The 144,179-nt window shown below is 41.7% G+C and overlaps 1 protein-coding gene, 3 long non-coding RNA genes and 1 pseudogene across 4 annotated transcripts; 1 reads left to right on the top strand and 4 right to left on the bottom strand.

Annotated features, from left to right (window-relative positions):
* Positions 1-3,212: 3,212 nt before the first annotated feature.
* On the bottom strand, positions 3,213-15,178 carry LOC117064662 (annotated as a pseudogene).
* A 1,513-nt stretch (positions 15,179-16,691) lies between these two features.
* LOC117064385 lies at positions 16,692-23,170 on the bottom strand. Its single transcript, XR_004429427.1, has 2 exons — positions 22,899-23,170; positions 16,692-17,226 (listed from the first exon to the last, which is right to left on the bottom strand). It is a non-coding gene; the product is annotated as an uncharacterized LOC117064385 (long non-coding RNA).
* On the bottom strand, positions 17,751-22,204 carry LOC117064386. The gene is made up of 3 exons (XR_004429428.1): positions 21,504-22,204; positions 21,031-21,209; positions 17,751-19,107 (listed from the first exon to the last, which is right to left on the bottom strand). It is a non-coding gene; the product is annotated as an uncharacterized LOC117064386 (long non-coding RNA).
* A 7,853-nt stretch (positions 23,171-31,023) lies between the features above and the next one.
* On the bottom strand, positions 31,024-47,960 carry LOC117064726. The gene is made up of 4 exons (XR_004429637.1): positions 47,864-47,960; positions 47,014-47,178; positions 42,662-42,766; positions 31,024-31,213 (listed from the first exon to the last, which is right to left on the bottom strand). It is a non-coding gene; the product is annotated as an uncharacterized LOC117064726 (long non-coding RNA).
* Positions 47,961-48,247: 287 nt separating this feature from the next.
* On the top strand, positions 48,248-115,515 carry ICE1 (interactor of little elongation complex ELL subunit 1). The gene is made up of 19 exons (XM_033178755.1): positions 48,248-48,571; positions 60,924-60,982; positions 61,590-61,624; positions 64,402-64,420; positions 65,668-65,779; positions 67,719-67,795; positions 68,836-68,873; positions 72,301-72,383; positions 72,596-72,635; positions 72,716-72,772; positions 79,923-80,009; positions 82,571-82,980; positions 85,681-90,471; positions 91,907-92,075; positions 94,700-94,860; positions 99,389-99,579; positions 101,794-101,900; positions 112,016-112,114; positions 114,447-115,515. Exons 1-19 carry the CDS (start codon positions 48,488-48,490, stop codon positions 114,626-114,628), a joined length of 6,801 nt encoding a protein of 2,266 aa, XP_033034646.1. The 5' UTR covers positions 48,248-48,487; the 3' UTR covers positions 114,629-115,515.
* The last annotated feature ends 28,664 nt before the right edge of the window (positions 115,516-144,179 follow it).

Raw genomic sequence — 144,179 nt, forward strand, 5'->3', positions numbered from 1 at the left:
ATTCTCAGGTGTCAAAAGGGAGTTGCTTTTTTTCTTCTAAGTGACGTTTCCAACAACTATGGATGGTAACGTTTCCAACAACTACAAAACCATATGATGTTCCTGACAAAGTTACAAGGGTAAGAGCAGTGAAGTATTGAGAATGTCAACCAGCATCACCTCCTTGCCTCACCTTTACTTGTCTGCACTGTGGCATTATGTATATTGTGTAAATACTGAAAAACCCATTGGGAGAGACAGGCACTTAGAGATCAGTCCTCACTTTCTGACCTTGCACAACTGGCTCAGCCTCTTGGACGTGTGTCAGCAGTGGTAAATCCTCGTGCGTCTGCAGCAACCTCAGTTCTTGTCTCCTCAGAAAAAAGAATTGGACGAAGGAGGCAGAAGGCAGAAGGAGAGACAGAGACTGAGGCAAGTTTTAGAGCAGGAGTGAAAATGGATTAAAAAGCTTTAGAGCAGGAATAAAGGAAGTAAAGTACCATGGAAGAGAGCCAAGCAGGCAACATGAGAGATCGAGGAGACTGTTTGGCATTTGACTTGGGGTTTTATATGTTGGCATGCTTCTGGGGTCTTGTGTCCCTTTTCCATGATTCATTCCTTGGGGGAGGCTGTCCACATGCACAGTGGCCTGCCAGCGCATGGGAGGGCCACATGTGCAGTGTGCTTACTGGAGTTGTGCACATGCTCACTTTGAGGCGTTCTTCCCTTCCAGTTGAATGTTCCTAGAAGGTCACAGACCAGTTAAATGCCACCATTTTGCCTCTTAATGAGCATGCTTGAGCCCACTGGCTCAACTCCTGAGATCTTATCGGGAAGCTGCCAATCACCGGCTTCAGGTGTTTTCTATCTAGGGAGACTGCCTTTCCCTGGTGCCGGCTGTGACCAATTATTATTTTAGGGAGACAGTGTAACAACTGCCTGACCATCACCTGATGGTGGCCTGACATTTCTGGGGGAAGGGAGGGGCCTCTCCTGCCCTGCTCACATCCACCCGACTACCTACTGTAACACTTGGGCTAGCTTGAAAGTCCTTTGCTGCTCTAACATCCCACGATTGCATGGTCTGTGTTCAAGGAGGCTCATTATTTTGACAGCTTTGGCCTTGCTTTGTGTAAAACTCAGCCAACCCATGACTGTTGGTGACCACAGATGGACAGAGAACCCAGTCATGGACCAGCCTCCTTCCCTCCCTATTACCTAATTCCCAACTCCCTTCTGGCAGCCTTTGACATTCTTCTGGTTTGGAATCCATCTGTGGGTCCTGTTTCATCCATCAAATTCCAAATTAGGTTCATCTATTGCCATAACAACAAGTGGACAGCATGAGGTGGCTGGCCTTTTCTACCCCAAAGTGACAACAACTGCGCTCATCATCCAGGAACAGCCTCACCACACAAAGCCACCCATGTTTGCAGACCTCATCATCACTGCCATGGTGGTCAGAACAGCAGCCACTCCCACCACTCACTGGTAGGAGCTCCATGAGGCCAGGGTCTCCACCAGGATTACACGACCTGCAGAAAGACATTTGGAAGTGGGTGCTGAGTTACAGTCAGGGTTAGGTGACTTGTGTTTTGACTTTATTATGAGTGTGTCATGTTTCTAGGAGTATGAACATGCCTGGAAAGTGGAGTTGAGACTAAACTATTGGTTCCACCATAAGGGACGGGATTAGTGGTTCCTGGGCCCTGCCAGCAATGCAGCTGTATAGACAAGCCACAGTGACCTAATCTCCCCAAGTATGAGCTGGCCACTCCAGCTGTGATGGGGGAGTTCTAGCTGGAGGGTGTGAGACAGATTTGAGTGAATGGGAAAGTCTATGAGTGTCTGTGGACACGACAGCAGAAAGGGGATGGCTGTATTAAAGAGAAAGAAATATACCCGTGATTACAGAGGGGGGCCATGCGTGCAGGTGACAAGTATCCCTGTGCTCAGGAAAACAGGAAAAGGCAATGGAGAAGATATGGGCACCAAACAATTTAAGAAGAAGGCAATGCCCTTGGGAGAAGCAAAGACCAGCAGAAAACGGGACGGACCACTGTTGTCCAAAGGAAGTGAGTCATGTTCCATTTGCAGAAAAGTGGCTAATAAAAAAAGTTGATAAAATCCGTAAGTTTTAAAATATTTGGTTATTTTCAAAAAAAGGATTAGGGAGATGTTGAGTCTTCATTTTGAGCAGATTTTCCCTGGTGCTGAGTGGGGTCAAGCTCACATCTTCCCCCACATGGTTCCTTGAGACTTAATGAGGAGGCACATTCTTGTACATATTTCTTCCATTCACCTCATTAATTTCTAGCACATTATTCCAATTGTAGTTAAATCATTAATTGTGTAATTAGTTGATGGTCTAATTTTACTCTCTTCTCTTCCTTTTATCCTTCCCTCCTCCCATTCTATCTCTTTTGGATAGATTTACAAGTGAACAACAACTGAAGCAAAGACATTTCAACAACTCTTTGGTTTATTTTAACCAAACTTTTTCTACGTATTTTTAGATAGTTAAAAAATCAATAAGGCATTATTGAAAGCATGTTTTTCCAGGCCTTTTGGAGCTTAAAAATTGAAGACAATATCCCAAGGAAAGGATGCAGCTAATTTTTTTAGACAATAAACTTCAAACACTCATATTTCATGTAGTTCTTTATATCAAAACTAAACTGAATATTTAAACTAAAATGATAGAGCATGTAAATTCAATTACTTAGCTATCACTCATTCTAAGAATACAAGCATATAAGTGACTCAATCAAAAGAGGATATTTTAAAAATATATAGAAAAATTTATAATTTCTGAAAGGCTCAAATTAACCAGTTTAGAATGTTCAAAATTCAGTCCAAAAGCTGGAAACCAGCTCCTGTAAAATTAGCATATTTTATACAAATGGATGAATCCAGCAAATAATACAAGATCCCTGTGTACTCCTGTGAACTCAACTTCCTTCTGTGTCTTTGTGTCAATATTGTAGCCATAGCATTGCTGATCGAGATACATAAAAGTCCCAGCGATTCTGACTGGATGTGTGGCTGTCTGTCGCCTTTCCCTGCACATCCTGTGTGAGTCCCTCTATATAGAGAGAGGAAGTCCGTGTGTGTGTGTGTGTGTGTGTGTGTGTGTGTGTGTATGTATATATTGGACTTGGCAAGGTTTATTTGGTAGGGCACAGAGTCTATCCCCAGGTCCTGAGAGTGCACTGGAGGGAAAGGGGTGGATTTCAGGGAACTTTCTTGCTGTTTTGGATGCTCTTGGGGAACAGCTGCCGGCCCAGCCAGAGCTGCAGCAAGAGGACAGCATGGCACACATGCTGGGCAGCAGAGCTGCAAGATGTGGAGGGGTGTGTGTTCCAGGAGAGCTCCATGAGCCCCAGCACCAGCACCCTGAGCAGGTGTGTGAGCCAGTGTGCAGTTCTGGCCCACAGGAGGTAGGGCAGTGTGTGGAAATACCAGACGTAGAACTGGTAGTGGAGGGGGGTGGCTGAAGCAGATGCCAATGAAGTTAGAGGTGAAGAGAGTAGAAATGACCTGGCTGGGTGTGAGGGGCTGGAGTGTAGAAATGACCTGGCTGGGTGTGAGGGGCTGGAGTGTAGAAATGACCTGGCTGGTGTGAGGGGCTGGAGTGTAGAAATGACCTGGCTGGGTGTGAGGGGCTGGAGTGTAGAAATGACCTGGCTGGGTGTGAGGGGCTGGAGTGTAGAAATGACCTGGCTGGGTGTGAGGGGCTGGAGTGTAGAAATGACCTGGCTGGGTGTGAGGGGCTGGAGTGGAACCTTCCTTTTGGAGGGATCCTTCAGCAGGGACAAGATACATTCCCCCATCCTGTGCCACCAGTAGAGGGTAAACAGCAAGAACAAGGTGAGGTGGGTGGCTAGCAGGGCCAGGTGGAAGGCACGGTGCAGGCAGAGAGCCCCTGGGAGGAAGCGCCTGTTCACGATCCAGCAGAATAGAAACTGGCGGCCAAGGTCGAAGGAGCGAGACAGGTAGCCAGTGGGCTTCTCCAGCAGGAAGGGTAGCCCCAGCACCACCTGAAGGCCAACACAGATGCCCAGCTTGGGGAGGGCCCCACGGCAGCCAAACCATGTGAGGAGAAGAAACAGTAACCCAGGGGCAGAGAGCCTCACATTCCTCTTTACGGAGGCTGCCAGGCTGGAACACCAGCAGCCCCAGCCCCAGCCCTGGGCCAGCAGGAGGCTGATACTGAGGGCACTGAGTCATAGAGGAGTCACAGCACAAAGGTCCATTTGGGGTCCCTGACTTCCCGTAAAGGTGGAGTGAACACAGTAAGAGGCGTGGCACATGAAAAATAAGACAAAGGGAGGTACCTTGTAGGTCTGGTGGTAGATAAAGAAGACAAGCAGCAAGGTGGCCAGGTAGAGCACAGCAAAGATGTTTTGGGCATGTGAATGTCAGTGCCTCGGCCCAGGGGCATAGAACAGCCCCACAAAGTTGGACACAAAACCAGCTGAGTACACAAGTGGTCCACTGTCATCCCGCAGCTGGGTCTAGTCATAGGTACCGCTGATGACGTCTTCCACCTGGGCCACGTAGGCCTTCTGGTCGATCTCTGTATCTTTCACTAATTTTCAGAGTTCGTAATAAGAGTTATTCAGGTACCTATAGAGGAACTGGCACAGGATGTGCAGGGAAAGGAGAAAGACAGCCATACATCCAGGTGAGCCAGGTTTGAGAAAACATGGGCAGGGCCAGGTGCAGTAATCTAAGCACTTTGGGAGGCCAAGGCAGGGGGATCACCTGAGGTCGGGAGTTCAAGACCAGCCTGAGCAACATGGCGAAACTCCACTTCTACTAAAATACAAAATTTAGCCAGGTGTGGTGGCGGGTGCCTGTAATCCCAGCTACTTGGGAGGCCAAGGAAGGAGAATTGCTTGAACTTGAGAGGTGGAAGTTGTAGTGAGCCAAGATTGTACCACTGCACTCAGTGAGCTGAGATTGTATCACTGCACTCCATCCTGGGTGAGAGAGCAAGACTCCATCTCAAAGAAGAAGGAAGGAAGGAAGGAAGGAAGGAAGGAAGGAAGGAAGGAAGGAGAGAGGGAGAGACAGAGAGGGAGGGAGGGAGGGAGGGAGGAGGAAGGAAGGAAGGAAGGAAGGAAGGAAGGAAGGAGAGAGAGACAGAGAGGGAGGGAGGGAGGGCTGGAGGAAGGAAGGAAGGAAGGAAGGAAGGAGGAAGGAAGGAAGGAGAGAGAGACAGAGAGGGAGGGAGGGAGGGAGGAAGGAAGGAGGAAGGAAGGAAGGAAGGAGAGAGAGAGAGACAGAGAGGGAGGGAGGGAGGGAGGGAGGAAGGAAGGAAGGAGAGAGGGAGAGACAGAGAGGGAGGGAGGGAGGGAGGGAGGGAGGGGGAGGAAGGAAGGAAGGAAGGAGAGAGGAGAGAGAGAGAGGGAGGGAGGGAGGGAGGGAGGGAGGGAGGGAGGAAGGAGGACGGAAGGGAGGAAGGGAGGGAGGGAGGGAGGGAGGGAGGAAGGAAGGACGGAAGGGAGGAAGGGAGGGAGGGAGGGAGGGAGGGAGGAAGGAAGGACGGAAGGGAGGGAGGGAGGGAGGGAGGGAGGGAGGGAGGGAAAGAGAACATGGGCAGATGCAGTACAGATTTGACTCAAAAGCAACTTGTTTCAGTGGGTCAAAGTGATCTATGTACCCTTCTAAAGCACTCAAATGGTTAAGAATGTCACCAGAGGAATCTCCGAGTAAAAACCAAAGCCCAAAAAGACTGCCCCCAAAAGAGACTTATCATCAAGAACTTCTAGGTCAATTACACATTTTAAGGTCACCAAAGCAGGAGTATCACTAGCGTGCATTTTTTTCTTCAGGGCCTGCTAAACAATGACAGTACTCAATCAGGAAAGTAAATGAACTTATTGGGACTGATTTTAAATTATTTCAATTGCTGAATGAGCACTATATTCATTTTCATCATTGTCCCACCCCAGACTTCTGCTAAAGCCCTAGTGTTGCAATTAATTTACAAAAAGTCTTAAAAAGCCAGTTAATTCTCATTTCACACTCAAGTGAATCAGCTTTTACTTTGAGTTTCCAGAATAACAAAGTAAGTCTTTGATATGCTTTGGCTGTGTCCCCACCCAAATCTCATCATGAATTGTAGCTCCTATAATCCCCACATATTGTGGGAGGGACTTGGTGGGAAGTAACTGAATCTTGGGGGTGGATTTTTCCCACACTGTTCTCATGATAATGAATAAGCCTCACGAGATCTGATGGTTTTATGAAGGGAAGTTCCCTGAAAGCACTGTCTTGCCTGTTGCCATGTAAGATGTGTCATTTCTTCTCCTTTGCCTTCCACCATGATTGTGATGCCTCCCCAGGCATGTGGAAATGCGAGTCCATTAAACCTCTTTTTCTTTATAAATGACACAGTCTTGGGTATTTCTTCATAACAGTATGAAAATGGACTAGTACAGCCTTAATGAAAATTGCCCTTAGAGTGTAAAAATTACAGGGCTAGAGGAAATCTTTCAAAAGCAAGTAATCTTGGATTCTGTCTACAAGTTGTGATTAATCCACCTGGGACAAGAAAGAATATGTGTTTTCAAATGGCCACCTGTCTGTTGCAATAAATAGTATTTTCAAAAGTAAGGGATGTGGGAGTAGAGCAGTAGCATTTAGTCAGCTTAATTTATTAACACACTTAGTGTGTACTCTAAATGAACTCTGAATGCAAGTGCCTGAGGTGCCAGCCTTCTGAGATGCACTGGACCTGAGAAAGGGGCAAGGGGTAGTGGGTGCTTAGGGCCACCAGGTGCTTGAGCCATAGCAGAGCTCAACAGTCAAACTCGTCTTCCTAACACACAGTCTGTGGAGGCTGCTGCCTCTGTGAAACTGTCCCAACCATCCTCCAGTAAAGTCACAAGCACAGGAGGGAAGAAGTCCAACAGATTTGGGAGATGTAGGAGAAATACATGGAGAAAAAACATGGACTACCTCCATTTCAATAACACTTCTTTGAGCATCTGAGCATCTTTTGTCACTACATTTTTGTCCCCTTGCAAATTTGGTGCCGGTACATAAATCTGCTTCCATGAAGACTTACTGAGTTGACCTTCTGCTAGAACTTGAATTTCAAGCTAGAAATGCAGGGCTAAGGAACACCTGTGATGCTATCGATGGCCCAGGCAGAAGGTCAGGTCCCACCCAACTGCAGAGCTCCATATCTCCTGGCCGCCAGATGTGCCAACTTTGAAATGAAATAAAAACCAATAGTCTCTTCTGTTAATTTTAGGTGTGAAAGGAAAATAAAATCTTTGCACCCCAAACTCATTATACCAAGAAGAAAGTTAAGCTTGGTAACTAAAGCATGCAAAAAAGAAAAAGAAAAGAAAAGAAGAAAACTTGCCTTCCTTTTTGTTCCCACACAGATGGCTGCAATGACAGAAGGCCACATATCTCCCCAGGTGGCCTCCCTCACAAATTGCTCACATGGAAATTTTATATGGGCCCCCAAATATTTCAGAATACATATCCCCCTCATAACCCATAACCCTAAAGCAGAGTTCTATGGACTCTCATCTGACAGTGTAAAGTAGTAGCTTATCTTCACAGGCATGGGACAAAAACAAGACTAGAATGCCCCCTCCCTCTACCCACTCTGAAACAAATGCACATTTGACTTCTTCCTCTACTTTGTGTTTACCTTATCCTGTATAAAATGCGGACTTACTGAATGCAGATTTACAAGTGCAGATTTACAAATGCATAATTAACTGTTTCTCTGCCCCTCTTTTCACATGTAAAACATGGATTCAGCCAGTGCTAATCAAAGCCTCACTAGAATGTAACACTCAACTCATCCTCTACCTTCCTCCCCTTCTTTTCCTCCTTCCCTTGCTGCTCACTCTTTGCCCTTTAAATATGGAAGTCCTCAAAACCTTCTTAGGAAAAAGCCCTGACCACAAATCCTATTGTAACTTGTGTCTCTTTGTCCTGGACACATCCTCAACCTTGGCAAAATAAACCTCTAAATTGATTCGGATGTGACTCATATAATTTTTGGTTTACATAGTCCTCTCAGTAAAGGTAATACATTGTTTTCCTAGTTAAATTTACGAAAACCAGGACAATCGAAGGCTTTTCACTGGACACACGTGGGGTAAATCCAGAGTGCCAGGCTGAGGTTGGTGTGATGTGGAGGTAGTGGGAGTTACCACAAACCTCTGCTTTCTCCTGAGCAACCCAGAAGTTCAAAAGGAGTTTTTGCACAGATTCTTACCTACATGTACTTGAGTTGTTTTCTCTAGTTTAACTGCCCGATAACTTGCCTCATAGGTGAAGTTTTACAAAGTAAAAAGGCAGGCTTAAGGAAACAAAAAGATAAAACTGCTTATCCAGAATGAGACCAAATCTGAAACTGGATTCTATTCGACTGCCATTACTAATTCAAAGAACCACTGGAATCTAAGACTGAAATATCTCCACTCCTCTGTTTCTGTCCCTTGCTCTCCCATACCAAAGTTTGGGGTCTAAAAAAGGAAGCCAAATTCAACAGGGACAGATATTTTAGAAGAAAAACTCATTTTATTTCAAACTTCATTTTATTAAACTCAAGGTATTTGTCTCTAGTTGATCTGATGACTCAAAGGTTTCATGCTGGCCTCCTCTGAGGGCTTTGGAAAGCCTCACATGCCCACAGAGGATGCAGCTGATAAAACAGAGCCGGCCAGAGACGGTCACTTATCCCAACATCAATGGGTGCTTTCAGTTGATTCAGATATAATTGAAATGCCCCATCTGCATTGAGTTTGCCAGTGCAGGAAAACACAGAAAAGAAGTGTCGGCCTTGCCCCAGGTTATAAACAGTGTCCGGGTTTTTCATGAATTACCTCTTATGACTGTTCCTACATTTGAGAAAATGAATTGTCTAGCCACCAATGTGCGCAGATCTCATTTCATTTTCATTCAATATCCACTCATCAGACAGAAGATAAAAACCAAATGAACAGATCGCCAGACTCCATACAGAAGAGAAGACATTCCTGCCAGGGCATAGGCCACACAGTCCCCACCCCATGCTCTCACAGCAGCAAAAGTGTGCTTTAAAACAGCAGATTTTTCTGGCAGCTGTGTGTTTGTAATCACCAAAAGAAATACGTCCCCCATCATGTATGTATGGAGCGATTAGGTGCAGATGTTGACTCTTGTACAAATATTTTACTATGGATTCAATTATTAAACTTTTGCCATACTTAATCACATAAACTATGCTTGAAGAATATATATGCCTCTTTTCAACACAGCAAATGATGGGTGATGCCTGGATTAAAGGAGGGATAGGACCATGTGCCACTGTATATTGGGGAAAAATTCATTTTCTTCCTAAAATGACCCCATAGGGTGATACAAGAGTGACTGGAGTCATTTTATTAAAATGCACACACACACACACACACACACACACACTACGCTAACATCCATGCCTTTCATTATTACAGTTAATTAGTAGAGTAGATTTTACTTAGAAGGGCTTAGTTGACAGATTTGTTTGTGGTAGAGCATTTCCCCCTCTATGGAGCTAGAAATATCATTGTAAATGTGGCGGTTAACAACATCTCTATCTGCTGCTAAGAAAGTGTTGACACAGATGTTTGGCTAATCATTTATAGCAAATAGTTATTCCCATAAAGGCTAAGATTAGTCGGAATTGGCATGCACTTCTTTCTTCTGTGAGTCTCATTTGATTATGGATGATGTTTTGTTAGAGTGTATCCATGCAACCTCATAAATGATGTAAAACCCAAGAAAAACACAGACTCTGTGCCAAAACCGAATTAAATACACATCAGAAAAATGTGAGTCTGATTCAGGTTCAGGTACCATGAAACTTGCCTTGGTCTATTGTTGTTAAAACCTTTAGGAAAACTATAAAAAGCAAGCTTGACATTAATATCAATTTAAAGTTGGCATAGCTGCCAACAGTTATCCCACATGAACCTCAGCTGGCTGCATCGTCTCCAGCACAACATATGGTGGCAGCAATTGCAGCCTCCAAAAGCTGTGAAAAATGGCCCACGCAGACTGGGCAAGGAAAAGCCGTCTTATCTGTATAGATGTGCTGCCACTGTCAGCATTTTTCTAATGATGAGCACAGACACGTCTGGGAGTTGGATGTGGAGGCAGTTGTTTCTCCCACTTGCGCTCTGGGTGAGCAGTTTCAGAGTCTCTTATCAGTGCCATACTCCCTTTCTCCTTCCATCAACCGACCCCAAGAGGTCTATTCAGCATGCCACCACCTCTCTTCTCTCCTTTGCCACCCCCTCCTCACACAGATTCTAGGAAATGCAAGTAGAACTATCCATAGGATTATTTCTGGAGCCTCTCCAGGAATCTGGAAGTCCTGTATCTTATTTCTCCACTATCCACAGTCCCAGGAATGGGGCTTAGGATACCAAGGGCAATACCAAAGCCCAGTCAAGCACTGGGGCCTCCAACCAGGAAAACATCTATTCATTTGTGACTTGAAGCATCATGTACTCATACGGTATGTGCCTGCTACTGGGAAGCATTCTACCAGGTGCTGGGGGAGAAGGGAGAGGGACAAAGACCTGGATGTGAAATGGTTGCATAAACTTCACCTGCCTGCCTGTCCACTAGGGAACTGAATCATGGACACCAGAAAGCAAAGTCACAAAGGGAAAGTGTGGAGAGTTGAAACTCTTGAGTATCAGGTGGGCTGATAACCATTTACCCTGGCAAGGAAATAACTGACATCATGTGAGTCGGAGAGAATGCCAAGTTAGCTTCCCCCAGGGGAGAAGGCTAAGCCGTTAACATTGTGAGTGCACAGAGCACCCAAGTTTGTTAAGAAACCCCATCCTAACGCTGAAACCACTACTTATCACAGGAGCGTCTCATGTACAGAAATCTAAGACTCTGACTCCCCTCTTGAGAATTTTTATTTGTATGAAAATATGGCGTCCCATCCAAAATTAATACTGACACTTAATCTCCATTGTGGTGGAAGTAGAAGGCGGAGCCTTTTAGGAGGTAATTAAGAGGGTTCCACCCTCATGATGGATTAGCGCCTTATGAAAGGGCTGAAGAGAATGAGCTTAAGGCCCTTTTTGCCTTTCTGTCCCTTCTACCAAGTGAGGACCGAGCACTTTTCGCCTCCTAAGGATGCAGCAACAAAGCCCGTCTTGGAATCAGAGGCTGTGCCCTCATCAGACACCAAACCTTGATCTTAGACTTCCCAGACCCTGGTGCAATGACAAAATAAATTTCTGTTCTTTATATATTAGCCACGTGGACTAAGACAGCACCTCACACAATCTTCCTCCATCTCTATCTCCCAAATGCAAGTTAAGCTGCTGTTATGCCGTGTAACTTAGCCCAGTGCTCCCCAGCACTTTTCCGTTACAAACTTTTATATATGTCAATCTCAACAAGGAACAAAAGAGGCATGCTCTTTTATTTTAAACAAAATCGGTAGGGAAGAGAGGAGAGAAGAATGGGCAAGCAAACACACAAACACACTCAGACCTTTACATCTTGTTCTGAATGCTTTTTACATTTGTATTTACTTTCAAGATACTTAATAGGGTCAGCTTCTAATCTCCTACACTCTTCATTACCTGATAACTCCTGGTCCTCCTTGAAGACTTGGCTCAGAAGTCAGCAACTGCAGGCCTCTTTGGCCTCTGGGCGTCCTTGGCACCCATTCATACCTCTACGAGGGACTTATTACATGGTGTCGACTCACTTCTCCTTTTCCAGCAGACTGAAGTTCTTAAGAGAGGATAACAATGCCTTTAGCAACATTGTATGACAGCTCTGTGCAATCAAACTGGTGACAATAACAAAAACGTTGTACACCTGCACTTCCCAATTGGCAGCCACCAGCCACATGTGACGACGGAGCATTTGAAATGAAATGTCGAGGATGTGACTGAGGAACTGAGTCTTTTTTCATTGTATTTCATGCTAATTAATTTAAATGTATATCTCATTCACTGCACATGGCTAATGACCCTCATATGGGACCGTACACCTCCCGAAGCTCCTATACTGCTTGGAAGAGGGAACCTGGCCCACTGTTAACAAAATAAACTGACCTCAGGAGCTAAAACCTATCTTAGTTCTTTGCTTAAATGGCGAAACCTTCTGAAAGATCAAGGAAGTTACTCATCTCCATCTTTATTCATTTTCCACACATTTGACCAATTGCCCTGTGCCAACCTGGTGAGACTGCTGTCTTACTAGACTTCCATTCCATGTAGGGCCTCTCCACAGAAGTGCATGTGAACAGAGACCTGTGCCTCATGGGGGAAGATCTGGAGGGGAGGCTGTGTGCTCCAGACAGAAGCCCAGTACCTGAAAAGGCCCCTAAAGTCCTGGTAAGTGAAAAGAGGAGTCTGGTTTTGAAGGCAGCAGTGGAAGAGGCTGTCTTCAAACAATGCAGGGCCCTACAGGCATCAGAACATTTGCATTCTACTTTAAGCATAGTGGGAAGCCATTGGAGGACCCTGACAGGGGCACAACGTAATGTTCCTGAGGGTTTAAACCTCCTCTTCTCGCAGTTGGGAGAACACTAGACACCGGTGGTAGGGCAGGAAGGAGAGCAGGAAGGCAGGTGAGGTCCCCTCTCCAGTGGTCTGGGGGCAGAACTGGCCTGGCCAGAAGGAGGAAGGCAGAGGGACAGAGCCAATAGGATGTCTCCAGGTTGAGCTGGAGCACTGGGAACTCCAGACACAGAGATGCCTCCTGCAGTGAGGTTGGAGTGGGTGGCAGAGCTGATTACTGAGAAGTGCAAGATTTCAGCATTGCCAAGGTGGATGGAGGGAAGAAATGTTGGTGATCCCCAAGGGACATCTATGTGGGCATCTATGTGTCAGGTGAAAGCAACCAGGGAGACGTCCAGAAGAGCTGACCTCAGCAGCCACCACCACCCTTTGCTCTGAGATGTAAAGCCTGTTAACACAAGAAGACACTGTGATGGCAGCAGTCCAGTCCCATGCCTCTTTCTCTCTCTCAAAGATTACTGGAGAAGGTCTGTCCAGTGACTGAGCTTGGATCCCAAAAGCTTGGCACAGGGCTGGTGACCTACTGGGGTGCGCAGGATGGCTGCAGCACTTTAAATCCCCCTGGAGCTCTATTTCCCATGGACTGAACCCTTAGATATAGTTGTTGAGAAGAACTGGGATGCCCCCCAGATTTTCTTAAATTTTATTTCTCACAGCGGACTCTCAGCAATGAGATAAATTTAGATTCCCTGTTAAGCAACCCACCATGGTAATTGTGCAAGTATGATGTTTTAAATTACACTTTTATTATCTTGCCTTTCTCTTCCAACTTCTAATTCTCCTTTCTCATCACTCTCTGGTTGTTCCTGATCTGTAACCCTTCCTCCTCACAGGACAGTCATTAAATGGCTCCAATCTCCAGTAAATGGTGGAAAGAATGAATGGGTTTGGCTTTAAATACTCCTAAGTAGACAGTTGGGAAGTGGTCGAAAATTAAAACCAGGCAGCTTAATGATATTAATATGATCTGTTCGAAAAAACGAGCCTCAGCCCCTTGTCTCTGGGCTTGGCTTTGTCTATGACCTCAGAGCTCAGAGGGAACAACTGGGAAGGGGAGGCTGTTGGTGACCAGGCCCCCCAGCAGAGGAAACCATGCAGTGGGGCTCCTCTCTAGTCCACAGATAGCTTCGCTCACCTCACATGGAAACAGGAAATCCAGCTTCTTCAGGTCAGAATGGACAGCCAACTGTTCCTGCAGAGATGAGGCTGGTGGAGGCTGAGCGGATAATCCCTCAGCATCTCTCCAGCACCTCTTTCCCAACTCTGCCTGAATACGGAGAGCTGCAATCAACCCACATACACCCCAGGCAGCCCATTGGGGCTACTATTTTTACTTGCTGGGCTCTCACTGAAAACTTTACAAATGGAGGAACTTTTATACATTTGCCATCAAGAATTCAGAAAGTGCCTTCAACTACAGCCTGGTGAATACAATGACCTGGTGCAAGGATGTGATATTCATACCCAAATGTCTCAGTGTGAGGATTTGGGGTTGATCATTTCTTTTGATTTATCATTGAGGGCAAACAAAAGGTGAATTATATTAACATCCTGTCAAGAATAGCAGTGCCACGATTGTTTGTCATTTCAATGCCCCAAATATATCAAGCACTATATCAACCACAGACAACAGGGAAGCCTAAAATGGACCCTTTTAAAATCATGCATAAAATGGTAACTTTCTACCAACAATGCCAATTATTTTGATCTCTAGAACAGGAGGCAGGCAGGAGGGAACACATTTTGTCAGACATAAAGACTTTTCCAGGCTGTCCTCATTGGCATCTTCGGATGCATTCTACTCACACTAAAACAAATCTGTTCAGACTCATTGATTCCCCAGTCACACATGGATCATCCTAGTAGCACAGGAAAGATCTAAAGAAAGTACAGTCCTGATGCCCCTAATGAGAATGAAGTGAACAAGGGAGGCAAAGTTCTAAGATGGCTCCTGAAAGTCTCCATTTTACCCTGGCCCCAGTATACACAAATTGTCACCCAGTTATTAAATCAATTACTAATCTAGGTTCTGCTGTGAAGAGATCTTGCAGATAAAATCAAAGTCTTGAAGATGAATCCAATAAATTGACTTCAGGATACAGAGATTTTCCTGGGTGGCCCTGATCTAATCAGGTGATGAGGCTCTTCCTGAAGAAAGATATTTGAGGGTGATGGGAATTCAACATGAGGGAGATTCTCTACTGCTGGTTTGAAGGTAGAAGGGCCCATGTGGCAAGGAATGTGGGTGGCCTCTAAGAGCTGGAGTTCTCATTCCTACAGCTAGGAGGAACTGAATTCCGCCAACAACCTGCATGAGGCAGAGACAGATTCTTCCCAGAGGCTCCAGAAATGAAAAATGTCCAACCAGCACCCAAATTCACTGCACAAAACCTTTAGCAGAAAATCCAGCCTCATTGCACTCTGACTTCTGACCTGTAAGATCTATGAACTAATGAACAGTTATTGGTTTCAGTAATTAAGTTTGTGGTAACATTTACATAGCAAAAGAAAACTACAAATTCTGTTTTGGAGCTAACAGATAAAGACTTCTAAGCAGATGCCATGGCCACACAACGTCTATGCTCAACCTCGGTTTCCTTACCATACCGGCGTAGCAATGCCTGTTCATCATGCCTCATTGGGAAGGGGCGAGGACTGTCAAGAAAATGCTTAGAAGACTCTCATAAAAATAGAAGTTGCCACCAAAGGTAGAATAAATCCTACTCTTGTTGTCAATGAGTATAAGTAATTACGGTCATTCTCATTTTCACTGTTGGAGACATTTCTTTTTTTACCACAATGTTGTTTGAAAAAATATAGTACCAGGAAAATAGCCTTTCCCAGGCAGCAATGCTTGGAAGGTGGGCATTCATTGAGATGTTGGTGGTTGTTTCTTGAAGCAGGATGCTAAGGTCTAATAGTCATCACATTCTCAGAGAGTCACAGAATATCGGAGATGAAAGGTCCTGAGAGGTCCTGCAGTGGAGGAACTTGCTCAGTATTAACCTACCTGGCACTTTTTTCCTCCCTGAACCAAAAAGCACTCTCCTCCAGCCACTCGGCTGAATCTCATGGAAATGGAGTGGTCTATGGAACCCACTTTGAGGAGCTGGTTGAGAAGCTAATGAAAACAAACAAACAAATGAAGATCTGCGGACTCTCTGTAGCAGGCGATCTGGTCCTTCCATCACGTGGGGCTGTGAGACTCCCTGCAGCCCATCTAGGGCCCAGAGCTCTCTGCCAGCTTTCAGACATCTGCCGCCCCCCTTTGTCCTTGGACCTCAATGTTCCAGGCACTCTGGGCAAACAAAATGAGCTCTGGTAACAATATTTAAGGTGAGTGGCACTGCCCTTCAATACATGGGGAAATGTACATCCTCAACATGTTCACTAAGAAGTTAAAGGCATTTTTAGCGGGAAAATATTTGGCTAGATAAGAGAATGAAAATTCACTGTCCTTAAAAAAAAAACCTACCTTTTAACTTATCCAAATTCCACAAAAATAAACACTTTGTCTACTTGCAAATAAAAGATGTGGCATTTAAAACAAGACCTGCTCTGCCAGATAAAGAAGTATATTATAAATCAACAGGAATTTATATTGTATGGCCTTGGGCCAAGACAATAGGAGATCAAGGGAACAGAGCAGACAGTCCAGAAACGGCCTCTCACACGCAGGGACTAACATATGAGCAATATTACTTAAAAAGATGAATTACTCAAGAACAAAGTCTATAAAACTTGCTAAGTCTTTGGTAAAAAGAAAAAACAAAGTTAATCACCAACTCATCTTATTTTAAAATAAATTTCAAATGGAAAACAAATTTAAGAATAACCTCTAAATACACTAAAATAATAATAATAATAATAAAATAAATAAATATTTAATCCCGGGGTTAATAAAGAACTTTTCTACCTAATCCCAGAAGTGAAAGCACAAAAATAATTGCTGGATTTGACTACATATAAATTTCTATATTAAAGAAAAACATAAATGAAAAGGCAAAGAAAAATGGAAAAAAAATTATTTGCAACATTTTTGAAAGACAAATGTTTACTGTTATACAGATGTAAATGAATAAGAAAAAGTTGAATTCCCCAAAAGGAAAATGGACAAAAGACAGGAATAGGCAAAGTAAACTGAAACACAAATGGCCAATAAATATGTGAAAATATATTTGACCTCACTGGTAATTAAATAAATGGAAACAAAATAATGAGTTATCTGTCCAATAGAGCATAATAAAAATGAGTGATAATCCTTCCTGCTGGTTTGGTTATGGGGACTGAGTCAGTTGAAGGGAGGGTAAATTTTAAAATTTCAGGAAGACAATGTAAGAAAAATAAATCAAAACTTGGAAATAGGCAAAAGGATGGCTCTGTCTTTCCACATTCTCATTAAGGGTAACTACCTTTGCTTTGACTTACTATTTTCTATTGATCAGAATCTACCACAGCCATGTGAGGGTCCCTGGTATTTTAACACACAGAACACGGACAGCAATGCCCATGAATCTTGTCTGGTGTTGACACAAAGGAACAACGCCCCGTAGACTTGGAAGGGACTGCAGCCCGAGCATCATGGTGTCCTTGTATGACTGAATGACCTTCTTCTGAGGCTTCTGCGACCTCCTTCTGCACTCTGTCCCCACGCTGCTGCAGCCTCACTGTCCTGCTGGCTGTCGCACTGCAGTAGAGAAATACATCTTTGACATTTGCTCTGTATGTGTTTGTATGAAAGTCGTGTTTTTAACTTTTTAAAAATGATACTTTGACAGAAATTTGGCAAATATATATCAAAGTTCTCAAGCGAGTACCTCTTTTCCACAACAGCAGTGTTGTTTCTAGGAATTTTCCCTCTGAATAGAATTAGATAGAAGTGGAGAGACATCAGCAAGGAAGTTCAGGTGGCTTTGCCTTATGATGATAGTTAAAAAAAAAAAAAAGTCACTGGTTCTCAACCTAGGTTGATTTTGTCCTCCAGGGGACATTTGGCAATGTCTAGTGACAGTGCTGATTGTCACAGCTGAGGGGAAGGGATGTTTCTGACACCCAGTGGGCAGAGACCAGAATGTGAAGCCACATCCTGCAGTGGCCAGGACAGTGTCCCCGAAAAGGATGGATTGACCCAAACTGCCCATGGTCCCGAGGCCGAGAAACCCTCACTTAATCCCTCACCATAGGGATTAGGAGGGATACATTAAAGTGGAATGTTTCACAACCACTTTAATTATGATATGATTTTTTAAAAAAACCTACAATATTGTCCGTATATATTTATGTTTAAGACTTATTAAGTAAAAACATTATAAAATTATATTTGTGGTGTTCATATGATCAGAAAAAATACATTAATTAAAATTTCAGATGTAAAGAATATTACATCTTTCATGTTTTCCATAGAACGAATACATTTTTGTACGTATGTATATATACAGAGAGAGGGAGAAAGATAAAGTAGCATATAAATAAAAACACATACATTTTATTATCTATTACAGTATTTATTCTTCTACACACTTCTCCGTTCACGTATATACGGGAGCTTTCTTACATCCTGCACGGATGCCTGAGGTTCCACCACTAAGGAGTCTGGTCTCTAAGTGAAGAGGTCGTTAAAGCTGTTTGTGTAAAGCCTGTGTCTTGGAGACAGGGCGTTAAATCTTTATCAGTCACATGCATTAGGTATGAAATGGCCGATTGGATTGGCTGGCGTGCCTGTCACTCAGCACCGCCCTGGGACCAGACAGCTTTGGTGACCCAGCTGGAGAGGCGCTCCAGAGCTGGGCTGACCCTGAGAAGGCTCCACCTCAGAGCAGCACAGGGAGGAGATGAGGCCCCGCTGCTTTCCCGAGGGCCAGGCCTCATGTCAAACTGCAGAAAGAGACTGAGCACAGAGCCATGGAGAGCCAAGGAGTGGGCAGGCTTGTCCATTCCAGCTTCCACCTCTGCCTCTGATCCTCATCTGTGGAATCACGGCGGTGAACCAGAAGCCTCTGGAGTTTCTCAGTTCTCTGATCTCGTGAATTCCTCCTCTGTCCCCGCGATTTCGCAATGGAGGGATGCTTCCCATTCTCACCACGTGCCTGTTGAAACTGTTTGCTCAGCCTGACAACCTTCTACTGTTACTTTCAAATGACCACAGGCTCCCAGGAGGAAAGTTTAGGTAAACCTCTCTTCAAGTGCTGCATCCTAAAATTCCCAAAGAACTGTCCACCTTTGAAGTGCTCTCAGGACCTGGGACGTGTGACCATGGACATCGAGGGCTCGGTCAGCGCTGCGTCCTGGGGAGAAGGAGGCGCCGGGTTGCTGGCTCCAGGCTGAATCTCCTCCTCTGGGTCTGTGCTGGTCCTGCACTTCATAGCATGATTTTCCCCTTATTCCTTAAGGCTCAACAAGCCTTCTAATGCTCTCCATCACTTTGTCCTGGGAGTCGAATGTTTGCCTGGTTTATTAGTGCATGTGAATGCCTACCCCAAATTGCTATGTGATTTTCAAAATGCTGAATTCTGTAGATTCTTTGAGACCAGTGACTTTCACTCTCTCAATCCATTTCCATTGGGCTGAACTGGGAAGTATGATGGTGAGAGAAAAGAACACTTCTGTAAACAGCAACAAAACAAGACAAGAAAAACCTCCACAGTGTCTTGAACTTCACACACTTGTGCAAGGTTGGAGCCAGTGTTCTCAATCCTGGCACTATTGACATGTTAGGCGGGACAATTCTTTGTGTTCAGAGGCCACAAAGTATTCTTTTCAAAGTGTATTTTCACCAATTGTAGCACCAGCCTCACTCCATTTCTCCCACTTTCCAGGACAATTAATTAAGACACTCAATCACAGAATTACACGCATTTCTGGACAGCACTCCATCTGACCATGGCCTGTGTATTAGTCGGGGCTCTCTAAAGGGACAGAACCAATAGGATAGATGTATACATGAAGGGGAATTTATTAGGTGAATTGGCTCACATGATCAGTATTGTAGGGTATTTAGCAATGTCCCCAGGCTATACCTTCTAGATACCAGTAGCACTGCCCTTAACCCCCATTACAGGGTGAAAAGTCAAAAATTTAAAAATGTCATATCTAGGGCAGCACAGGAATCCATGCGCCCTGTTGAGCAATGGCCTTCACTGTGGAGGTGCAGAAGGAGCCCAGAGCTCGTCTCTCGTCTGCAGAGATGGATGCCTCCTCTTGGTGGCCTGCAAGGATGTGGTTGGTCCCAGACCATACGTCTGAAGAGTCATCAGTCCTGTTGAGCAGTAGACCATAGCTGGGAAGGTTTATAAAAACTGGTCCAGTACATACATGCAAGTGTTACAAGTGATCATCTTTGCGGTAGAAATTGTGATTATTAGGAATGATAATATGTTCTTTTTTGTATTCATTCATGCAACCTAAATTGTCTGTTTATTCGTTTAGTAATTTTTTAAAAGCTCAAGAAATGGAAGAAATGAGAGAGATGTTTCGTATACTCTTAGGTGACGTGGCAAACACACCTAAGGTCACCCCTCCCCAGTGATCTATGTTTTGGATAATCCACTCCTCTGAGAATAAAAGAGCTTGTGATGTAATTCCAGATAATAGAATACAGCAAATGTGATGGTTACATCTGATGTGAGATTCTGCCTTAGCAAATAGGGGCAAGAGAGACTCCCTCTTGCTGACTTGTGTAAGAAGGCTGCTGTCCTGTAGGAAGGACTGTGAGAGGCCACATGGCAGGATCCTTGGGAGCCCCTGGATGCTGAGAGTGGTCCCCAGCTGATATGGTTTGGCCATGTCTCCATCCAAATCTCATCTTGAATTGTAGCTCCCATATTTCCCACGTGTTGTGGGAGGGACTCAGTGGGAGATCATTGAATCATGGGGGTGGTTCCCCCATACTGTTCTCGTGGTAGTAAGTGTCACAAGATCTGATGGTTTTATAAGGGGAAAGCCCTTTTGCTTGGCTCTCATTCTCTCTTGCCTGCTGCCATGTAAGACATGCCTTTTACCTTCCACCATGATGATGAGGCCTCCCCAGCCATGTGGAACTGGGTTCCTTAACTCCATTAAACCTCTTTTTTTTCTTATAAATTACCCCATCTCAGGTATGTCTTTATCAGTAGTGTGAAAATGAACTAATACACCAGCTGACCGCCCCCCAAAAAAGGATCTTCCGTCCTACAACCACCAACAACCTAAGAGAGCCTTTGACAGGACCACAGCCCTGACTGACCCGATTGTAGCCTGCTGAGACCCAGAGCGGAGGCCACAGTTGGGCTCTGCTTGAACTTCTGACCTACTGAGAGTGGAGGTAACTGGTGTGTGATATTCCAAGTCACTAGGCTGTGGTCATTTGTTATGCAGCCACAGGTAACAAACACAGACAGCTTTCCTCTCCTTTGAGAACACATCAGCCAAATGCCTTTCATAAGTATTGCAGCTACCTCTAGGCTAAGAGAATGTGAACCCTTGAGTATTCAGTTCCTGCCAGATCAGAACTTACAGGACATTGAGGGGGACATGCAGCCTGGAAGACCTGGAAGCTGATCTGGTACTTGCAGCTCTGCCTTGATGGACTCCTAGGGACACAAGCAATGCTACAGAGCACCAACCCCAGACAGGGACACCCTGTGATGGTGGGGGTGGGGGGCAAGGCAAATCAATATCCCTCTGTAATCTGGTCTGGTCACAAACGAAAACAAGAACATGGTCAATACCACAAATACGCCTAGGCATCCCCCACCCCTGGCGAATGTGAGCAGCTGCTGCTTTTTCACCAATTGTAGCACCAGCCTCACTCCATTTCTCCCACCTTCCAGGACAATTAATTAAGACATTCAATCACAGAATTCCTCCCATCTCCAGACAGCACTCCATCTGACCATGGCCTGTGTATCAGTCAGGGTTCTCTAAAGCGACAGAACTAATAGGATAGATGTCTATATGAAGGGGAGTTTATTAGGAGAATTGGCTCACATGATCACAAAGGGAAGTCTCACAATAGGCCGACTGCAAGCTGAGGAGCCAAGAAGCCAGTCTGAGTCCCAAACTTCAGAGGTAGAGAGGCTGACAGCGCAGGCTTCAGTCTGTGGCTAAAGGCCTGGGAGCCCCTGGCAAACCACTAGTGTTAAGTCCAAGAGTTCAAAAGCTGAGGAACCTGGAGTCTGATGTTCAAGGGCAGGAAGCATCCAGCATGGGAGAAAGATGAAGGATGGAAGCCTCAGCAAGTCTGCTCATTCCAACTTCTTCTGCCTGCTTTATTTTAGCTCCTGTGGCAGCTGATTAGATGGTGCCCACCCAGCTTGAGGGTGGGTCTGCCTCTGCCAGTCCACTGACTCAAATGTTAATCTCCTTTGGCAACACTCTTACAGGCACACCGAGGAATAATCCTTTGCATCCTTCAATCCAACCAAGTTGACACTCAATAGTATCCATCACAACCTGTTTCCTTGACTCTCCCCAAGATCACCTCACATAAGCCAAACCCTCCAAGTCTTTCCCAAGGCCCTCTCACTGCTGCTGCTGAGCTGCTGCTGGCTCCCGGTGGTGCACAGCCTTCCTTGTTGTGATGAGCCAGTCGATGGCCTCAACTTTGCTGGGCTACAGGTGTGTTCCTGGTGGCCTCTGGATGACATCACTGACAAGATTATGACCAAGCTAATTTTGATGCACTCCAGTTTCAGCATAAAATTTGGGAAAACATTCATTTAAAAAAAATAACCCATACCAAAGTTTTCACAAAATACAATCAAAATCCAGGGCATATTAGTAGGTAGCTCATACGTGTACCTGTTCCGTGCGTGCTGTTGTCATTGATGTCTGGCATGAAGTAATGAATTAGAAAGTCTTCAAACACCAAAGAATGATTTCATGAACTATATTTACGTAGTGTATATACCACATATAAATAATTACTGTGTACTAAAGGATAAGAAATTATAATTGTGCATTTTAGAAAGATTTGGTCAAAAGAGGAGGAGGGATGAGGATTTTATCATGATTCTCAATTTCCCAAGCATTTCTGTAAATTAGGAGCTTACTGTACTATCTAGAAATGGTGGATGGGTTTTTAGCTTCAATTCCACCCATCATGTCCCATCTAAATGCTCTGAGGTGGTAATAACAAACTGTGTCCTAGATCTTCTTCGAGCTGAAGTGCTTTGGGGTGATCGCATATTCCAACAATGCCCCCTGGAGGCCAGCCTGGCCAGGGCCAGTGGACGCTTGTCCCCACAGAAGCAGGTCTGTGCCACTGCTCAGCTGCCAGGGTTTGCTTTTCCACCCTGATCCAGCTGCTAAACTGTCCCTATCACGTGTCCCTCACCCACTACCAGCCGGTGACTCCTAGCTCATGCAATTTCCGGTGCTCACCTCTTGCTGTCCCCCATCTGGCTTTATCATAAGTTTGTGTCCATGTTGCATTCAGTGCATGAGACACTGAGAGCGGTCTCCAGCCGACAGCCACCCATGACTCACTGACAGAAGAGAAAGGGGACACAGGGAAGAAATCTGTTATACCCGTGAGACAGAAGCTGCCCCTTTACACAGGGGCATGGTGGGGAAGTGGGGAAGGCAGAGACATCCCAGCTGTACTGCAAAAAGACCACATTTTGAAAGATGGTTTCAAGGCCAGGTATGGTGGCTCACGCCTGTAATCCCAGCACTTTGGGAGGCTGAGGTGGGTGGATCACAAGGTCAGGAGTTCGAGGCCAGCCTGGCCAACATGGCAAAACCCCGTCTCTACTAAAAATGCACAAATTAGCCGGGCGTGGTGGTGGGCGCCTATAATCCCAGCGACCCAGGAGGCTGAGGCAGGAGAATCGCGTGAACTTGGGAGGCGGAGGTTGCAGTGAGCCGAGATCATGCCATTGCACTCCAGCCTGGGCGACAAGAGCAAGATTCCATCTAAATAAATAAATAAATAAAAATAAAATGAAAGATGGTTTCAAACCACGTGTTCAGTCAGATGTAGAAAATATGTAATAGCAAAATGAGCTTTGGTATAGGCTTGATTGAGTATATAGCCTGAAAATAGAGGGAATCAGTGAATAAAGTCCCCTATCCTAGCAAATACGGCTATTATAGATTGCTAAGACGTAATGGAAGTGGGCTACAACATAAGATGTATCATGTGATTACAATATCCAATGATGAGCTGGCTAGTACAATGCTGGTCAAGCCTCCTACTGTAAAAAGGAAAATAAATCCCAAGGCTCAGAGCATTGCAGGGCATCATTTGGTATTGCTGCTGTGAAGTGTAGCTAGTCAGCCAAAACTTGGACGCCACTGGGAAAAGTAATAATTATAGTAGCAGAGGTGAAGTAGGCTCGTGTATATACATCTATGCCTACTGTAAATATATGGTGAGCCCATACGATAAAGCCTAGGAGACCAATTGATATTATTGCTCAAACTATGCCTATATACCCAAATGGCTCTTTTTTAGCAGAATAATATGTTACGACATGGGAAATTACCTTGAAGCCTGGTAGGAGGAAGATGTAGACTTCAGGGTGACCAAAGAATCAGAGTAAGTGTTGATATAACATAGGATCACCTTCGTCTGTTGTTGGAAGTATATAAGAGTCAAGGCTTAATTCTTCATAATCCCTATATTCGTAGCTTCAATACCATTGATGTCCGATTGTTTTAATGGTGAGAGAAGGTTCTTGATTTCGTCTGTTATATATAAGATGCGTAGAGATGGGAGGGCGATTAAGACTAAGATGGTGGCAGGGAAGATAGTTCAGATGGTTTCTACTTCTTGGACATCTATGGTGTTAGTAGTCAGTTTTGTTGTGAATATTAGAGAAATACGGTATAGAAGTAAGGAATTGATTAGAAAAATAATTATAAGGGTATGGTCATGGAAGGTAAGTAGTTCTTCTATAATAGGGGATGTGGCATCTTGAAGGTCTATTTCAACTGAGTGGGCCATTAAGATATACAGGGCTTAACCTATAACTTAACTTTGACAAAGTTATGAAATAATTTTACTAATATCAAAAAAGTCATAGAGGTTATGGGATTGGATTGAAACCAGTCTTTGGGGGTTCGATTCCTTCCTTTTTCATTTAGGTTTCCATGTAGGTTGGTGCTTCAAATGTGTGATAGGGTGGGAGACAGCCATACAGTCATTCTAAGTTTGTAGGTGGTTGTTCAATTATTAGAACCTTTCATTTTGAAGTGAAGACTTCTCAGATCATGAAAATTATTAGAATTACTGCCGTCAGGGAAATAAATGAGCCTACGGATGAGATAATATTTCATGTGGTGTATGTGTCGGGATAATCAGAGTAGCGTCGAGGCATGCCAGAAAGGCCAAGGAAATGTTGTGGGAAAAAAGTTAAATTGAGGCCTATAAATACAATAGCAAAATGAGCTTTAGCATAGGTTTGGTTGAGTATTTAGCCTGAAAATAGAGGGAATCAGTGAATAAAGCCCCCTATAATAGCAAATATGGCTCCTATTGCTAAGACGTAATGGAAGTGGGCTACAACATAATATGTATCATGTAATACAATGTCCAGTGATGAGTTGGCTAGTACAATGCTGGTCAAGCCTCCTAGCTGTTCCTATAGGGATTACAGTCAGTCATGGGAAGCTTCTCTTATGGTGCAAAGGAGAAATAGATTTCCTTACAACACCATGTGAAGGCAGAATTCTGGAAACCCGCCTTGGGGACTATCTTTGGAAACCTGCCTTGGGGACTATTTTTCCTTAATCAGACATCCTAAGAAACAAGGGCAAAGCACTGTGGTCTGGCACAATTTGGATCTTCAGGAAATCTATCAGAATTTTCCAAAAATTGAGAAAAGAGATACAGTCTGCAGCAAAAGGGGAGACAGAAATGAACAAGTACTGAGATTTTGACCTCATATTTTAACTTCTGTCACTTACTAGGAACCAATTTGTCAGCCAGATACATTATCTAGCCAATTACCTCAGCACAGGGGAAAGTCTTACTGCCCTCATTTTATGACGTGTGAATAAAGACCCTCTTCAAAGGTTATTTGGCCACGGCCACACAGTAAGAGACTTCAGGGTGACCAAAGAATCAGAGTAAGTGTTGACATAACATAGGATCACCTTCGTCTGTTGTTGGAAGTATATAAGAGTCAAGGCTTAATTCTTCATAATCCCTATATTCGTAGTCATTGACCTGACTGTCAGCAAATACTCATGGAAGCCCTGTGGGGTACTCAGCACTGTGCCAACCACTGCCTCCCAGATTTGGGACAGACAGACACTCTGCCCATATGCAGCCTCATAGACATAATATAATACTCAGTATTATAATATAAGACCTATAATAACTATTATCAGTATTTATTGTCTGCTTATTATATCTTGGATACTGATACAAGTGCTTTGCATAAATTAACTCATTTAGCCTTCATACAAAACCTAGGAGATAGGTCCTGTGTCTATAATGCTCTTTAAAGTTGTAAAAAAAAAAAAAAAAAAAAGATAATTTGTTTCCAATTTCTGCTGTAACAAATTGCCACAAACCTGCTGGCTTGAAACAACACAACTGTATTGGGTGTGACCTGCAGTTCTGGAGGTCAGAAGCCGGAAGTCAGTCTCATTCCTGTGTCTGAAGGTGTGGGCTGGCTCCTTCTAGAGGCTTGAGAGGAGACACATTTCTTTGCCTTTTCAGCCTCTGTTGGCCAACTGCATTCCTTGGCTTGTGGCCCCTTCCTCCGTCTTCAAAGGGCATGAACTCCAGTCTCTGCTTCTATCTGCACATTGCCTTTACTCTCTCTGCCTTCTCTCATAAGGATACTTGTGATTACATTTAGGGTTCTTCTGGATAATCAAGAACAATCTCTCCACCCCAGGATCTCTAAGCCTAATTATATCTGCAAAGTCCCCTTTGCCATACAAGGTAGGAGTTGGCAGTGAGTAACTCTGGAGCCATTATTCATTCAGCTCACCACTCACAGACACAGAGACAAGGCTTACCCCTGATGATGCTACTGCTCATTGTTGGCACCTAGATCCATGGCAGATACTTTTAACTACCTTGCACATGGCCTTGCACGGTCCTCAAAGAGACGTGCACTCAACAGTGAGCACAGGACACCAAAGCAACTACAATGACCTGGCCATGATGGCATTTCTGCTACCAAATGCTGCTCCCCAAAAGTCAAGAGCAGGCTGGTGATAAAGCAAAAATGAGCTTGCTGCTTACCACAGTCAGGGGAACACTACCTGGATTGTCTTAGGTTCATCTTGGAAAGGGTGGGACAAAGGAGGGACATTTATGAGGTTTTCATTGTCTAGCTTAAGGCAGGTTTTCAAAAAGGGAGGGTGATTAGGATTAGTTAGTGTTCATGATACACTCATTGAGGAGGGGTGTGTACCTCTCCTAAGGTATAATAGAGAATGTCCACTGTTCTTTATTGTAAACTGAGTAGCTCAATGTCAATTTAAGTTAATTTTGGAGAAGTCATTGAAATTAGCAAAAATGTTGTTTGATAAGTTTAATCTTCCTGGGCAAGAGTTAGCTGCAGTAGCAATGTCAGGTTGGTTAAGACAGTGGAAGAATAAATGGACGTTAGTGTAGATAGTAAACTAATGTGGGTGTACATGTTTTGATTCTCAACACTCAGCCCACCAAAAATGCCTGGGTAAATCAGAGAAAAGAAGATCGTGTCGCAGTGTGAGGCTGTTGCCTCTGGAAGGCCCCCACTTCATAGAAAACCCAGAAGTCACCCCAAGAAATTGAGAGAGCAGTGGTGAAGTGGGAGGGGAGACCCTGGGTGACCTACAGAGAAGGCAGCTGTTGGACAGGACATTTTCTTCCCAAGACTTCCAACAGCCACACCCAGAATGACTTCCACGGGTGTGTTCAAAAGGAAACAGAGAAGAATTCCTTAAGGGACAACTGTGTGTGCTGCAAGGAATTGGCCCACAGAATTCTGACCTGCACACCCACCAGCCATGCAGGAGTGCATTTCCACACTGGAAGAAACAGCGTGCCAGTTACTGTACGCTGGGGTTAATTTTCAAAGTGGGCATAATGTGAGCCTTTTTAAAAAAAAAATTTTTTTTGAAGAAACAAGGAAGCCATTTTCTTAACCACGTGGATCTACTTCCAATGAAAGTTCAGTCTGCAGCAAAAGGGGAGACAGAAATGAACAAGTACTGAGATTTTGACCTCATATTTTAACTTCTGTCACTTACTAGGAACCAATTTGTCAGCCAGATACATTATCTAGCCAATTACCTCAACACAGGGGAAAGTCTTACCGCCCTCATTTTACGACGTGTGAATAAAGACCCTCTTCAAAGGTTATTTGGCCACGGCCACACAGTAAGAGGTTGTGTTCTAAGAGTCTCCGTCTTTGCTTCACACCACGCAAATTTCTAGAAGGCAAGTATTTCTAGAAGGCAAGCCCCTTAGCTTCTGCTCCACTTACTGTTGCACAGTGCTGCATTTGCACAGTATGTACATAGAAATCCACACACTGGCATAAATCATCCACTGTAGTCTGTGGGTTTTTATTTCTGTCTCATAGAAAAAAAGAAATCCATCCCTAGAAAGGTCTCCTCCTTGGAAGTCCAAATGGTTACACAAATCCCTTCCCTGCCCTTCCCTGACTTCCCACAACACTCAGTATTCTTGCTGCCCAAATTCCTTTCCTGCAACTTAAAGACCCCCGAAACCCACTTTTACGTAATACTTCCTTATTACTCCCTAGACAAACTTCCTTGCAGCCATATGCTAATACACACCTCTCTTCACTGAGCCAATATTTTTATGCCAGGTGCCCTTGCCAAAATTGTTCCCTCTCCCCTGGGAACGCGCTAACTCTAATGGCTCTGTTCTTGGCAAAGTCCTGTCTTAGCCTCCAGCTCGGAATTCAAGGCCCATCTCCTCTGCGAAGTATGCCTGGATGACCCGTGAAAAGTCTTGCCCTGGCCCTGCTACCCCTGGCTGCGCCTCTGTCATTACGCTCAGTGGAGAGCATCGTAATTCGCAAGGGGCTCACCTGGCCAGTATGTGAACACCCTGAGGACAGGGAGTACATCTTCACCATCTCTGCTTCCCCAGAGCAGTGCCTGGCCTGGAGCAGATGTTTAGCTTGTTCAGTAAATTAGGATTGAATAGGAATGTGTTGATTTCTAACATGAACCCTTACTTTTCTGGGAAGATGTTTAGATGAGGAAATCATGTACTTTATTCCTATAACATATGGGAATTTCATCAACTTAGTGGGATATAGGAGTTTCCCCTCAAAAACAATAATAACCAAAAAATAGCAAAACTTTGGATAAGTGAATTGAAAACATAAACTCTGGTAGAAACAAGGATTTTTTTCTTCTGTTCTAAATTAGTACCACTTGGTTCAAGGACAAGAGGTCACCTTTGCCAAGTTTAAAATTTATTGGATTTCTTTTGCTTCTCTCAAATTTTAGATCCGTGACTTAGACATACTTCATGAGGAAAGTGACACTGTTCTCTCCATGCTGCTGTATATCAGAGAATAGAGATGCTTTACAAACAACGCTGTACTTCACAGGACCCCTGATAAATGAGTCAATAGACTTACCCCCATTTGGGGGGCAGGAAATCTCAGATACAAGTGAAAAAACATTTTATGCACAGAAGACATGCATAACTGAGCCGATATTAGAACACACGGTATTTACCATCACCCTCCAGGGTTGATTGTGAGAGCTGTTTCCCCATCCATGATTCCCAAATGTCCATTTCAGTTGAATAATTATGGAGTAAGCCCTGCTTTATGAATCAGTTTGTAATATGCATTGTGGATGACACAGTGATAATCTGTGGTTCTCAGGATTTATGACCTATACATTAAAGAATGTAGAACAGTTTGAGAGATAACAAACCAAAAACAAACAAAAAAACACATAAAAACAAACAAAAACATCCAAGAGATAGCACAAGGCAGTGTGAGATTGGGTGCCTGGCTCAGTTGTTCTCCAAATCCTGTAGGAGTTCATAGGACAGAGTAGTTATTCTGAGCTAGATAAATTAGGGGCAAATCATGGGAAATGTGGGCCTTGAACAGGAAGTCAAAGCTGGCAGGATTTGGGCAGATGAAGGAAGCCAGTCAGCACTCTCCGGGAGGGAGATGTTTGGAATGAGGGCAGAGCTAGGATGATCCACTGCATGACCAGGGGGCTGAGAGTTGGTGTAATGTACCAATCAGTAATAAGGCTTCAAAGATGTGTGGGAAGCAGAGGGGGAGGATGCTAACTCCATATTATGGTGTTGGGGGCTTTGTCTTGTAGGTTGCCTTAGTGACTGGGTTTTTTTAAACGAGAATAACATGCTTATTCTTGTTTTGTTGTTTTGCTTTGTCTCCAGGCAGGATCTCACTCTGTTGCCCAAGCAGGAGTAGAGTGGCATGATCATAGCTCGCTGCAGCCTCAAACTTCTGGGCTCAAGTCATCCTCCTGCTGCAGCTTCCCAAATAGCTGGGACTAGAGGTGTGCGCTACCGGGCCCAGTTGATTTTTTTTTTTTTTTATAGAGATGGGGTCTCACTATGTTCTCCAGGCTGGCATCAAGCAATCTTCCTGCCTCAGCTTCCCAAAGCACTGGGATTACAGACGTGAGCCACTGTGTCCAGTCCTCTTTTTCTAGTTTGTTTTTTTTAAGAAAATGAATGTGACCAGGCGTGGTGGCTCACGCCTGTAATCCCAGCACTTTGGGAGGCCAAGACGGGTCAATCACAAGGTCAGGAGATCGAGACCATCCTGGCTAACACGGTGAAACCCCATCTCTACTAAAAATACAAAAAATTAGCCAGGCGTGGTAGCGGGCGCCTGTGGTCCCAGCTACTCGGGAGGCTGACGCAGGAGAATGGCGTGAACCCAGGAGGCGGAGCTTGCAGTGAGCCGAGATCGCACCACTGTACTCCAGCCTGGGTGACAGAGCGAGACTCTGTGTCAAAAAGAAAAAAATGAAAATGAATGTGTCAAAGCTCTAAAAGATGGTGGAATGAGATGAGTGAAGCCATACCATAGATGAGTAGGTGATGCTGGGTATACCTGTGTGGTAATGGAGCCTGCCTGCACTAGGAGTGAGGCAGTGTGGGTGAGAAGAAAGAGGAATTCAGAGAAGGCATAAAGAAAACAGTCAGCAGACAGCTGACAGGGAGAATGAGCTATCATTGATACAAAGGAGGAAGATAAACTGAGAAACCAGCTTGGGAAAAATCGAGAGTTCATATGTAGTTTTTGTGTCTTTTTCCAAAGCACTGGAAGAAAGTATTCAAGCCACACTCAGGCTAAGAAGCAAGAAGCAAGAATCACTAGCTATCTTAAACAGAAAGGGATTTAATGCAGAGAATCAGATGCTTCCAGCAGGGTCAAAAAGTTGGAGAAGTATTCTGTGCCCTCAGCTCCAGGCATAACTCTGGAAGGCCTTTCTGATAAGCTGTGCTTACGGGAGAGGTTAGAATGGAGTATCGATCCACCAAAAGTGTCACAGAAATCTGTTTAGGTAACTCAGCATCTACACACCATTCTATACTGAATCTGCTGCCATACTGAATGAAAACAAATGATCCTGCTCAACACAATGGACTTATTCTTCATACAAATGAAAAGCAGCCCCACTTTCTCTGCAAAAGAAGAGCTATCCAGGGTCTTGTCCGTCAGCACCTTCATTACTGGAGACGTTCTTGCCGGTCACAATCATAATCTCTGCAAACAAAAGACTATACTAAGGTGTCAATCACTGCCAACACATCTATTAAATTAAAGAGAAAAGGAAAAAAGAAAAAAGGAACTTGGCTGATACATCTTTCACAGAATGAGCAAGAAATTGTAGTTAGTATAGTCCTCATTTCTACCAGTGATCACAAAGCCTCATTTCTATAAGTGATCATAATTATTTGCAATTGACTTATTTTTGTCCACTCAAAAAACACTTTGGCTAGTCGCCTGGTAAATGAAATCTTCATTCTTCATGGGCTTGAGCCCTTTGTGTCCTGTTTATAGTGGATCATTGTAGTCTTCTGTTAACTTTTGCCACTGGTTTGGCACTACTGATGTCACTGATGATGACCTAGGATTCAGCATTTCTGATCTGGGAACTGATGCTTTTAATCAAGGAAAGTACAAAGTTAGAGGAACAGGAAGTCAACATTTGTGAGTGGGCTATTCAGTGTAATAACAAAAGGGATTGTGGATTCTCAATTCCAGGAATCTGGGGCCCATATATTTTGGCCATTGGGAAAATAGCCTCACATCTTGGCCATCCTTTCAAAGTGCATACGACATACTATAGTACATCACCCAATCTCACACGATGCTACTGATAGACGTTATCTGTGTATGCAAGAGGTCACTCTCCCACCTGTTAAGACCAGTTGCACATGCGAGTTGAGATTAAGAGGAAGATTGCAGAATGCCATAGGAATGAGGCCATTTCTTCACTTCTCTTGCTAGAAAATGACTTATTAGGTCAGAAACAAGGTTTATGGGATACTGTAATCGTATTAATGGATTATTTTTGACGGTAGTACCGGCAGAAGCATTTCTTACCCAAAATATCTACTCCATAGAGGACAGATAACTGTTTTTTTCACAATGAAAAGGATCTTATGTAACAAACCTTCCCCTGTGTGTCTGTCTGCCCCCAACAGAATGACTTCATATATGATACTTAAAGTTGTCTACTCTTTTTTCTTTTCTTTACTTTATTTATTCATTTGAGATGGAGTCTTGCTCTGTTGCCCAGGCTGGAGTGCAGTGGTGTGATCTTGGCTCACCACAACCTCTGCCTTCAGGGTTCAAGTGATTCTCCTTTCTCAGCTTTCCAAGTAGTTGGGACTACAGGCACACACCACCATGCCCAGCTAATTTTTTGTATTTTTAGTAGAGACTGTGTTTCACCATGTTAGCCAGGATGGTCTTGATCTCCTGACCTCATGATCCACCTGAGCCTCCCAAAGTGCTGTGATTACAGGCATGAGCCACCGCACCCAGCCCAACGTTGTCTACTCTTAATAGGAGGCACACACAGCAGGGATGGGCCAACTCAACCATACTGAGGGAAAGTCCATGTTGTGGAACTCGTCTTTAATCTTCATCCCTGATACCATGGTTGTCTTATTCCTGAGCTCACTGGGAAAACACAGATGGCATAAGAAAAAGCTGGCTGACCTTCACAGGCTGGTCATCTCCCCACTTAGTTCCTGAAACACTTATCTGAAATTGATGTCCTTTGGTTAAGAATCATAGAGAACACAAGTATCTTATACTCTGTGCTTATGCCTCTTCTACAGAACTCTTTGTCACCGATTCTCCAGGGTTATTTCTTTCAGCTTCTCAAGTATCCAACCTGCCACTGACTTCCTGTGAATCAGTTATGAGCTATATATCTGGACATGTATCCTTCCAAGAAAAAATGAGACATTTCCTATTCTGCTCGATTTCCTCCCTTGGGAGAAATTCCCTTTACTACTCTTCTATCAGAGCAAACCTAAGAAGAGCTGCAGAAACCTCTCATGAGCTGTTGCCGGCACACCATGCAGAACTTCTGTAAACTAGCATCAACATTTGTTTTCCTCAGACAATCAAGGGAGGCCATAGTTGAGGGCTGGTTAAAAGAGAGACACGTGTGCGGCATTGGTGGGCGTGCTGAGAGATAAGTCTCTGGATCACACTTATGCTCAGCCTCACATATGCCACATTCATTCCACCCAGTGCTGTTATAAAAGTCAAACTGTGTGACTCACGATTTAGATCTTATGGTCACTTGATGTCCCATAGTTAGGCATCTGGTCTTTACCAGGACCCAGGAGCAACAAAGAGCCATTTTTCAGGAAAAAAAAATGTTGTAGTTATTTCCCAAAAAGGCATTACTAGGTGATATGGTTTGGATTTGTGTCCCCTGGCCAAATCTCATGTCAAATGGTAATCTCCAACGTTGGAGGAGGGGTCTGGTGGGAGGTGACTGGATCATGGGGCGGATCTCCCCATTGCTGTTTTCCTGATACTGAGTTCTCGCAAGATCCGCTAGTTTAAGAGTGTGCAGTGCCTTCTCCTTCTCTTTTTCCCTTCTGCTGTAGCCCATGTAAGATGAGCCTGCTTGCCCGCTGCCTTCTGTCTTGATTGTAAGTTTCCTGAGGCCTCCCCAGCCATGATTCCTATACAGCCTGTGGAACCATGAGCCAATTACACCTCTTTCCTTTATAAATTACCCAGTCTCAGGTAGTTCTTTATAGCAGTATGAGAATGGACTAAGACACTAGGCTTGCAATAGTTTCCATGAAGCATCTGGTCCTTCCTATTGCATCAGCTGGGATACCAGATAGCAGATCTTATTGCCCTCTCTAGCTTCAAGCTCTCCTTAAAACCGTATTTTCAAGGTACTCAATAAGTGGGTTGGAGCAGCCTACCCAAAGGAGGTATACGCCGCCTCCAAAATAAAAAAAAAAAAGTCTGACCAAATGAAAAAGGAGCATTGAGCTTCAGTTCAGTATCAGATGGAATGAAAGTTTAATGCTTATTTCTTAGTTATAGGGCGTGAAATAACAATAATTGACACTCACTCCCCGTCGCTGGGTTACATCTGGACTAGCAGAAACTCCAAAGTTGTGGTGGCCCTTGCAAATTTTCATTGGGATTATCTTCCCTACTCTATCTTACATGTGATTGACAGGATATTGCTGGCTTACCTAGTTCAATAAGTATGATATCATCAAGAAATTGAACCAATATACTGCCCTGTAGAATGGCAAGGTAGTCGAGTTCCCTAGAGTTAAATTGTGATAGAGAATAAGAATGCTGGTATCTAGCAAAAGTAAGAGTCCAGAATATCTGATACATTTTGCCCAAACTAATGTTCCTTTTACCCTGGTTTAACAACTTTGTAATATATGACAAGACATATTATCCAGCTTCTTCTGTAATTCAGTATGAATAAATGTAAATTAATGTAAATAAGTATAAACAAATTGTAACACATCATAATTACTTTGATGAGTAACTCCTTTCTTCCTGAGTCAGATTCTATACTGTGCCTCTAGGGTATGCAGTGATCTGATTATAACTACAGGTGTAGAGGCAACTGGGGAGGTAGAAGTGGGTATGGGAAGAACTGTCCTTTCTTTCAAGGTAACTATATTAAGTGGTGGTAAGATTGGCCTCATCAAAGGAGGAGCCTCTGTTAGCAGGAGAAGCTCCGAAGTCCTCATTCCTTGTCTCCTATTCTTACTCCTAACCAAAAAAATCCTATATTTGCTAAAGAAGACCTCGTGAATGAAGTTCTGAATCAATTTACACTGTAATTCAGTCATGCGCATGATTGGCCTCCATTTGGGACTTTTGGCGACATCAGGCCAGCAGCTACAAGAGATAAGCAATCATTTAGGACTTAGAGGCTTGTCACTGGACATACCTTGAACTGAGAATGTAAACCCCCGAGCTGGCATTTTCTTTCTTTGAACCTTTCAGTTTGGTCATGAGCAGCCGGGCCTCCACCCTCCTTAGAGTCCTCATTCTCACTATGAAGATGCTGCAGTCATATGCAGGGTCCTGCGATAGCTACTTAATCTGAACAACTAATCTTCAGCTGGGGAGTTAACTAAATGAGTGCTGAGCAAGTATTTTTGCTCACTTCTTTAAAACAACTACTCTCATAGGGTCAAACGTTTTGCTTTTTATATGATATTCACAGAAAGCTTTTTTATCTTTTCGAGATGGAGTTTCACTCTTGTTGCCCAGGCTGGAGTGCAATGGCACAATCTTGCCTCACTGCACCCTTCACCTCCCAGGTGTGCTCAGAATCTCCACTTAGCAAGACGGTTTTCTGACTGAAGAAACAATGTTTAATATCAAATGTGTACATAATATTGCATATAATAGCTTTTTTTGAGACGAAATATTGCTGTCACCCAGACTGGAGTGCAGTGGCACGATCTTGGCTCACTGTAACCTCCACCTCCTGGGTTCAAGACATTCTCCTGTCTCAGCCTCCCGAATAGCTAGGATTACAGGCATGCACCACCACGCTCAGCTAATTTTGTATTTTTAGTAGAGACAGGGTTTCTTCATGTTGGTCAGGCTGGTCTTGAACTCCTGGCCTCAGGTGATCCACCTGCCCTGGCCTCCCAAAGTGCTGGGATTATAGGCGTGAGCCACCGTGCCCAGTCCACAGAAAGCTCTTTAAATAAATATCCAGATACAAAACTATATATATGTAACAGGGTTTTTCTCTGTTACCTAGGCAAGACCCTGTTCAGTGGTGCAATCACGGCTTCCTGCAGCCTCAACTTCCTGGTCCCAAGTGATCCTCTTGCCTTAGCCTCCTGAGTAGCTGGGGCTGCAGACGCACATCACCACAGCCAGCTAATTACAGATGAGGTAATGTTGTGTTGTCCAGACTTAAAGCAATAATTTTTCCAGTTATATTTTATCATTAAGTTTCTTAAGGCTTCTGTTTCTTTCTTTTATGGCTTCAATGGCAGGCACACTTTGCTCCTAACTCTCAGTTATTAGACTCAGAAGAGTCTGAACCTTCGTGGCTTAGCTGTGGCTTAGTTGGGGCTCACTGCTACATCTCCACCAGTAGGCAAGTTCCTGGGGATGAGGCCCATTTAGTTAGTTCATCTCCACGTCCCAGCACATAAAACAGAGCCTGTGTGAAGCTAGGCCAGCAGCTCTATAAAACACGTTCAATGAACAGACAAATTAATGGAGTTTGCCTTCATAGTTACCTTCCCAAATCTGGTTTCCTATGATTTAAGTCTACAGTCAGTCATCTTATGAATAAAGTAGGCAATGACCACCCAAAAGGCTATTTTTCACAAAGTGGGGCTGGAAAGTGGGTGGCATTATCACTGACAGAGTCTTCTGTAGTGGCCACTTGCATGAGGAATGGCCAGTAACCAGCGTCTTTCTATGGTAGTCATGCCTGATACCATGTGTAAGGAACATGGCTGTGCTGCAGCTAATCAGGCATAGGGCAGCAGGCATAGGCTGAGGTAAACAGCCTGGATGACTCAGTGGGTTTGTGGCGCAGGTGCACAGTCCCATGACTTATATAATCATAGCCATGTAGACATAACGTAGAGAAGTTCATCACCTGGCTCTCAGCCACTATTGTGTAATGTGTAAAAGTAACACTGACCCTGTGAGGGAGTTGCTGAATAAAGGCATGCCTCATCTACCTGATGTCTCTTGAGCGTTGAGTGTTCTTCTAGCTCCCTGCCCCACATCCACCTGCTCCCCTCAGCCCTCACCTGGGGCTGGAACCTGACCCTGAGCATGACCCCATGTAGGATCTGCCCTTACCTGTTTGTGCAGCCCATGTGGGGTTGGGGGAGCTGACTTCACTGCAGTAAAGCAGGGCACAGGACCAAGACCCAGGCTTCTCTCAGCTGCAGAACTGGTGTGAGGTCCAGTATGAGGACCTGACCCAACTGAGCCAAACACAGTGAAACATGGGATTTTGTTTGCTAGTGGCTGGCACAGATGTTCTTTCCTAGTGGATGAGAACCCAGAGGGATGCAGACCAAGGAGTGGCTGTAAGGGGGCTTGTCTGATCCTTGAAACAGAATCCAAAGGTCAGATCCACTGAACTCTGGATCTGACAAGTTACATGAGCCAATACATTTCCGTAATATAAAATGAAGTTGAACTTTCTGTTTCTTACAACTGAAGTATTTCTAAGTGACAGAACTACCTGACTTTGGCAGAATCTCAAATAAATTTGCCTGATCAAAAGTCTCCATGATTGTTTATACTTCTGGTGGTAGGAAAAAGGAAACATCATCCGCGCTTTTCCTTTCCTCTTCCTTTCCAACACCTTCGAGTTTCTTGGCCAGTTCTTGAAAGCAAGGATGAATCTGACAACCTGTAGTGTGCTTTTCAGAGTCTGACTAAGACATGACATGTCTTTGCAAAAGTCCTTCTCATATCTTATTTCTGAACTTTCAAAGGTCTCAACCTGTACTTCAACAGACATTTAAGTTTTCTTCTCAACACTCATAAAGTCCCTTACTAGATAGGAAATCTCTTCTTTTAATAGAAATGTATAATATAAATAAAGAGGATATATGCAAGAGATATTTGGGGTTTATATTATCCTTTTTTTTTTCTTTTGCTGTGAAGACTCTTTCTCACTATGGTATAAGTTGAATAATTGTCTAAAAGTCTTGAAACTTTCAGTACATATCTGGAATGTGTTGTTCAAGTGTAGCACTGTTTTTCTTTATGTCAGGCCTGGAAGATGAGGCCACAGGAAAATTTCTGGCCAAACATGTTGCTATCTATTAAATGTTTATTATCTCTGAAACCAATGTTGAAACTTAATTCCCAATATCACAGTACTAAGAGGTGAAGGGTCAGCGCAGTGGCTCACGTCTATAATCCCAGTACTTTGGGAGGCCGAGGTGGGTGGATCACTTGAGGTCAGGAGTTCAAGACCATCCTGGCCAACATGGTGAAGCCCTGTCTCTACTAAAAAAAAAAATACAAAAATTAGCCGGGCACAGTGGTGTATCTGTAATCCCACCTACTCATGAGGCTGAGGCAGGAGAATCACTTGAACCTGGGAGGCAGAGGTTGTAGTGAGCCCAGATTGCACCAATGCAATCCAGCCTGGGTGACAAGAGTGAAACTCCAACTCAAAAAAAAAAAGAGAAAAAGAGGTGGAGTCTTTAAGAGGTGAGTGGATTAATCTAGTCCTGGACTAATGGGCTATAGAGGGCATGGGTTGGTTATCAGAAGAGCAGGTCTATACTAAGAGGCAGTTTGGTCTTCTCTGATGAGTCCCTACCATGTGATGTTCTGCACTGCCTTGGAACTCTACAGTGTCCCTTCCAGCAAGAAGGCCCTCACCAGATGTAGCCCCTAGACCTTGAACTTCCAAGTCTCCACGTCTGTAAGATCTGTGTGATCTTTCTTTGTTAAATCTAGAAAGAAAGTAAATAATCTCCTTACAGTTACAGGTGTCTTTGAAGTAACACATCTCAATTTCCTGCCCAAAGCTGATTCTTCATTCCCAGTTCAGGAATGACAACCTCCCATCCTTTCTGTACTCTTACTTTCTAGTTGTTCAAGCTGGAATCTCAGGAGTTGCTCCTAATTATTTTCCTTAATTCTACATGTAATCCCCATGACCGCCTTGCTGGCAATAACTGCAGGAATCCTCACTCCTTCTTCTTCTTCTTTTTTTCACTTCTTTTATTTGAAATTCCCTGTCATTAGCCTGCATTTACTTTCTATTTAACATCTTTAATTAAAGTAAAATTGACATATAATAAATTGCACATATTTAAAGCACACAGCTCGATCAGTTTTGATGTACGTATATGCCCATGAAATCAGCACCATAATTAAGATAATGAACATATCATCATCCCCAAAAGTTTCCTTGGGACTTTCTGTAACCCCTCTTTCTTGCTTCTCTCTACTATCCCCAGGCTACCACTCATATGCTTCCTGTCACTACATATTAGTTTGCATTTTTAGAATTTTACATAAATGAAATCACATGGTATGTACTCTTTTTAATTGTCTTCTTTCACGCAGCATAAGATTCAATAATTTTGTAGCATATATCAATAATTCATTCATTTTTTTATTGGGGAATTCTTTGCATACTATCAATAGAATGCAATACAATTCCACAATAAAAAATGAATGTCACAGTTTGCTTAGCCATTCACCAGTTAACATTTGGCTTGATTTCAAGTTTTGGCTATTACAAATAAGGTTCCCATGAATATTTATATACCTTTTTTTTGTTTGTTTGTTTTTTTTTGTTTTTGTTTTTTTTGAGATGAAGTCTTGCTCTGTCACCCAGGCTGGAGTGCAGTGGTGCGATCTCAGCTCACTGTAACTTCTGCCTCCTGGGTTCAAGCAGTTCTCCTGCCTCAGTCTCCAGAATAAAAGGGACTACAGGTGCGTACCACCAAACCCCTCTAGTTTTTGTATTTTTAGTAGAGATGAGGTTTTCCCATGTTAGCCAGGCTGGCTTAAACTCCTGATCTCTGATGCTCCACCCACCTTGACCTCCCAAAGTGCTGGGATTACAGGCATGAGCCACCATGCCCAGCCAGTACAAGTCTTATATAGTCAAATGCCTTCATTTCTCCTGGGTCAATATGTAGAAGTGGGATGTTTGCATCATTTAATATGTGTATGTCAAACATTTACAAAACTCCCAAGTATTCTTATACACCAACAACAGACAAGCAGAGAGCAAAATCATGGATGAACTCCCATTCACAATTGCTACAAAGAGAACAAAATACCTAGGAATGCAGCTTACAAAGGACATGAAGGACCCCTTCAAGGAGAACTACAAATCGCTGCTCAAGGAAATAAGAGAAGACACACACAAGTGGAAAAACATTCCATCCTCATGAATAGGAAGAATCAATATAGTGAAAATGGCCATAATGCCCAAATTAATGTATAGATTCAATCCTATTCCATCAAGCTACCATTGACATTCTTCACAGAATTAGAAAAAAAACTGCTTTAAATTTCATAAGGAACCCAAAAAGAGCCCAGATAGTGAAGACAATCCTAAGCAATTAGAACAAAGCTGGGGGCATCACGCTACCTGACTTCAAACTATACTACAAGACTACAGTAACCAAAACAGTAGCTACTGGTACCAAACAGACGTATAGATCAATAGAACAGAACAGAGACCTCAGAATTAACACCACACATCTACAACCATCTGATTGCCAACAAATCTGACAAAAACAAGCAATGGGGAAAGGATTCCCTATTTAATAAATGGTAAACTGGCTAGCTATATGCAGAAAACTGAAATTGGACCCCTTCCTTATACCTTATACAACTCAAGATAGATTAAAGACTTAAATGTAAAACCCAAAACCATAAAAACCCTAGAAGAAAATCTAGGCAATACTATTCCGGACATAGGCATAGGCAAAGACTTTATGATGAAAACACCGAAAGCAATTGCAACAAAAGCCAAAATTGACAAATGGGATCTAATTAAACTAAAGAGCTTCTGCACAGCAAAAGAAATTAGCATCATAGTGAACAGGCAATCTACAGAAAGGAAGAAATTTTTTGCAATCTACCCATCTGACAAAGGTCTAATATCCAGAATCTACAAGGAACTTAAACAAATTTACAAGAAAAAAACAACCCCATCAAAAAGTGGATGAAGGATATGAACAGACACTTCTCAAAAGAAGACATTTATGCGACCAACAAACATATGGGAAAAAGCTCATCATTACTGATCACTAGAGAAATGTAAATCAAAACCACTATGACATACCATCTCATGCCAGTCGGAATGGTGATTATTAAATAGTCAAGAAACAATAGATGCTGGTGAGGCTGTGGAGAAATAGGAATGCTTTTACACTGTTGGTGGGAATGTAAATTAGTTCAACCATTGTGGACGACAGTGTAGTGATTTCTCGAGGATCTAGAACCACAAATACCATTTGACCCAGCAATCCCATTACTAGGTACATACCCAAAGGAATATAAATCATTCTACTATAAAGACACATGCACTCGTATGTTTATTGCAGCACTATTTACAATAGCAAAGGCATAGAACCAACCCAAATGCCCACCTACTAAAGGTTGGCTTCTTTCCCTTAGTAACGTTCATTTAAGGTTTCCCCATGACTTTTCATGGCTTGAGAGTTCATTTATTTTTTTGGAACTGAATAATATTCTGTGGTCTGTGATATGGTTTGGATGTGTCCCCACCCAAACCTCATCTTGAATTGTAGCTCACATAATCCCCATGTGTTGTGGGAAGGACCCAGCGGGAGGTAATTGAATCATGGGGGCGATTACCCCCATGTTGCTGTTCTCATGATAGTGAGTTCACACAAGATCTGATGGTTTTATAAGGAGCTTTTCCCCTATTTGTTCCATACTTCTCTTTCCTACCACCATGTGAAGAAGGGCATGGGCATGTTTGCTTCCCCCTTCCTCCATTGTTGTAAGTTTCCTGAGGCCTCCCCAACCCTGTGGAACTGTGAGTCAATTAAACCTCTTTCCTTTATAAATTACCCAGTCTTGGGCAGTTCTTTACAGCAATGTGAGAATAGACTAATACAGTCTGTATGCATCACAGTTGATGTATCTATTCACCTACTAAAGGAATATCTTGCTTTCTTACGTTTTGACAATTCTGAAAAAAGCTGCTTAAATACTCATGTGCAGGATTGTATGTGATGTTAAGTTTCATCTCATCTGGGTAAAGACCAAGGAGCACGATTGCTGCAGCTCTTGGTTTTAACCTCACTGGGTTATACTTTTATCCAGATATCAGCTGTTTAACACATTAATTTATTAATTCACTCAGCTCACTGATTCAGCAATCACTTCTTGGTAACTGATGTGTAGGTGACATGGTCTGGGTGTTGGGGACATGACAGTAAGTAGAGTGGGTTCTGCCCACTGGGACAGATGTCAGGGCACAAGGACTGGGGAGGATGACGCACACAGTGAGAGGTGCTGGGAGTCGCACATGTGCTGACTATGTCTGGCTGACCCCATGACAGGGTGTGGGAGTGAAGAGGAGTCGGGCAGCCTCCCCAGTTTTCAGCCCTAGCAAGTGGGAGAACAGGGGCACATGCAGGCAGTGTGCTACAGGGAGATGCTCCTCACAGGACCCAGGAGAGAACCAACTGCCAGGGATGGCAGTGACCATGATGGCTGTGGTGGGACAGGCAGACAGCCATCTTACCAATGGAACTCATGCTGCTTACATGTAGGGAGGAGACAAAGGAAAAAAAAAAGGGAAGGACCTAGAATGATACCAAAAAAACAAAAAAGTTTGATATTCAAAACACTCTCAAGGACATTTCCCAGGGAAACTGGACTTGAATTAACCTTGGAGAACTGGTTGGATTTACTGCCTGGGATGGCAAGGGGGTGCCACCTGCATGCCAAGCCCAATCTCGCAGAGGGGCTGCCTGGAGCTGTGCACTGTGAAGGATGAGAGCTGGGCACACACAACTACTGAGGAATTCACTGGGAGGTGGGTCAGAAGAAGGAGGAGGAGGACAAAGAGGAGGAGGAGGAGGAGGAGGGGGAGGAGGTGGTGAAGGAGGAGGAGTGAGGGGGATGCACATGCCTCAGGAAGGGCAGCACCGAGCAGAAGATGATCATAAAGTCACTTACTCCATGTCCCGCTTTTCAAATCATTGTTGTCTGTGGGATTTGTTCTCTGGGCTCCCTCTTACCCCAGGTGCAGTGTTGGGCATGCACCCCAGCCTTTCAGTCACTCTGAAACAACACAAAGTCCAGAGTGATGTGCTGTCACTTATTTACTGTTTTCAACTTAGCTTCTCATACATGGAGTTGGTGGCCGTTCTTAGACACTAGCAAGATGGGTGTGGGTGGGTGGTAATGCAGCATGACAGGCTTTTCTTTGTCCAACATTTTCCTTCTTCACCAGCTTGTTTGTGACCCTCCAAGCCTGGGGTAGGAGAAGGGATCAGGAGAAAAAGATGCAGTCTTTGTAACCTGGCTTCCCAAAGTGCTTGAGTCATAGTCCAAGGTCAAAGAACAGGCTGGTGGGGTGAGCTTCTCTCCTGCAGGGAGCACCTCGGGATGGAACAGCCTCTTCCACACATGGCTGGGGCAGGGTTCAGCCAGGAGACCCACATTACACCCAAATTCTTTTAAGAGAGAAAGGGTAAAAACAAAACACTAAAATATCACAGAAGGAGCCACTGTAAGAAGCAGGCGATACCTTGGGCTGGACAGAACAAAGGAAAGAGAAAGGAGTGAGCAAAACTCAGAAATGTGGAGGAGCTGCCGCCCAGAGATCACACTCAGACATCTGAAGAGGGGACCTTCTGGGCTAGCACTGGGGTCTCTGCTCTTGGAGTCAGGGCTATGTGGAGCTGGGAACCCAACTTTGGTGGTATCTCTGAGGGGATGTTATGAGGCTGGCTCTGTGTGTGTCAGAGAAACTGCAGACCAAATTCATATGCTGTTGTGCTCATGAACTGCCACTGCCAGGGTGCAAAAGCAAAGACAGCAAGACACTGGAAGGACCAGGAGTCAGACAGGACAGAATGGGAGGCACAGGTCTCTCTCCCACCTCTTATCGTCTGGTTGCATTGGGTGCATCTGTTGGCACAGCTGAACAGGACTCTGTCAGGAGAGGTGGCACGTGGCTCCCCAGTCCCCTCATCACAAGGCAGAGTATAAAAGGGAAGGTGTGGGGCTGAGAGACAGTAGCTTAACCACCAGCTCAGGTTCCTGGGATTCATCCCTCTTCCAGTCAGCAGGAAGTGACAAAGAGCACGGGAAGGCCCTAGGGGCTAGGACCCTTTTGCTGATGTTGGCTGGTAGAACTTATTCGCACGTCAGGGGCAGGAGGCTGGGGACCTCTTGGATGCTTAGACTAAAGTTTTGGTGAGTGATTGTCATCTTCTGCCACTGGTGCTGTGTGGATACAGTTCAAAGGGAGGACTTTCCAGCTGTGGATACCTAGCTACAGTTCTTTGAATGGCGGATAGAACAGCAAAGTTTTATTTCTGGCTGCTCCCTTCTGGCTGCTCACTTTGCCTCAGCCTTGCTTTCCTCCCAGCTCCCACTGATATGCCCGCCGTACCCAGTATGAGAACCCCTGCTCATCCCAGTGCTGGTGAGCATGCAGCTCATCACCTCCAACCCATCTCCTGGAGCTGTCCCACGGTTCCCTCGGAACCACTCTAGGGCACGTAGTGTCTGACTCCGAGTGCTCCACTTCGTGGGGGCACTGCTTAAAACAACAGCTCTGGATCACAGCATCATCCAAAGGCAACTGTTGATTTAATTTATTAGCATATATGTCCCCTGAAATGGCTACTAGGTGAGGTCTAGAAACCAAGGAGACTCCTCACCGGCCTCAGGTGAAGGGGAAACAAGCCCCTCCCTTTCCCATTCCTCGCAGAGGTAGGTGGGACATGCCCCTGTCCACTGCTCCATAGAGAATCCCCTCCTCAACACATGTGGTCCCCTCTGAGCACCTGCCTCCTTCTTCCTCCAATCCCGGAAGCTACAGGAAGCTTCTCATGTGACCAACTGTTACAGCTGCCAGGTGTTCACAAATCTGAATTGTTACAACTGCCAGGTGTTCACATACCCGCAAGGCGGAGCAGGCTTGTCCTCCTTTACAGGGGGTGACTGCAGCGTGAAAGTTGTGAAAGTCCTTTCAAATGTTGCTTTACTTTTTTTTTTTTTTCTTTTCTCAATCAACTTTCTCAGGTTGAAGAAAATTTTGCTTTACTAATCGTATCAGTTTTGCCTTCTATTTCAAACTACTTGTTTCAAAACTAATTTGTTTTTGTACGGTTTCTAAGTAAAATCAGTGTTTCAGGAAGAAGCAACATGTTTACCCTCTGGCTTCGAATCACTTTGAGGGTAAGCGCTGAGGCTGTGAGCAAACTGCTGATGTCTGGGGACAAGTGGAAACCCCACCCCTATAACCTGGAGTATTGAGAAACACTGGCGCAAAGACAGCTTAGGACTACGCCTGCTGGAATGTGTGTGGGTGGATACTAAGGTGGTTCCTACAAGATGCCTTCCACCTCAGGATGCCCCAGACCATGGCCTTTCCCCTTAGCAAGAAGGTTTGGTTATGTCCTAATAGTGTTGGAAATTCTATTTATGTGGAAAACACACAGGGAAAGACAGACATCTTGTGGGCATATGGTAGCATTACATCACAGGCCTGGAAACTAATACCTAATCATTAGATCATATCATTGAGTAACACACCGTCAGTCACAAACAATTCCATCAAACATCTCTCCAGCTTTTAAAAGAAAAAATGAACATATAGTTCATTTTTCTTATGGTTAAATGCATCAAATAAAAGCATAGCCTTGAACTTCCAAAGAACAGATAGCTTTCCATTTTGAGTTCTCCCTGGTTTCTAGACCATATCTATTAGCCATTTCAGCAGAGGTATACGTTAATAAACTAAATCAACAGTTACCTCTCAATGATGCTAATTCCAGAGCTTTTGTTTTAAGCAGATACCAAGTATCTGAGAGGTAATGAATGTGCGGGGTAAGAATTGAGACTTTTTGAGTTGGATCCTCTTAACAGCTGGCTGGATTCGACAGGCACAGGGAATCCCAAGACCAGAGTCTGGAATGCAGACATTCCTCTGGGTCTTAGGGTTTCTCTGGCAGAAAAACAACAAGTTTATCTTGGAAGTTGGACAGGAAAAATGCTTTTAAAGAAAAAGCAAATCATCTTTTTCCTATGAGTAAGCTGAAGATATATTTATCTCTTTTTCAAAATGGATATCATCATCAATAAATTATTGATAACTACTCTTTGGTGAATCCTATAGAGTGGGTCCCATCCTTGTCACTTTCACTTAAATTACACTTGGTTTTCTGTAAGGAAACACCAGCACAAATAGGTCATTTGCTTAAGAATTTAAAGACAGATGTGTGGTTCTGAAGCCATAGTTCACCACTTGCTGCAGTATAGACATTTGCTTGTTTCCATCATGATGAAAAAACAGGTGTGGCCCATCATGCAGGAAAGAGAAAAAATGTAATTCTGACCATTCCTCAATTAGCGGCCTACTAAATTTTCATTATGACCAATAATCACCCTGTTTTTGTACAACCTGCATGCTAAGAATGACTTTTACATTTTTAAGTTTCTCAAATAAACAGAAGATGACAAATAGGTGGCACAGACCTGGGTGACTTACAAAGCCTAAAATATTTACCATGTGGCTCTTCAGAGTCTGCCTATTCCTGCATTACACAAACAACACTTGTTTTCATTAGATGTCTTGAGAACTGGCTTTGAGAAAGGCAGGAGAAAATACACTTTTATTAACATTTTTGAAGGGAAATATTTGTTACTTCTTACCTTCAATTATTTGCAGTAAATTTGATTCCTTCTGACATTCATTTGACATCTACTATGCAGCACTTTGCAGCATTTAAAGGGAAGACTCATCTCTAAGACATAAAAATCACTATCATCCAACTCAAAATGTGGTGTTACTAAAAATTACTCCGTGCTAAAGGGCCAAAAAAGGTTGGAGATCCTTGGGGTTGCGGAGGTAAACCACGGAAACTGGAAGAGCAGGTAGGCTTTCCACACCTAGAGCTGGAAGGAAGTGTGTTCCAGGTGAGGGGAAAATACTCGCAAGGGTACACAGACAGGGAGGCAGCAGTGAGAATTCCAAGGGCCCCTCATCATAAAAGTGCGTCATGGCTGTGGGTGGATGGTGTAGAGGGAGAGAGAGCTGGTGTCTTCTCCAGTAAGGTACTTTGGAAAAACACTCATTTAAGTAACTGTACATAAAAGCGAAGTAATGGTGAAGATAAATTTGTCTGGGATCAGACGCTAGCACCAGAACGATCATGATCCCTACAGGTCTCTAATACCTGCAGCCCCTTTCCTTCATGGGTCACATGGTCTGTCTTCCATTGTATAGCTGCGTCCCGCTGTGGATCTGCTCACTTCCCTTTTCTTTTTTAACCTTACCCTTGTTTTCTGCCTACCTGTCTCTGAGAAAAGCTGAGACTTCTATCACGGGCAGGTCCTCAGTTAGGTACACGCCTTTCTTGCTTCGGTGTCAACGACAGGAAACCTAACTATCGCTGGATGTCTGCTTCCGCCACTCCACAGCAGGTGGTATCCAGAGTGTGTAAGCAAGGTCAGGGGTGCTAAATTTGGAGAGGAGAAAAATGCAAACTGCTTTTTTTGGAAGGGGTGTTTTCAGTTGCAATTTCCATACTGAAGAGATAGAAATTGGCTGGTAAGGTCTAGACATTAACTTAACTAAACATGCACTCCTCCTCTTGAATTTGGACTTTATAAGGAATTTGGATTTTATAACCACACGATGGAGGTTGCGAGAGGCTTCTCAACAAGGTACTGATGGCGACAAGCTGTGAATACTAAAAAGACAATTCGGAAAAGCCTCGGTTCAAACGAGATCTGAATTTACCCACTAACTATGGCCACGAGGAGTTTATTCCTTTTTCTTTCCATTTTCCCTCTCTCCCGAGAGGTGTCAAAAACGGGATTTGGAGATGGCAGGATAATGGCCAAATGGGTGGACTGGGTGGAGAAGGATTCAACCTGGCTCTGGGCTTGGCGCATGGTGGGCGGTGGCACCCACAACTGGGCCTGGGAACCCGCCGCTCGGGCATCAGGGGCTGCCGCGGTGACCGGCAAGGACACATAACCGAGGAACGAGAGGTCGGAAGACAAGGGGACTATTACAGGAGGAGAGCCGCCACTGGCTGCCAAGGCCATGCAACTGGCGCCGAAGCGCACTGGGAGCGGCTAAAGGAAGCGCACGATCTTAGCCCGCCCCGCGGCAAGTCGGGAACTGTAGTCCCTCACCCTCCTGCTCCCTGGCCCAGGACGGGCTCCGGGACAGCGCCGGTCCCTCTAGCTGTAAATCACGCACTTTCCTGTCCTGGACGCGGGGCCCTTCCACTTCTCAGGCGACTAGAGCTTACGTCACGGGCGGGTCACCGCCCACATAGCGAAGGCCTTTAGGTGTCTACGGAAAGCCTGTCGTACAGCAAGCTGGCAATAAAGGGTCGACCCTTAACAGTGGAAGGAATGTACCTTCGATCCCTCCACTCCTCTTGGCTGCTCCTCTGCGGGGGTTTCCCCCGCCGCATCGCACAGCTCCTCTCCCGGTGTTGCTCAGGCAGCGCCTTAGGCAGTCCCGCGCCCTATGGAGGGGCGGGGCGAGCCAGGGCGGGGCGGGGCCCTGACTGGAGTGCGTCGCGCTCGGGGGCCGCGCCGGGTAGCGTTTCTTTTTAGTGCCTGAGGCAGCTCTGGCTCGGAGAGCCTTTCGCTAGCCCCACGGGGACCTCTGTGCACGGATGGACCCGCCCGGAGCTGGCGGGAAGCGGCCTGGCAGGCGGCGGCCCCGGCGGCATCAGCAGAGACAGGACGGGGCCGACGCCGCGGGCCCCTGAGGCGTGCGTGCCCACCGGGCCCGGCGGCGGCACCATGATGCCGGGCGAGACCCATTCGACGGCGCCCGGGACGGCGGCAGACCTGTCGCGATGTCAGGGCTGCGCCTCTCTGCAGCAGGTGCGGCACCTCCCGGGGCCGCGGGCGCGTGGGGCGACTGGGCCCGGCCGGCCGGGAGCGCAGGGATGTGGGGTCCGGCCGCGCGGGCTGTGCCTCAGTGCGTTGCTCTCCCTTCCCGACCGAAGCTCATGCTCGCTGGTCTCCCTGCTCCCTTTTTCCTGCATGAGTTTTGGAGACGGCTTCCATTGCTTTATTTAGGATTGAAACCCAGAGTTCATTGACTGGAATGCGCTGGTGTAACGGTGGGGGTGGAGTGAGCGAGTTCTGGAGGGCCCCCACCTTCCCTACCCGGCCTCAGCGCTCCCTAGGGCTGACTCCCTAGGTCGGTGAGGGACAGGTGAAATGCCGAGGGCAATCATCTCCCTGAGGATAACGCTTTGGTCTTCTGGCCCATCTTGAGTGTTTGTTGTTTGGAGGCAGAATCTTAAGTGACATGTGGGTTGTCTGAGTCATTAGACTCGAAGAATCCAGGGAGGCATTTCAGCTTATGTCAGATGTGCCATCCCGAGGCCAGTATTTTAAAAAGCAAGCCAAGTAATTGGCCAAGTAGCTTGTCAGTTGTTTGATAAAAGTAGTTTATTAAAGGCATGCAGTGCCTGGAAGTTTCTAACAGCGGCGTGGGCTCTTCTTTATAGTGACATAAGGGAGAATTGCTGGAGTATGGCTCCAGATCTTACGGGGTGGCACTTGGGAAATAGTCCCCCTCATTTCCCACGACTCTCCTAGCTGCCTGATGTCGGGGGTCTCTTTTAACTTCTTACTATCGCGGTTTCAGTGATAAAACGGAACTCACCAGCACCTCATCACCTACTCTGCCTAGTGTTCTAGGAACTACAGACATTGTGGTGAACAAAATAGGACCTTTCATAAGTAATATGCGTGGGTGTGAATAAGGCCTTAGAAGATTTTAGGTGTTAGAAAATAAAGGAGGATGTTGGAATATTGATCTTGTCTCTTAGCTAGGGTAGTCAGGTAGGGTATTTTTGAGTCGGTAACTTTTAGATATTTGAATAATGAGAAGGATCAGGCTGTCAGAAGAGATGTGGGAAGAGCTTTCTGGATAGAGGGGTTAACAGGTGGAAAGGTTCCTGTGGTGAGAAAGAGCAGGGTGTCTTTGGTGAGCAGAACATGGTATGGTTGGCATGAGCACAGTGCTGACGGAAGATGGTTGATGTGACCAGAAGGGAGTGCAGGCTAGGTAGGCCATGCCGAGAAACTTGGTTTCCATTTTAAGTGCGGTATCTGTGAACTGATTGCAAACATTTTAAGTGTTGAAGGCAGGAAAGGAAGGAAATGTGCTGCTTTTGTGAGTAGTGTGCAGAGAACTAATAGTAAGATCATTGCCTTCACTGAGCTGCGCTGTGTAGGTGTCTTATAACGCACCCTCCCCCCGACCCAGGAACGTGATTGCAGTTCTCCCGAATCTTTAATACATTGTATTTATTATTTGAGCCAATTCACTCAACAAATATTTATTGATCACCTGCTGTATTTTAGACATTGCAATTATGGCATTGGGGGAGAAAAAGACAAAAATTCTTGATCTCTTGGAGCTTCCATTTTAGCAGGGTGGCAGGATAAATGAAACAAGTGAGTTATGTTAGAGGGTAATGAAAACGTTGTTGATGAATTGAACGGAGATGGGAAGGGAATGAATGGGTGGGGACTAGGCTAGTGGATGTTGGAATTTAAGTGGGGAGTCCTGGAACGTTTTTATTGGAGCAAAGCTGAGAGAATAAGCTCTGTTGAAATCTTGCAAGTAAAGTCTCCCATACAGTGGAAACATCAGATGTGAAGAACTGTAGCAGGAGCTGGTGTGGTGTGCTTGGGAAGAGCCAGAAAGCCAGTGAAGCTGGAGCGGAGTGAATGCTGGGAGTCAGGAAGGTAGGAGGAGGGCCTGATTGTGTGGGCTCCTGTAGACCATTGTTGGGGTTTGGGCTTCTCTGATGGAAATGGTGAGTCATTGGAGGCTTTTGTGCAGAAGAACTACTGATGTGAATTGTGCTTTTCGGTCATGGATCTGTTCTGGTTAAATTTAGCAACTGTATCCTTCTGGTTGCTTAGGCCAGAAACTAGATGACATCCTTGGTGCAGCCCTTTTTTCTCACAACCTGTATCCAGTTTATCAGATTCTGTCTGCTCTACCTTCATAATTCACCCGCTTTTTGACATCTCCACTGCTTCCACCGTGGTGTGAACTACTCAAATCTGTGGCCTCGAGATTGAATCTCCTTTCTTCCACCCTTGCCACATTCCCGCTGTGGGTTCTCAAAACATCAATAAGGATAATCCTAGATCCAGGGGTCTGCAGACTTTTCTGTAAGGGGCAAGATCACAAGTGTTTAGGCTTTGGGGGCTTGTTCAGAGCTGCTCAGCTCTGCCATTTTCATGTGAAAGCAGCTGTAGACAATTCATAAAGAAATGAGTATGCCTGTGTTCCATCGAAACATTGTAAACACCGGCGAAACATTGTAAACACCGGCGAAACATTGTAAACACCGGCGTAGGGCCTTAGTTTACAGAGCTCTTCTCTAGGTCAGAACACTGTTGCATTTGGATTTTCTGTGGCCTGGAATTGGATCACCTTTTTAGGGGAAAGTTATGAGTAGAGTCTCTGGAGGAATTCTGTAGTTGTGCAAAGTGAGTCTAGAAAAATAGGTTCCTGGCAGTTTATAGAGAACCTTGAATGGTAACTATCATAAATTATCGTACTCATTTCTGTCAGTGTTATGGGATGGTGAAGGTTTTTGCATAGTTACATTAGGACAGTGCTTGTAGTAGAAGTAACAGTTAGTGATATGCAGGATGGATTGGGGGGTTGCAACTAGGTATGGTTTTGGTGTTGTGACTTTGTTTTGAACTGTAATGTTAGGCTAACTTGCCTCTGTCTTGAATAGTGGTTTGCTTGCACTCAAAATCTTCCTTTCATTTCTTCATCCTCCCTGTCCTTTTTTCTTCAGTTGTTGAAGAAGTAACAGTACCTTTGCAGAGATCGTTATTTGATTCAGAAGTGTACAGATAGACTGCGTTTTCTTTGTCTTTTGTTCGTACTCTCACAAATTACTTCATATCTGTTTTGTTAGTCTCGTTAATTACAGCAGTTCATTGCTGATCCATAGCCCAATGCCCATGTGGGTTGCAGAACTTTGGCAGTCATATATACCAATGTGGGTCCTCACTCTGGTCATATTATGTATTATGTATTATGTATGGTTAAGTAAAGTCTTAGGTTGTGTGTTTTTAAGTCAGGCTAGTGAAACTGACATAGGCACTTTATTCTGGTGAAGGAGAAGCCCGTATTTGCTGACTTCACTGCAGTGCAAAACAGTCGGATTCTCCTGGAGATCCAGATGAGAGTTTGAAACATGATTATGTTGTTCATCTCATGTATATAGATTAGATTCAGTGAGTTTGGTGTATGGTTGTCCTTGGTATGGATTTGAACCTATTCATAAACTTGTGCTGGACTCCCATTGATAACTGCTAGTGATTTAAGTGTCGTTTGGAACTTGAAACATTTTATTCCAGACCTATTGATTTATAAATGGCCCTGTTACAAGGAATGCTCACAAAATTGTAATTCATTCATTTACCAAACACATTTATTGAGCGTCGATTTATATATGATGCTATGCTGTGTTTCAGAATATAATCATGAACAGAAGAGGCATGGAGCTCATTCTAGTTGAGGTTACAGTTAAGTAGAAAAGCAACCACAGTTTATGTATAATATAAATATTATGGTAAGGGACATATGAGGTACTCTGGGAGCATGTAGGAGGGATAGCTGTATAGGAATTGTGCCACCTCTCTGAAGGCTTCATAAAAGTGAATCTAAATTGAGGTCCGAAAGATGGTTTGCAGTTAACGAAGAGGGAAAAGATGGAGGGAGAGTGTTGTAGACAGAACAGGTTGTGCCAAGGCTTGGAGGGGAAAAAGTAGTTGATGATAGATGAAGCACAGAGTAGAGGTGGGGATAACTGAGGTGGGGCTAGAGAGACTGGGGTTTGCCTTCCTAGCACCCAGAAGCCACTCTGCTTGGGTTTGGTGGGTGGGTGTGGTTGGGGCACAGTTAGAGAGAGGTGGACATTCCTGCCTTGTCGCCCTGTTCCAGTCCACACTGTGCCAGAGGTGCTAACAGGTGAGAAGACACACTCATCTCTGCTAGAGATCGGTGTAGGCTTTGATTTTAAATAAGAGCAGTTAATAAACAGCAAGCACACAAGGAATAAGTGGTTTATCAGAGAGGAGTCATACTGAGCAGTTAGCCAGATCTCCCCCAGCAAAGCAGTAAGTGTGAGTAGTGTGATTTTTAAAAATAATTTATTTTGAGATAATTTCAGACTTAGAAGAAAGTTGCTAGAATAATACAAATCACCCTGATGTTCTCAAAATCACAAATTGTTAGCATGTTACTGCATTTGCTTCATCATTATGTGCACACATACACTTTGTCTCCCGTACATGCTCCAAGGTGTACTTCCTCCAAATATGAACGTTTTCCGACATAAATACCCCACACCCCTTCACATCAGGATCGTAACATTGATGCAGCTGTAGGCCTATTCAGATTTTGCTTACTGGCCCAGGAGTGGCTTTTTGCTTTCTTACTCAAAGTCGGGTCAGGAATATGTGTTCTATTTTATTGTCATGTCTCTTCAGCCTTCTTCATTTAGTGTTTGTCTTTCATATTTGTGAAAGTTTAAGCAGCAGAGCCTTGCATTCCTCAGCGAACGTTTTTACAACTTCTGAAGACATTTTTGGTTGTCAGTCTTGGAGTCCTTAAGACCACACTCAGGTTCAGTACTCATAGGACTTAGCATATAGATATACTCATGGCTGTGGTTTCTTATAGGGAAAGGATACAGAGTGAGATCAGTAAAGGGAAAAGGCATAGGAGGCAAAGTCTGGGGAAATCAGGCACAAGCTTCTGAGAGGGTTTCCCAGTGGAGTCACACAGGACATGCCTAAGTGCTCCAGTATCGTGTTATAACCGGACTTGTGAAGTGCTGTCTGCCAGGGAATCTCATTAGGGACCTAGTGCCCGAGTTTTTTATTGGGGTCTGGTCCTGTAGGCACCCTCTGCCTAGCAAGCACCAAGATTCCAGAGTCCCACAAGGAAAGCAGGTGTTGAACATAAACCACATATAGTGAGCCACTTTCATCAGTTGGGGAATGATGGGAAGGAACCCTCCAGAAATCCGAGTCCCCAGGTGACAGCCAATGGCCCGCCTTGCAAGCAGGTCTTGCTAAGGATTATGTTTTCAGGCCTGCTGTGTTAATTGTTTGCCACACACGCACCTTGGGACTTGGGGAGTGCTACAGCCAGCTGGTAGAGGCCAGAGATTCTGCTGGACATGCTGTCTTCCTTTTAGCCCAAGATGTCAGTAGTGCTGAAGTTAAGAAACTGTCCTCTCTTACGTATTTACTGATGTGTTTGAGCAGACTACATATCCCGTTATCATCTGTATTTATTTGTTTGCTGTATTATCTATATATTTACTGCCTAGGCATAACCATTTTCCCGGCTGCATTGGCCATGTCTTCTGTTATGTCCTCGCAGCCAGTAGGCCTGCTAGCTTGCTCCTTGCCCTGAGTGCTCAGCCAGGCGTGACTGTACTTCCCCAAGAAAGGAAGGAAGCATGGGCATCAACATTCACAGTGACAGTTCAGGAGGATATTGTATGGATAAAGTTAAAATTGTCTGCTAGAGGGGAGAAGTAAATGGGGAACAGAAAGTCTTGCGTAAGGGAGTGGGCTGCTATGGGAATTGTGTTAGGGAATAAGTATAGCTTAAGAAAATCACCCAGAAGGCAAAGAATAACAAAAGATGGTAGTTATGAGAGAAAAGAGGAGAGAATTGAAAATAAGCCTGAACTTTCCAATAGACTATGTAATAGAAGCTCTAGAAGGAGAGAGCAGGGCTGCCAGGAGAAAGCGATAATCGAGGAAACAACCCTTAGTGTCTCCTGGAGAGGAAGAACACCTTGAACCTCAGTTCTTCCATAGTGGCTGGGCCTGTGCAGGGATGAAGGTGGATCAGAAGAGTCTGAGCGCCCTTCACCCAGGCATACCCTGCTCACTCTCACAATTGAGAGGTTCATTATTTAGAGGCCTTGGTTTCAGCCAACATAAATGACATTTGAATCTGACAGGAGGAAAAAAAATGTTTTATTAGAGTATTACAATATCTGACCACAGATAATACAGTATCTGACCAAATTTGAGCTGATATGCAGCAGGGCCTTGGGAAATAATGTTAGTCAGAGACTAGAATGTTATTGGATAACTGAGAAATCTCTTGTTTTCCCATTATAATGGTGTTTCGTGATTTTTTTTATCACAGTTAAATATAAAAAGGCAGCTAGATAGATATACAAGAGTTGTTAAGACAGTCAGCAGCCCCCAGTCCCACTCATCCCTGCTTTCCAAGAGAGAACCATTTTTAATTGCTTCCACTGTGTGTTTTACAATGAACTTGCCTGTCGTTAAATAGTGGACTCTCGTTGCTGACTTTGGGAGATGAGGATTCAGCTGTCTTACTGCCCCATACTCCACCATACCTAAGCATCTCGCTTCTCTCTCCATTTGTTATGATTTCAATGAGATCAGTATTTGAAGTTGACATTTTTATGACTGTGTTGTTTGAAGCTAAGCTGTGGTGTTTTCCGCATGGTTTCTTGTTTTCCCTGGTATTGATTGTATCTTTAATTCAGTTTTTCATCCTGAAGATACTAGTGAGTGCTTACTACTATGCCAGGGACTGGGTTGAACACTTTATATGGTGCATCCTATTTAATCCTGATAGTATGCCAGTTGTTTAAACTCTTTGTGCTTCAATTTCTCCACCTGAAACTGATGAAATAGTTTCGAGGCAAGGGAGAGGTTAAATAAATGTGCCCAAGGTCACTCAGCAGAAAGTGGTGGTGGAATAGGAATGTGAATCTGATGCTGTGACTCTGGAGCCTGAGGTTTCTTTGGCGTCTCTCCCTAAGTACTTGACAAGTCAAAGTGACATCTGGAAGCATCATGGGGAAGATGAGCTAGGATACCAAAGAACTCAAAAGAGAATGGGAGGAAAAAGAGGAAGAATCACTTTTATTTTAGAAAAAATAATAGTTTAAATGCATGTCCAAAAATAACTCCTTTCCCTTGCAAGTCTCTTCCAGTTTGGTATAAATACTTGGTTTTCAGTCTTTCATTTTCTTCTCCCTTCGAGCTTTGGGCCCTGCTCTCCTCTGGTACACAGCAGCATTCTGAGGGCGCTCTTCACCCTCATCTCCATTCTGAAGGACCATGTTCACATCTTTCAGTACCCCCTGAGAAAGGAAGTAAGTTTGTAGAGACATTGCAGATTTGAAAATATTTATTGTATAGAATTTTATCTTGGAGTTACTTGCCCTTTGTCATTTCAAAGGCTTGCTTTCTAGGTCTGTAGTTTTTAGTGTTGCTATTGAAGTCTGAAGCCATTCTGGCTCCAGATTCTTTGTGTATCACCTGATTCATTTTATTTTGCTCTTGGGATTCTTGTAGGGTCTTTGCTTTGTCTCCAGTGGTCTGAATTTTTTTGTTCTTGTTTCATGGTTTGAATCCTGTCGGAGTCCATATTCCAGGCCATTTCAATTAGAAATTTCTAGGTTTGCTTCTGGGAACTTTTCGTGAATACTAGCATTTTTTTTTTTTTTGATTAGGTCTCCATCTTCGCCTTACTCTTTATGTGGAACTCTTATTGTTGGGTATGTGGGACCTCTTCTGCTGATACCCTGTTTGTTTTTATTTATTTTCCTTCTTTCCTATGTCTGGGTTTTTATTTTATTTTCTGGGTCCTTTTTTTTTTGACTTTATGGTCAAATATTTTGAGTCTTTGTCATTTTTGCTGTCCTGGTTTTCATTTAGCTATAACAGCATTATTGAAATATAATTTACATATAAAATTCAACCTTTTATTGTATGCAATTCAGTGCGATTCACATCACCACTACGTAGTCCTAAAACATTTTCATTCTCCACCTTCCCCAAATAAACCCTATACTAATTACTAGTAATTTCCTGTCTCTCCACTCTTCTTCCAGTCTCTGGCAACCACTGGATTACTTTTGGTTCTGTTACGGAAAATTCATATGAATAGATTCTAGAATATACATGGACTTTTGTAACTGGCTTTTTTCACTTAACATAATGTTTCAAGGTTGGTCCATGTTGTAGCATGTATCGTTTGTTTGTTGTCATTGTCAAATAATTCCTGTTGTATGGATATATGACATTTTGTGAATCAATTCATCCTTTAATGGACATTTAGTTTATGTTCACTTTTTGGCTAGTGTGAATAGTGCTGCTATAAATATCAGTGTGTAAGTTTGCCATGGACTCTGTTTTCAGTTCTCTTGGGTGTATACCTAGGAATGGGACTGTTGGATCGTTGGGTAGCTATTTAACATTTTGAGGAACCGCAAAACTAGTTTCCACAGCAGCTGCCCCATTTTATGTTCCCACCAGCAATGTATGAGGAATGTATTCAGTTTCTCCACATCATCAGCAACACTTGTTATTGTCTTTTAGTTTTAGTTATTCTAGAGTGTTCATTTTTAATTTTTAAGTTTTTTTTTTCAATTTTAAGAGCTCTGAATATTCCTTTCAAAAATAACTTGTTTCACAAATATATTATTTATCTCATCCTATTAATAAACATTTTTTAAGTTTTCTTTTCAGTTTTTGTTTACTTTCGGGTTGCTTTTGCTTGCTTTAACCTCTTTCACATTGCAGGTCTGTCTCATCATGTTTGGAAATCCTTGCAAAGAGTAGAGGATACACCGAGGATGTGGGGCTTCTGCCTGAGTGTCAAGGCAGGCTAGTCTGGTTGGGCCATTTATTGATTGAAGAATATCCAGTGTCATTACCTTTAGATCTTATCTCTAAGAAGGTATTTCCATTCTTCTTCGTGGAAGACAGAAGAACTACACTGTTTGGAAGCTGAATGGAGAGAGATAGGCAGCCAGTCTTAGACCACTGTGCTTAGGTTTATTTAATCCTTGTTCTTTTGACATAGTACACCTGCCCCAAGGGGCCGTGGTGTTACAGAGACCTTCAAAAAGCAAACCTCCTTCTGCTGGCTGAGGGGGAGCGATTTCTCTGAGGCATGGTGGATGGTTGGGGATTGGGATTAAATGCTTATGAGAAAGTTTGCAACTAGTGCTTGTTTTAGTTCCATCCCCGTTCACCTTCTTCTCAAAAGAACCCATGTTACTGATTCTCAAGCTTGTTGAAGTTTTGCAGTGTAAATGGAGTTGGTTCTCACTTTTCCCCACTGCTGGCTTTCTTGGGTGCTAAATCAGCACTCTTGAGTCTGCTTTCTAGTTTCCGTTTGTCTTTGATCCTCTTGTCATCCTTGTTGGTTTTGCCTTTTGAAAAAAAATTTTTTTTGACTGTAGTTTTAGCTGGTTTTAGGGAGGGAAATAAAAGCAAATGCGTACATCCACTGTCTCTGACCGCAAATCTGGATTAGGGCCCAGTCTAGTCCAGTATGACCTCATCTTAACCTGATCATATCTGTAAAGACCCTATTGCTAAATAAGGTCATTCTGAGATACTGCGAGTTAGGACTTCAGCATGTCTTTTGTGGTGCAGGTCATGATTTAACGCTTAACAGATGGTGACCCAACAATTCTGTACCTAGCAAAGTGTTATTCATGTATGAGAGGTGTTCCTAGTTTACTGCCTCCTTACAGTTTTTAGCAAGGGAAAGGCATCCTACTCATTTTAGTGCAAAAATGGTATAGGCATATCACTTATGAACATAGATGGAAAAAAAAAGAACCTAAGTAGGATATTGGGGAATGGACTCCTCATTGTGTTTAAATAGTGTTAACATAGTATTCGATTACTTTTGTCCCCAGGAATGTAAGGCTGCTTTATCATTAGAAAGTCTATTGTAGTTCACTGAAATTAATAAATAAAGGGAGAAAAATACATATTGAAACTAAATAGATGCAGAAATTTATTTGATGAAGTTTGATACCTATACATGAAAATCTTTTAGCAGACTGTGTGTAGAAGTTTCATAACATGCTTAAAGGATATCAACCAATAACCTGGAACAGAGCAAATTTAATTAACTAATTCCAACTTTTAAGACAAAGACACCTGTTATTACCCCTACTATTCAATATTGTGCTGAAGCCTTAGTCAGTTCAGGAAAGAGGGCAAACGAAGTATAAGCATGAGTAAAGGTAGGATAAAATTATCAGTGAATGTTGAAACTAGTCACATAACACATCCAAGAGAATCTGCAGCACTGCTGGATTTACTTTGCATATATCGTATTTAGATCTTTTGTGTATATGTTTATAAGTGACATTGCTATAAAATGAGCAGGTCTTACTGTAATCAACAAACAAAAATTAGTAATTACCCACAAGAACCAATTAGGAAATGTAATATAGCAAAAACAACAATATAAATGTAGTACTCATGCTAGTGGTAAAAACAAATTAACCTTGAGTGTAAAAGCTAACCAGGATGTAGAAAACATCCTTCAGGAATGCATAGAGGAAAAATAGAAAAAATTATCACTGTACGTGTTTTGATTTTATCATATGCAGCCAAAATGCTCTTCGAATACTACCACCCATAGTGTGAATTTTATTTTCCTTAAATTCTTACCAATATGTTTATTTCAGTCTAGCCTAGAGGACGAAAAGTAAATTTTTGTTATTTTAGTTAGCATTTCCTGATATGAAAAAGGTGGAATACCTTTTTAAAAAAATGTCTATTGTCTATTTTAGATTCTTAATCTGGGAACTGACAGTTTATATCCTTTACCTTTTTCAGTGTAAACCTCTGAAATACATAAGTCTGGTCGAGCAGTACCAACCAGTATTTGGACTTTATTCTCAGGAAAAATAGAACTGTTTGACAAAGGAGTGGGCAAGGAAATTCATGGCATGCTGTCTGTAAAGACTAGAAAATGACCTAAACCTCCCTCAACGGCAATTTGATAGATGGAGTACATCCAAAAATATATTTTATATATGCGGTGGCAGTTCTGACAGTTGAAAGTTAAAAACACACTAAGTGATTTTTGACAGATGGTGAGATTACAAGATAAACTATACATTTGACTTTATTTTAATGTGTAGATGTTTTAACAGATACATAACACAACTGAGAAGAAAAGGCAGACATTATCATCAAGGGAAATATTACTGTAAATATAAAAATCATTTGGATTATCTAGAAAACTATTGGGATAATCAGTGAAAATTGAACATAGTTTGGATAATTTCAAATTATTACTTGGTGTAATTATTACTTGTGAAAGGCTGTTGTGGTTATGTTTAAAAGTAAGTCCTTATTTCTGAAGTATTTAGTGATGGAAAAAGCAAGTCCTTATTTCTGAAGTATTTAGTGATGGAAAAAGGAGACATTAAAGGAAAGAAGCTAATGAAAAGAAAAAATTAGCTCATTTTAAAATCTTAGGTACATTTATTTCAACAGTGTAATGAGGGATGTTTTTCCTGTTGGATTGATAAGCAATAATTTAGAGCCAAATTTGTGGTTGCTCCCTAAAATGTAATATAGATACATATATATACACACACACATATATGTATTTTTTGAGACGGAATCTCACTCTGTCACTGGTGAGATCTGTAGTGCACGATCTCAGCTCATTGCAACCTCCGCCTCTCAGGATCAAGTGATTCTCCTGGCTCAGCCTCCTGAGTAGCTAGGATTACAGGTGGCCGCCACCACACCTGGCTAATTTTTGTATTTTTAGTAGAGACAGGGTTTCACCATGTTGGCCAGGCTAGTCTTGAACTACTGACCTCAGATAATCCACCTGCCTCGGCCTCCCAAAGTGCTGGGATTACAGGCATGAGCCACTGTGCCCGGCCTAGATCCTTATATATTTTTTCACTTAATCTTAGTCCATTTTAATATTTCTATTCATCTCCCCTATGTTTTTTTTTGTTGTTGTATTTTTTATAATTTATGTATCTTTTGGGGTAGCCTTAAGCCCTCTCAGAAACAATGCAGGGTAAAGATTGATAATTAATAGCAAACTAAAAACAGTTAATATTTATTGAGCTCTGTCACGAATTGTACAGAGTAAAAGCGTATTTACAGCTAACTGCCTTGCTGTTAAAGGAGTACTGTCATTCGGATAAAGAAGCGTGTTTAGAGAGAGGCAGCATGGGCTCAGATGGTGCTCTACACAATGTAAGTGATACAGTAACATTTCGGTATTTATGCAATTATTAAAATTATTACATTTGATAAATAATGTTACAGACAATAATTTAATTGCATGTGATAAAAATAAACAACTGACTGTGGCTTTTTTTTCTTTCAGAATTTGAATGAATATGTTGAAGCATTAATTACCTTGAAACAAAAAATTATCAATACAGAGTAAGTATATTTGCATGTTGTTTGGCAGAACTTTGTAAACCTGACAAACTGGCTGAAGCAGGCGGTGCTTTTAGGCCCCCAGGGCTGGAATGAACACTAGAGTTTCTCCTTTGGAGGCCTAGATGGTGCTGATTATAATAAAATTGCCCGTGAGCTTTGGGACTTGAACCTTTTGTTAGAGGTTCACAGGCCTTTAAAACAAAGCTCATGGGTTAGCAGGAAGTTATTTTTACCAAACTGGACTTTTTAAAAGATCTGTTTTCTATCTTCGAAACCTTCTTAGCTTTACTGCTGGGCCTCAGACCTCCTAATGGTATTTTATAGCCATGGTGTGAGATTTCCTATGTTTTTGTTTTCAGCTTTGTAATAGTCTCATGAATGTATGAGCCAAAATACTACGCAGATCAAAAGGATTTTAAATAAAAGGCTTATATATCAATGTGATGCTTTTGAGAAATTTAAGGTGATATAGTCATTAATTTAGGATACATTTGTTTCAGGAAATCTAGGAAGTCTAGAGGGTGCCTTGCATGGTTTGAAACATAATTTTAACATAGTATATTTTCTAAGTTAAAAAGTAACCTAATTTTTCTTTTCTTTGTTGCAGTAATTTGTTAACAGAATATCAGAAGAAATGTGATGATATCCTTTTACTGTCTTCCTTCGTTGAATTTTGGAACTAACTTATGTATAATTCCTGAAAAAGATGTGAGAATTGTTCATCATAGGCCTTTTGGAAGATAGTACTTAACAGGTTTCAGTAGGGAGCATGTCTCACAAGCACAGTAAACAGATAGTCCTTTTATTCTTAATCCACATTTAATGATGAGTTTTAAAAATGAGGAGATTATTTTTCTTCTTGATTCTGATTTTCTTAATGTCTCATAAGCTTTTTTGTGGGTGGGTTTCTCTTAATTTGTACTGAGGATGTAGCATGTTTTTTAGGTATACGAATAATGTGAAACTCAATGTGATACTTTCTGAATGTTACTTTTGAATCTGGAAGAAGTACAGTATGGGAAATTCAAAATGTTGGGCAATTGACTTGTGTTAATTTTGTGATTTACAGGGAAATGTGTGTAAATATATATATCTCTCCAAAATCATTTAGAAATAGTGTTGCTGTATATTCACGAATGCTCTTGCGCAGTCAGAAGACAATTCTTGGCCTTATAGTCACCATTTGTTCAATAGCCATTTAATGAGCTCAGTTGTGGAGTTAGTGTCTGGTCAGCTGTTTGTTTAGCAGTGGGAAAAAGATGTGTGTAATTGATCCTTCCATGTCTTGCAGTGGTGACACCTTGATTTAAATCTTTCCTGTAAAAACATAAAGTTTCTCTCATAAAAGTTAACATACGTATTCCTTTAGGGAGTCCCTGAAATTTAGCTTCATGTTTGATGTCAGGACAGATTCAGCTGTTCAGCTTTGGCAATAACTTGAGGCCTGCTTCAATATTATTTGTCATACCTGAACTTACATGTCATCACCAGTTATTTATTTATTTGTGTTGGTACCATCTATACTAGTTGATTCTCATGCTGCTATAAAGGACTGCCCGAGACTGGGTAATGTGTAAAGGAAAGAGATTTAATTGACTCAGAGTTCTGCATGGCTAGGAGGCCTCAGGAAACTTACAATCATGGCAGAAGGGGAAGCAAACACATCCTTCTTCACATGGTGGCAGGAGAGAGAAGTGCAGAGCGAAGTGGGGAAAAGCCCCTTATAAAACCATCAGCTCTCATGAGAACTCACTCATTATCAGGAGAACAGCACGGTGGGGATTGCCCCCATGATCTAATCACCTCCCACAAAGTTCCACCCCAGCACCTGGGGATCACAACTCGGTTTACAATTCAAGATGAGATTTTGGTTGGGAACACAGCGAAACCATGTCATCATCATTTCTAATTTGTGTGAAAATCGTAAAATTAAGAGATATCCTTTAGATTTATTTTTAGTATCTGAATTTTTACATTAAAAAATAAAGGTCATTGGAAATCTCATGTGCCTTATTTGTTAAAACCATCAGTCCATTTAATTATACATGCATATTATGGCAGGAATAATATCTTCAATTGTTAGTGAAAGGTGTATGGAAACAATTATTACAACTTTTAGATAGCTAAATAGGGAAATTGGTGGGCAGTTCCAGTATTAGGAGAGTATCTGTTCATTATATCATTCTTAGAAAAAATACACACAGTCTTTGAGGTAACTTATACATGAAACCTAGCAGAAAAATAATTGTTTTACTTTTCTAAAGTTTGGCCAGAAATATTTTTAAACAGAAATTATGAGAATTATTTTTTAATGGATAAAACTTTTAATTATTCCTGGATTTCAGAAGTTCATTCTGTGATATGATATTTGGCTTCATTGTCAGCTACAGATAGATACATAATTTCAAAAAAAGTTTCACATTTGCTCCATATGCATTTGTTGTACCTCACATATGCAGTTGTTTGCTCTGCAACTTGAAGTACCGATGTCACAGATTTAACATGGCTTTTAAAAATGTAATGTGGTTCCTTTTGCTACTAAAGTAGCAGTACATTTTCCCATTTTTTTCAAGGTAGGAAAGTTACTTCTTCAATAACTACACTATGATAATTCAGTATTTCAGCTCTTTTTTGTGTAATTCTTACTACTTTATTATCACCTCTTTCTAAATGGCAAGAAATTTATTTCATCAGGTATTTTTAAAATTTTCTTGTTTTGAAAAGATTACTGTAATTTAGGATGAATAAAATACAGTTCTTGGCCTTCAGAAACCTTCAGAAGCTTACATTCTAATAGAGTAGGATGCAGACATGTTTTTATGGATATACATGTGCTATATTGTGATATAAATACAGGAATTCCTAGGAGATGAAACAGAAAGGAATTGTTTTTTGCTATCTTAGAATATTTTGCTGGCTTTATGAGATGGTAAAATAAGGTTATCAAATTATATAAATTGTAAAAAATGAGAGTTTATGTAGATTTTATTAAAAAGTATGGTTATGTATGGTTTTTGTAAGCACATAACTTTTTGCTGAAATTATTCTCTGCACTATTTGAAAAATGAAGGACAGGTTTGGAGATTCTGCTATATAGAGAAATCATGGTATTTTCTGTTAGTTGCATATTGGTTTGTCTTTATTCTTTTAATTCTAATCATATGTTTATTCACAGAACTCTATTTAGAGAAACGTATTTTTACTTTTGATACATGTTATTATGGTAAATGGAAGTAACTCAGTAAAACGACTTACCACTGTGTTATATAGATCGCATTTTGAATATGGTTTTCTAGTATTTATGATCTTGCCTGTATATATGTTGAACACAAATTATTAAAAATAATTGTAAAATGAGTTTTATCTCCAGACAAGAATCAGAAGATAAAATTCTCAGAGTTTTCTTTAATAAGTTTTACAGCTGCAGTTTGCAAGAAGGTGAGCCAACCTGTTTTCATAGTTTATGATACCACCTATTTGAGTAGTTGATCTGAGATAGACATTTATTAGAGCAGATTTTTAAGCAGCTTTGAGCAAAATGTACATCGGATTGACCGATAATATAGAATGCTGCTTTGATGCTCACAATAAAAGAAGACTTGAGTTTTCCTACTATTAAATTTTTCAAATGAATTTGTTACTAAGGTCTTAACTTACAACTTGGTGCTTCACTTTTCAGTAACTTTTACTGACTGCATTGCCATTGAAGTGAAGCTTATTGCTGTCAAATTAACTGTTGTTTACCTGGTTCGCACTATTTAATGTGGTTGTTTATCTTCTGTTACTTTAAACAATTGAAAATAGGCCTACACAAAATTTTGGTAATGTTTCATTCTCTGGTTGGATTCATCACCCAGTAGAAGACGAAACGTGGTTATAAACTAAGCCATAAAATTGCCTGTCACTTAAGTTGAATATATGGGTATTAACTCAAGACTCAAGATTGGAATAGCCAGACTCTCAGCCAGGTTGTTTGGGTGATTTTACTGTAAAGTATTCTTAAGCAAATTAAGAATCTACTTTACTTGTTTCTCACAGGGCTTTTTGGTAGACTTTTATCAAAAATAGATTACTAGGCTGGACGCAGTAGCTCATGCCCATAATCCCACCACTTTGGGAGGCCAGATTGTAATAATAGTAATAGTACTATTTAATAGTAAGTATTAAATAGTAAATAGTACTATTTAATAGTAAAATTTTTATACTATTAATTTTTTTTTTAAAATTAGCCAGATGTAGTGGCCCTCAAATAGTAAATAGTACTAATTTACTTAATGGTAAAATTTTTTTACTATTAAAAAAAATTTTTTTTTAATTAGCCAGGTGTGGTGGCACATACCTGTAGTCCCAGCTACTTGAGAGGCTGAAGCAGGAATATCATTTAAGCCTGGGAGGTCGAGGCTGCAGTGAGCCGTGGTGGTGCCACTATACTCCAGCCATTATTTTCCAGCCCAGGCAACAGAGTGAGACCCTGACTAACAAAAAGAAAAGAAAAGAAAAAAAAATACTATGCCTAAGAAAGAAAAGCAATGTGAAGGTCATGTTGGTGTAGAGAGGAATGCATTTAAAAAGATTTTTTCATCCTTTTTTTTTGTTCCAAGTTAGAAATCTGAAATTATAAGCACATATATTTAATAATTCATTATAGATACTTTTCTGTAATAATGTTAATTCATTGTCTTCAGAGAGAATAGTACTCTGCATCACCAAGTGGAAGAGATGCTTCAAAAAATTTCTCCCCTGCAGAAATGTCAGGAAGAGCTGGGATCTTTAAAAGCAGAGCTAGAAGAGAAAAAGGTACCAACAATAATTTTCTGTAAAGATTTATGGTCAATGAATTAGGATCGGCTTATTCGGTGTCATTGGGACAAGGGGGCCTTGATGTGTTCAAGGAGATAAAGGATAGTTAGGACTCTCAGTGTATTACCAGCTTTAGAGAACACTGAACTAACTGCTTAGTAGCTTAGCCTTACAGTGCTGATTAGCTCTGCAATACTGTGTTAGTTGCTTATGCTTTTTGAGAGGGTCAGCAGAGGACACTTCTAGCTGTGAGTTTGTGTGGTTTTATGTGTTCTGCATTAATTGATTTGTATACCTTTATTGTTTGCTTAAATGTAAAATAACATGCAAAAATTCAAACTTGAAATGTAGAGGAATTGCACATAAGAGAGAGGGGCCCGAGACAATTTTATTTCTTCGGTGGCTCTGGCCTAGCTCGGGAGAGCCCAGTGGTGAATGAAGTGTGTAGGGCTTCTGCTGTGGTATGAGTTAAGGTGTCCTTTAAAGAACCTACTCTCATAATTCATAAACTAGTCAGTATTTTAAGCAATGTCTGTATACTTCTGTAACTTTAACAGCTTTGTTTGGTCCTTTTTAAAAAAATCTCATTTCTTTTTTTGACAATCATGTGTAGTCTCTTGTGGTTTGTCATTGTGAGAGGTACACAAAAATGAGTCTTTCAATAATGCTTTTATAAGTAAGCTTCAGGGTAGGGGTTACTTCTTTGAGGGTGTGTTTGATTTTTTTGGGTGATACTTATTAAGCTGAGATGGAGCGTTGGGAGAAGATGCCCACTTCAGAAACGAAAATCTGATACATACGTCCTTTCATGGACGCTCTTCTTCTTTTCAAAGTCAGGTTGCAGTAAAACAGTTTGTTAAAAATGCTGTGAACTCGCTTTTCTATGTAAATTGTTGTTTACTCCCTACACAAATCTTAGAATTCATGGGTTTTACAGATAAAAACATTAAAGTCCATAGATTTGAGTGGTTTGCATGAGCCAAGTAGCAGCCACCTGGAATGATCATCACTTCTTAACCTCTTCTCTCTAGGTACTTCTTACGGTGGTGTTTGTGCCTCTAGAGAGTGTTCCTCAAATTGTGCTATTTTAGTGGTGACATGTAGCTGTCTGAGGTCTTACGTGCTTTAATAGTACACACTTATTTTTTTCTTTATATAGAAATTCTTACTATATGTGTAACTATGCTGTCAAAGTTAAACAGAAACAGTCACAGTGTTCAATGATCTCTATTCTGGTTTTATAATCTTTTCAGCCTTATTTGAAAAGAAGCATGAACATTGGAGTCAGACCTTAATAATAACCCTCATTAGTCATTCAGTCACTGTCTTTGGAAGAATAAGTCAGCCTGTCAAACCCTCAGATTCCTCATTTGTAAAAAAGGAATAATGAAGCTATTGAGATTAAAGAAATCTCTCAGAGCTGTTGAGATTGAAGAAATGTATATGTATCATACCCCACTAGAACTCTCAATAACAGTGTCTTTACCATTTTATAGTAGCTGTCAGGGTGTATATATCAGTATTCACACATTTTCCCCAATTATCTTTAAGTATAATTATTTGTTTTATATTTTTCTGTAGCAATACCATTAGCTAAATTTATTATGCTCTAATATTTCTTCAGGATAACATTGAATTTTAATTAGTTGAGGCAAAAATATTAGCTGTTTGATATTTAAACCAATTATGAAGATTTAGAATTGCAATAAAATTAGTATATTGTTTTTAAGTGTTATACCTTTTGATTGTATTGTTAGTCATATTTCATCTATTAAGAATCTGGTTACCTCTATTAAAATATTCAGTGAATTGTACTTTGGTTTTCTGCCTGATATCTGTTTATTTGGTTAATAGCTTATCAGAGTCAAAGCAAGTTATGACCAGTGGTCAGTGACTTTCATTTTGACAATATCTGTTTTTTTTTTTTTTTTTTAAGAGTTCTTTAAAGTTGTATCAGGATACTCATCAGGAATATGCTCGTGTAAAGGAAGAATGCTTAAAGAGTGATGCTCAGTAAGTAGTTATTAAATTACTGTAGAAATAGGGTTTCATTTTTGAAAATACATAATTCTTAAGTCAATAGTGTTTTTTTTTTTTTACGGTCTTTGGATTTCTTGGCCATAATTAGCTGCATGGTCTTGAACTAGTTAGTCTCTCAACCTTGGTTTCCACATCTGTAAACAGGAAGTTATATCTACTTTGAAGGGTCATAAGGAGCATTAAATAAATTGTCATATGTTAAAGGGCTGCACAAAGAAAGAACTCCATAAAGGTGTTTGTCTCTGTATGTATATGCATTATAGATGCATGCACATGTGTCTGTGTGTGTCTAAAGGTGTTTATGTATATAATGCATCGTATACCCATTCACAACATGTCTGTGTGTCAGAACATAGTGACCCACCCCTTGCTTTGCACCAGTGCCTTAACCGATAGCATGTGGAATGGGTGTCTTTGTTCATAAAAAGGGCTGTGCAAAAGCATCCCATTGATTGTTGAGGTTCATACTGTAGTCAGGTTTATTCACAACAGATGTGAGCTATACATAAGGCAATTGAATGTAGATGTAATGAAGCGGTGACTCAGAGAGTTACCCACCTTCTCAGACTCTCAGAAATCCATCTTAAAACAAGTGCAGCTCTCCAGCCACTGCTTCCCATACAGTGGTGCTGTGACCACTGTTAACATCATGCATGCTCCTGAAGAGTAACCTTAACTCATTAGACTCTGGACTGACTCTTAGAGAACACTTAGACACTTCAGCTAGGCTCATGAATGTTGTCACTGCGGTTCAGGAAAGGTCCCAGATGTACTCATGGCAGAAACTCGACAGGCCCATGGCATGTGTTTCAGGTGGAAAGGACAGAAGTTTTTAATCCACTGTAAAGATATTTCACACTAAATAGTATATTCTCTCTTAGGATACTAGTTCAGACTGAAAATTTGTTGTACAAATGTTAGTGATTTAAAAAATATGTGCCACAAATTATAAGAACGTATTTTTTCCTATTCCACTGTTTCTTGGCATTTAACTTATACAATTTCATTATTAGGAAGAAGAAACTAGAAGCTAAGGTGAAGAAGCTGCAAGGTAAGTGGCACTGTTGTTACCTGAAGTTTTCGATCAGTATAAAAAATCATTGGTAACTGTATGAGAAGGTACTTCTTGATCAAATAGTTGAATTGTTGTGGTTTTGGATGGTACATCCATGGATGACTGCATCAAGGGGTCTGTTAGAGAGAAGTGTGAATACTGCACCCCTCTCAATTACCATATGGTAACATAGAGATGGAATGTGGCAAACCTCTGAAATGTTACTGCACTCAAAATAATAGCAGGCCATACTTTTGCTATAAAAAGCAGTAATTAATGAAAATTTAATTTGGAAAGTTGAATCTCATAGGGCTTTTTCATTTTTTCTTAATGAAATAAGTGGTTGGTAGAAAGGGTGGCTCCTTTTAGTACCAAGAAACTGATGTGTTTAGATAGTTATAACACACATACAGAGATTTCCGTGACATTTTGTACATTAGAGATTGTCTGGTTTGTACCTGATCCTCTCCCATGCCCTACCCTCTTGTTGGGGGTTCTAGCCTACAGCGAGTAGGTACGAATGCAGAGGGACTGTGAGAATCTATGTGCTGACATTTCAGCTAATAACCTTTCAGGAATTGGTAGGAATTGAACTCAAGATCTTTTTATTTGCTTTTTCCTCCCTTTATTGTGTGGTTGGGACACAGACCTAATACCAAGTAGCAACAAAGGGGCTTTGCCAGATCCGTCCTGCACACGATCTTCCTGTCATTCCAGCCTGGACTGCAGGGGGCATCTTAGCTGCTGTGGGTTTCTGACCCATTGTCTTGCTAGTGTTCTACTTCAGAGATGGTTTATTTTCATTTAGAGTGTGAAGTAAGAATTTGAATTTAGTTGCATCAGGGCACATATAATAATAGTTGCTGAAAGTATTTCTAGTCACTAATTTATCTTGATTGAACCAAATTTTTTGGACTTAAACTCTATGAATATTTTGGTAACAATTTTTCATCTGATTTGATTATTGCACTAACGCTGACAATTTGGCAGTATGAATGATATTTTGTGTTCTAAGTGTTGACATCTCTTGTAAGAATGTAGAGATAAGTGTCTGTTGTATTTAAACAAATTTTTTTTTTTAATTTTTAAACTTTTTAAATTTTTTATTTATTTTATTTTATTTTTTTGAGATAGGGTCTCACTCTTTTGCCCAGGCTGGACAGGTGGTGCGATCGTCCAGGTGGTGCGATCTCGGCTGACTGCAACCCCTGCCTTCCGGGTTTAAGAGTTTCTCCCACCTCAGCCTCCTGAGCATCTGGGATTACAGGCCAAACCTAGCTAATTTTTGTATTTTTTGGTACAGACGGGCTTTCACCATGTTGGCCAGACTGGTCTTGAACTGCTGACTTCAAGGCATCTGCCTGCCTCAGCTTCCCAAAGTGCTGGGATTACATGTGTGAGCCACTGCACCCAGCCACATTTTTTATTTAAAAAGGAATTTTTTTTTTTTTTTTTTTTTGAGACGAAATCTCGCTCTGTCTCCTAGACTGGAGTGCAGTGGGGTGATCTCGGCTCTCTATAACCTCCGCCTCCTGGGTTCAAGTGATTCTCCTGCCTCAGCCTCCTGAGTAGCTGGGCCTATGGGGCATGTGCCACCACATCCGGCTAATTTTTTTATATTTGTAGTAGAGATGGGATTTCACCATGTTGAGCCAACGCCCCTGGCCCCACTTCTTGTATTTTTTAGAGACAGGTCTCACTGTTGCCTAGACTGGAGTGCATTGGCAAAATCATAGCTCACTGTAACTTTGCCTTGAAGCGATCCTCCAGCCTCAGCCTCCAGAGTGATGGGACTGTAAGTGTGTGCTACCACACCTGGCTAATTTTTAAATTTTTTGTAGAGATAGGGTTGCCCAGGCTGGTCTTGAACTCTTTGGCTTGAGTGATTCTCCTGCCTCAGCCTCCCAAAGCGCTGATATTACAGGCGTGAGCCACTGTGCCCGGCCAAGGAAATTATTATTATTTTTCTGATACAGGGTCTTACTCTGTCACCTAAGCCGGAGTACATTGGCACAGTCATGGCTTACTGCAGTCTCAGCCTCCCAGACTCAAGTGATTATTCCACCTCCTGAGTAGCTGGGAACTACAGGTGTGCACCACCACACCCGACTAATTTTTTGGAGAGACAGAGTTTCACTGTGTTGCCGAGGCTGGTCTTGAACCTTGGGCTCCAGAGACCTGCTCAGCCTCCCAAAGAGCTGGTATGGTCGTGAGCCACTGCAAGGAAATGTTTTTAAAGAAATCTGAAGTGCCAGTAAGACTATATATGCAGGTTTTAGAACAGACTTTCTGTGAAGCAAAATGTCGCCTTTATTTTTCATGTATAAAAAATATTTTTTCTAGTAAAAATTATCAATGTGACGTAATAAAGATTACTGAGTAAAAAATACCCGTACTTGTTAGAGGAGTCAGGAGAGGATTGTTAGTGAGGTTTTTCATGGGATTTTAGTTAGTAATTGTATATGAGCGTATTTATGTAAAGTCAATACTGGTCAGATTCTTAATAGTATGTCTGGACCATTTGAGGCTTCAGAACCAGAAATCAGAATGAAGGATTACCTAAAATAGATCTCTAATAAAGAGATCTATTATCGGCCGGGCGCGGTGGCTCAAGCCTGTAATCCCAGCACTTTGGGAGGCCGAGACGGGCGGATCACGAGGTCAGGAGATCGAGACCATTCTGGCTAACACGGTGAAACCCTGTCTCTACTAAAAAAATACAAAAAAACTAGCCGGGCGAGGTGGCGGGCGCCTGTAGTCCCAGCTACTTGGAGGCTGAGGCAGGAGAATGGCGGGAACCCGGGAGGCGGAGCTTGCAGTGAGCTGAGATCCGGCCACTGCACTCCAGCCTGGGCGACAGAGCGAGACTCCGTCTCAAAAAAAAAAAAAAAAAAAAAAAAAGAGATCTATTATCTAAAAATGGATATCTAATAAAGGTCCTAGGGATTATCTTTAGCTAACTTGTTGAAGGGAATTCCAGGGAAGAATAACCATATCTGTAATAAGCATTGAGAAGATCACCTCTCCCCTCCCTAATAAAGGCACTATATTCTGAGATAAAATCGCATTTCTAAAATTTCTAAGACTTCAAGGTTGCCAGTGACTGAAATGGGAGGGCAACTCCCTTTTATGCTTTGAATTCTTCCCTAACTGGGGGTTGGGATTGCTGTGCCTGGTTTGGAAAGGATTCTTAAGGCCCATGCTAGTTCTCTGCTTTAAATGACAGTTAAAGAAAAAAGTGTATTGCATTCAGCCCTGATGATAAAATACGGAAGGAGCAATGGCTTTTTACAAAATTTATTTCAAAGTTTTAAGAAATGAGAAAAACTTGTAATAGATAAAATTTTGAGTATTTCATTAACCACAGTAGTAAAGTTAGTAAATTATTTGTCTCTCCCTGTTGCTTCATTGGACTTAAATAAAGAGGCTGCTGTCAAGCAAACTCAAGACTTCAAGCAACTGAGAAATGAAAAGAAAATACTTGAAAAGGAATTTAAGAAGACACAGGTACTAGATGAAAGCAGCATACACACACCTTAAATATGTGGCTCCAGGGCCTCTGTAGTGTCTCTGTGTTGTAACTCACGTAGGAGTCAGACACGAGGCCCCCTGGCAAAAACAGTCCCAGCTGCCTGTTAAGTTGCACCTGTTTTACATTTGGTCTAGAATGGCTGCACTTCTTGTTCAGCATAAACACTATTAATGTTTTGTTTTCACAGGAAAGGCTTGACGAATTTTCTAAACAGAAAAATGAAAAGGGTGAGTATTCAGTTAATGCTTACATAAATTTCTTTTTGATATGTAGTATTTTATTAACCATTTTTTCTCCATGTTTTTAGAGTTGAGACATATCGGAACACAAATTTCAAGTGATTCATATGGAAGCATAGATAAAAGTGAGTATATTGCAATTTTTGTTTTAGTGTTGTGTATTACTCTTAGTGGGTTGTGAGGCTGTGTTTTGCTCCTACATGTAATTGTGAAAGTGCCAGGGCTTAGTAGATGTTTCAGTTTAGCAGAAGTCATGTGTTATTGTGTCTTCATTAGATCCAAATATAATCAGCTTATTGTCTTCTAAAATAATACAGTGAATAAAAGAGTCAAAAATCAATATTGTTTGGGATAGGAAAACTAATTGGAGATATAATATCTGCTCTTTTCAATTAATGAATACAGATTTTCTCTGCGGATTATAATTTATCAAATTAATTTATTAAATTTCCTAAGTACCAATTATATAAGAAAATGTTAAAGTCAGGCAGGAAAACTGTAGAGTTCAAGCCTTATAGTGTATTATATAGTAAAGCCCTATAGTATAGACAGAAAAGTTTAGGGAAGGCCCACAATTGCAAAGAAAAGTGATGGTCATGAAACAAGGGAATGTAATACACAAATGTGGACACACTGCATTACTTAGCGCCACGTCTCATAGGTGAGAAGCATAACTCTAGAGGTGAGAAATGAGAATTTTCACTTCAGTCCTTCCATTTGTTGTGTGACTCTGCCATTTGCTTTCCGTTTTTGTATTTTCATTTTCCTTTTAAAAATGGAAATATGAATTTGAATTTCTGCTCTACCTCAGAGGTTTTTTGTGGGGATGCATTTAAAATGTTTAATTAGTAAATAATGGTATTTCATCTCACTAATGTGTAATTTTTTTCTCCAAGTGGAAATGATTAAAAACATTTAAATTGTGTGCAGGTATGTGATGTCTCTTAGAAGTCACCTTTACCTTTTTTTCTTTAATATTTTAAAAAATTCAGAGTACAAGTTCATGTTTTCCTTAGTGTAAGGCTTTAACAGTTCCCGCCTTTCAGCTGCCTGGGCATTGATTGCTCACCTACCACTATCCCTAGATATGATTCCATGAGCTTTTGACTAGATTCTTGTTCTCCTGTGTATGGAAAGTGAGACTTTAAGTAATAGTTACTGCTGAAAGAACTAGAAGACTTGACAACATTCACTTTCCCATTCAGTAGTCAGCGGTTGAATGGAATTATCTTCGTTTTTGGACTGACAGATTTGTTTTACAATTCAGCTATTCCCAAGCCTTACTATTCAAAGCAGAACCCTTCTGTCCTCTTTCTGTAGTTGCTCTCTATCCCTACATTCTGTTGTATTTGTTTCAAATACCTTATTACTATCTCAAGTAAAATTGTCTTACATTTTGTTTCTATCTACCCTCTTAGTCAGGGCAGGGATAGTGTCTGTTGTATATTTTACTTTTCCCAAATATATAAAGTTTTTGGGAATCTGCTGGTTATTTAGCTGTGGACCTTGATGGGTTTATCCTTACTTCTTAAGTGTATTGTTAACACTAATACTTGACTTATGGAAAAGATTTGCAAAGTAAGCACCAGAGTATTAGATTGACTTCACTTTATAAAAAAAGGCTGAGTGCCACTTTGCCTTGCTTTTCTTTCAAATTCCAACAAAAATTTTCGACCAGAAAAAAAAAAAAAACAGAAACAGCAGCAGCTCCTGGATAGTTACAAAGATTACCATCAGTAGAAGAAATGAGGAAGAAGCACAGCAGATAGTATCAATTGGTGATGAAACCTGCAATTGCAGAGAAAATAGCAGCTCTCACAAAGTAAGTTTTCATTGCAGAAGCTGCGAGTTTTCCCAAATCAGAGGTGGCAGGGAGTGGGAGAAGGAGCAGGACATTAGCATTTTGCCAGGTAATTGATTAAAGGGTGAAAAGAATGCCACCCTTCTGGTTTTCAAAAATTGTTTCTGGCCTTTGCTCATGAACTGTGGCCCCAGTTTAGTTTTCTAAAGTTTTAGCTATGACATTGGAGCTCCTCAGAGAGGGTGTGGATATCAGAAAATTGGGTAATTATGACTGCTTTGAGGGCTAGCTCCTCCTATTCCCAGAAAATAAGATGTTTATATACTCCATGTAAACCCTCACAACTCCATCCACTTTCCACTGCTTCCTCTGCAAGGCAGGGTCCCACAGATTTATGAAATGAGAATCTACATTTACTGCTAAAGGAATAGCACTAAAAATGTAGGCTGAAGAAATATACTTTGTCTGCCAAAGATGTTCTGCGTAAACTCTTTTTTTTTTTTTTTTTTTTTTTTTTTTTTTGAGACGGAGTCTCGCTCTGTCGCCCGGACTGGAGTGCAGTGGCCGGATCTCAGCTCACTGCAAGCTCCGCCTCCCGGGTTCACGCCATTCTCCCGCCTCAGCCTCCCGAGTAGCTGGGACTACAGGCGCCCGCCATCTCGCCCGGCTAGTTTTTTGTATTTTTTAGTAGAGACGAGGTTTCACCATATTAGCCAGGAGGGTTCTGCCTAAACTCTTATCTAAAACTTAGAGAAAAAGCAGTGAGAAAAAAGAGAAAAGCAACAGATGCGAGAAGACTGAGAGAAACTCTTTAATTATGAATGAGAAGGAAATGCTGAAAACTGATTGCATTTCCTTTAGAGAAAGCGTAAGAACATGTCCATAGGCTGCTGCTATGAAATTGAACCAGCTGTGGATCTTGAAAATTAAAACTCCAATTGCATAAATAAAATAAACCCAGTAGAAAGGTGGAAATACTGGATGGACAAATAAAATATCAATTAAGTTGATCCTAGAGACTGAATCCTAGGCAGTTGAGAACATCGTACAAAGGGACAAACAAATGAAAGATACTAGAGAAAATAACAAGATTTGGAGGACAAAGCCAGATGTCTCAATATGCATCTCCTAGGACTTCGGGAGAACGGTACCATAAGGAGAGAAGGTGATCAAGACATGACAGAAGGAAACTTTCCTGAGCAGAAAACAAATGGAATATTCATATTCATAGGGGCCACCAAGTATTGAGCATGATTTTTGTGTGCAGTCTCCATCTCTGGCACCTTCATAAGAAATACCTAAAATTAGATGAAACTGACTGAATATTAGAGGGATGGATAAAAATATTCCAAGCAATGCTGACATTAAAGCAGTCATATAAGGCAAAAAAATAATAAAAGCTTAGAAATGAATTTACATGATTGAAATGTTGATTAAAAGTATAGTTTGCCAAGAAGATACCGCTAGTGTGTACCTAAGAGTATGAAACGATGTCAAGCAATACTCTTGGAAATCTAGGGGGACTGGTCACATCTATTTTTGTCATGAGAGACTCCAATATGTTTTTTAGAAAGAGAGAGCAAAAGCGGACAAGGGATGGAATTGGAATCACAGTTCCAAATGGATAATTTATTTTTTTTATTTTTTATTTTTTTTGAGGCGGAGTCTCGCTCTGTCACCCGGACTGGAGTGCAGTGGCCAGATCTCAGCTCACTGCAAGCTCCGCCTCCTGGGTTTACGCCATTCTCCTGCCTCAGCCTCCGAGTAGCTGGGACTACAGGCACCCGCCACCTTGCCCAGCTAGTTTTTGTATTTTTAGTAGAGACGGGGTTTCACCGTGTTAGCCAGGATGGTCTCGATCTCCTGACCTCGTGATCCGCCCGTCTCGGCCTCCCAAAGTGCTGGGATTACAGGCTTGAGCCACCGCGCCCGGCCCCAAATGGATAATTTATATACAACGCTTTGTAAACCGCACACCTGGAGTTCGTTAAAATACTTTTCAAACGTATAAAAGTTGACTAGTAAGTAAACAACAAAAAATACCGACAATTTAATATGAGCTTTTAATAAAAATCCCCCTCCCCCTGCAAAAACAAAACCTGCAAAACTTACCTAGTAACTCAACTCACATAAACACACACAAAAAAACCTCTCTTGGATAACAGAGAAGACAAGAACTGAAATACTAAACTGTTTTGAAAGTAAACAGTAGGGCAGTCCTTCACTGTTCAAAGGAATCTGTTATGGCCTTACGTGATACATTGTCACTTTAGAAAATAAATACAGAGAATGAACTGTTTAAATGAAGGAAAAAAATGATGAAAATGCAAACGTAATGAAATAGGAAACAAAGCAATTGATTTAGTACAATTACATCTGATAGCTGGTTCTTTGTAATGCTAATGAAACCAACATCTCTTTCGTAAACTTGGATTAAACAAACAAAAAGATAGCAGCACCAGGATCGAGAAAGCATTAAAACTGCAGTAGAGAAATTTCTTAATTCACAAGTTCATATTCAGATGTGAAAATGTAAGTAGAATGGTCCATTTTCTAGGAAAAATTCTCAAATTGATTTAGAACAATTGCTGCAAACTTAAAATAACCAGGAAGAAATTTTTAAGAATAGTTAAAGATCTAACAGCATAATAAATCCAGATAGTTTATAGGTGAGCTTTGTAAACATTCAGTGAAAAACTAGTGTCTCTATTATTAATTTTTTTGTTTCAGAACTTAGAAAATAAGGAATGTTTCCATTTCATTCTGTTAGGCTAGCATAATGCTGTACCAAAACCAAATAACATGCACACATATTCTCAAGACTCAGGACTCTTCTGTTGTTAATATAGCTGCAAAAATACTAAATAAAATTTTAAGAAATTAAATCTACACATAATTTAGAATACAGACAAATTATGCTTGAAGGTTTATCTCAGGAATACTACATCTGGGTCAGAGAATGTTGGGATCATCTCAATTCAGCACCTAGTCCCAATTTCAAAAAATTGATGAGGTACTAGAAAAAAAAATTTAACTTGAGAAAGGTGGAACATTCAAAGTATAGTTATTACTGTCAGAAACAAGGCAAGCATGCTTTTTGTTAGCCCCCCCCCCTTTTTTTTTTTTTTTTGTGCTGGAGGCCTGAACCAGTGCAACAGAATAAATGCAGAAGAGTGAGAGCTGTGAATACTAATAAAGGAAAGTTGAAATTGTCATTATTTCAGATGATATTACTAATGTAGAGAATTCAAAAGACTCAACTGCACTTGGAATTAGAAGTAATAGAGCTTGGTAAAGTACTGGCATATACAATGAACATATACATTGTTCCATTATTTACCTGTTAGAAAAGGAATGGAATAAGAACAACCCATTCTCAAGTGGTACCTGAACCAGCAAATGTCTAAGAAAAGACCTGAAATCAGTATACAGTGTTTCTAAGGAAAACTGAAACATTCCTTAAAAGCGTTAGGGAAGACCTGAGTACATAAACATTATGTTCCTGGATGAGAAGATACAAAGTATAAAGATGTAAAATTTCCCCAAATATATTTATAAATACACAGAAACATTCAAAGTCCCATAGAGGTTTTCTGTGGAAGAGGACAAGCAGATGGTTTATAGGGAAGAGTGTATGTTCAGAAGAAGACAGTTTTTCAAAAGGAAAAAACAGAATAAGAACTACGCTGTAATGGATATTCAGTAGCCTACCCTGATTAAAGAAGTGTGGTATGGATACAGAAGATGACAAAGCAACGAAGTAGGAAAGAAATTTCATCAATGAATATGTAAATCCTTAAATATTCATACATGCCTTAGAGTTTGATAAAGGAAGAATTTTAAAGGATTAGGGGAAGTCGTGCAATTCACTAAGTATGAAGTTAACGCTGAAGATTTTTTTTCTGCTTTGTTTAGGAGTAGAGTGCTTTTATTTATTTTTTTGGGTCAGATTAGCAGTTGGAATGCTCAGTTAGAAAAGGCATAGCTCTGGATGATAGCCTCCATAAGAATGGAAAAGTAACTTTTTTTCTTTTTTTTTAAGGTTCCTTGTTTGCTGCTTTGGGTATACGTAATAAGCAGGGATCCCGGTCAGGTCATTTAAGCAAAGGGGATTACAGTGTTTGGAAGCAGGCTTTTGGGTAGGTTATATCACAATGTAGATAAGCTATTCGATCACAGAATTTTGGAACTGAAAAATGGATGTAGCTCACACACAGTGGCAATCAGAAGGTTGTTTTGGCTCAGGAGAGTTGGCCGTGTCCAGCCTTTCACACTTACTTGAGCTGTCCTCCACAGTTGTCCTGTCCCCTTTCTGTGGACTTCATTTTTTGGAGCGAGCAGTCTGCCAGCTTAAGTAGAGCTAATCTCTTACAAAATCTGTGATTCCCTGAGACATTTTGGTTTTTAAAGGTTGGTCTTTAAGCTTCTCTTGAACTGGATTAAATATTTCACTAATTTCAGTAAATGCTTAAGGTTACTTAAAAAACTTAAGTTCAAGGAAACTCTAATAGAACTTTTAAGGTGGCCTGAGAGTTACATACACTTAAGCTACTTTTAGTTGAATTTTAATTAGTATGGGTTGTCTTTTTTATGCACATTTCACCACAAGCTATTCATAATTATATTTTCATAAACGCTTTTTGCTTTAGAAGGTTTTGAAATTTCTATTAATGTAGAAAAGCTTTAAAACCAGAGTATAATATTCTTAATGTTACATGTATCGCATTAGGGCTGTCTTAGTTACAGCATCCCTTGGCCTTTCAGTTTGAATTACTGGTTCTTAACTATTTTAGGAATTTACATCTCTTTGAAAATGTATAAAAATTCCAAAGGTTTTACTTTCCTTATAAAAGTATGTGCTTCTCTGTCTGCTTGTGTGTGTGATGATTGGTTTCTATCCATATGTTCATACACACACATTTCCCATACCGTCTCTCCTCAAGTCCATTGATGGATTATCTGTAATCCTTGAACTCCCCAGGTTAATTACAGCATGGTCAAGTCTAATGACTTTTCTGATAACCTCTTATAACTGAGGGATGCTTCTCCACTCCTTATAGAATACATAGAGCCCAGATCCCTTATCAGTTATTAACTGTGTTTCCTTCCCCCATCTCCAAGCAGTCTCTGGTGAAAATATGTGGGCCAAAGATTCATTTGTCCCATGCATACATAAAGGGGTAATAAAACCCTTTAACAACAAGTACACATGGTCTTTTGAATCCCTTGCCTCTGCCACCAAATTTGTTTAAAAATAAGCAAACAAATGTACCTTCAGCCTTCAATTTTTAGCTAAAGTATTGCAGACCTTTTTATCAATAACTGCATTGTGTGCAGTAGTTGAGTTTGGGGAAGATGTTTAAGTTACCTAATTTCCTAAGTCCCTAATAAACCCTGTTTTCACAGAAGTATGATTTGGCCTTGTGTACGGTGAGCCAAATGACGTGACTTTAATGCTTTACTGTGTTTCACAGGAAAAGTAAAACTGCTTCTGAAGGAACTCTGGCTCTGTGTAAACACAACACACAGACTACCTGGTGAAGGCGGCAGATGTATCCCAGGTGAGAGAGAAGCTTACAGAAATGGATTTCATATGTGAAAGTAGAGAGGTTTACCGTAGGCATTGCAGCTGTTAGTTTTTACTAGCTCCTGATTCTAACATTGAAAGAATGAAATAAACATGAATGAGTACTTGTAATTATACAAAACTCGTTTCCCTTCAGCGTGAATTTTAATCCCAGTGAATACATTTAGCTTTCATCAGAGAACCTTCAAAAACACTAGAAGGTCGAGTAGCAGAGGCGTACTGTCAGGTGGAGAGGGGAGACTTGAAGGATGCAGTTTCTTCAGAATCATTTCGTGAATTTGATCAATCCGTGAGCACTTTAGCTTCGTTTATTTTTAATGTAGTTTATCAGTTCCTTTGGTTGAACATCTTGATTTTCAGAGTATCAAGGAGGCATTCTAGCATATTCACAGTTACAGTGGATTTAGCTATCCTGAGTGGAAGGGGAGAAGATAGCTGTCTTGTATAAGACAAAAGTGCTACTTATTTAGCTTTTTGTCGTTTTACTAATTTCTTATGATTAGCTGCTGTAAATTCATGGGTCATTGAGGTTCTTAGTCTGTGGAAACCTGCACCGTATTTTCCTCTCAGGCTTCTAAAGACAGTTTCCTTGGAAAAAAACTTTAAGGGACAAGTTACTGATTCTTACTTATGGTGGACTCAGAACTTGTCGAGTGTACAGAGGCATATTTGATGGGATTTCGTTAAGTAGATGTTTCCCTCAGTTCACCTACTAGGTAGCCACTGGTATTAACCACATGGTGCCCACAACTCCTAAATTAGTCCCCTCAGTTTATAATTTATCAATTCATCTGTTTAGGCAGAAGCAACCGGGGGATGCTTCTTTTCCTTCTGTATCAATCAGCGTTCTATTTTAAGCATTTGATTTTCTGTTGTCAAGCTGTTATTAAAAGAGCTGTTCTTCATTTCATAATCTAATGTTTGTATTTAAAAATATGCTTTTGAGGGGTAAATATATTACGTTAATTTTTCCAAAGTAGAAGGGAAAACATGGCATCTTTGGAATCTTCTTATACCATAAGACATATTCTTTTGTTTTAGCTTTTCATTTTCATATGAGGGTGGTTACAAAAATAGTTTAGAGAATCTCCATGGATCCCTTAGCAGATTGCAGGATTTTTAACATTTTCAGTTACCAGTGATCAAAACCAGGACATTTGGTACAACCCTATTAACTAAACTGTGAATTTCACAGTTTTCCCCAGGGATCCTCCTTTCCTTCCAGGATGCCGTACAGGAAGCCTTTAGTAGTCATCTTGCGTTCACCTCCTCCAGTCCAAAAGTTCCTGTTTTTTTTTTTTTTTTTTTTAATCTCTTTTGTTTTTTACACTTTGGGAGAATATTATTTTGTAGAAAGCCCATTGCTTTGGCTTATCTGATGTTTTCTCATGTTATATTGAGGTTGTGTAAATAATTTAAGGCAAGAGCGTCACAGTGGTGATGTTTCTCTTTGCTCAGGGAGTTGTTCTAGGGATAGGTGATGTGGATATGTATTATCACTGGGCTCTAACCTTGATCACTTGGTTAAGGTGGTATCTGCAGGTTTTTATGTTGTAAAGTTACTCTTTTTTTCCTAATGAATCAACTTGAGAAAGATTCTTTAACATTGTGCAAATATTCTGTTTCTTTCTAATTGTCACCTGCTGATTTTAGCCTCCAGCAGTGGATCTTGCCTGCTATAATTGCTGCTTTATTCAGTGCTATCCTTTTAGCTTTGGTGGGAGCTTCTTTAGATTGGCTCTTGGGCCCTTCATAAATACTCCATTTTTTTTTTTTTTTTTAAGTTGTTTACTTCTGGTACCGCAAGGTATTTCAATCTCTACTTGGATTTTCCCTCCCCAGCCCTATAATCAGCCGTTTATCCAAGGAGCCCTGGATCCTCTAGGAAACTTATTTTTAAAGCTTGCAAATATAATAAATGGTTATGGGATCAAATGTTTTTGTTAATAATTAGTACCACTGAAGTTTACCAAAATCAAGACCCTGAAAGGATTAGGTTTTTATAGGAACTTTGCTGTTGCATTATCATACTGAGTATTCGTAGACCTCATCAGATCTCTTAGTTAGAGAGCATTGTACAGATATGGCCATGGGTAGGCTTGATATTATTTGATTTCAAATCACTTTTTGGACAGAAAATAGTGTTCTTTATCAACCTATGGGCACAAAGTTGTTTCTCTGCCACATTCTGCTGTTTGTATGGGAAGATTCATCCAGAGACCGAGTGAGCCAGCAAGGCCCGTTTTCATGAACCTGGATGTCTTTCCAGCTGTGTCATCCATCCACCTACCAGTCCGTCTCACCTGTCTGTCTCACTTTTCTTACTGCAAGACTAGCATACTTGTATGAAATGTATTGATTTTCTAGGATAATGTTTAGAAAGCAACTGGTTGCCTTTTAAAAAATGTTTCTGCTTACTTGGAATTAATATTTCAAGCATTTTGAACTGTTGTAATAAGGTTTGCTTTTTTGTTTTGTTTTTAAGTTTTCTTGATATTGTAAATACCTGATACCTATTTTTGTTCCCCGACGCAGAAAAACCTGCCAAAGCAATCACCAGCTCCAGAGTGCCTGGGGAAGATGGTACGCTACCTCTAACACAAGGCAGCCCTCTCAGGACCTCAAATGTGCAGACATGCCTCACAAAACTGTCCATGGAGATAAAGGAGGACTTTTTATGTCAAAATGTGGAAAAACAGAGTTCCAGTGGAACAAATTGTAGTTCTGACCATGTTTTTAATGAGAATGGAAATCTTGAGGTTTTAGTACAAAGTCATCATGACAGTGGCAGCACTGAATTTGTTGACCATGACCATTTTTTTGATGACGATCTTCAAGCTGCAATTGACTTCTTCAGACTTCCCCCTCCTCTTCTGTCACCAGTGCCCTCACCCCCTCCGATGGCATCACCACGCCCGGGTTCCTTACCTTCTTCATTTGCACCTGTGAGTTTTGCTCTCTGAGTTTGAATTACCAAGTGGGTACATTGTCTATCCTAATATGTTGTTGATGCTCAAAGGATTTAATGATATTCTTGCAAAGACTATTCATTGTAGCCAATTTTGTTAGGGGGTAACATGAGGATTTTAAAAAGCATGCCACTACCCTTTGGATCAACATACATAATATGAATTTTTTCACTTTGTATTAGGGTTGCATTTTTGTTAGTCTTTCTCCACAACCAAATTACAAGTTTTCTATAGGAAGACTTTGTCTTCATTGTTTTTATCTGTTGATGTGGAATAACTGAATTAAAGACATTTGTATATATGGAGTTATATAGTGATGGGAAAATCCATGTATACAGCATCCATGCCCCTTAACCTAGTGTAGCTGAGTTCTCTACCTTTATTTGATGAATTCATCATGTTTTTGTGTGTTTGCTGAATGGTTTATAGTAGTTTCTTAGGAAGTTAGTCTTTATGAAGCAGATATATATATTTTTGGCTTAAGGAGCAGATACATGTTTTGCTCCTGGAATCAGTTTCTTTCTTTATGAAAACACCATGTGTACCTGTTATGTTCCAGGGACCAGGCTAGACACTGGGTGTGCAGAGGTGACGAAAGATGCCATTGCCTTTTAGTGGGATTCATTGTGTGGAGGTGGGAGCAGTAAAGGAGCAAACAGATGGATTGCTGTGTAGAGCCCTGCAGTGGTGGAAAACACGCTCCTCAGGAGGATAAAGAAAAGCAGCTCAGTCCTGAATGGAAGCCGGGGCAGGTCGGGGGGCAGGCAGGATTCTTCTGAAGATTCGGTCCCCACACTGAGTTTTAAGGAGTGAGTGGGGGTGCTTCAGGTGGAGGAGCTGTTCTCACAAGAGTGCAGAAGCAAGGGTGAGCTCTGTGTGTGGCAGATTCATGCAGGTGAGACTGGGAAAGGCCATGTGCATCCTCCCAAGGAGTTCCCACTTTATCCTGAAGGGGGAAATCTTTGATGAATCCAAAGACGTAAACTGAAAGATAGATTGTTATTTGAAAGTTTCATTTCAGTATGAATGAGTAGGGAGTGGGGTGATAGTCAGAAAATAGACAAGACCACAGGCAAGGTAGCGGCTTAATAAGCAGCTCAAGTAAATTTTTTTTTTTTTTGAGACAAGAGTCTCGCTGTGTTGCCCAGACTGGAGCACAGTGGCACGATCTTGGCTCACTGCAAGCTCCGCCTCCCAGGTTCACACCGTTCTCCTGCCTCAGCCTCCCAAGTAGCTGGGACTACAGGTGCCTGACACCATGCCCAGCTAATTTTTTTGTATTTTTGGTAGAGATGTGGTTTCATGGTGTTAGCCAGGATGGTCTCGATCTCCTGACCTTGTGATCCGCCTACCTCAGCCTCCCATAGTGCTGGGAGTACAGGCGTGAGCCACTGCGCCTAGCCGCAGCTCACTTAATTCTTGATACCTGAACCTAAGTTGTGGCACTGGTGTTAAAGAGGTGGGAACTGGTTTGAAAAATGTTATGAGGTCAGATGAGCAGCATTTGGTGACATTTTAAATGTGGCAGTTAGGGTAGATGGAGGAGTCCAAGATGTTGAAAAACAGCAAATATAAGAAGAGACCCTGTTTGGGAGAATAACGTATAGAATGTTAGATATGAGGCATGCATATACACAGGCAAGGTACTGGAGGGAGGCTGTGGTGGTGCACAGACGTTCAGGACCTGCCAGCGTTTGAGTGCAGTAGAAGTCATGCAGCTCTGATATCATCCAGTAAGAGTGTGGAGGAGGAGAAGATGGAGTCCCAGTTAGGACCCTGGGGAGCCATCCCTATGTAAGTGACAAGTAGAAGAAGTTCGAGGAAAGGAGATTGAAAACAAGGGCAGAATAGACAAAATCCAGGAGATGGTGGTACTCTGGAGTTCAAAAGAGGAAAGAATTCTTTCAGTAGGAGCAAGTTGATGTCAGCAGCTGTTAATCTTCACCAGTCCACTGTTCTCTAACAGAATAGAGACAAGGTGGTTGATGGTGTCAGCGCAAGCCAAGTGGGCCACATGCTCTAGGCAGTTAACTCAGGAGGGGACGAGTTGGGGGTCAGGAAAAGGTTCTGGAGCAGAGGTGGCCGGAGAACGGGCTGGGAGGGAGAGAGCGTTGTAAGGGTAGCACAGGTGTGGTTGATGACATCAGTCAGGCTGCAGCACTCTGTGAGGACATGTTGGGGAGGAGGTATGTGGTGGGAGATACCCACAAGACAACACCCCTCCCCCCCTGCACAAGGCTGTACCGGGCACAAGTCAGATACACCAGAGGGAGAAGAAATAGAGAGCTATGAAGCCAGAGACCAGCAACCTGGGTCAGAGCCTTTGTTACTAGATGATGGGGAAGTAACAGTGTGCAAGTAGGAATGTTTGAAAGTTAAGAGAACAAACATAACCCTGTGTAGAGTGGAGTGTGGCACTTGGAAGCATGTCTGTTATTGGGGGAGGTGTCTCTGTGGGTTGCTGGGCACCCTTAAGGAGAGAGCAGAACAGTGTTGGACCAAAGCTGGAGAACTCCCCACTCACCACAGAGATTCCAGGCTCTAGCCTGCCCCTGCTCAAATGTGATTATAAAGATTCTTCAGGAAACATGTACTTTTAAAAAATAATGCATGTAGTTGATAGTCATGTTAATCTGTTGAATTAGTGTTTGACAAGTATAATTCATATTTTTTAAGGAAACCTTCTTTGGAGAGTATGCAGATTCCAGCGACAATGACTCAATCCAACTTAGAAATTCTGCTGAGTCCGTTTCAGAAGATGATACAGCTGAATCACAGAATTATTTTGGCTCATTGAGAAAAAGTAAAGGAAGTGGTACATGGGAGGAAAAGCTCAAATCACATGAAGCTATCCAAGCTCTGAATACATGGGAAGTAAATAAAGTGACAACTGCTGGACTTGAGACTTTCACAGCAACACTGAGAGAATCTTCTGCCACACACTCCTTAGTTGGTGAAAAACACTGGACCACAGCATCTCGATCCATGAGTGATAGAAAAAGAGACATTTTACATGAGACAAAGACACAAATGGAGGTTAGAGAAATGGATAAGTCAGTGCAAACTGAGAAGACCGTTCGTAAACTCACTCGAGGTCTGTGCATTGAGAGATTGTCTGCCAGCCCTGCACAAGAGAAGGAAGCTGCCCCTAGGAAGTCCGAGTTGTGTTCTTCTCACCTTGGCAAAAGGCCATTAAATGAACTCATGGAATCTGAAGGAAAAATCCCATTGTCCAAAATGATAGGATCACCCAAATCAGAGTTTACTAAGTGGACACGAATTAATGAAATCACTTCTGAACCAGACTGTATCACAGTTTCTGGCCATTTTCACGGACTATCTAGAGAATTGGAAAAGGAAAAAGAAGATACACAAGGGTTCTCTTTAGGAGAATCACCTGAATCAGAAGATGATGACTCAGGTGATGCAATGGATGTAGCAGGGCTTGACGTTGAAACCAGTTTTTCCTCGTCTTCTACCTTGGTAGCATTGTCTGTTGGCAGTAATCCCCAGTCTTCTTCTAGGTTAGACTGTGGTAATGATCCAGATATTACTACTAAAGTTTTCTCTACTGAACTGCCTCATTCAGAACATAAATTACACACTAAAACTTTAAACACATTACATCTGCAGTCTGAGCCACCAGAGTGTTCTATAGGAAGAAACACCTTGGAGAATAGCCTGCGTGCCTTGAGCCCTGAATTGGGAGCATCTAGTTTTAATGATCAGAAGAGCAGTGGTATAGAATATGCAAAAGTAGTAAAAGACTTAACCAAAATACATTCACTTCCTCGGTCAGTATTTATGAAAGCTACAAAAGATGGGCAATGTGAAAGTCAAGATCCAAGAATTGAGCTCACACTAAATAAGCCAGATTTCACATCATTAATAGGTTCTCAGGCTGCCTTCATCAAGAGTGGTTTGGGTTTTGTTAAAAGTACTTCATGGCACCATAGTGATTTATTAAGGAAAGGTGGCGAAGAAAGTCTGAAAGCTAAATCAGAACATGAACAAAAGACTAGCCAGTTACAAAAGGCAATGCCATCCCTACAAAATAGAGGACCAACACCCAAGCCTAATCTTCTTAAAGAAAATAACAGTCCTGTAGAATTCAAGACCACTGCATCGGTGTTGCCTAATCAAGTATCAGTTATCACAAAACAGACAAGAACTGAGAAGGTTCAGAGTGCCAAATTGGAACACTTGAGGCCACATAGGAACGAGCCTACCTTAGTAACAGAAAATAATGGCAACGAAACTGGTATGTCAACTATAGCAAAATGTGCTGGGGAAAGAGATGATACAACACAAAACGTCAGGGAGGTGGCTGCTGTGCAAAGCATTTCACCAGAAGTTTCTGCCTCTAGGAGAAAATTAGATTTCAATTGTGCAGGTGGTTCTTCACCAGTAGAAAATTCTGATTGTTCCACAAATAGCAGAGTATCTTTCTCTTCTGAAAACATCCTTGTCCAAAACCAAGACATTGTGAGAGAAGCTGCAGTGCAGGGAGATGGGCAAAAGCAAAGGCAGCCTCAGGCCACAGATCTGGACTCCAGTGGGACAGATGGCAGTGAGGTGCTTCCAGCCACAGAAGTGACCATGTCAGGAGGCTTTTCTGTTGAAAACACCAGCTGTGGAGACACAGGGAGATCTGGTGGTGAGGCCCTGGCTGTTGCAAATGATTCTACTAGCACATCACAAAATGCTAATGGACTTTGGAAGTTGAAATCTACGACTCCCGGTGGTGCTTTGCTTGAATGTTTTGGCACTGCAGACACTACTTTTTCTTCAGCATTTTGCCAAAAAGGAGAGACACAGGATACCTCCCAAAGTAGCCTGCCTGGTACCTTATATTGTTACACAGGCATTCGAGAAGGGGGAGACGACACTGAGGTAGAGGAGAGTGAGGCATTTAGCTGCAGTGAGGGGAGCGAACAGCAAGATGCTCCTGATGACTCGCAGAAAAATTCAGGAGATACAGATGCTGGTGTAGCTGAGGTGAGACCTTCCTTAGAGGTAGGTTATTTGACATCAGCTCTGCAAGATTTTAACATAAGTACTTTTTCTGAGCTAGATAGACTTTCCACATCAGAGGTTGTGATGTTTCTTGAGAGCTGTCAATTAGGGGATTATAGTTCAGGGGACTCTGTTTCTGAATGTTCTAGTAAAGGAATTCTAAATAAAGAAATGAACAAAGAATTAAAGCCAAGTGAAATAGCAGGAGAAAAATACAGAAAGCAACCCTGTGAGGAGGAAACACTTGGAACCTGTGAAGAATGGATTGAATCAGAGGAAGATGATTATTTGTTAAAAAATACAAGTCAGCTCACTCAGTGTTCTTTGGAAACTCTGTCTGAGGTTCTGACCAAGATTAGGCAAGAACTTCAGACAAATGCTGAAGATTGCAATGGTAAAGACACTGGCAGTTTATTGCTCTTAAATATAAATAACAACTTGACCACTGAGAATTTAAAAGAGAAAAGTCCATTTCGGGAAACAACTGCCTCCTCATCACATGCTTCAGAACCAGCCCCACAGACAGCTGCCTTGGACACTGAGGGCAGCTCTCCCATCGGCGGTAGGCCTCAGAATGAAAACACTGAGAGCAGACCAGAGGCCAGTTCAGATGCAGGCGGGCAAACCAGTGGTGGGAAAGAAGTCCTGCCAGAACCTGTGGAGCCATCAGCCTTGTGCTCTGACTCTGTAACACAGCCATCAACAGAACAAAGTTCTAATTGCGAGGCCGAAACAACATTTCAGTGTCAGATAGCAACAGTGACCTCAGAAGTTATAAATGTACTTATAAATAAGGATCAGAATCTAGTCATTGAAAAGGGGGACAACTGGACAATTATCAGCGGCGTAGCTGTCCTGCCACATGTGGACCAGGTCACACTGTGTGACTTTCCTGGAGACATCCCTATTTCTCAGGCTCAAGGAGAGCTGGAAGCCGGTTGCATCCCAGTGACTTCTGCTGAGAAGTCCCCAGAAGCCAGTCACACTGGCCCCGCATTTCAGGAGGTTCCATGTGGCAATAATCTTTCATGTCCCCAAGAAGATGTTTCAAGCACTGGTCAGAGCACCAACTTTGATAAAAGTCGTTTGCGAAATAGACCCGTTAAGCCTAGTATATGGATTAGTTCTCAAATATATGATCAAAACTTCGAGACTCAGATTGTTGCATCTGATCACACATATTATAACTCAAAACTAGAGCCATCTGGCAAAAATAAGAATCGATCAAAGGTTTCAAACAAAGATCAGTCAAACAAGCCAGTAAAAACTTCAGCATCGAGCAGAGTTGAAACTCATCAGAATGAAGTTGCTCAGTCATTTTCAGGGGAAAAAGCTAATACAAAAACTCAGAGAAGCCAAACTCAGACCATTTTAGCAAATGCTGATACATCCACTCCTACAGATTGCTCTCCTGACACTCTGAGTAAAATACGGCAAGAGGTGGGGCCTCCTTTGCCACCTCTGCTTGCTCCTCTGATAGCTACACCTCCAAGGACTTCACAGCCACTCTCTCCACTGATATCGAGTTCTAGTCCTTCCTCACCAACCTCTCCCGTCGGCCAGATTTCTCCCTTATGTGAAACCCCAGTGCCTCCTGTCATGTCTCCATGGCCAGAGGACCCCAGACGTGCCTCTCCTCTAGATCCTTCTCCATCTCCATCTGCTGTGTCAGCCAGTGAGAGGGTAGTGTCATCTCCTCTGCAGTTCTGTGCGGCCACACCGAAGCACGCACTTCCTGTGCCTGGCCGACTCCCACCCTGTGCATCTGGCCATGCTGCTGTGGGGGGGCCTCAGGAGAATTCTGTGAAAATCCTTGACACCATGTACCCAGAGTTATCTGCCAGGGCCCGGACTCTCAACATCCTCAAAGGGAATATTCAACTCACACGAGGCCCATCTGCTGACTGTAAGAATTTACCAGGACCTGCCAGTGCCATGATAGGATTCAAAACTATCACTTCAGCAGCAACTGCTTTTGTCAAAACTGGGAGCAGCTCTGGTGGTGACTGTAACCAAGACAAGTCAAGAGATTTGGGGACTCAGCAGGATTCAGGTGGGAAAAGAACATTGTCAGCGTCTACACTGAGAAGTGCTAAAAGACTGCGCCTGGACACTGGGTCCCCAGAACCAGAAACCAGGGGAGTCACTGCAGAAGGAATCCACAAGAACCTCTCAGGGAACCTCCCTCCAGCTAAAATTGCAACAACAGATGCGGAAAGAAGTTGTTCTAGTCCAGCCATCAGTGCAGTTTCACAGTTGCCTTTAAACCCGAAAGAAACTGTGGAGTCCCATGATAAAGCCATAGCTAATGCCCTGAAGAAAATTGCAGAGTTTTCTTTTGATCTGTTACCTGTCATTCGTAGTCATGTATATGTGGGAAATATCTCCAAAAAGCCTGTAATGAGAGATCAAGAGAAAGAAGTTGTTTATGAATTCAGCACAACAAAAAAGGTATGTGGCTGCTCTTTTCTGAGTGCATTATGGATTACATGTCCTCAAAGACAGATGCTGTTTACTGTCAGCAAAATGTGTAGATGACCATGGACAAAGGTTTTACTGCAAGGATGAGAGTTATCCATGTAAACATTATGACTACTTTATTTCTTTTTTTTTTTTTTGAGACGGAGTCTCGCTCTGTCTCCCAGGCTGGAGTGCAGTGGCCGGATCTCAGCTCACTGCAAGCTCCGCCTCCCAGGTTCACGCCATTCTCCTGGCTCAGCCCCCCGAGTAGCTGGGACTACAGGTGCCCGCCACCTTGCCTGGCTAGTTTTTTGTATTTTTTTTTTTTTAGTAGAGACGGGGTTTCACCGTTTTTGCCAGGATGGTCTCGATCTCCTGACCTCGTGATCCACCCGTCTCGGCCTCCTAAAGTGCTGGGATTACAGGCTTGAGCCACCGCGCCCGGCCTACTACTTTATTTCTAGCCAGCATTTTACAAATTTAAAATACAATAAGAGACTGGAGATTTGGTCATTTCTATTCATCAAATTACTTACATTTTTTTTTAAAGTATCTGTCAGGACTAAAATTGCATATATCCACTTGATCCTGGCATGTTTAGAGGCTTAAAATTATTTTCTTCAAAGCTTCAACTTATCACATAATTTTTCTTTTCCTTGAGTGTTTGTTACAAATCAAACAGGAACAAATGCTTAGTGTCAAGAGAGGGAAAAAAGGGGTGGTTTAAATTTAAATATGTAGTTTATTAGGACTTTTATAGTTCTATGTTTTCTAAATATCCGCTGGAACCTTGCATGGATGACTTCTAGTGCTAGATGGATCACACTTGGTGCTTATCTGCGTTTACTTGGAGTTATTTTGGCATAAATATTTATTTTTTTAGATTGCTTACTTGCAGAAAGCATAAGGAGCTCTGTAAGTCACTTTGAAAGGAAATGAATGCATATATCAAATTATTTAATGCTCTTCCTAGGACAAAAAATGTTACTTAGTATTTTAAATTTAAACAGTATGTAGAGTAAATTAGAGTTTAGAAAACAAGAATGAGAGTAAAATTATATACTGTATTTCATACAGTCACATACACAGATTACATAAGGCAAAACCCAAGAAATTATGATTTATTTGACTAGAGGTAGTGACAGTGTGCAGCTAGGTCTTTTGAGACTTGCATTCTGGCATCTGCAGCATTACCAACCATAGGAAACAGACAGGTGTGGGGATCTCTTCAATGTCCCCGACCTCGATTCTCGTGACTTACATGCTAGGTAAGTTCTTACCAGTTATTACTGTGCTCTACCTTCTGATGTAGCACAAGTTTTGTTTTTTCAATAGATACTTAAGTTTTGTAACTTTTAGATAATCTTTGCTAGGCTAAAGATAAATATTAGTGTACATTGCCATTTTAATTTTTTTTTCAATCCAGCATTTAGCAGAGTGCTTGCTTCACTCTATTCTCTCAGAACTAAAAATTCAGAAGATATCTATGGACCACAATTACATTCATGCTCTCTGCAGGGTGTATGTGGGTATTTGTCGGCAACTTGGAGACTTGGAAAGAGCTCGCTTGTTTTGCTACAGCCTGCTTAAAGAAGGTATGCTTAGATTGTGACAATTTTGTATTGAAAATATATGATTGCCTTTTTCCCTTATACTGGAGTCTCTATTTTCAGCTCTGTGATTACTGTGTATCTTTTAAAATAATGTTATACTTTGTCCTTTGAATAGCTTTGGCTATACCCAGCTGCACCTGGTCTTTACTAGGGCTTACTTATATCAGCACATATATTTCCACTTGTAAATAAATGAGGATTTCTCGTTACTGTGTCTATTTGTTCTGTGCCCTGGGCAGCTGCTTTAGAATTAGATATAGTTGCTGTAAAATATGAGAGGGATACTTTAAGTGACAAGCCAAACTGCTGTACCACTAGATGGAAAGGGTAGTAACTTTAAGATAGAATTGTAAGCTGATGAAAAGAAGTAGATGACAGAAAGCTGAAAGGAGATGGTGACGTGAGGGTTGTCCTGTGATTCTCTTTTCTCTTTACTATTTCTTCCAGCCCTACTAGTGGATCAGATTGGGAATCATTCTTTGCTATATCACATCCTCAGTGTTTTTAAATCAGATGATGTACATACGAAATCTAATGTCATATCAGTCTTATCTCAGTGTTCAACATTTTACAGTCTCTGACTGCCATGTTTATGGGGCTTATACATCAGGATAATTGAGTATATGCATCACTTTTACTGTTGTGAACGAAGCTGCTAAGTGTTTCATTTACCCACTTCGTTTCTTTGTTTACTCTTTCAGTCATTTATTCAACAAATCATTATGGAGTGACTGTTAGGATTTCTGTGGTGATTAAATTCATATGGAGGTACAATTGTCCAGGGGACTGACAGGCCATTGTCACATCACAAAAACACACATGAAGTTCAGCAGTTGGCGGGTGGTGGGACGGAACAGGATGTGGGCTCGGCCAAGACCACGATGGATTTCTTGTTCTTCCTCAACCACAACAGGCCCATTCGTAGCTCTAGCTTTTGTGCTGACAGCTTTCTTGCTCTGTTTCCCTCAGCTCTTGCGTTTCACTCCATTTTCACATACCTTCCTAATCATCCTGGATCCCTTATTTTTCTTTATTTGCCTTCATGGCACTTACCACTTCTTAAAGATGAAATATTTTGTTTGCTGTCTCTCTGCTCCTCTAGCTTGTATACTCTGTAAGGAGATAATTTATTTGTCTTGTTTCTACTCTGAAGTGTCACCAGATAAACATAGGATTCAGAAATTAACAGATCAAGTTTAGTGCAGTGAGTTTATACTTTGAGCTACCTATTCTTAGGTGTGTCAATGATAGATAAAGCAGAACAAAGAAAACTAAAAAGATGTGATTGTACAGCAAACAGGATAAAAATCTTTACTTTGGAAGGCTCTTGACAACTTCTTATGAAATTAAAACATTCATTTATCCTGTGGCCCAGAAATTCTACTCATAGGCACTTATGCAGCAGAAACACAGAGTTAGATCGTTACATCATTCCATAAACTAGCACACGGATATAACATCTTGACTCATAGGAGCTCATAACTGGAAACAAATATCCATCAGCCAGTGAATGGAAAACATTTTGATATATCAAGCAAGCACTTAAATACTACTTGGGTATACAAAGGAATAGACTACCAGTGTATGCAACAACATGGATGAATGTCGAGACCAACCTGCTGAGTAGGGAAGCCGGACAGAAGAGAGTGCATACTACACAAATCCATTAATAAATATTTGAGAAAAGGCAAACTAATGTAGAGTGACAATAGATCAGGACTTCTCTGTATCTGGGGTGAGGTGATTCACTGCAGAACACAAGAACGAGAGAATTTTTGGGATGATGGTATTGACTGTTGTGGTGGTGGTTTCGTGGATTTAATCATTTGTCAAAAATCATTGAACTTTAAAAGAGGGTATTTTATTGTCTGTAGACTACAATTAATTTTTAAAAAAGAGACAAAGTCAGAATGTAGGAGAAAGTATTTACAACAAAAGAATTGTCACCTAGAATTTATTTAAAAAATTCTTCAAATCAGAAGCTTTATGTGTTCAATGAGTAAATGTAATGCATAAAAGCCTATGTAATGTAATGAAAAATCTATGTAATGCATAAAAATTGCCTATAATGACACATACCAAATGGAATAATTCTGAGAACAAGGAAGTTAGAGAATGGATTTTTCTTTTTTCTTTTTCTTTTTTTTTTTGAGACGGAGTCTCGCTCTGTCGCCCAGGCTGGAGTGCAGTGGCGCAATCTCAGCTCACTGCAAGCTCCGCCTTGCGGGTTCACGCCATTCTCCTGCCTCAGCCTCCTGAGTAGCTGGGACTACAGGCGCCCACCACCACGCCCGGCTAATTTTTTGTATTTTTAGTAGAGACGGGGTTTCACCGTGTTAGCCAGGATGGTCTTGATTTCTTGTCCTCCTGCTCCGCCCGCCTCACCTCCCAAAGTGCTGGGATTATAGCCGTGAGCCACCGCGCCCAGCCGAGAACGGATTTTTGAAATGACTATGACTGGAGCCTCATCTGGGCTCCCCATTTACAGCTTCCTCCATTGCAGGATGCCTTGCAAGGCACCAGTGAAATTAATACAATTTATTCTTAATTTGCAATTTATTCACTTGATCATACATAAAAGGTTTATTGTATTTTATTTCTCATAGATTTTCCAGAGTCTGAAAAATTAACTTTGTTTATTGCAAACATGTGGCATGATGTATTTCTCTCTCAATCGGTGATTAATAAAGCAATGCAGTTAGTTGCCAGGCAACGTGCTAAAGGAGAGGTTCTGAACTGCTTGAGAGCTTTTCTTAATTGGGAAAAGGTGAGCTTTATTTCTATTTCTTACAGTACCTTACTTTTAGATATTATATAGATATTATTATTTTGTTGTGTATTTAGTTTTATATTAGTTCATAGGCATTTTCTTCTTTCTAAATCTTTTAAAATTTAATCAGTTTAACCTAAGCTTATTCATTTTGTTCATTAAGTATGCATGAGACATTCGAGGAAGAATTGTAGACCAAAGGATTGTGTTAATTAACAATTTGTTTTGTACACTAGTTTGTGACTGATGAAACCCACACATAGGTATATATGTTGAAAAGTCTCAGAGAAGCTACAGAATGATTCAGTTCTTCAATAGACACTTAGGTAAAAAAAATAATGTATTTCAGTTTTTTCCTAATAGGACTTTAAAAAATCTAATATGCTTTATTTTTCTTTCTAGTTGGTGGAATTTGTTTTTGTGCTAACTACTTTGTTCCCGTGTTATCTTTTATTATTTTTAGTTATTGATATGTTAAAGTAAGTGTGTCTAGATGGGTGTTCTTTCCTCAGTTTATTTCATTTGTTCATTTTATCTAATGAGAATCTAACTACCAGTAGCAGACTTCAAGAAGAGGTACTAAAGCCAGTGATATTGATTTTTAAATTTTATTTTGTTTTTAATGAGCATGTATTTCCTCTTCTGAAAACTCCCCTTGGTTTATGTGTGGAGCAGAATTTTATATGCTGTTTTGCCTTTTTTTATTATTACTTTTGATGTTAATATTTGTTAGGCTTTTATTTTTTATAAAACATAAAGGAAAGAGCTTTTGGTGGTCAAAAGTTAGGTAAATATTAAAAAGCAAGTTTGTAATGATCTCTTCATCAATCTGTCTAGACACAACAGAGTACATTCATGTGAGCTATTGTGATAAATTCTAGTCTGTCACTTTGTGTCAGGAGAGACATCCCGACTCCTACCGATGGATACCAGCAACCACATATATATCTGCTCCAGAGGGTTACTAGCCTCCAGAGGGTTACCTGCTTCTGGAAGGTTACCTGCCTCCAGAGAGTTACCTGCTTTGAGGGTTACTGCCTTCAGAGGGTTACCTGTTCCCAGAGAGTTACCTGCCTCCAGAGTTACCTGTTCCCAGAGGGTTACCTGCCTCCAGAGCATTACCTGCCTCAAGAGAGTTAACTGTTCCCAGAGGGTTACCTGTTCCCAGAGAGTTACCTGCCTCCAGAGTTACCTGTTCCCAGAGGGTTACCTGCCTCCAGGGGGTTTCCTGTTCCTAGAGAGTTACCTGTGTCTGGAGAGTTACTTGCCTCTAGAGGGTTACCTGCCTTCAGAATGTTATCTGCCCAGGCTGCTCCTGCTCTCACTTGGTCTTTCTGCTTGCACACTAGAGCCCATCTCCTTTCACCTGTTCAGAAATAAGCAGGATATGGTTAAAAAGACATTACTTATGAAGAACATACCATTTTAGTAAATGTATTTGCTAAGTATTGTGTCAAATAAAAATACATAGTCAAAGCTTTAAGAAAGGGAGAAATACTTGGGGAATAAAACCCCATTATATTAGAGGATTTCCAAGAGCTTGCTTACAGAATTAAAAATCTAGTAAACAAAAATGAGGACATAGTACAATTCATTAATTTAAAAAGTAAATGTGTATGAAGAATATTTTTTATTTGTGACACATTTACACAAATGATGAATTGACCACGTGAAAACATTAGTTTTAAAGTAAAGATTTCACGCTCAAAATTCCCTGGTAATAATTCAGTAAAATTTAACAGAAAAAAAATTCAAAATATTTACATTTACTTTGAAATTGAGACATCCATTCGTAGACAATCTGGGAACAAATAAAATATGAAAAGTAAAATCACAGTCTTAAAAGTCAATGAAAAAGTAAACTCAGAATCAAAGATCTGTAGCTTTTTTGGAAAACATGTACTCATTAAAGTATCTTAAATGTCTTAGTTGTTTAGCAGAAAATAAATGAAGTTAACTGCTACTCATCTTCAACATTAGAAATATAACAAGGGAACCAGAGAAAAAGAATAAATTTTAGGAGATAGTAGTAATGAAGTGGAAAAGAAACAGAAACACATAGAAGATAAAAATACTGCTTTTAAAAAATGCTGACAACATAGATAGCTGATGCAGATCAGCAAAAACAAAAGAGCAAAAATAGTGAAGATTTGAAATGGGAAAGTAGACATATAGGACACAGAATGAGAAGACGACTATCTGCAGTAGATTTGGAAATGGTGATTTCCTGGCAAAATACAAATGATCAAAATTGGCTTTGGGGTAGAAAACTTGAAAAGACTGGTTGAAAAGATAATTAAAACTTTTCTGTACAAAGACATGTATAGATTCCACCTGAGTTTTAATCTAATCTTTAAAGAACCAAGTAACTGTAATCTATTTTAAGCATGAGGAAAAACTGAAAGCCTTCTGTTCATTTCTAATAATAAAACCCAATTAAAAATGCTATAAGAAGGCAAAAGCCAGTTTTTAGTGAGTCACTTAGATGTAAGAAGTGTCACTAAACAGGAGATTTCAGTAATGTATTCAAACAATAATACTGTATAACTAAATAGAGTTTATCCTGATAAAACAAGGAGAATTCAGAATCAGAAAATCAATACATTACTGAATTAAAGAAGGAACCCCCAAGGGGTTATTCCTAGACTAGGAAATAGGAGGCAACTTATTAAATATAATACTGCTAGTTAACAAGAAATCAGTAGTAGTATCTTCAGTGTAAATTTTGAGATTATTTCAGTTTTTAAAATCATGAGTTAGCGATTCCTGCTGTAACCATGGTGGGGAGTATTTGCCTGTGTGGGTTCTTCAAGGTGGTTCCTCCTGCAAGTTTTTCTGGTGGAGCTGATAAAATCTTTAAGGATGCTCTATATGTAGAAGTGACTTCTTGGTTTAAATTACTGCTGAATTTTAAAGTTGTAAATTTATAAACCTTTTAAAAAAGCCTTTAAACTCATGAGTCTTGTTTCATTTATAAATCAACTAATTGTTAACAAAGTAAGAATGTGTTCACTTTGGCCATTGATTAATGTTAGTTAACTCATGTATTTAACAGATTAACATTTCCTAAATAATCTTATTTACAAATTTCAGTACGTTAATTATCTTAAAACTTTAAACATATTCATAAACTTAAGATATTCTTCAAAAACAAAGTAGGCCTTCAAGTCTAATAAGCATAATCTTCCTAAGCACTTACACATCTCTTGAGTATAAAAAGTCAAATTGAGAATGTAGAATATGAGTTGTAATAAATATTCAAACAATGTTTACAAACCTAATTACATTCTGTTAAACACATCTAATTAAAATTATGATTCTAATACAAAATACTTCCAATTACAGCCACACCTGAAACACAGGAGATTCTCAGCACTTTTATGGAGCATGTATTGTATACATGCCGATTATCCCATGTTCACAGTTGCTGCAAAATGTAAAATAGATACTCAAAAAAGTGAATATATGGATTTGATTTCTTTCATATCAAAATTTATTTTTGCATCTCCTCAGGTTGCAAAGTCACTGATTTTTCTAAGTGAGAAATATTTACCATTCTGGCTGAGTTTTGGTTATCAGGTATATTACTTTGAACCATGATTTGGCTAAGGATTATCTTATAGAAACCTTAAGACTTAGAACCTTTCAGTATACAGGTTCTGAAAGGTTCACTTACTGAGTCCTTCTAGTAATAAAGCAAATTTCCAAGCCCAAGCCTTTTCTTGTATTACGTATATTGAGTATTATATCTGTATTATTTTTATAATAAAACTCTCAAGCAGTGCTGGTGGAAACATGAAAAGGCATGACTACTTTGCAAAATTGTTGGGCACCTTCTTATAAAGTTAAACCAGTTCTTAGCCAAAGGCCCAGGAAGGAGTTCCACTCTTAGGTATTTTCAAGAGAAGTGAAATTTACATCCTCACAAAGGCTTGTACATGAATACTCACAGCAACATTAACAGTAGTCAAAAGTGAATTGATAAACAGTAATATATCCTTATAATTGGTTACTATTCAGCAGTAAAAAGTGTTCAAACTACTCTTTCATGCAACACTAGATAAATATCACATTATACACAGGTGTGAAAAAAGCCAGAAGTAAGAATTCATTACTTTCTGATTCGGTTTTATGAATTTCTTGAAAAGGCAGACTGATACTCAATGTCAGAAAAATAATATAATTTAAATAATTTTCAGAGGTTTATTTTTGTAATTATAACTAGCTTTCTAACTTTAATTCTCTTGAGTTGATGAAACTGTGCTTTCCTATCTGGATCACAGGTAAGCTGTTTTCTGCCTGATTGAATCCTGCATCCTGCCTATATAACTTTTTAATCTGGCTCATCCAACTACTGTTGTGTCATCATTCTATAACTAAGATAAACATGGTCAAACTGTTTTGAAAAGCTATTTCTGATTAAATGATTAGTCAGCGAATGCTTATTGTAGTCTTTTAGATAACTAAGGTAAGATGCATTATATGTGAAACTCCAGATTTTATTTTATTTCTTTTCATTTGCTAGAATGCCCCGGTAGATGTTGGCTTCATGGTTTCTAAGCTGCTTTTGACCATACAGTTATGTCCAAAAACAGAATTTCAATCTAGTGAAAAATTTGGTGAAGACCTAAGTGATAACACTTGGGAATACATATTTGCCATTGATCTGCTCTGCTGCCATCAGAAGTGGATCTGGACACATGATAACATCATAAGGTTAGTTATTTTACTAACTTAAATAAAGATGTGTTATTGTAAGGTTGAGTTGTTGAATGCTGAATTGTGGTTTGAATAATTTTTGTTGTTTAAGCATGTAAGGCAGATGAAACATTTACAAATGACACTGCTTTTATTTTGTAAGAGTTAATAAAACTACCCTTAAGATACCTTCATCATGGCCGGGCATGGTGGCTCACGCCTGTAATCCCAGCATTTTGGGAGGCCGAGGTGGATTGATCACGAGGTCAGGAGATCGAGACCATCCTGGCTAACACGGTGAAACCCCATCTCTACTAAAAATACCAAAAATTAGCCGGGCGTGGTGGCGGGCGTCTGTAGTCCCAGCTACTCGGGAGGCTGAGGCAGGAGAATGGTGTGAACCCTGGAGGTGGAGCTTGCAGTGAACCGAGATCGCATCACTGCACTCCAACCTGGGCGACAGAGCAAGACTCCGTCTCAAAAAAAAAAAAAAAAAAAGCTACCTTCATCACTATGACATTTTCTTGCTTTATTTTCCTTTAATACCTGTCACTAGTTTTTGTTCAATTCTGCTATTATCAGCTCTCCCCAATAGAAATGACTCTGGAGGGGCAGAGGGTGGCCTTGTTTGGATCGTGGCATAGCCCCAGCATGTGGAACAATGGCCACACAAGGGGAGCACCTGGACAATGTATGTTGAATGAAATTATCATTATCGCAATATACAGATACTCACAAAATCTAAAGGGAAGAGAAATATTCAGAATTATAAATTAGCAGCTCCTCCCACCTGGGAGAAAATTAAGCTCCCAGGCATTCATTATATGTAGTAAATTAACTTTTCTCTCTGCGTTTATAATTCTGGCAATAGCTTTGTACCATCTCTGGGAGAGTGGAGAAAATTGTCACTCAAATAATTTTTCTGTAGGTCTTAATTTTCTTGTGGAACCCTGGCTGAGAAAGGCTGGTTTAAGGGAGTTGGTGACATTAAAAAGGATGCATCAAAGGTTTGATAATCCATATCCTTGAGATACTTGAAGCTGTGGGAATTACCTTGTCCAAGGATCTGTGTGTGTCCAAGGATGTGTGTTACTCTTGTTCATCATCTTGACACTAAGGAAAGATTAGACATCTGAATGTCAGACAGTAAGGAATCAAATCATGGCACTCCTCTATGAGATGATAGCTATATTAAAACACGTAGCTATGAATGGATTACTATGTATTGACATAGAAAAGTATTTCCTAGTCTGTTACTAAATAAGAAAATGACAGAACAGTCTGTCCAGTGCCAGTCTGTATAATGATGTGTCAGGACCCACTGTGGGCCTCAGCTTTCTGAATCCTCATGGGAACCCACGAGGCAGGGGCCCTGTTGGCCCCAGTTATGCTTGAAGAGGCCGGGGCTGGTGCCCGTCAGAGATGCTTGGTCCACAATCCCTGCACTCATGGTGAAGATGTCAGCAAACATGAGGATCTCCACCTGAGCAACTGCAGACCCTGCTCCCTTCCTCAGCGCTGGTGGCTCTCTACAGGTTGTTTACATCCATAGAGAGTGGGGAGTATCTAGAAGAAAAGACAGAATTAGAAGAGTAATAATGATCTGAGACTGAGTTTGGAGTGCTTTTAATTTTCATTTTTCTTTTGTCTACATTAAACTTTTCTAGTGATACTTGATGAATGCCATGAAAGAAGTAGATACATTTTTGAAAAAATAGAAGACAAAGAGGAATTGGCACTGTTTTCAGTCAGTGGAAAGTTTCTTTTATCCATCTAAAGTGTTACTTGATTACTAAAGTTACAGTTTTCCTCTGGCTTAGCTCTTTTTACATGCACAGCTTTATTTGTCTGTGATCCTGATAGGTAACTTGGCTTCTAAAACACAGGGGCTGCTTTTGCACCCGGAGAGTCCAAGTGAAAACTCAGGCTCTACCACTTCCTAGTTCTGGGACATTGGGGTTGCTGTTCAGTTTCTCTGTCCAAAGCCTTGTTCAGAAGAGTTAGAACAAGATGCAAGCACTGAATTTCCAGCCACGTTAAAGCTAGCGTGGGCACAGCCATGCCGTTGGAGAAGATGTGAGCATCCAGTATCTGTTCTCACTTGAACTTACAGTGTTAGATCCTCAGCAATTACCCTCTTTCACTAATTGCTTAAGGATCATTTATAAGATAAGTTATTAATATTATTTGAGTGATGATGAACATACATCTTTTCTTGTTGCTGTTTTATAGTAAGGAGCTGTGGCCTGTAATGGATAAGTGGATAAAATACAGAAAAGGACATGCGAACATTGCGTATACTCCTGATATTATTATAGCCTCAATACTGAGGCTGATTGGTAAGTTATCTGTTTTTTAATTTTTTTTCTTGTTATTGATATCTTGGTGCAAGGGTAGGGGGTAACTGTATAATAATATATGTTGACTTTGAAAATGTTCCGTAACGACTGATTTTACAACCATCAGAGTAGATACTTTTGTGCTTTTAAGTCAGTCTTCTTTCTCTTTTCTTATAAATTAGTGTTTTATTCATCTTTTTCAGAGGTTTTTTCATGTTAGTACATTTTAGTTATAACTGAGCTCTTTTTAGATGCTAATACTAATACACATAAACACTAGGATATATGTTACTATAAATTATATTGTAGTTTCATTTGGTTTCTAAAATAAGGATTGTATTAAGCCATTCTTGCATTGCTATAAAATACTACCTGAGATGGGATAATTTATAAAGAGGTTTCATTGGCTCACAGTTCTGCAGGCTTTATAGGAAGTAGAGTGCTGGCACCTGCTTGGCTTCTGGGGAATTCTTAGGGAGCTTTCAATCATGGTTGAAGGTGATGAGGGAACAGACACATCACATATGTAAAGCAGGAGCAAATGAGGAGTAGTGGGGAGGTGTCACACACTTTTAAATGACCAGATCTCCTGTGAACTCAGAGCAAGAGCTTGCTCACCACAGGCATGGCCCAAGGCATTCATGAGGGATCCACTCCCATGATCCAGACACCTCCCACCAGGCCCCACCTCCAGCACTGGGGATTACAGTTCAATGTGAGATTTGGGTGGGGACAGATAACACAAACTATATCCAGGATATCTTCACACCACCTGCCCCAGTGTTTTCATACTTGTCTGTTAAGGGTCACTTAAATGAATTACAGAAGTTAAATGATTGTTTAAAAATAATTTAAATGAGACATGGATCCTTCTTAATCTCATATTTAAAGAGGACCTCAGTGGCCATTTGGTTCTCCTTCCTTATTTCCTGATAATTGTTAGTTTTTGTTTTTACTTATCTCCTACGAATCTTTATTTTTATTTTTACTTATTTTTTTGTTCTGTCTCGTCTTCAACAAGCTGCTGTTGAGGCCCTGCAGAATTATCAATGATAAGATCTATTATTTAGAAAGATGTCTTAGATACAAAAAACCCTTCAGAAAAATCAGTGAATCCAGGAGCTGGGTTTTTGAAAAGATTAACAAAATACACCACTAGCCAGACTAATAAAGAAGAAAAGGGACAAGAATCAAATAGACACAATAAAAAATGATAAAGGGGATATCACCACTGATTCCACAGAAATATAAACTGCCATCAGAGAATACTGTAAACACCTCTATGCAAATAAACTAGAAAATCTAGAAGAAATGGATAAATTCCTGGACACATGCACCCTACCAAGACTAAACCAGAAAGAAGTAGAATCCCTGAATAGACCGATAAGTTCTGAAATTGAGGCAGTGATTAATAGCCTACAAACCAAAAAAGCCCAGGACCAGACGGATTCACAGCCAAATTTTACCAGAGGTGCAAAGAGGAGCTGGTACCATTCCTTCTGAAACTATTCCAAACAATAGAGAAAGAAAGAATCCTCCTTAACTTATTTTAGGAGGCCAGCATCATCCTGGTACCAAAACCTGGCAGAAACAAAACAGAAAAAGAAAATTTCAGACCAGTGTCTCCATTGAACATCGATGTGAAAATCCTCAATAAAATACTAGCAAACCAAATCCAGCAGCACATCAAAAAGCTTATCCACCATAATCAAGTCAGCTTTATCCCTGGGATGCAAGGCTGGTTCAGCATATGCAAATCAATAAATGTAATCCATCCCATAAACAGAACCAATGACAAAAACCACATGATTATCTCAATAGATGCCAAAAAAGGCCTTCAATAAAATTTCAACATCCCTTCATGCTAAAAACTCTCAAACTAGGTGTTGATGGAACATAACATAATTAGAGCTATTTATGACAAATCCACAGCTAGTATCATATTGAATGGGCAAAAGCTGGAAGCATTCCCTTTGAAAACCGGCACAAGGCAAGGATGCCCTCTCTCACCACTCCTATTCAACATAGTATTGGAAGTTCTGGCCATGCCAGTCGGGCAAGAGAAAGAAATAAAGGGTATTTACATAGGAAGAGAGGAAGTCAAATTGTCTGTTTGCAGATGACATGATTGTATATTTAGAAAACCCCATTGTCTCAGCCCCAAAACTCTTTAAGCAGATAAGCAACTTCAGCAGAGTCTCAGGATACAAAATCTGTGTGCAAAAATCACAGTCATTCCTATATACCAATAATAGACAAGCATAGAGCCAAATCATGAGTGAAATCCCATTCACAGTTGCTACAAAGAGAATGAAGTATCTGGGAATACAGCTTACAAGGGATGTGAAGGAACTCTTCAAGGAGAACTACAAACCACTGCTCGAGTAAAAAGGACACAGATGGAAAAACATTGCATGCCCATGGATAGGAAGAATCAATATCATGAAAATAGCCATACTGCCCAGAGTAATTTATAGATTCAATGCTATTTCCATCAAACTACCACTGACTTTCTATGCAGAATTAGAAAAAAAACTACTTTAAATTTCATATGGAACCGAAAAAAAGCTCATATAGCCAAGACAGTCATAAGCAAAAAGAACAAAGCTGGAAGTGTCACACTAGACTTCAGACTATACTAAAAGGCTACAGTAACCAAAACAGCATGGTACTGGCACCAAAACAGACATATAGACCAATGGAACAGAACAGAGACCTCAGAAATAACACCACACATCTACAACCATCTGATCTTCGACAAACCTGATAAAAACAAGCAATGGGGAAAGGATTCCCTATTTAATAAATGGTGCTGGGAAAACTGGCTAGCCATATGCACAGAACTGAAATTGGAACCTTTCCTTACACCTTATACAAAAATTAAATCAAGATGGATTGAAGACTTAATGCAAAACCCAAAACCATAAAAACCCTAAAAGAAAACCTAGGCAATACCATTCAGGACATAGGCATGGGCAAAGACTTCTTGACTAAAACGCCAAAAACAATTGCAACAAAAGCCAAAATTGACAAGTGGGATCTAATTAAACTAAAGAGCTTCTTCACAGCAAAAGAAACTACCATCAGAATGAACAGGCAACCTACAGAATGGGAGAAATTTTTTGCAATCTATCCATCTGAAAAAGGTCCAATATCCAGAATCTACAAGGAATGTAAACAAATTTACAAGAAAAAAACAACCCTATCAAAAAGTGGGCAAAGGATATGAACAGACACTTCTCTAAAGAAGACGTTTATGCAGCCAACAAACATGAAAAAAAGCTCATCGTTCATTGGTTGTTAGAGAAGCGCAAATCAAAACCACTATGAGGTACCATCTCATGTCAGTTAGGATGGTGATCATTAAAAAGTCAGGAAACAACAGATGCTGGTGAGGCTGTGGAGACACAGGAACACTTTATAACACTGTTGGTGGGAGTGTGAATTAGTTCAAACATTGTGGAAGACAGTGTGGTGATTTCTCAAGGATCTAGAACCAGAAATAACATTTGACCCAGCAGTCTCACTAGTGGGTATATATCCAAAGGATTATAAATCATTCTACTATAAAGACACATGCACATGTATCTTTATTGCAGCACTGTTTACAATAGCAAAGACTTGGAACCAACCCAAATGTCCATCAGTGATAGACTGGATAAAGAAAATGTGGCACATAATACACCATGGAATACTATGCAGCCATAAAAATGAGTGTATGCCCTTTGCAGGGACATGAATGAAGCCGGAAGCCATCATTCTCAGCAAACTAACACAGGAACAGAAAACCAAACACTTCATGTTCTCACTCATAAGTGGGAGTTGAACAGTGAGAACACATGGACATGGGAACATCACACACTGGGGCCTGTCAGGGCGTCGGGGGTAAGGGGAGGGAGAGCATTAGGACAAATACCTGTGGGACTTAAAACCTAGCTGATGGGTTGATGGGTGCAGCAAACCGTCATGGCACATGTGTACCTATGTAACAAACCTGTACGTTCTGCACGTGTATCCTAGAACTTCAAAAAGAAAGCTCTCTTAATTTTGACCTGATTTCTGTATCTGCAGCATGTATTCTTTGCCCCTGGGGAATATGAAACAAGCTTCATCCAATTTCTGCATTATAGCCCTTAGATACTTTGAAGACAGTTATGACTTTTAAATATCTTTGGATTTTTCTTAATTAAAACTCAAAGATAGCATCATTTGCAATAAGGTTAGTGTTTGAGAATACGTTATGTAAGTGAGTCTAAAAATAGATCACAGTAGGCAATACCCTGTGAATTTTGTTACTGTATCGGCAAATTTGCATTCCTCCTCTGTGTGTACTTTGCATGCAAATATAGCTACATTGCCCTAAGTAAATAAAATGATTCTAGACAAAAACTTGGTTACAAAGTAGACACCAAATTTCACTGGAAATAACCAATAATACACTTGGAGATAAGTTGCCAAACAAGAGGATAGGAGAACCAAATGATTGCCAAAGACTAGGAATTCAGAAGAGATATATCAGAAGATAAACAGAGGCACAGAAGTGGAAATGAAGAAACTAGGCCACGTGGTGCACAGGTTCAAAACTGTTTTGCTGAATTCCTCAGTTCAAGATAACCCTCAACAACAATTTCCATTCTAGCTGTGGAGCACTAGGGAACACAGGAAGGTCAGTGATGGCATTCCCAGCAGTTAGGTGACATCCGTGTATCTGGAAATGCTGATTTCAGCAGCAGCTTCTCTTATGAATTCAGGAAAAAATGCTCATGCTTTTGACTCATTCTAAATTGTGAAATCTTTTTGAGAGTTAAAAAAAGTCAGAAGAGATGTTTTAAGGTGTAAATAAATATGTTATCCTAGATAATCTGTGGAATTTTCAAAACAATAGGGTGTTTTTTTAGTCACACTTTAAAATACGGTGATTTTTTTTGGTTCTTGTTTTAGTGGTTGTGTTTCTGTATTGGTTAATCTTGAGAAGAAATGAATGAAGATTGTGTTTTTTGTGCTCAGCAGCCTCATATAACAGCAGAAGCAGCCTCTTTGCATTTTAGAGGGGGTCAGCTGGACATGTGATTTATCTTGGTGTCTTCTCCAGTGTCTCTTCTAATTAGTGTTTATCTTCTGGGGTTACCAAATTTGGCTGGCCATCCAAATTGCCTGAGAAGCTTTTTAAAAAACACAGATTCTCAGGCTCCATCTTCCGAGGTTCTGATAGTGTTAGGGTTATGTCTGCAAAGCTCTGTAGGCATGCTCATGAAATAATGGGTTTGGAAAAGAGAATGATTGCCATAAATAAAACAGTATACACAGTCATTCACCGCATAACAATGTTTTCATCAGCAGTGGAGCACATACCAGAAGGTGATCTCAGAAGATGATAATACCTTGTTTTCCTGTACTCTTTCTATGTTTAGATACACAGATGCTTACCAAAGTGTTACAGTTGCCTCCAGTATTCGGTACAGGAACATGCTGTACAGATTTGTATGGCCTAGGTGTGTAGTGGGCTGCTCCGTCTGCGTTTGTGGAAGTGTACTCTAGGATAATGTTTGTCCAAGGACACAATCTCCTAAAAGATGAATTTCTTAAAATGTGATCTCCTGGCTAAGCAACCTGTGACTGTACTTTACCTTTCATTTAGATGTCACAAAACTCTTTTAAAGAAAACTATTTAAGATTATATACTTTCAAATATGTACCTTAAAATATGTGAATTAAGAATATGTTAATAGTTTATTTAAAAAGAAGGATGTGTGACAAGGATAGTGGTGTGGGCTGAGGGCAAGGGGTGAAAGTGAGTGAGGCCTGCTGTTTAGGCCTGGCAGATTTCTCAGAAGTGACATTAATACCCTCACCCCCCAACACACACACATACACACAAAAACACATTCATCTGGATTGGGAGTTTGAATTGTTCCTAAGGAGAAACTGTTAGTGAACTTTCCTGCCATTTCTGAATCTGACCTTGACTGAAAAATTGAGTAAAAGTGATATAATGATATTAACTTAAGTCACACGCTAATCTTCATAAAATAAAGGAATTGTCTTTATTCTTTTTTGTTGTTGTTTTTTGAGAAGGAGTTTCACTCTTGTTGCCCAGGCTGGAGTGCAATGGCACCGTCTCGGCTCACCACAACCTCCGCCTCCCAGGTTCAAGCAGTTCTCTTGCCTCAGCCTCCCGAGTAGCTGGGATTACAGGCATGCGCCAGCACGCCCGGCTAATTTTTTGTAGTTTTTTTTTTTAGTGGAGACAGAGTTTCTCCATGTTGGTCAGGCTGATCTCGAACTCCCAGCCTCAGGTGATCCACCTGCCTTGGCCTCCCAAGGTGCTGGGATTACAAGTGTGAGCCACCGTACCCAGCCTCTGTCTATTCTTAATTCAAAATCTGCACATCCTATTAATGAGATTTTTACTCCATGGACAATAAAAGAGTTTTATGTCAGTGAGACTTGCGTTTTCTAATGTTGGATTCAGGTGTGAGCATTGCTAACAGCAAATGGCCACAGGATTAGTACATGGGGTTTAACTCCAACCTACCTTAATGATAAACTGTTAAAAAGCATTTTGTGGAATGTTCAAATTGCTCTAGAGTCACAGAAATGTGGTGGAGAATAGAAACTCATCTCACTGCAGTGCTCAGTTCTTGGCAGAGCTGAGGCCTGGAAAGATTAAGCCCTTGTCTGAGGCCATACAGTGGAAAGGTAGCAAAATTGGGACAGAAATTTGCCTACCACTGGATTCAGTGGTTGTAGAATACCATCTTTCTGCCCCAGAGAGCTTTTACAATCCTGAATAATTTGCCCCTCCTGGTATTAACTGGAACCTAGAGCTAGAAAAAGACTGTGTCACATGTCAGGTTTCTGCAGGTCAGACTGAATTAGCCATTATTCGGTGATTTCTATCCATTCTCTTGGCAAATCTGTTAGCTTTCCTTCGAAATTGTGTCAGCTCACCATTTCTTTGCAAACTTGCATCCAAAAATTTAAATGAAAACCCTGCTGTCTTTATCTTCTAATTAGTGTTTATTGGAAGGGTCTGTCCTGTAGACTTACTTTGTGTGCAGGCCTCAGCTCTCCTCCAGCTCCCTTGACAGTGCTGGGGATTGCATTGTCATGGACGTTGAGATTAGCTCCACATTTCTTATTTGTATTCTAATACAGCTGGATGGCCCTGGGCATCCTCACATACCTTCTGTGGGGAGCTCTTCCTCCATAGCCAATCTGTCATCTCTGTCGTGTCATCGTATATTGAGTCTTTTTCCCCAAATCATCTACTAGACTCATGATTTCCTCTTATTTTACTCCTTAGCTCCATTAATTTAAATCACTTATAAAACTGAATTTCATTAAGCGCTTTTAATTGAAAGAAAGAGATCCATTATAACATGATTATGTATTTCCTGGGAACGCATGCACATCCCATGATTGAATAATGCCATAGCTGTGTTGGATGCACATCCCTTTCTCTGCTGTTAGTCATACATTTAATATCCGTGGTAGATTGTTTCAGAGGACAGATCCAGTGGTATGCTGTTAGCAGTTTAATCTAATTGCAAAGAGATATTTGAAAGTGGTCAGTAACCTGAAATTTCCGATTTCTGAAGTAAATTACTTTTCAGTTTCCTAGGCTTCCTAGAAATTATTCAGATATTTACAGTGTCATCTTAAATTGGGAGTTATCCTAATATTCTTTGATCAGTAATTATTTACTGAGCATCTGCTGTGTATCACAATATTCAGGCTGCACATACCTAACACTAAGCTAGTTCCTGTAGAGGTTACAAAGTAATACAAATTACTTAAGTGCCCCATGCCTCAGTTTCTCCACATTTAAAATAGAGATGAAACTCTCATACTGGATTCACATACAGACCTGTGGGACGTTTGTAGTATTGAGAGATAATGTGAACACAGAACACTGAGCATACAATATGATATTGTTGTAAAAGCACATCCAAGATATGTTCCGCAATCCTCCTACTGAAGAGTCAAAAGAAGATGAGGACTTGCCTGGATGGAGGGAACGGGATTCCACTTTGAATCAAGTTCTCATCCATACGAGAGCTCCTGGAGTAAGAGAAGGCTCCAAGTGTAGAGGAATGAGGGGGAATGAGGCCATTCTGCTTGCTTTAGCCTTTAATGAATTTGGTTGCCCTGTGATCTCAATCTTTGGATCTTTGGTTCTCATACCTGTTAGTTATCATTGAGAACCCTGAAAGAACTTTCGTTACTCCAGGTTATATGTATCTGTATTCACTGTGTTAGTAATTAAAAACTGAGAAATTGTTTATTTAGTTATTCATTTACAATGAACAGTAATGAACCCATAAATGACATTTTTAATGAAAGGTAACTATATTTCCAAAACAAAAAATAATGGGAATCGCATTGCCTTGTTGCAGACCTTTGTACTGTCTGGTTTGATAGAAGATGGCTGATTTTTCATTATCTGTTCTGCATTCAGTCCCATGTGTTTTTCATATACGTAAGACTGAATATATGAAGAAAACTCATTCTCATACAAGTATGTAGTTGATGGCAGAATCTTTTATTAGCCTTTTCAAATATGGATATTCTTTTTTGATACTACAATAAAACTCAACAAGTAGTAGTTTCTTAAAGGTTACTTGAAGTGTGAAATCTGAAATGCTGCAGTGAACTTTTTGTACCTTGTTTTTTTTGTTGTTGTTGTTGTTTTGTTTGTTTGTTTGTTTTTATTTTTTTGAGACGGAGTCTCGCTCTGTGGCCCAGGCTGGAGTGCAGTGGCTGGATCACAGCTCACTACAAGCTCCGCCTACTGGGTTTACGCCATTCTCCTGCCTCAGCCTCTCGAGTAGCTGGGACTACAGGCGCCCACCACCTCGCCCGGCTAGTTTTTTGTATTTTTTTAGTAGAGACAGGGTTTCACCATGTTTGCCAGGATGGTCTCTCTCGATCTCCTGACCTCGTGATCCGCCCGTCTCGGCCTCCCAAAGTGCTGGGATTACAGGCTTGAGCCACCGCGCCTGGCCTGTACCTTGTTATACTAGAATCTACTGAGCTAGCTTAAATGTTGAAGGGATCCTTTTGCCCAGTTATGATTTTGTAACCTGCATTATCACTTGGAAAATAGTTGATTGACATAGATATTCCAAATGCCAACAATACCCAAAAAACACGTTTAATGTCACCAGTCTCGTCACAGAAAAGTCTTAAATATTGTAAAGGTGTCAAGCTCAGGGTAACTGATGAAAATTGTTCCAAACTTAATTTTGCTTAAAAGCTCAAATGTTGTTGACCACGAGGATAAAGTTCCTTTAAGTTACAGGTTCACTTTGTTTATTGTTGAAAAAAATCTGCCTTGTTCCAGTTAGCCATAGTTTGTCAGTTCTTTCAATCAAAAGTGGTGTCCTATGAGAAAAAAGGCGCCTGATTTCATTCACAACACAAACAATTGGATAAGTGCATTTCTTCACAACAGCCAGTGCACTCAGTGTACGGGGGAGTGCTTCCTGTGCCGTCTACAGCATGGTACAGAGTTCTGTGTTTAGGGGTCCGGGTTTAGTGAGAGTAGTTGCAACTAAGTGAACTTGGCTTTTTGACTGTGAGCACCTGGCAATGGGGAATAACTCCCATTTAGCGAGGTGCCACTGTCTGGACTTGCACTCAGAGTCCAGTAGTTTCATCTGCTGTGGCTTTTGCACCATCAGACCACATGTCAGCACTGGGAGGAAGGCACAGAACTTCTTAGCATTGTTGTGAAGTAGTTTGACTTAGAGGACTCTAAGGTTTCTGCAGACTACATTTGAGAATGACTGCTCTGTGGTATAATAGCAGTTGCCAAAAGTCAGACCAAAAATACATATTTTGGTGGTACCATAGTCTTATCTTGGATCTGTTAACTTAATAGAAGTCAGGCGTTTCACATTGGTCCTAGTGAAACCATTCTTTCTTCTAACTTCTGTTTATTCCATTGTAACTTGGAAAGCAGCACATTGTATATCATCTGCATAGGTGAATGCAAGAAGATATGATGAGGCATTTGATCACTTCCTGTAAGAGAAATGGGCCTTTAAATTCTGAGGAGAAGTTAATCAACATTTAACTGGACTGTTTCCATTTTGTCTTGTTTCCCCTAGGTCGTTTAGGCCAGTTGGGTTTGAAAGAAGGATTTCCATCTGCTGTGAAAAACATTAGTTCGGTTATCGGTATGTTTATACAGCATGCTCACGATGAAGGTAAAACTTACATCTAGTAAAATTACTTTCAAGTAACTTGAGTTTCTCATAGTTAAACCTTTTTTGGGGTCCTTACTGTGTGCTGTGCTCTGTGCTTCGTTTGCTGCCTCATAGATGAGGGAATATTTGCAAAACATTCCGGCATTAATATTGGAATGTGTGTGTGGATTTTGTGGTGGTGTTTGTTTTTACTTAAATGAAAGTCATTTGCCCTGTTGGGCACTGCTTCCCTAAGGAGGAAGAAACTCTCTTTTCCTGCGGCTAACATTCTGCTTCTAAAACTGTACTGTGTGATCCCTGACAAGTGACTTAACCTGGGCTCTCTGCGAGGCCTCCTGGGTGGAGCTGTGTCTTGATGGAATGAAATCAGTGATGCACAGGTATCACAGAGTACTTAGCATCATCGGGAGAGAGCTTGGAAACCTGGAAACCTTGTGAGCAAGGCTTCCTAGTGGGGATTTCTGTTATCATTTACATATTGCATAGCATGTGATTTTATGTCTTTTGTGGGAGAAGCTTAAAGTCACTCTTATAAGGGATGAATCTAGTTTTTGTTTTGAATATTGTAGAATCAAGGAATAATACAGTTAAGCAGCATCACATCAGAAATGCACAAAGTGACATTTTCAATACTGTATAACACCCAAGATGATCTTAACATGATAGGTTCTTTTGTCTTCAGCTTTCAGTGGAAGACTGGATATTGAACTTCATGAGAACAGCGTTTCTCATTAAGCTGCTTTCTCTGAAATACCTTCTTTCACTTTAGGATAGCTGCTGAAGCGGTGCACATTTCTTCCATATGACAGTGTTCTCTTTTACAATTGAGGTTGTATATTGACATAAGAGAAAGTAGCCAGAATAATGGCTGATGGGTTGTCTAGCCAACAGATGCAGATTAACTTTGCTACTAGGGTGGGTGTAACCTCGAAGCTGTGGTAATCCTCGTCCCCATGAGGGAGAAGGAGGAGCTGATGTTGGGACCTGCTATAGATTAGACCCCGTGCATGGCACTGCCCCACAGCCTAATCCCCAAGACAGCCATCTGTGTGGATGGCCTTGTCCTTCTTATATACGGGAGGAAACCAAAGCTCAGACAGAAGAGTGATTTGCTGAAGGTGAGGCTAGGAAGTGCCATCCCTGCTGTTTGCCCAGGTCTGTCCCTCTCCAGAGCTAGCTCTTTAAATAGTGCCACATGTTCTTATTTATTAAAATTCTTTTTAACCTCTTGTGTTTCTCTTACTGTTAAACTTTTTTATTTGTTTGAGTCATGGCCTTACAATGTACCCCATGCTCTATGCTTTCTCATTGCTTGTCATTTATGGCGGAGGAAGTAATTTTCAGAGCTGCAGTTCTGCCTGCATTTTCAGCATTAATGTTTGAATGTGTGGGCTTTTGTATTGTTTGAAAAGGTCTAGTTTGCCCTGTTGGAGAAGACTGAGATACACATTGAGTATATCTTATTTGAAATGCTTGGGACCAGAAGTGTTTTAGACTTCAGATTTTCTTTATATTTACGAGTTGAGCATCCCTAATTAGAGAATCAGAATGCTTCAGTATTTCCTTTGTGGGTCATGTTGGTGCTCCAAAAGTTTCAGCTTTGGAGCATTTTGGATTTCAGATTTTTGGAGTAGGAACACATGACCTATATATAGTTAATAAACTTTAACTCCTAAATTGTTTAACCTAAATTATTTAAATACATTAAATTTTAACTAAATTAAATTTTAATAACTCTAAAATAAACTTACCTTAAAAGAGAACTGTGATAATATACTGTAATGTATAACCTAGCTATAATTTAGAATCACACTATACTGTAGTTTTTGAAAGTATGGTATGGTTAAAAAAAAAAAAAAAAGCTTTTCATTATAGCTCATTTTATTATGCTTTTTCATTTCCAAAGTTCACTTATAAATACTTCCTGTGGATATCTCATAGAGTCATGTGTTTAATGAATGTTTTAGAATCACATTTTATTAAAACTTAAATATGAGAGTGTGATCCTTCCAGAACTGTTTTGGGAAGCTTAGTGGTGGCCACGGGTGACTGGGATCTTTGAGGCCCTCTCCCTTTTACAAACACACCAGCAGACCTCAGGACACTGCTGGGGCCAGGAAACCACAGACAGCTGCTGTCAGGCTTTTTTAATTTTTTATTTGTGGACAGGTCTTAAATGAATTTTTTTATTGTGGGTTTTTAAAAATATTTAATTTTCATTGCTGGCAGAAAGCATTCTGTTATTTGAATAGTATTCCAGTAGTTTACATCACTAAAATTTTGGATAACAGATACTTTATTGTCTTATGACTGATTTGAAATTTCTTTTCAGATATACCATGGGGTATACAGTTAGCAGCTGTGTATGCTCTTTGTGACTTGAGTCCCAGCAATCCAGCAGAAATTTCGAAGATCCTGGAAGCTTGGCGGAGAGAGGCCTCCAAAAGCGTTCCGTCTGCGATTGTCAGCTGCTTAGAGGAAGTCAGTGCCCTGAGCACGGAGGAGCTTGGCTGACCCGGGATGCCACTGAGGCTTGAGAAGTGCCTTGACACATTTTGAACACAAATAGTTTGATCAGCTTTGAGAACACAAAGGGAGGTTTAAAAACGAAAGACATAAAATAGATAGAACAGATCAGAGGCTCTCCTTCTTGTTTGGCAAGGAGACAGGAGAAACAAGCAGTCGCATAGTCGTTTTTCCCTAAATCTCATACATTTCACTTAAGGCTGTCGTGATCTGTGACATATGGGTTATATTATTGTGTCTTTGTCAAACAACAAAAACTTGAACTTAGCCCTTTTTTTGCTGCAGAAAGTGTCCTTTTAGTGGCTTTTTAAAATTGAGTGGCATTTTATAATAAACTTACCAATATAAAAACATGATTTGGTTCCTTAGCTATTGTTGGACTTGTGCTCCAATGAGTGACTAGGAAAAAATAAATTGGCAAAAAGTTAGAGTTTTCTGCTATCTTAGCTGGAAATGAGCTGCAAAAGTTTTTCTCAAGATGTAGTGTGTAATTGATCAGAGCAAAACGTGGAGAGCCCTTTGCAGAAACCCACTTTAATGCATTTTCTTCATATCCCTAAAGTTCCTTAAAAATACGTGACAATGTATCAGGAAGAGGAGAACTGAAGAGTAGAAGTTCCCTTGCAGATTTTTTTATCAGTGACATGTAAATGAGCAACTCACAGATGAGCGCAGGCAGAGCTCTGTGTGCCGTGTACATATGGACCGTGCTATGATGTGTCTCACATTTGATGATATTCCACTTTCGGAATTTTAGTATTTGTATATAGAAAATGGGTTTAATAACTCACCATGGTTTTGATTTGTCTTATATTCGTTATTTCTTAAAACTCTTGTATGTGTTTTTATAATAAAAAATAAAAGTAAGCCATGGATATTACTGTTCTGATTATTAGAATGAAACTGGGTGTTACTTCTGTTCTACCAAGGGTGAAGAAGACACCTAATCGAAGAAGAAAATGGTCATTCCTAAGGAGACTTGCCTTCTGGGGATATAAACATTGCATTGCCGGTACTTGCCTGGCTTTGAGTATTTACGGAGATGCTCTTTAGTGATACCAGATGCCAGATAATTAAGTGCTTGCAGGCCCTCATGATTGGATTTTTTTTTCATTACAATTGCTGCCCTTTAACAATTGCATTTGGCAACAGTTTTGTTACTCCTTCCTTAAGTAACTATAACGGGCATAACTGAAATTTTTAAATCACTTGGTTGCCCTTTTGGAAGCTTTTGTGTTGATACAAGTCATTCTTCCTACCAGTATGTTGAGCATATTCTCTCTGCCAGGTGCCTTGCTGGGAGGAGCTAGTCACATGGCATTTGGGTAAAGGAAAATCCTAAAGGAGTGATCACCCGGTATATACAGCAATCATAAACGGGGAAATAGCAGTAAAGAAAACCTGGAGCTTTGCATATACAGTAGCAGGGTAAACGCCTCTTTCCATGTGGTGGACAAAGAGGGTCTCTGAGGAGGTAACATTACAAGGACCTGGATGGAGGGACCCAGCCTTGAAAGCAGGCAGGAGAAATGTCCCTGCCGGATTGGAGGATTGGATGACGGGGGTGGGGGGTGGGGATGGCAACCCTGAAAGGCAACAACCCCGTGAGTGCCAGAAGGAGTCTGCTGGAGCCAAAACTCCTGTCGCGTGCCCATGAGATCAGGTTAGATAAGAAACTGCCAGTCACTCAAAAGACAGCTGGGAGCACTTTCATGCGGAGTGGTAGCCGAGGCTCCAGGGAGACTGAGCAGACATGTCACATGCAACAGTTCACTGGGGCTGTTCTGAGGAAAAGGGATGTGAGAGCGACAAGAGGTGAAGTGGAGAGACCTGTTAGGAGGCGACTGCAACAGGTGGAGCTGGGAGCTGACGGTGAGGGTGCAGACGGTAAAGGGCAGATGGGCTTCACATCTGTCAGGGTAGAATTGATGCTGTGTTCATGAAGTCCCGGGCAAGGATCAGGGAAGACTCCCAGGTTACTGAGTTGAGCACGTGGAATCGGGGATAGATGCCCAGGTTTAGGAATTACAGGTGGTAGGAATCATGACTCTCGAGCTTTCCATTTGGGACATGGGAACCATAAGACCTCCAAATGGAGGTGGCAGGGAGCCTTTATGGGAAAAACTCTATAGAAGGGATGTGGCAGTTTTGGAAGCTGATAGCATATGAAGACTACTTGAAGCTCTGTGTATTTCTGCGTTCACCCAGGGAGACAAATAACTTCCCCCCAGTCCCTCCTATAATTTGAAGTGCCACGGGAGAGGGAGAAGACAAAAGACAGGGCAGGAGGTGGTGTAGGAGGAACCTGGTCAATCCTTCACTGTACAGACACTTGGCTTCCTACGTAGCTAGAAGCTGCAAGGTCAGGTGAGGTGAGTGACCTTGGTGAGCATCTCCCACAGAGTGAAGGGCTTGGAATGGGTGGCACAGTGAGTGGGAAGCATGGAAGAGAGAAGAGCAGGGCGTGGTCCACTGAGCTTGTGGCAATTGTGCTTCGTGAGTGGATTTGTCAGGTGGTTCAAGCATGCTAAACCTCAGCAGTCGTAGGTGTTTGTAACGAGTGGAGAAGAGGTGCAGTCGTTAATCAGCACCTGTGCCATACTTGTTCCTTGAGTTTACTTGGCAGCATCCACTCCATATGAACTGATGATAATAAATAGGCTTGAAGTTGCCCATGGCACTGTGTTACCCCCAGAGAGTGGAAAGGTTTTAAGCTGTTATTAATTTCTAGTACCCAAGCAGAACATTGTTGTAAGGTTTTATTACTTGAACCAAAAAACAAACAAAACAAAAAACTGTAAACACAAAAATAAATGAACACTTTTCAGCCTGGAGTTGGGTGAGGCTTTCAACCACACTGGTGCTTGGCGGCTCAAGCTGGTTCCCCTGCAGCTTGGTAAGCCTTTCAGTGCAGAGCTAAGCAGGAGACACTGAAGCAGGCTGCGCCGGGCAACGGCAGAGATTCTCCAAGCGTCCGCACAGGATGGTAATTGCGCGGGAAGACAGGGCAGCAGTGAAGAGAGTGAGGGTGGTCAACAGAGTGTGGACAGAGCGCAAGATGATTACACACTTCAGAGTGTCATTTTCCACAGAGAAAGTACTCTGTTACACTGTTTAATTCGTTTTTTTAAAAATGGGATGTAGTAGTATAATTCAGCAAGTTCAATATTTAAGGAACATGAAATAGAAATAAATTCATACCTGGGCATGGAAAGAACCGCACTGTAGCCACTAGAGGGCACTGTAGACTCATCCATGAACAAAGCATCCGGAAGAGAAAGGGAACCTTAACTGGAGAGGTCGTCTGGGTGCAGAATTGTGTGCACTGAGAGCCTTTCTATCAGGGAAACATTTCCATTTATGTTTGGGGTGTTCCTTGTACTTCCTAGGGCTATCAAGTAAGTAAATGGGGATAATGTTTGGATAGAATAACATGTAAAATTCATGTTTAAGAGCATATTTCAAAAAAGAAAAAAGCAAGTATTTAAGTGCTTTGATAAAAAAAAAACGGAAAGGAAAGAAGGAAGAAAGAAGAAGAAAAGGAAGGGAGGGAGGGAGGGAGGGAGGAAGAGGGGGAGAGATAGAGAGAGAGATAGAGAGAAGCAAGTGGCCAGGTGAGTAGTTGGTGGTGGCAGTGAAGTGAATGGGCAGGTTGCGTCACTCTCCTCTGATGAACTGACAGGCAAAGAAACCAGTCAATTACATTCAACATTACTTTTTTTTTTTTTTTTTTTTTTTGAGACAGAGTTTTGCTCTGGTTGTCCAGACTGGAATGTAATGGCTCGATCACAGCTCACCACAACCTCCGCCTCCCAGGTTCAAGCGATTCTTCTGCCTCAGCCTCCCAAATAGCTGGGATTACAGGCATGGGTCACCATGCCCGGCTAATTTTGTATTTTTAGTAGAGACAGGGTTTCTCTATGTTGGTTAGGCTGATCTTGAACTCCCGACCTCAAGTGATCTGCCACCTCAGCCTCCCAAAGTGTTGGGATTACAGGCGTGAGCCACCGTGCCCAGCCTACTTTTTTCAAACATCCCTGACGCATTATCTTGCATAGAACCATATTACAAAGAATTTGTAGTGCAAATAGAGCTCATACCTGTAAATCTAATCAACCGCCCTCATTAAGATTTAGGATGTAACAATGTTGCCATGAGGGGTGTTTTAAAAATTTAGGAGAAAATTGAAAAAGTCACATCTATAACCTTGTAAATGTTTTCCTCTCTTGCTTACTTCCATCTATCTGACACTTTCTCAAAGAAATTCAGAGTGCGTAATTTCTTGCCCCTCTAAGGGTTATTTCGAGGAATTAAAGAGCCCTCATTGTATTGCAGTTTGTTTTGCACAATTAAATAGGTTCTGATGATAGAGGCAAAAACAGAAGTGTGAGTGAAGAGCCATAAAACTGATGGAATTCAGTTTTTTGTGAAAATGAATGCTTTTCCTTCCTTTCATGAAGAACTTCGTGTTTTTGTGAAGGACGTTAGTACCTTGGAATGCTTTGGCTCAGGCCACCTTGCTTTCCAAAAGCGCACACAAGATGTGTCTCATCAGGGTGTCAAGGTGCCAGCGTTCACACTGGAGCCCAGCCCTCGCCGGCCATCCTTTAATTGCACCTTCCACGGGGCCTGGCGGCAGTGGGGAGCCTAAATCACACCTGGCTTCTTAGGACTGGAGATTCTAGAGCTTCACTAAACTCCGAGTTTGAAACTCCGGGGTTGCCTCCAGGTGACATGGATGCTCCCAGCAGTTGTGTAGACACTGTCCAGCAAGTGCCCTGAGCATTGCGGCCTACTCTGTTCTGCTCCTGAGGTCTGCCCACCCTCTCCCTGCCTGAGCGGCCTCTGCCTTCTCAGCTGCTTTCTGTCTTCAGAGGGTCACAGCTCCAGTCTCTAGATGGCTTTCCCCACCGTCCCACCTCTTGATCCATTTCCATGGAAATTTGGAAAGAGGAGAAGGTAAGCTGTTCACTGCCTTCCACCACCTTGAACTGAATCCAGTCCCTAACTAGTTTTGTTTCTCATTTCTCCCATAGTCTTTAAGAATATTACTTTTTCCTTAACAGTCATCAATTGCTGCTCTGAGCTAACCTCACCCTAAATTAGGAGTACACAATTGAAACACAAACTCAAAAGGGAAGGCGAGGAGCTAAGAATGTAAACCCTGAACTACCAGACGTTCCACAGCCATAAACGGACCCTCCTAGGTATTGTTTTTCTGTGTTAATTATTGTTATACTATATCCATTTTAATAGTTTCACTTGTAATGCAATATGTACTATTCTTGAATGGTCTCCTGCTACCTGTGTATTATTGTATGCACATAGCAAATTAAACATTGAAACGGGTCGACCCTGGAATGTCCTCTCCCTGTCGCCCAGGCCCTGTTTTCCCCGGGTTGCACTGACTGGCGGGTCTTTGGCTGCCCTCGCAGAGGTGCCTCGGCAGCGGAAGGTCTCAGGACTGGGGACCCCGCCTTCGTAGCCCCGCCCCGCGGCCCCGCAGCGCCGTCTCTGCAGCCCCGCCCCCGCCCCGCAGCCCCGCCTCCACCGCCCCGCCCCCTCGTCCCCGCCTCCGCCGCCCTGCCGCTCAGCCCCGCCTCCGCCGCCCCATCCCTGCAGCCCCGCCTCCACCGCCCCGCCCCGCAGCCCCGCCTCCATCGCCCCGCCCCCTCGTCCCCGCCTCCGCCGCCCCGCCGCTCAGCCCCGTCCCCGCAGCCCCGCCCCTGCCCCGCAGCCCTGCCTCCGTCGCCCCGTCCCCTCAGCCCCGCCTCCGCCGCCGCGTCCCCACAGGCCCGCCTCCGCCGCCCCGCCCCCTCGTCCCCGCCTCCGCCGCCCTGCCGCTCAGCCCCGCCTCCGCCGCCCCATCCCTGCAGCCCCGCCTCTGTCTCTGCAGCCCCGCCCCGCAGCCCTGCCCACTGGTGCCTCACCTGCAGCCCCGTGCAGCACAGTGACCTCGCTGTGCTGCAGTCCCTGCGCGTTGGTCACTTCCAGTCGTCGCAGAGGTGGATAAAACTTGAGGTGCTTCCTTCTGCCCTCTCAGCTACTTCCTCCTGCCAGTGCATACTCGGGCCTGGGTCCTGTGCCCTGGGGCGGAAAGGTGGAGTCCTCCGTGGGCTTCAGGTTACTTGGAGAAGCTCGTGACCCTTGGAAGCGAAGCTGCTGGGAGGGCCGCGGGAAGGCTCCCTGGTGCGGGACTTGAGATTTGGGATGCAGGAGCTAGGGGCGCGCCTCCTCGCTCGCCGCCAATGACTGGGCGCTGTCCGGCCTGAGGCCCGTGTGCCCCAGCTCCTCCACGGCGGCTGTGCTGGAAACCCACACTTGCTGGACGTGTGTGCCGGGATCCCCAAGTCCAAACCAATACCAGCGAGATTCTTAAAACTATCCTTGATAAAAATGTAGCGAAACCTCAGATAAAGTAAACGTTTTGATTTTTGAATCATAGTCAAATTTAGAATGTTGCAACAGTTTTGTAAGAAAATAACAACTAGAAATGTTTCAGCAGTTGGAGTTCAGAGGCAAAAGCATGTTTGTGATGAGGTAACCTGAGTATCTGTGTCTTCGCATCCTGCTGTGTCCCACCGTGTATTGACGGAGGGTTGCAGAGTCACTGACCCTGTGGGATGGCCAAACTGCACATGCCCAGCGCTCTGCCCACCTCAGGGCACCTCTCCCAGCTGCCAAGGAACCTGCTCCCACTCCGACCACTCGCAGATAATCTAAGATTCACTATATCTTCATGGAAAACCACAGTCACATTTGCAAATGTTTGGACAACCCAGATCTGACCTCTAGAAAGGAGAGCCCCGCGCAACCCTGCGCAGGAAGGCTTGGCTGTGCATGTGAAAATGTGCAGCTGTGAGGAGAAAGCCCTTCCTGGCCTGTCCCCCTGTGTTTTTCAGACCACTACTTTTCCTTTGTTGAAAAAAAAAAAAAGTCTCTGGAGGAAGATGATACAGTCCTTTATTAGAAGGCATTTAACCTACAGGAATGTCTTCTGCTAAATAAGGTTCTCTGTCAACCCTACAGCTGCCTCAGACATAAAAAAGGTGGATGGGGAAGGCTCCAGGGTCCTGAGCCTATCGAGCACGTGATCCTGAGCCACCGCTGACATTCCAGGACGCTCCCATTAGTCACCCAGAGGCTGTTCATGAGCTTCTGCTTTCAAATCACCCCTGGTGTCCTGGGAAGAAGGGGAAATGGTCTAGAAGACGGGAAGAACCTACAAATTGTAGGATGTTTACTTAATCCACGGCCTTGTTAGTGTGGGAACATATCTATAAATGCAGAATAGAGCTCACAATGCCCTGGCAGCAGCGATGCTCTTTAGAGCTGTGTCACTGTGTTCCAGGAGACGTGTGTTCGCCAAAGAGGAGAAAACCAAACAGGACCCTGTCCCTACCTTAAAATGCGAAAGTGCTTTATGAAACATAATGAGCTTCTCTTGCAGCTTATTCTTCCGAAAGCCAATTATATACTTATTCTTCCTGCTTGAGAAACGGGAAAGGTATTCCGTTGTCCAGGAGAGCCATCTGCATTGTGGTTGCTGCGCCTTCATGGAAGGAGGAAAGCTGTCACTTACAGACTAAGCAGAGGGTTCCAACAACTTTTGTTCTGAATTTCTGTAACTGAGGGCCGTTCTTTATTTGCATATTGAAAATGTGTTTGTTAAGTCTGCAGTGGAGCAGAAAATAGAATTTTTAAACAATCTCTCCTGACCTTTTCTATTTCATATTTTTAAGAGACAGGAACTCAACCCCTATCACACTGGCAGTCATCGGAATAATATTTTAAATGCATCTTTGTGTTTGTAAAACTTGCTTAGTGATGAGAAAGTAAGTTTCCTGGATTTTGATGCAGTTTTGAAGTGCAGCATGTTAATTTCTAAATAGAAGCACTGGCATTGGAGAAACTAAAGTAACAATATACTTCTAGGAACTATAAGCTTACTGTAAGCTTACTTTGCTTTTTTTTCTGGCTTTCTTGGGCTCTACGTACCCATTTTTTAATGCACTTAAGAAAAAAGCGATGCAATTGTGAAAGATTTTTTTGTTGTTCTTGTTCACAAATTGAGCTTTATTTTGTCTTTCACCTGACAATTCTTTTCATTTAAATTCCACAATATGCCTGAGTGAGCAGAGAGAAAGGAGTCAGGGAGACCGAAATCTTAAAACTAAAACAAACAAACATGCTATGCCTGGCTCCCCACGTTAATTTTTTGGTTACTATTATTACCAACCGCATACAAGTGTTTTTAGTGGGAAATAATGTTGATTCAGTTCCCCGGCTCTGGTCCACACGCGAGGCCTGCAGCCGCCTGTCCTCCCCAGCAGGGAGAGCTCTGCATTTTGCTCATGAACCCTGGCTCGTAAAACGGCTCTTTCATATGGAAGCCCTCCTTTTGCAAACCAAGCACAGGCTTAGGAAAGAAAAGAAACAAAAGGTGTATTTCAAATCCGCCCAGTGCCATCCTTTTTCAAACATGTTCCTCATATATATTTTAAAGGGGCCGTTTCCACAGAAGCAAAGGCTGCATGAGCCAGTAGCGGCAATGCTTCTAAAGTGCTTGGGAGGGGACTTTCAATAAAGACAGCATTGAGAAATTAGACACTTCCGTTAAAAAATCACAATATAACTTGCCTGTTGTTGAAAAGGGCCAGGAATACTTGCATGTCTCTCAGATTGAGGTGGAAAGGGGAGCACCTATAGTTTCTCCTGGCTCCTTGGGGTTCCTTGCACTCCTGGCACTTGTCTTTTGTCTTGGTGTAGCAATGATGTAACAAGACAAGTGCATCATAAGTCATATTTTTATAAGAGTCATCCCCAAATTTTTGGTAGAGCTTAAAACTTTTTTTCTACAGAAAATACAGCACCCCCAAGAAATGCCCATTCAGATAATGAGAATTTGACCTCACAAGACATTTCCACTCAAAAGACATTTCTTGGACCGGGTACGGTGGCTCACGCCCGTAATCCCAGCGCTTTGGGAGGCTGCGGCACCTGAGGTCAGGAGTTTGAGACCAGCCTGACCAACCTGGTGAAACCCATCTCTACTAAAAATACGAAAAATTAGCCAGGTGTGGTGGTGCATGCCTGTAATCTCAGCTACTCAGGGGGCTGAAGCAGGAGAATTGCTTGAACGTGGGAGGTGGAGTTTGCAGTGAGCCAAGATCACGCCACTGCACTCCAGCCTGCGCGACAGAGCAAGACTCTGTCTCAAAAACAGAAACAAAAACAAAACAAAATCAAACAAACCAAAAAACCACACACACACACAGAGAAACGACATTTCTCTTCATTAACAAAACCACACTGCATTTTGTTATTCTGGCAAGGTCCTGGCGGTTTGTTAGTTTATAGAATTAGCAGCCTTTCACTATTGAGATGAAATAATTTTGATTGCTTTCTTTTGCCTTTATCTTTTATTGTCGTTTTGTTTTACAGGGGATGGAATGCGCAGGAATTTACATGAAATTTTCAAGTTTAAACATAGATATTACACTATTATTTGTTAATTATTGAAGTAATGCCATACCACTAATTTTAACTAATTGGGCATTAAAAAATCTTTGCTTGATAAAGAGTTTTTCAGAACTAACTTGGTTTTTCTTTTAAACCAAGGAATATTCAATCTCTATCTTCCTCAGAACATGCTTGAAAATCAGATATTATTATCATTATATCTGCTTCTAAAACTGAGGCACAGGCAAGCTAAGTGACCTTAACATCAATGAAAATATGGACTTGTGAAAAGCACTAAGTAGATTCTCTAAACCTGCCTGCTGATTCCAGTCTCCTCATGAAGGATCCAATGGACTAAGATAAAGTGTTTCCTGTCTCCCAGACCCTGTGTTTTCACCATTTTAAGCTGGGGAAAGAAATGACAAAAGGTGGCAGAAAGACCAGACTTGGTTTACAGCCACTTCCATCATCTCTAGGAAGAAGAAAGATGCTGGTTGCATTGGGCCTGTAGAGTGGGACCCAGGAATTGAGCACACGAGGCAGATTTGTGCAGGGAAATCAAAAGCACTGTGTTTTTGGCTGCCTGGGGACCTGAGCACCAGGCACAGTGCTCAGAGCAACCATTCCAAGGCAGATTGCACCATGTGCAGTCTATGGCATAAGAGCCATGCTGCAAGAACTGGTGAGTGGCAGACAGAAGTTGCAAACTAGGTCTCTCTGCCTGTTCTCTGGAGCCTGCCTTTTTCCTGGCCGTATTGGACCTCCTCACTGCCATACTGTGTGCATCCACATGTAACCTTCTTCTTTTTCTGCAAGAAAAAAGAACAAAACATATTAAGAATTTCAAGATTCTATCCATCTTATTAAATAGATTTTACCCCAGATAAATTCACAACCTTTTTATATAATTCCAGATTTGATTAAACACTTTCCTTCTCAGTTCTGAAACTTGCATGGATTTAGTCAACCAAAATATTTTCTCACAAAAACCTCACACACACAGAAATTGTGTTCACACACACAGTTTCTAGTGGTCATGTTAAAATATATATATATTTCAACCTATTGATTCATTTAAGATTAGAAATAATTGCTAAACATTTTAAGAAAATTATTAGGATCAGTTTGAAATTTAAATTGGGTAGAAGTCAGTTTGCAGGAATGATACATTTACTTTTAAATTTAGTCATATCCATATTCAGGTCAACATTTACAGTGTCCAAAATAAAATCATTTTAACAGAATATTTTTAAAGCAGAATATTTTTACAGTTACAATGGACCAGGGTCCTGAGGAAGGAGCAGGCTTTCCCTGTTGACGCTCTGCAAGGTGGACCTCCAGAGGACTGCCTGGCTCCCTTGTCTAAGAAGGGCAAACATCTTCGCCTAGCTTAGATGAAGCCTGAAATGTGCTTTAAATCTATAATCCCTGGGTGCTCCTGGAAACCACAAACCTGCCCACTCATTGTCAGTAGAGCCCAGTAAAAGTCAAAAATAAAGAGGGTGTTTCTGCAGAATTGTAGACTAATAACACAATTAAGATGTTGACTAAATATATATATATTTTTTTAACTTTTATTTTTTGAGATGAAGTCTCACTCTGTTGCCCAGGCTGGAGTGCAGTGCTGTGATCTCAGCTCACTGCAACCTCCGCCTCCTGGGTTCAAGTGATTCCCCTGCCTCGGTCTTCCGAGTAGCTGGGACGACAGGTGCCTGCCACCATGCCAGGCTAATTTTTGTATTTTTTAGTAGAAACGGGGTTTCACCATATTGGCCAGGCTGGTCTCGAACTCCAGACCTTGTGATCTGCACCCCCCTTGGCCTCTCAAAGTGCTGGGATTATAGGCATGTACTAAAATATTTTTAATGCACAGTTGAGCTAGCAATAAGTCAGGGAATCTCTTCAAAATGAGAAAAGACAAGAAAGCCTAACTCCACAGGAGAAAGCATTGAAGCCATTTGCCCTAGATTTGAACAGGGTATGGTGTAGACAGTCTCGGCTGGGATGCAGATGGAAGGTTACAGGCCACATGGGAGGGCAATGGAGACAAGGTCTGCGGCCAGAATTAGGGGATGTCATATGAGTGACAAACCCCACCCCCCAACACCACAAAAAGCCAAGTCACACAGAGGGAGATATCTTGGGGCTAAGCCAAAAATAAAAGAAAAAAAAGAAGCCCCAAAGAAGAAAGAGGGGATGCTAACCTACCTTCAACCTACCTGGGTGGATCAGAGAAAAAAGCACACACAAACAACAGTATCTCCCAGAAGAATTTCTACCCAAAGGCCTGTACTCATGAATTTGGAACAGGAATATACACCACTTGTGGGCTCAATTCCCCCAAAACATGTTTTCAGTGATGCCAGGTTAGAAGTACCATCGAGGACCTGCAGAGGCAGTTGCAAGTCCTCACTAGAGGAAAGTTATTTTGATTCCAGTCCTTAAAAGGTCCCCACACATGAAGTTCCAAGGATCGTGAATTCATACTCATACCCACAAAATCTTAAGCAGATGAGAAATAAAAGAACAAATAAAACCTCATGAGAGAATTTCCAGGAACAACAAACTGTGCTTAGAGTCAGACTTACAGAATTTGTGTATATTTTATTTATCACATTTAGAATGTCTAAAATATGTGTGTTTAATATGTTTAAGAAATAAGAGAGGAATGTAAAAGGATGACAAAAGGATAAGAGATTACAAACATTTACTAAATTTGAACAAGAATAAAATGGAGTTTTTTTTTTTTTTTTTTTGAGACGGAGTCTCGCTCTGTCACCCGGGCTGGAGTGCTGTGGCCGGATCTCAGCTCACTGCAAGCTCCGCCTCCTGGGTTCATGCCATTCTCCTGCCTCAGCCTCCCAGGTAGCTGGGACTACAGGCGCCGCCACCTCGCCCGGCTAGTTTTTTGTATTTTTTTAGTAGAGACGAGGTTTCACCGTGTTACACACACATACATATTTCAAAGTATAAAGCCAGGAAACAAGGATAAAAGCAGATTAGTTGCAAATGATGAGATAACGTATGTAAGATTTCTCTGAAAACACCCAGAAAACAGCACAGGGAGATACAGTGATAGACAACAGAAAGTAAGAGGCTTGGAAGATTTCTCTTATGTTTAGAATGTAGAAAATAAGAAGAGTGTATTATTTTAATGTAATAACCCAAGCAAGATGTAAGAAGCCACAAAATCACAGTCTTTCTAAACTAACCAGAGAGCTGAAGATTAAAAAAAAAAAAAAAAAACCCATACATGAATTAAATTCTGGAAAATAGCAGAGAATACAGAGAGATTTTATCTCTGTCTTCCTTAGAGCATGCTTGAAAATCAGATATTATTATCATTATATCTGATTCTAAAACTGAGGCACAGGCAGGCTAAGTGACCTTAATATCAGTGAAAATATGGACTTGTGAAAAGTACTGAGTAGATTCTCTAAACCTGCCTGCTGATTCCAGTGTCTTCATGAAGGATCCAATGGTGTAAATTAAAATCTCTTCTTTTTCTGAAAAGAGAAGAGATTCTCATTCTTGATGTAAACACAAGAGAAAAAGAAATCTGCCATAGATGGGGATAAGGATGAATTTAGTAAACATGCAAAGGCATATATGGCTGACAGATTAGAATTCTGAGGCTCCTCGATAATACAGTATGCCTCCCCCACAGGCTTTCCTCAAATACTGGGGAACAGTATGTGTGATGGTTAATGTTAGGTGCCAACTTGACTGGGTTGAAGGATACCTAGATGGCTGGTAAAGTGTTGTATCTGGGTGTGTCTGTGAGAGTGTTGCCAGAGGAGACTGACATTTGTGGGCACCATCCAAATGGCTGCCAGCATGGCTGGAACCAAGCAGGAGGAGGAAGGTGGGGTAGGTTGGCTTGCTGGGTGTTCTGGTTTCCTTCTTTTTCCTGTGCTGAATGCTTCCTTCTGCTCCTCCTGCCCTTGGACATCAGACTCCAGGTTCTTCAGCCTTTGGACTCTGGGACTTGCACCAGTGGCTTGGCAGGGACTCTTAGACCCTTACGCACTGACTGAAGGCTGTGCTGTTGGCTTTCCTGGTTTTGAGGCTTTAGGACTTGGATTGAGCCACTACCAGCTTCTCTCTTCCCCAGCTTGCAGATGGCCTATTGTGGGACTTTGACCTGTGATAGTGTGAGCCAATTCTCCCCCCACCAAAAAAAAAAAAAACCCAAACAAAACACTCCCTTTTATATGTACATATCCTATTAGTCTTGTCCCTCTGGAGAACCCTGACTAATACAATATACCAGAGCCTGCAGTGGAGACCAGATAGAGACCTGAAGATTCCCTTGCAGTCCAAGGCACCTTCTCCCAGACCAAGGCAATACCTACTAAAGGAGGAGAGAAGCAGAGCATGAGATCTGTGATAAACCAACCCAAGGCACCCTCCATTTTCAGTTCCCAAGAGCCTGGCATAACAAGAGACCTGAGAGAATCCTCCTCTCTTAAAAAACAAAAACAAAACACCTCAGACTTTCAACTGACAATAGCTACAGGTGGGGCAGAAAAATGGAAGAAACTCCTCGAAAGCATTCCAAACAGAGCAAGATCTCCATGTGGATCCAAAAGCCTGGGCTGGACTGGAGAGCAAAGAAGATTCTCCAACAACGTATAAACCATCATTTGAGTTGTAAACAGAGAGCGATCTCTCATGATTTGAAAAACTGGTGATTTGGGTGACATGAAAAAAATTAGGGAATTTTGCTAGTGCTCAGAAACCCACACACTGCAGAATGGAAAATTCTGAGCCTACTTTCAAAATATTTGAACCTAGTAGTAAACCTTAGCAAGCTTAATGTGCCCAATAGCTCAGACACAGCTTAACTGCAAAATACATCTATTCAGTAACATGAAGCCAGTGTCTGCCTGGCACACGAAGGGAAATCGTGTGCACTTTGGGCTCTCCTGTTCTGATGTCTTACAATAGAGAATGGAACAGTTAATAGCTAGACATACAGATGGGCCAGATGTTGAAATTATTTGATAGGGGCTTTAACTAAAAGTGTGCTAAATAATATTTTGGAAAAAGTGTACAGCACGTAGGAAGCGATGCTAAATATCACCAGAGATAAGGAAGCTATGAAAGATAATGCAACAGAAGTGCTACACATGAGAAATACAATATCAGAAATAAGTACGTTATTGGATTTAATAATAGAGCGACTTAGCAGAGGAAATCATCAGTGAACTTGAGGACAAGTGATTAGAAAGTATCCAAGCTGAAATACAATGTTAAAAAATGACAAATAAAAAATAAACATAAAAAGACCAAAAAAAAAAACCACACAAAACCCAGAACAGATGATGATGTCTTTCTTTGTGAGACAATATCAAATGACCCAACATACACATAATTGGGATCCAAGAAGGAGAAGAGAAAATGAAGAAGAATAAATATTTAATAAGACATTTGGTGAGAATGGTCTAAAATTGATAAAAGACATAAACTCACCAGTTTAAAACAATGAGAAAACACCAATCAGGAGAAATTCAAAGTACCTAAGCACATCATAGTTAACTGGTGACCACCAAAACTAAAGAGCAGACTTTTAAAATGAGCCAGATGAAAGATGCACATTATGTACAGGAGAACGAAGATAAACGCAGTCACTGACTTCTCACCAGACTTAACAGTGGCCAGAAACAACAGACAGATACCCTCAAAGTGCTGAAAGGATACATGACAGCATGCATGCACACACATGTGTACAAATAACTACCAATCTAGAGTTCCACATCTTGAAGAAATGGCCTTCAAAAATGAAGATAAGCCAATCTCAAAATCTCAAATACTGTATAATTTCATTGTTGAAATGAGAAAATTATAGAAAGAGAAGACAGATTCATGGTTACCAGGGGTCATGAATGGATGTAGGGAGGAGACAGTTAAGTGTTTCCAAAGAAAGGGCAACATGAGAGATCCTTGAGGTGATGCAACTGTTCTATATCTTGCCAGTATCAATGTCTATACCTGATTATGACATTACACTATAATTTTGTAAGATGTCATTATTGGAGGAGACTCAGTAAAAAATATATGGGATCTCTCTGCATTTCTTATCATTGTACATGAATTTACTATTATCTCACAAAGGAGACTAATTTTAAAATGAAGGGAAAAGAAATACATTTTCAAGAGATAAAAGCTAAGAGAATTTCTCTCCATCAGACCTTCTCTTTAAGAAATACTACAATTGGCTGCATGCAGTGGCTCATGCCTGTAATCTCAGCACTTTGGGAGGCTGAGGCAGGCAGATCACTTGAGGTCAGGAGTTCAAGATCAGCCTGGCCAACATAGTGAAACCATGTCTCCACAAAAAAATACAAAAATTAGCTGGGCATGGTGGTGTGTAGCTGTAGTCCCAGCTACTCGGGAGGCTGAGGCATGAGAATCACTTGAACCCAGGAGGCAGAGGTTGCAGTGAGTCACGATCATGCCACTGCATTCCAGCCTGAGTGACAGAGGGATACCCTGTCTCAAAAGGAAAAAAAAAAATAAGAAATACTATGATAATTGTCTCAGGTTGAAGAAAAATTATAACAGATTTAACCCTGAACCTGTAAGAAGCAATGAAAAGCACCAAAAAAAGGGTACATATTTGTATAAATATACAAAATCTTATAAATTTGTGTATGAGGGAGAAAAAGAGAGTATGTTTATTCTTTGAACTGTGCATATATATCCATGAATGGTAAATTTCATAATTTAAAAAAAGGAAAGAGAGAAAAATATCAAGGGAGGCAATACCATCTGGAGAATGTCTGTCACATGTGCTGTGCTACACACAGGGGGGATGAAAATAAACTTCTATTTTGACAGCAAGGAAACCGACAGTGATAAATAAATGTGGTTAGTAAGTCAAAGTAGTCCCATGTAGAGGAAGTGGAAAAGCAAGAGGAGGCGGTGAATTACATGAGTTTCTCTAACTCTCTCAGGTGTACTAAAGCCAGTTTTCAAAACCCATGTTAATAGCCAAATGGAAGCAAGTGTGTATTGCCACTCTATTACAGTTGAGCCCTGAACAACATGGGTTTGAACCCCGCAGACCTTCTTTTGCCTCTGCCACCCCTGAGGCAACGAGAACAACTTATCTTCTCCCTCCTCCTCCTCAGCATACTCAACAAAAGACAACCAGGATGAAGACCTTTGTGAAGATCTCCTTCCACTTAATGAATAGTAAATGCATTTTCTCCTCCTTATGATTTTCTGAGTAACATTTTCTGTTTTCTAGGTTACTTTATTGTAACAATACAGTATATAATACACACAATACAGAAAATGTGCATTAATTAACTCTGTTATTGGTAAGTCTTTCAGTCAGCAGGCTATTAGGAACTAAATTTGGAGGGAGTCAAAAAATGTTGCACTGTGTAGAGGGTTGGTGCCCTTAACCCCACATTGTTCAATGTTCAAGAGTCAACTGTAATCAATATTTTGTAATTCATATTTTAAAATGTGCCTTATGTGAGATCCATTTAAAAAAAGAACTTGGCCAGGCGTGGTGGCTCACGCCTGTAATCCCAGCACTTTGGGAGGCCGAGGCGGGTGGATCACGAGATCAGGAGATCGAGACTATCCTGGCTAACACGGTGAAACCCCGTCTCTACTAAAAATACCAAAAATTAGCCAGGTGCGTTGGCAGGCGCCTGTAGTCCCAGCTACTCAGGAGGCTGAGGCAGGAGAATGGCGTGAACCCGGGAGGCGGAGCTTGCAGTGAGCCAAGATCCGCCACTGCACTCCAGACTGGGCCACAGAGTGAGACTCTGCCTCAAAAGAAAAAAAAAAAAAAAAAAAAAAAGAACTTGATCATGAATCATGAATATACAACATACAAAATCAATTTGAGATGAATTATGGACCCAGATGTAAAAGCTAAACCAATCATAAAACTTCTAGAAGAAAACACGGAAAACTATATCTGTGATCTTAGGGCATGCAAAGGTTTTTTAGGAGACAAAAAACATACTGATAAAATTTAAAAAAGATTAATTATACTTCAAGATAAAACAATCTGGCCAGGCGCAGTGGCTCATGCCTGTAATCTTAGCACTTTGGGAGTCCGGGGTGGGTGGATCGCTTGAGCTCAAAAAATACAAAAATTAGCCAGGCATGTGGATCGCTCCTGTACTCTCAACTGCTTGGGGAATTGAGGTGGGAGGATCACTTGAGCCTGGAAAGCAGAGGGTGCAGTAAGCCAAGATCATACCACTGCACTCCAGCATGGGTGCCAGAATGAGACCCTGTCTCAAAAAAAATAAAATCTTCATCACAAAACAGTATCAACAGAATAAACAAGTAAGTCACAGACTGTGAGAATGTATTCATAAGAAAGAGGATTGTATCCAAATTACATAAAGAACTTCTGAAACTCAATGATAATAAGACAGAACACAATTAAAAAGAGAAAAAGACAAAGAGGCTGTTCACAAAAGAAGATGTGAAAATAGCAAATAAGCACATGAAAACCTGCTCAACTTAATCAACCATCAAGAAAATGCACATCAGATACCCAAAGAGCTCCTACCGCATGCTGCCCTTGAAGACCCGCAGCGCACGAGGCCGACTGCAACAGGTGCTGGGAGGAATGCGGAGCCCTGGCACGCTTGTTTGCTGCTGGCAGGGATGGAAAATGGTGCAGCCACTTTGGCAAACTGTCTGTCCTCTCCTAAAATAATGTACTTCTGTCCTATGACCTAGTGATTTCATTCCCAGGTATTTATCAAAAATAAATGCAATATATCCATAGAAAAGTTCCTTTACAAAAAAGACCTTTATAATAGTCAAACCTGTATTGTTTAATCAACACGTGGGTAAAGTATGCTTTGCTTATGCACTTGGAGAGCACTCAGCAGTGAAAAGGAATGAAACGCCCCTACACAATATGCATGAATATCAAGAGTAACAGGCTGAGAGGAGTACAGCAAACACAGAAGTGTACACCCCAGGTGGTCGAATCCATACAAACGTGTAGAAATAAGCAAGAGAGACTGAGGTCGACAGAAATCTGATCAGTACAGGCTTTTGCAGTGGAGGACTCAGGGGAAGGAGAATTAGGTGCCTTTCTGGGACACGGAAGATGTTCTGTGTCTTGACAGGAATTGTAAGGTACACTTGAGATCTGAGCACTTCCATGTATAAATTGCACTAAAATTAAAGTTTCCCTTGGTTGCATTTGCATAATTATGTCACCCCCGAGGCTGAAAGAGCATGGCAGAAACTACCGTGGTCCTTGGAGATTCCTCAACAAAACCATCTAGGAGGAAAAAGAGCAGAATCTGAGAGCAGCGCAAGAACCACCAGCGCTGTCTGTCCCTCCCTCTTCCGACTGCCGTTTCCTGTGCTGGGAGCTCTTGTGGTTCCAGGACAGCAGCTGATGGACCCCGAGGACTGGCTGCTTTCTGGGGAAAGATCACTGTTCTTGCCCTGTGGAAGTTCTAGAAAGAAGGCAATCTATGCCAGCTGGGATGATTAATTTTATGTATCAACTTGCCTGGCCTTTGGTGTATGGTAGTTCGGTCCAACACCAGTTTACATGTTGCTCTGAAGGTCTTGTCCAGATGTGATTAACATCTGTAATCAGTTCACTGTAACTGAGATGACCCTCAATGATGTGGGTGAGCCCCATCCAGTCAGTGGAAGGCCGGAAGCTCAAAGATGGAGGTTTCCCAAAGAAGAAGAAATTCTGCCTGAAGACTGCGGTATGGAAACTTGATTTGAGTTGCTGGCCTGCTGCCCTGTGGAATTTGAACTCAAGATGGCAATATCAACTTTTCCCTAAATTTCCAGATTCTGATGCCTGCCCTATGGATTTCAGACTTGCCAACCTCCACAAACATGTAAGACAGTTCCATAACATTTCTCTCTCTTATCTCTCTCTCTCTGTCTCTGTCTATCTGTCTATCTATCCATCCATCCATACATCCATCATCTGTATTGTATTAATCAGGGTTCTCCAGAGACACAGACCCACCAAACCCATGTGGGGATCCATCCTCCTGGCTCTGTGTCTCTGGAGAACCGTGACCAGCACACGCTAGCTCTGTTTTCCTGCACACCCACGCAGCATCCCGATTTGGAGGAAGCAGGTGGCCCAGTGTGAAAGGTCATTTATCTGAAAGGAAATATTCCTGAAGTGATTGATGAGTGTGCCTTTCAGCTGGCACATTTGGGGACAGGGGCATTCATATTTCTGAGTCCAGATGTCCTAAAATGGGATGCTGTATTGCTTATCATATAACTCTTCATGATGTACCTGTTCATTATTTTCTTGATGAAAAATAGTGGTTGGCTGCAAAATTGTGAAACTGCAATCTCTCTCCATCTCAGGGTTTGTGGGCTTTTTAATCACACGGGCCCTCTTTCTTTTCAAGGGCAATTATGTTGTTGATTACTCCAGTGTGAGCTCAGCAGTGAGGGAAGGTCAAGTTCCCAAAGTCATATTCGGATTAATTCCTTGGTTGTGACTGGAAGCCCAGAGTGAACTGTGGTAGGAGGGCTTAGTCAATCGCAACACAAACCCAAGCTCATGGCCCCACTCACACTCAGGGCTGCTCCTCCCCTCCCCTCCCCTCTCCCCAGGATTTATTAAGCCCTTGTTTCTGTGTCCCCAAATCAGAAATTCCTCTCAGTAGTCCTACCATGGCCTCTTGTAAGGTCCCTGTCCTCCTTTTTTTAAGGAAAGTGCGGGACTGGTTGCAGAACCCCACGTGGCTCCAGCTGCAGCCGGCCACCCTCAGTGTGTCAGACCATGGGGCTGAATGAAGAGAATTGCATCCAAACTGGGACAGGCCATAGCTCCTGGAACAGTAGGGACATCAGAGTGGGGCTTGAGGGGAAAGTGGGCGGGAGAAGCAGCTCTCTCATTCTTCTCAGGGACGTTTCATTGTCCTGCTGTGAACTGTGATGAACTCACCTTCCTCTGTCCTCCATCACTTTGCCCCTGCTTTTTCCACTCCCCTTGTCTCTTTTTCCCTCCTTTTCAAAGTCACAGAGAGATGAGGGGTCCAGGTGGGGCCAGGAAAGGCTCATCCATCTCCTAACGCCCCTCACTCTCAACTCTGACACCACAAAAGCCTGCAGCCTCATGCTAGCTGCGAATCCATGTCCTCTGCTGATCTGATCGGGTGTGCGTTTATGTCACTGTCTCTACAAAGCGAATGACCACCTGGATTTTACCCATTGCTCTGGGTTGCCTGTTTGGCAGGGCCCTTGGGGAAGACATCTCCAACCCTCCAACTCTGCCTGTGGATACCCCCACTGGGTGCAGGGCCTCTGGGCACACCCTTGCTGCTCCACCCCCAAGACTTTGCAGACATTCCAGAGCCAGCGATTCCCTTCTCCTCTTTCTCTTGGATAAGCACTGAGCTTTCCCCACACAGTCTAGGGCCTGCCCCTCTTTTCAGCTTTCCTCTCGCCCATTCTTGGGAGGCTTGATGTTTGCCTTCCACCTCTACCCAGGCAGGTGCTGTGCCCCTCAGTTCTGTGTGAAGAGCCTACGCACTTCCTTCATTGACTTCTGCTCCTTCCGGCGGGCTATCACCTGGACCCTTCTGGGCTGGGCTTTTGCCTAAGAACTTTCCAAAAACCACACAAAATAGTGAACGGCAGTTTCTCCAATAACAATTCCAAGGCCGGGCGCGGTGGCTCAAGCCTGTAATCCCAGCACTTTGGGAGGCCGAGGCGGGCGGATCACGAGGTCAGGAGATCGAGACCATCCTGGCTAACATGGTAAAACCTCGTCTCTACTAAAAAATACAAAAAACTAGCCGGGCGCGTTGGCGGGCACCTGTAGTCCCAGCTACTTGGGAGGCTGAGGCAGGAGAATGGCGTGAACCCGGGAGGCGGAGCTTGCAGTGAGCTGAGATCCGGCCACTGCACTCCAGCTTGGGTGACAGAGCGAGACTCCGTCTCAAAAAAAAAAAAAAAAAAAAAAACAATTCCAAATTATCTGAAAATTGCAAACCTTGGCTAACTTCTTATGAACAAGAATACTCTTCTCTGTGGCTGAAAGGGAAGTGCCAAGCATAGATGTGTGAGAGGCCACAGATGCATGGCCCTGAGCTGAGGGGGAAATGAAGAAAGACTCGGGGCTGATGTGCGGCTCAGTTCAGTCAGCATGGACGGTAATTGCTATCTGTTTTCCTGAGATCAGGAAGTTGCTTGCCATACGGGTAGGTAAAAAAAAAAAATCAAATATAATAAAACGGAAGAACTTTTCAGTGCTAGAATAAAATCAATACGTTGCAAGTAATTTCAGAAGCAACAGCAGCTTTCAGGAATAACTATTTATCAGGATGGGCACTTACGCATGTTTAGGGATCTTGTGGAATAATTTAGTGGCGTTAGGCCTACAGTTCATTCATTTTGCTGTTCCTGAGCCTCCATTCCACACGTGGCAAAGTGCTCGCAGGTGCTGGCATGGAAAGATTCCCTCCGCAGCTATAAACATACATTTAGGGATGATCACGTGTTACAAAATTATGTTTACATTTAAAACGCCAATATTGTATCAGGATTGTAAACACAGATGGAGAGCAAGGGAAGCCACCGTCTATTAACCACTTGCCTGTGCTAGCTCTGTTCTCGTGACCTGATGGATAGTGCAGGGTTTTAGTTAGGAAAGGAAGGTTGTCCTGGGGCCAGGTCCCCGAGTATGAAACCTCTGCAGCCCCTTAGGGGCTCACCCATAATTTGACCTTGAAGAGAAACCTCTTCAAGTCTCTGTCCCCCTCTCCTCTTCTGTGAAACAGGGAGGACAACAGAGCCACCCTCACAGGTGGATGAAGCATTGGGGATACTGAACGTAAAAGTGCACCGCACAATATCAAGGATACAGGAAATGGGCAATAAATGCTGGTTTCTCTATGCTTAATTCTCACAACAAGCCCCTGAGATAGACCTGAGTGCTTGCAACCCATCCCGCACTCCCCAGAGAGCAAAGCCTGGGCAAGGCTGCCCAGCTCCAAGTGGGGGCCCTGGAATGAAACCCCGACTTTGCTGCTCTGTCCTCTGCTTGAACTGCCCCCTTCCTGACCTAATCACATGTCCCATTCTTAAGGGCAAACATCTGCCGAGCTGCAGAATGGGACCTACTACTTAGGTCCCTTGTGGGGTCAGCCCAGGACCCCTGCACCAGGCAGACACCTTCCAGCCAAATGATATTAAAAGACACCATGGTGTTTTCAGCTGTTTTCAAAGGCCCTCAACAGAAACCAGGGCTTTCCAGATGGAGAGTGTTTGCCTCTGTAGAAGGAAAGCCTGTTGGAAAACACCAGCAATCTTTTCAAAGGGCACCTGGACATGAGAGGTCACTTTCTGTTCCTTTGCAGTCTCTATGTAAACAAGAGAATTCTTCAGAAAATGATGTGGAAGGTTGTCCCCAGATCCCCCGAGATCTTACAAAATGTTATATTTTTCACGTGACTGAGTTAGATTTACTGTGAGAACTGAAGGTGGAATGATTCACACAGGGACACATGATAGTTGCAAGGAAGCGATGGTCCTGGGCGGCAGGCCCATAGCTGGCACTCCAGCTGCCCTCAGCTCTGCATGGAATCCTGGAGAGCAGGGACACAGGAGGTGAGGCAGGGCGTGGACCCTGTGGACTGAGGGCCACTGGCTGTGGGAGAACACTGGTTTGAAACAGCATCTTGTGGCACTTGTGTGACTTCTGTCCGCATCAGGCTACCCTCGTGAGTGGCTGGATTTAACCAGGGCCAGTGTTTGGAAAGTGGAGAGATGAATCACTTTTTATCATATTGTTGTGCTAATGAAGTAGAATAACACATAGGAAATCACCATGTATATGGTAGATCAGTAGACAGATAGAAGTAAGTCTGGGTAATGGACAAACCACACCTGAAGTATCTATCGATGTTGATTATTCTATAAACTTAGAATACTCAATGTGTCCATTTCCTGGCCAAGCAGAACATAAAAGTGTGAGATTTAAGTACCAAGTACTTGAATGTGAGATGGGGGCAAATTGAATTTCTTTCTGCAAGTCCAGTAACTTCAAGAACCCTGAATGACAGAGGTCCTCAATGCCAGTGCAGAAGACAGCCTGAATGAAATGAACTATTTTATCATCTGTTATTCTCTGGTCCTCTTGTTTAGAAGACTTAATTGGTGGTTTATCTTGCATTGTTCTTGGAAAAACCAAGTAGCTGATGATATCAGTTTCAACCGTGTGATGCATTTTTAATCAGATATTTACTTACATTAATGTGCTCCTGCCAAAACCAAGGCTCACATAAACCAGATGTTTTTATCATGAGCCTTTGGTATCTGGGGAAAAAAAGGACAGTACAGCTTGCTGGCCATTAAACAGAGGGAATTTCAAGGAAAACGATCTTTATAATATTGTTTTGAATATTCCCATAAATTTCTTAGTTTTAGGAGCTACATTTGCCTAAAAAAGTGGAAATGTTAGTTATTTTGGAAAGTAATGGTAAGGATATTTGAGTCTGTTTGGCCAAATTCATTCTTATTCCAGATTTTTTAATAATTTTTTTTCTAATGCTATTGATCTAAAGCTTGTGTTCTAACCTCCAGCCATCCTCTGAGGGAAACATGGGTGATAAACAAGTTGGAATTCCATCATGTTGATGCCCCTGGTAGACTGTTTTTCTCACTTTCTTTTTAAAAAAATTTTCTTTTCTTAGCGGGTGGGAGCAGAGTCTCACTCTGTTGCCCAGGCTGGAGTGCAGTGGATCACTGCAACCTCTGCCTCCCGGGTTCAAGCAGTTGTCCTGTCTCAGCCTCCTGAGTGGCTGGGACTACAGGTGCACACCACCACACATGGCTAATTTTTGTACTTTCAGTACTGACGGGGTTTCACCGTGTTGGCCAGGCTGGTCTTGAGCTCTTGACCTCAAGTGATCCGCCCACCTTGGCCTCCCAAAGTGCCGTGATTACAAGTGTGAACCGCCATGCCTGGCCTGTTTTTTCTCTTTCTTAATGACTCTTGTCTGGTCTTTCCAATACCCTGGTCTAATTCTGAGATCCGTGCATTTGCTTGGAGTTTCTCCTCTGCTTTTGGCTCTCCTCCCTGCCTTCACGCATGTGAGCCTCACCACTGGATCTGCGTCTCCCACTCCCGGCACTGCTCCATCTCTCTTTTGCGCCGCCTCACTCTTTCCCTCCCCAAGGCTTGATGACCATTCCTTTGCATTTCTTTCTTCTTCTAAGGAATAATTTATCTGCTTTTGTATCTGGTGCTATGATGAACATATTATTCCAGCCACCCTTCTTGTCAGTCCACATCTACCTGAGTTTGTGAGATAAATAAAGCTATGAGGTTTATACTTCAAGTCAATATTTTTCTTAATTACTGATTAAGTTTAGCTGGAGAGAGTACAGTGATACAAGCAGGCTCATATATTATTGGTGGTCACCATGAGTTGTTATAACTCTTTAAAAAGAGCTTTGGCAATATGCCTCAAGGGCCTTAAGTCATTAATCCTCTTTAAACCCGGAATTGAACTTCTGAAAATCTATCGTATAAAACAAATCTCCAACTCCAGCATAAAATCACACACAAAGATATTGATAATAGCATTATTCATAATTGTCCCAAATGGAAAATAATCTGAACATCCCATAATAGTAATATGTCCTGTAATAGTGAAATAATCTTTAAAATGGCAGTAAATAAACTAAAATACTATAATGAGAAAAACATTTGTGTCAAATTGAGTGACTGGTAAAATGGAAGACTTGTGTAAGGACTTACTTGGGATTGAGGGGTCTGTCTGGAAATGGACGGAGAAGTGGGGCTCTGGACATGTTTGAGGGATGTGACTGGCCGTGGTGTAGAGAGTTGTGGTTACCAAGTGCTGCGGAAGTGGCCTGAGCCTGAGTGGTGCATGGCTGTAGGAGTCTTATTATGCTCCCAAACCGTGTGGGCCAGGAAATTATACAGAACACAGCAGGAGCACAGGGGCCTCATTCCGAAAGACAAATGGCTGGAGTGACCTGAGACTGGGCCCTGGAACCATCTGGAAGCTTTTTCACTCAGTTGTGTGGTGCCTGGGCTGCAATGGCTTGGTACCAGCCTCCACTCCCATGGCTAAGCAAGTGTGAGCACATGGCGTCTCCAAGTGACCCGGGCTGGGTCTCGAGAAGGAGCGATTCAAAAGCCAGCACTGCTGGAGGCCACATGGAGACGGCGTGGCTGTGTACGGCCTCACTTCAGGAGCCCTGGGGCATCATCACCTCCACCCACCGCATTGCTTGATTGATTTAAGGTGAGGGGACACTGACCCAGTCCCTTGAAGGGACGAGTGTTAAAGAAGTTGTGACTTTTTTATTTGAAGCCCCACATTGGGAAAGGGGTAACATTCAGTTTGGCTTTTATTTACGAAGACCTAAATACCAAGGCCCAGGTGGATGGAGGAGACGTCACTGATGAGAGTGCCCATGGTTTAGGAAACTTTAGAAATTCATCATGGAGCTAAAGTCTCTTTTCCTCTGCCCAGTGCCCATGTGTTCAGTCAGAGGAGAGCTCACAACACAAAGAGGCTTTAATGTCAAACGCTTGATGCAATGCACTCTCAGATCTGCATTCCCTTTCTCCCCAACCTCACCAGCATCTACTATTGTTTAGTGAAAAGGGAACACTTATACACTCTTGGTGGGAGTGCAAATTAGTTCAGCCACCATGGAAAGTAGTGTGGCGATTTCTCAAAGAACTTAAAACAGAATTACCATTCGACCCAGCAGTCTCATTACTAGCTGTACACCCCAAGGAATATACATTTTTCTACCACAGAGACACATGCACACATGTGTTCATTGCAGTCCTATTTACAATAACAAATATATGGAAGCAAGCAGAATGCCTGGCAACAGTAGACTGAATAAAGAAAATATGTTACATATACACCATGGAATACTATGCAGGTGTAAAACAGAACAAGATCATGTCCTTTTTGCAGCAACATGGATGGAGCTGGAGACCATAATCCTAGGTAGATGCAGGAACAGAAAACCAAATACCACATATTCTCACTTATATATAGGAGCTAAACACTGAGTCCACATTGACACAAAGAAGTGAACAACAGACACTGCGTCTTCCTGGATGGTGCAGGGTGAGAGGAGGAAGAGGATTGAGAAACCACCTTTGGGTACTAGGCTGAGTACCTGGGTAATGAAATCATCTGTACACCAAACCCTCGTGATACACAATTTACCTGTATAACAAACCAGTACATGTACCCCTGAACCTAAGTAAAGGTTACAACATAGAAAATAAATAAACAATGAAAAGAAACATTTTAATTTTGGGAAAAACAAGACCTTGATTCCAGGACAGCTATTGAGTAAAACAGTCCATCTTGGATAGTCTGAAAATATTTCCATTTAAAGTTGGATGAATTTGCATCAGATTCTTGGTTTCTATGATTCATTCATAGAAGTCATTTTCTCTTTTCTTAGTCGTTGAAGATTTATAACCAGAAATTAAAATCCATGCCACAATTCCTGAGATGAACTGTTTTTACCATTGACTGCTCATTATACACAATCCCAGAAAGGGTCCAAAAATGGACCTGCATATATTGTACACATTGTTGGTATCTATCTGAGGATTCCAGGAAAAACATAATATAAAGGATCAGTCAATACATGAAATTTTGAAAGAATTATTTCTCTCTTTTTGCCTTTTTAAATTTGAGAGCAAATTCTAAGTATTTTAGAAATGAAATCCATGCTCATTCAGTAATCATTCAGAATGTTTATTTCTAAATCCCTTGATTCCATGTTCTCCCATGCTATTGTTAACTGCCCAGTGGGTTCACCTTGCCCGCTGCCTAGACAGAGCTGATTTATCCAGAGAGGGGGCCATAATCCTAAGCAGATGCAAGGACAGAAAACCAATAGAGAAAGAGTAATTCATACAGAGCCAGCTGTTTGGGAGATGGAAGTTTTATTATTACTCAATCAGTCTCTCAAAGCTCCTAGCTTAGGGGATTTTCAAAGGCAGTTTGGGAGAATAGGTTGGAGTGGCCAGGTAACAGGTGCTTGCTGCTGATTGGTTGGGGCAGAGATGAACTCATAGAGAATGGAAGCTGTCCTCCTGCAGGCTGAATTGCTTCTGGGTGGGGCCACAGGAGTGGGGTTGGTGGGTCCAGGTGGAGCCATAGGTGTCAGACATGCAAAAAACCTGAAAAGATATCTCAAAAGGCCAATTTTAGGTTCTAGGATACTGACATCACTTGCAGGAGCAGGTAGGTCAGTTGTATGTGGCTGACAATCATTTCTGTCTGCACCTTAGCAGGGTTCAGGTTCCTCTGCTCCTTCTAGCCTGGCAGTGTCTCATTAGCTCTGCAAAGACGGTTGAGTTTGGTGGGGAGGGCTATTATCATTTAAACTATGAACTAAAAGTCTCCCAAAGCGAGCCCAGGAATAATCAAAGGCAGCTGGGTGGGTGAGGAGACTAAAGCTAGGAGCGGGGTTGAGCTAGATCAGATCTCCCCCATTGTCACAAGCTTCTTGCCAATTATAGTTTTGGAAAGGCAGTTTCAATATTTTCTTTGAGTCTTCCCAATAGCATGTTATCATATCCTGTCTTGGATTATTGTTTTTGTCCACTTATCTAACTCATTATATGCCAGCTCAAATATGCTTCTATGATATTCTGCACACTTAGGATAGGGCTCAAGTAAATGTTTGTTTAACTGAATTAAACTTCCTTTCACCTGCCTTCTTTTTCGACAGGTGCAATGATTAGCAGCTAAAGTTTTCAATCGTGAAGGCATCTTTTATTTCCTCATATGCTTGCAACATTACTTATGTTAAGTCCACTTCTAATATTAATCTATATTCATAATCATTCATAACTTTATCTTTTACTTATGTTTTATAATATATTCGGAATGACATTTTTAATTTTTTATCATGAGTGGACAGGATCATTTCTGTTGGGAGCCTTCATTGTGTTTTTTGAGAGCAATGCTATAAATATTTTTGTGTAGTTCATTTGTTTAACATGATTCTCTGATTACTGGGCACCGACTTGTCCTTCTTCCAACAGTTGGAAAGTTGAGTAGGAATCACAGCAGCGGTTGTCATAGGTGTTAGCACAAGAGTGACTTCGTTTTGAGTGAGGGCTAGGAAAATGAAACTGAAACTCCATTTTGTGTGACAAGTAGGAAAATGAAACTGAGACTCCATTTTGAATGAGGGCTGGAAAATGAAACTGAGACTTGCTGGGCTGCATTCTCAGAAAGTTAGGCATTCCGAGGCTCTATATGTTTCAGGTTAAGGGGACAAATTAATAATGTTTACTAAATGTTGTCTGATATCTGGACAACAAAGGCATTCCTAATTTTGCTTGCAGAATATAGTAGTTAAGAAAATTAATCCTTTATCACAAACCCTTGTAGCAGAGCACATCTCCCCATAGATACAAGCATTGTACCTAGGGTGAACGCATTCCTCCTCTTACTTTCAGGAACAGCCTACTTTCTCTATGGAGTAGCTGTCCTTTCACCACTTTACTTTCCTAATAACCTGCTTTGACTTTGCACTGTGGACTCCCTGAATTCTGTCTTGCATGAGATCCAAGAACCCTCTCTTGGGGTCTGGATTGGAAACCCTTTCCTGTAACATGGTCACTGAGGACCTATGGATGATGTGGACAAATCCTGTTACATTCCCTGCTGCCACTTTCTCACCTGTAAAATGGGATTTATATGTCTTATCTCCATCATGAAGTTGTTTTGGGAAAAAGTGAAAAAGTAACGATGTACTTTGACATGCCCTAGCACATTCTGGAATGATTATGATTATGCGCTTCCTCTAAGGAGAGAAGTGGCAAACACACAAGCCCTGTTTTGTGGCTGTGGCTGACCCCACTCCTCACAGTGACCTTCTCCTGGACCTTGATTCAGCCTCAGCTTTCTCAACATAGTGCCAAGAGATTAAATTTGGCACAGGAGGTAAAGTTGCTTTAGAGAGCATATTTTAGGCCACCCAAGAGATATACAATATGATTGAGCTGAAATACTCTATGCAGAGGGCTCCCTGGCTTCCCTGCCCTTGCCCACAC

The sequence above is a fragment of the Trachypithecus francoisi genome, unplaced genomic scaffold, assembly GCF_009764315.1.
Source record: "Trachypithecus francoisi isolate TF-2019V2 unplaced genomic scaffold, Tfra_2.0 Lachesis_group2, whole genome shotgun sequence".
In the NCBI taxonomy this organism is placed as follows: Eukaryota; Metazoa; Chordata; class Mammalia; order Primates; family Cercopithecidae; genus Trachypithecus; species Trachypithecus francoisi.

Bases quoted from the DNA above. Each gene is read 5' to 3' on its own strand.
- ICE1 (XM_033178755.1), top strand. From the start codon at position 48,488: ATGATGCCGGGCGAGACCCATTCGACGGCGCCCGGGACGGCGGCAGAC. The intron at 72,636-72,715 runs GTGAGTATTCAG...CCATGTTTTTAG, and splicing joins TAAACAGAAAAATGAAAAGG to AGTTGAGACATATCGGAACA. The intron at 94,861-99,388 runs GTGAGCTTTATT...TTCATTTGCTAG, and splicing joins CTTTTCTTAATTGGGAAAAG to AATGCCCCGGTAGATGTTGG.